Below are 140,472 nucleotides of genomic sequence, written 5' to 3'. Positions count from 1 at the left end.
CCAGCTCCCCTGTTGATGCGTCTAAACCCAGCACACTGCACTAGCTTCCCCCAATCAGAGCACTAGCTTCCCCCCAATCAGAGCAACGGAGTTGGAGTGTGGCAGCCACGCTTGCCTGAAAGCAGCAAATCCAGTTCATTTGTCACTGGGAGACTTGGATGCTGTATGGACACCTCAAATGTCCCTGTTCTGGCTGGTGTTAATGAGAGGCATCGCGCCCTCACCCTCGTGAGGGAGGACTGCAGAGTTGATCCCTGGCAGGAGAGGGGGGACACACTTGCCTGTCTCTCTCCAGATTCTCTACTACACCAGCGGCCAGCTGTATCCCACCGGCTCAAAGGCCGAGCGGGCCAGCCTGCTCCAGAACCCCCCCACGGCAGGGGTGGCCACCCTGAAGCTGGCCGATGTCCGCTCCTCGGACACGGGAACCTACCTCTGCCAAGTGAACAACCCGCCAGACTTTTACACCAATGGTTTGGGGCTCATCAACCTTACTGTGTTGGGTAAGGCTGACCATGGGCCCACCAGCTACCCACATACCTCCTCAATCACTCCCAGACACACTGCACTGGGTGGGTGGGTGTGGGATCCCACGCACATCTTTTAGTCCAGAGGGTCTTCCTCCAGCAGCAGGCTGCCTCATCCCTCAGGGCCCAGTAACAAAGAATCTGAGAGAAAGGTCTTCCCATGTATGTGGATCTGAGTCACGTCCCCAAGCTCCAGTGGCCTGGAAACCTCCCAAGGTCAGTGACAGGGGAGTGGCCATTAAAGGAACAGGACCCTGTCACTGAGCACCCTGTGCCCTGAGCTGCCTTCCTATCCTGCCCTGGGGCCTGTGAGAGGGGAGCCACCAGGAAGCAGGTGGAGGATGATTGTACTATTCAAATTTCTGGAGGGCTGTGGTGTGGAGGAGGGATTCATTCTCCTTCTGTGGGCCCAGAGGGCAGCAACCAGAACCGGAACCAATGGGTGCTTACTGAATCAGCACAGATTTTAGCTCAGCATGAAGAAGAGCATTCTAACGGTCAACATTTCCAATAGTGGAGATCCCTGCCAGAGGATTCAGTGGGGTCTGAACCACAGTGAGCCACTACTTGGAAGAGGTATGGGAGCAGGAAATCCAGCACTTGCCAGGGGCGGGGTTGGAAGCCTGCTAACGGACTGTGACTTTTCCAGTGCCCCCCAGCAGGCCTATATGCAGCCAGAGTGGGCAAATCGTTGTGGGAGGCTCTGCTGCACTAGGGTGCAGCTCTGCCGAGGGCGCCCCCAAGCCCGTGTACAACTGGGTGCACCTGGGATCTTCTCCGACACCTGCTCCTGGCAGCATGGTTCAAGGTAAGGGCTTGGAGCATCAGGAAGAGGGAACTCTTCAAGCTTGGAGCCAATCTAATCTCCAAACTCCACCCCCCACATCACCAGCCCTGTGACAAGGGCTATGAGATAAGCAGCTGCACCTTTCTCTGCCCTCTCCTTGGCTTCCTGTTTTGCTCCCTTCCTGTTCTGTCTTCCTATGTCATTTGTGACTGGGTACCCATTTCTTAAGCTAAACATTCTCCTATTATTTGACAAGTGAATGATGAGCAGGGATATTCCGATTTTTCCTTCTTGTCTTGTTGGTGGTGGTGGTAGGGAAGGGGTGGATTTTAGATTTCTGAAGGGTCATTCACGAATCACTTATGAACTTCCTAGACAGGAAACTGAGGTAGAGGAACACGGCTGCCTGAAATCACTTGGCCAGCTTCTTTGTAAGCAAGCACCTACAAACTAGAGCTGTGGCTTTCCAGCTGCTTCTTGTGGGTTCCTGTCTCCTGTCTCCCTTTTTCTCCCTGTAGCCCAGGCCCCAGCAAAGCCCTTCATCTATCCAGGAGCCCCTTCCCATCACCCCCTGGCCTGTGCTCTCTGTCTTCCAAACGTAAGAATTTGGATCAGCTTAGACCCACCACACAGGATGCAGTGTTAGACATCAAGCATTGAATCCCTAACTGGGACCCAGACAACAGCCAGTAAGCACCCCGCCCTGCCTCAACTCCATCTTCAGTTTCTGGACACTTCCTTTGTAAAAGCTGTCCCCTCTTCCTGAAAAGGCAGCTGTTGGCGGTGGCTCTGGAATTGCCCTCAGATAAATGATTTCCTTTTTCTGAGCCAATTGCCCCACCAAGAAACAGAGGGTAGTCAGTCTCTTGCTGCCTAGAGGCACTCACTGGGCGTCCAATGAGTGCTGGAACACTTTTTCTTCCCTCTAGATGAGGTGTCTGGCCAGCTCATCCTCACCAATCTCTCCATGACCTCCTCGGGCACCTATCGCTGTGTGGCCACCAACCAGATGGGCAGTGCATCCTGTGAGCTGACCCTTGATGTGACCAGTAAGGACTATGTGGGGCAGAAGCCAGGAGGCAGGCGGGGTGGAGGAAGGCTACACGCTGGTGTCAGAGCATACGCCTAGGAGGGTTTGCAGCTCTAAGAGCCCTGTGTCTCCTTACAGACCCCTCCAAAGGTCGAGTGGCCGGGACTCTGGTTGGGGTGCTCCTGGGGATTCTGCTGCTGTCAGTGGCTGTATTCTGCCTGCTCAGGTTCCACAAAGACAGGAAGAGGAAGCCCAAGGAGACCTATGGGGGCAATGACCTCCGGTGAGCAGAGAGAGCCAAGGGCTCCAGTTACAAGTGGGTGCTTCCAGCCCTCAGACGCTGAGTGACATGAGTGAGCAAGATTTATAGCATGAGGGGTGGAGTCGTGAACAGGGGAGGAATGGCTTAGTCTTAAGGACTTCCCTGTCCTCTTCATGCTAAACGAAAGACTGAGGTTTGTGATTTCATGGGCATTTTCATGTATACCATTTGGAAGGAGTGGCAGCAGATGAATGTGAGCCCTGGGTTTGTCCTGAGCTTAGCAACCGTGCCGGGGCAACCAGGAAAGAGAAGTGAAAGTTGCCTGTGCCACCCACTACAGCTGATAGCCTCAAGGTTCCAAACAAGGATCAGAGAAGTGTTTCTCGAAACATGGTCTGCGGATGAGCCATCCAGATAGCACCAGGAGGCTGGCACATATTCAGATCTGCTTCAGATCCTTCCTGGACTGTGTGTGTGCAGGGATGCGGGGCGGGGAAGAGGGTGGTGGCACCTGAGTCTCTGTACAGTAACCCTTAGGAGTCCCTGGGCCTGAGGATGGTCCTAGCCTCACTAAGACTTTGCCCACAACCCTTAGGGAGGATGCCGTGGCCCCTGGGATTTCGGAGCAAACTTCTCTGAGGGCAGATGCGAGTAAAGGGCTGCTGGAGAGGTCGCCATCGGCCAGCACTGTGACAACCACCAAGTCCAGGCTCCCTATGTCGGTCTGACTTCACCCCAAATCTCTGAGGGTAGTGAGGGGACTACCAATAAACTCTTTGGGTACCATATTGTCTCCCTCTTCTGTCGGTGGGAATGGCAACTTCCTCCTGGTGGCCCAGAAAGTATTACCAGTGAAAGAAGGAAGGGGCTTGAGGACCCTGCAGGCAGGAAGTTGGAGAGGGTCTAAACAAGGTTTTCAACACAGCGGCCTCTCAGCACTCCTCAAGATATAGTCATATGAGACTCCGGTGGCTTTTGTGTACCCCGACTCCCTCCCCTTCGGCATCCTGTGAGCAGTTGGACATTCCTTTTTATTGTTCACATTCCAACCCAGCATGGTCACATGCACACTGGGAGATTAAAAAACCTTCCGGCCACAGCCCCAGAAGTCCGGCAGGGGCGGGGCCGGCAGGGGCAGGGCCACAGAAAACTCCTCCGAAGCCTCCCCCATGCCAGCCTTTGCATAAAGAGCAGGAAAGCTGGGGAGACTGCTCTCCGCTGGGCGGGGTGCGCTGGGGAACGCGGAGGGGACTTAACAGGCAGGTGCGGGGTCACTGCGCGGGGCAACCGAAGCCATCAGAACCCTCTTCCTCTCCCTCCTGGGCCCACATCTCAACTTCTGCGGTGGGGTGAGGGCAGTAACCGCAGAAAAACACAGGGCGCCCCCTTCAGCTGCGCACAGAAAGAAAGGACCTTTTCTTTTTTAAGTTCTTTTTTTTTTTTTTCCTTTTTTGAAAGTGAGTGTATTTGGGCAACGCTTAGGGCACCCTCCGCGGTGCGCGCTCAGAAAGCACCCCGAAGCCGCGGAGGCAGAACTGCATGCTGGATGCGGGAGAGAGGTGGGCGAGAAGCACTAAAACAGGGAAATTTGGGAAGCGCAGGGTTTGGGACTTGAGTGGGGAGGATAGGACTACACTGGACAGGTGAACTAAAATGGCGCAGACTTGGCGACTCTGCGACGGAGCCGGCCTGGGAAAGAGTCTCTGGGACGCAAAGGGGCTCCTGAAGCCGGAGGGTGAGTGGGAGGAGGGGATCACCAAGGCGGCAGGGAAGTCTCGTCACAGCGAAGGGGACGCGGCATCCATCTCGTTGGGAACTGAGAACAGAGAAGGTGTGAGGCACCCTTCTGGAACTTCCTCTCCCCCTCCTGGGGCGAAGAATGCCACTTCTGCAGTCACCCGGAACCCTGCAGTCACCCAGAACGCAGCCGAAAATGAGCCCCGGGGCAGGTGCGTGCGCGCCTAGGCCGTGTTCCTAGCCCCGGGCCGAGCTTGCGCAGTCAAATGGAGAGGCTGAGCGTGTGTGAAAGCATCTCTGGGCTGATTCAGGCGTATCGCGTCGCAGCCTCGGGCCTCTCCATTTAAAGACCCAGGTGCAGGTGCATTTTCCTTAGCGAGGAGGGGCAAGGCGGGGAAGGGTGGGGCTAGGGCTCCCTCCCTCTCAGGGCTCCCACCCCGCCGCTACGGGTCCTATTTATTACCTTCGAAAATGCTCAGTTCTTCGGTCCATCCCAGGGCCAGGAGGGAGGACGAGAAGGGAGACACAGGTGAGCTCTCGGAAAGGCAGCACCAACAGCCTCCTCCCATCCCCTCCTCTCGGATTTCCAGCCTCCCAACCTAGCTTCCTCCACTCACTTCCCCTCGTCCCCAGCCCGTCCTCGCGCTCCCCTGCTCCTGCCGAGGAGCTCTGGAAAAAGAGGTCCCCGGTCCGCGCGTCCTGCCCGCCTCACCTGGCCTAGTCTCCACTGGAGCCGCCGCCCGTGCCTCCCCGGGCGCCCCCGGCTCCACCTGGGCCTCCTGGGCCAGGGCCCTTCCGGCCACGCTCTCCGCTCTTTATCTTCTTCCTCGCCATGTGGCCTCGGAAACTCGCCTGGATTTTGGCAGCGGCCGCGTTGGCACCGGGGTCATCCAGCGGGATATCCAGGATGTCGTCTTCTGGTTTGGAACAGGCGCTCTCCTGGAGGGGAAGATGGGGCGGAGGAGGTTCTTGAGGGGTGACTGAGCAAGACCCCGCAGGCGGGGACAGAGTGGGACTAGAGGGCGGGAGAGATGAGGGCAAAAGCAGGTAGTGGGGGGCACAGAAAGGGTGTGAAGAGGGGCTGAGAGAGAGAGATTGTGTGTGTGTGTGTGTGTGTGTGTGTGTCCTCCTGACAGGGAAAGAGGAAACTTCTCTGCCAAGTAGGAGTACTTGAGTGGCCAGCTCAGGAAAGCCCAGGTAGTGAAGCCCATGAGAAGGCCAGGAAGCCCTGCGTGAGTCCAGGGCATACCACCAGTGCCCAAGTTAGCATAGTGGGTTTTGGAGGCGCAAGGAAGACAGCAGCAGGCATCACAGAATGCCTGAGAGCAGTCGCCCAGCTCGCAGAGGGAGTCTCCAGCCCCCAAGGGCGCCTGGATTCTCTGGTTCCTGGTCCAGGAGTGGCTCACAGCTGCAGTGAGAGCCAGGACCCTGCTGCTACTGCAGTGAGTCAGTGGCCTCTCCCCACCTAAGGGCCAGCCGCCTAGACACTGGGTGCTCACAGACTCGGTTTTCCACTGATCCCCAGGGAACTCAAACACAGGCAAGAGGAGACGGTCTGGAAGAAGTGACAGAGAAAAGGCTTCACTCCAAAAGCCAAACAAAACAGCTCCCCCTCTCCAACCCCCAGCAAAGACCAGATCAGCAGAGCAAGATCAGAAACAGCCTCTGCTAGCCTGGGGATGTGGGAAGGGAGAAGAGATTAGTACTGGAGCTATCATTAAGCACTTACCCTGTTCCAGGCAGTGTTTTACATGGCATTTCATTGCCTCTGCAGTAATAAGTAAGGCTGTGAGATAGGGGCTGGGCAGTGCTCATCTGAAATGTTTGGGACCAGCAGTATTTTAAATTTCACATTCCCCCCCCCCCCAGCTTTTAAAATAACTCCTATGTAAATGAAACTATTCCAAGCTCTGAAAACCTTAAGCCAGAGAGCTGGGAGGGCTTTTTTTCTCCTTTGGGATGGATTTTTGGTGAATAAATTCCTGTGTGGTGTGCCTGCATTTTGACTGCAACCTGTCACATGAGGTCAGATATGGAATTTTCCACTTGGGGGTGTTACCTCAGCTCTTCCAAAGTTTTGGACTCTGGAGCATTTTGGATTTTCACACTAAGTCATGAGCAATCTGTAGTCGCTGGGGGATGGGGAAGTCATACCTTTGTATTTCAGAACCTAGATTATTCTACCTTGTAGAATGAATAAATGCAGTCCAGAAAAAAAAAGATTATGTTTTCACTTACAGTGACTCCATCTTTTCCTATCTAAGCCCCTTCATTAGAAGAATCAAGATAATAGTGTCAACATTTATGGCTTGTTGGGAAGGATGATATACGTAAAGCTTCTGGCACAGTGTAGTTGCTCAGTTAATACTAGTTATCATAAGGGCTGTTTTAAATAAATAGTAAGTTGATGTGAAATAGTTGCTTTTCTAGGCAAAAAGTAATAGATCTCTATACCTTCCCATGGTTCAGCTCAATGTGTTCAGTGATCCACCCTCACTGCCATAAAGTAGCTCTCTGTAGGGAACTGGAGGAATCCAGGCAAGGCTCTGTACTCCATTAGGCCCTGGTCCCTTTTGTTGCTGGACACTGCTTAGTGCACCTTGGGAAGGGGATGCTGACTGACCCTGAAGTCAAACGGGCATTTCTCCTTTGCCTTGGTCCTCTCGCTCCTGGGAAGTCATGTTTATCTTTTGTTTGAGGACATCATTGCTTTCTCTGTCTTTTTCTTCAAGGATGTGAGATGATCCAGGTCTCACAGGGTCATGGTAATTCAGCCCCGCTCTTTCCCCTTCCCCTCCACCGGCTTCAGTCCTCCTAAATGTGAGGCTTCCGTGATCATGGTCCAGGTTTGCCCTAGGGGTAATTCTAGAAACCCTAGCTTTGTTTTACAGATGGTGCCCCTGGTCAAGTTTCCCAAGGCAGTGCTCATTTCCTAGGTGCTCCAGATACCCACGGTCTATGGAAACATGCAAGGGGCAGGTGTGGTTGTGGCCAACACACTCTTTTTATCTTTTCCAGGTCTAAAGTTCTCCCTGACATCTCATTCCTCAACTAAAATCAGAAACAAGTCCTTTGGGTTCTTTTCATTTTCAGAGCTTAAGCCTTTCTTGGAATAGTCTCAAGGAACAAAACGAGCTGCTTCTCAAAAACAACCATAAGAGAACCATTCCCACTCCCACCCTCTCTTCTCTTTGGCCTTGGCAGCTGTGAAGAGGTGGGGCGGTTGGGCGGAGGAAGGGCTATCTTCCCCCAACCATGTTAAGACCAGACCTGCTGTTGCCACCCACCCCAGCTGGATCCAGGCTCAAAACCTGTAACAGCAGGCGAAGCCACCCCCAACAAACTGCTTACCCACAGAATCCATCCCTCTCCCCTCCAGTTGAATTTTCAAGATGGAGCTGCCAGAGGCAGCCTGTCCACAGGGAACACTGGAGAGAGGCTGGACGGACTCCAGGAATGGGGCTCATTGGTAATGGTGCCTGGGCTGATAGCTTTCAAAGCCAAGACTCTTGGTGTAGTCCTGAGCTCTGTAGGAACTGCGGGCCCTTGAGAGAGCAAAAGGTGGTGGACAGAGTGCTAATCCGCCAGGACTCTCATTGGCTTCCGCCACAAAGAAAATGTGACCTGGATGAACAGTGTTGTTCATTTCCCAAATCCCAATAGCCTGAAGACCATCCCTGCCTGTGCTTGTGATGTGTCAGGCCCCAGGCTCAGCACTTTGTACATATCATCTCATCTAGTCCCTATTCTACAGGGCAGGAAACAGCCTCAGAGCTGCACAGCATAGCACAGCTCACAGATGGGGAGATAGCATTCAGTGGCCTTTGGCACTGCCTTGGGGCAGGCAATGTCTATTAATTCAGCTGGATCAGTTCAACTACACTAAGCAAAAGAAAGGAACAGGAGCCAGAAACAAAAGTTTCTTTGCTTTTGCATGTTAATCAAATGCAGAAAAGGCATATACACGTATGGCTATGTAAATCAGCAACTGGAACATTTGACTCAATAGCTCTGTCTCTTAAAAACAAAGCAAATCTGTTTTCTGTCTGAGCCTCCTTTGCAAGGAGAGAGAGGAAATAAGGGCAGGACTGGGATCTCCCCAAACTCCAGGTGGAGTGGGTCATTAAAGACTGCACCAGAATGAATGATAGAAAGACACATCCCCAGCCCTACTCCCAGCTGGGAGGCCGGTCCCTCCCTCCCCAGAATGGGGAACTGTTCATCCTGGGCCCCCCACCTTTGCCACCCCCTTCCTCTCCATGGCCCCCTGCACAGCAGGCTCACAGTGCTATGTCACAGTGCTGGTCCTTTGGCTCCGTGCAGAGCTGCCCTGGAGGAGCTGCCCTAGCAACTTGGACCAGCAGGATATTTGTGTGTCTGCCCCTTCCATACCTTCTGGGTGGGCAGCTCTACTGTTTTTAGCAGACATGGAGTCCACTCTTGTCTGTCACTCCCTCGGTGTGGCTGCCTGGATGTCACAGGCCCCCACCTGGGCTGTCCAGGGCTGCAGGTGAAATGACTCACTCCAGAGCTACCAGAGCTACCAGAGGTCAGCAGGTGCAGCTCCTGCCTGGCTTCTTGGTGTCCTCATCTCTTCCCACAGCACTGCTGCCTGCTTCCCGTCATTTTATTCCTTCTCAGCTCTTCAGTCCTCACATGCCCCTCCCACCAGCTGCCTATCTCAGAGCCCACCATGCTTTCGGGTGCTCTGCTTCATACAACACGGCTGGGGGTGAGGGCTCTTCCCCAGTGCAACTCAGACATTATCACCAAGAGCCCATCTGTCCCTTCACAACCCAACATTTGCTTACTGAGACCAACAAGCAGAGGGCGAAGCCGAGAAGGGACTACAATATCCTGGTGTGCTCCTGGAGGCAGGAACACAGCTAAAGGCTCTTTTTCATACTTCCCTCTAGTTTCTCCATTCTCTGTGAGCTCGGGCCTTTTATAGTAGGAGGAAAGCAGCAAAGATTTGCAATACAGCTATCCAAATCAGGGCTGGGCTTGGAGTCCTGCTTCACACTTAGAAAATCACTTAGTTGAGCTAGAGCTTGTTTGCATATAATACCTACCTCATGGGGTTGTTTCAATGCTTAAATATTAAAGGGCAGGTACATGGTCGGCATTTACCAAGTGGCAACTATTACTGATACTTCTGAGCTAAAATCACCACCACCACCATCTGCCCCTCAGTCCTCTTTGCGTCTTGGCATCCAGGTACCAGGAGGGGACTTCGCCTCTTACAGGGCTATCCTTTCCTTCCTAACCTCAGGTAACTCACCTACCTACCTTTCTTTCTTTCTTTCTTTCTTTCTTTCTTTCTTTCTTTCTTTCTTTCTTTCTTTCTTTCTTTCTTTCTTTCTTTCTTTCTTTCTTTCTTTCTTTCTTTCTTTCTTTCTTAATGGAATGGAGGGGTCAGGAACTTTTTGAATCATTACTTGGGCTGACTGGATGAGAATGCAAGCACTTAGGAGCAGTCTTTCTCTATACTTGAAGGCTACCAACAAACTCACGGAAAAAAACTAATGTTTTTCTAGACGCAGCCGGGCGCTTGCGGGCCGGGCCACCTTTGCCTGGCATTTGCGGTGTTCAGGTTTCCGTGCGGGCGCTGACGAATCGCAAACATTTCTTTCCCTTGCCTGTAGGGCTCTCTCGCGGTCACTTCACCCAGCTCCACCCCTCCCCCAGAACCACACGGACCAGGGGCTGGGCTGCTTACCAACACTACAAAACCAGCCAACACGAACCCAAGATCGCAGTCTGCGCGGAGCTTGGGGGTGCTTGGGGGCTCGTCGGAAGGTCGGAAGGTCGTGAGGATCAACCTGTCTGTCTACCGACGGGGGAGAGAATGGGGGCCGGGGCAAAGGAGTCGCTGCACCTTCCCAAAGCGGCAGTTTCCAGGGTTTCACTGGGGGTGTGGAGGTAGGGGCCCCTCTCCCCCTGGTCCAACTGCAGCTCCTCTGCATCAGAGCCCAGCTTAGCTCACGGTCGCACCCGGAACGCCTGGCGGACCCGTGCCCGGACGCCCCCGCCGAGTCGCGGAGCATCTTCTCTAGGGCTCCCAAGTCAGGCGAGCGCTTTCCGCCGCCCACCACCCACGTCCCATCAGGCGCCCCTTTTTGCTCCTAGGTCTTCCGCACCCACTGCCATCCCTCGCTCGCCCTCCTTGCCCCCAGACCCTCTCACTTACAGTGCAGCAGTCCATGCCGGTGTTTGGGGGGGTCCTCGGCTGGGGCGCAGGGCGGGGGTGGGGGAGTCTGTGTGGTGCTGGGTGGGGGCTCTGGGCAGTCCGGCGCCCGCCGACCCGCGCGGAACCTGCGGCTCTCCGGTCGGGTCCTGTCTCCCGCGCTCCGCTCGGCTCGCGAATGTAACCTGAGCCCCGCGGCCGGCTGGCCAATCAGGAGACGCCCTGGGCAGGGTGGGCGGGGAGAAACGGAGGGAGGACCACTCCCTTCCTCGGCTCCCTGCGCCGCACTCGGCTCCTGCTCCAACCCTCCGCCCACACACTTCCATCCATTCCTCCTACACTCCCCATCCTCCCCAACCCGGTCCCCTGGCCCGCTTAGCGGCAGACCGCCAGGCAGATGCATGCAGGAGCAGGCAGAAGGAGGCCCCCGAGATTCCGGGCACAAACACTCACATTCAGGCGCAGCAGCTCCTGTACGCAACTCCTGCCCGCACTTCCATAACCTTGATGGGGTCCCAAACATGGCTTCCGCCAACTTCCCTTCCCCTCTGTCGAAGAATGGTAGAACTGTCGGTGCTCAGAGTCGTGATGGACGCACTTCGACACAAGCTCGCAAACCCTACGTGTCCATATGCGATAGTCTCCAGGCTCACTAGCCGTGCCTTTCTTCCCATACACAGGCACTGCAGGTCTGCCAAAGAGCCGTTCAGACAGCCGGTGTTATGGGCGTGTCTGGGGGCAGTTACCCTGCTCATCTATCCGTGCATCTGTCCATCTATGCATTATCTATCTGTCCATATATCCATCTATACATCACCTGTCCACCTACCCATCTACGTATCTGTCCACTTACCCATGTGTCTGGCTGTTTATCTATCACCTCTCGCTCTCTGAATATGCAATGTATTTATCCATCTTCTGTTTATCTCTGTGACCCGCTCTGAATAAAATCATCTGTGCACAACACAATTTTGTTTACATATAATCCTACATTCCTACAGATCTGAGGGAACAACCCCCAAGCCTCACCTTTTTCTTTTCTTAAGAGACTGTTTATCTCCCTGATCTACTGCTTCAGAATAAGACCCAAACTGCCCCTCCCACTCCTTCTGCTCTTGGGAAAAGAAAAATTACTCAGAGTCCTAGTAATTTAGGGCATTGTCAGAAGTAAATGGCCCCTTGGCCCGGATGAGGAAAGCTGCGGGCTGTTGGAGAAGCTGGGAAGGGGAGATAAGGTAGGGGTAACCAGGAGGGGCAGTTGGCTGCTTTGTGGCTGCCGGTTTACTCCAGCTTGTTAGAGGGCCAGAGCTGGCCTTGGGCGTGCACTGTCTCAGAACACTAGACTGAAGGTCCTTCTGAGCCAAGGTGCCAGAGGCCAGAAGTAGGGAAGGAGGGCTGAGCAAAGGAGGGGGAAATGCCCTTTTGACGTTAACTAGGACCCAGAACGGTAACCCAGAACTGCAGTAAATACACAGCCAACGGTAAGCCTGGCTCAGCTGTTACATGCCACTCCCCTCGAGTGGCCCAGAAGCTTTCTTTGCCAGTGCAAGATGACTTGTGGGGAAATGCCAGTGTCCATCAGAATGGGAAAAATGTTGGCCAGCTTGGGGCTTTGAGCTGAACTGGATACTGCTGGAATTCCAGGGCTTGGGGTGTAGCGGTGTCTCTCCCAGCATGCTTGCGACCCACCTACCCTTGTAACAGAAAATCTGTTCACCAATCTGTCTCTGGCACATTCTCCATTCTCCCCCCACCCCCCACCCCACCACCAAATGGCAGGATGTCCTGGGGACCAGGCCATTGCCTTAAGGGTGGGCCAACCTGGGAGGCCTTTCCTTGTGAACTCTCCCACCCCAGGACGTCATCTCCAGAATGCAGAGGGCAGAGGAAGGGCGGTATTGGACAGTAGAGTGGATTCAGGCCTGGACTCGGTGCTTTTTCCCTTCCTGAATTAGAGCGGAGGAATTCAGGATTTGGTGAGTTTTCAGTCAAGTCTCTCAAGTTGCTAGGCAACATCCCTTTGCAGCCTGCTCTGCCTCTGGGCCCTTCTTCCTGCTGGTCAGAGCCGATGGTGGGGAGGGTGTGGTATCTTTATAACCTGCCTCCCCCGAACTCCCACGCAGGTGGCACAGCCTTTCCCTCATCCTGAACAACGCCTTGATGTGGGGTTGAGGGTATCTGTGAGCCCTGGCCTGCTCAGGAAGAAGTAGAGACTGCCACTGTCAGTACCACCTGCAAAACAACGCTTTCAGCGACAGCCCACTTGAGACACCTACGCGCAGAACTGGCCACAGCAGCGCTTGCCCTGGGGGATGGGCAGGCTCTGAGGTGAGCAAAGAGACCAAGGCAGAGGCTGGAATGAGCAGACAGACACCAGCTCAGATGCCAGAGGCAGGAGCAGCCGCTCAGAGGGCCCCCTATAGGTGACACACACGCGTGGGTGGCAGACATGACACACACTGACCACATGCAGGGACACACACACCTGGAATAGGCTGCTACCACCGCAGTTCCACTGCACGCACTCACCCCAGGGAGAGGTCCTTGCCTTGCACTGGGCAAGGGGGTTTGTTGGTAGGATGGCTGTTGTGACTCCTTCAGCCTATGACTGTTGCCTGAGAGTATTTAGAAAGGTAACAGGTGGTAGGATGGGATGCCGGGATCTGGCTCTGCAGAGCGGTGCAAGATGATGTTCCCCACGGTGGCCCGTCTGGCCTGGGGTCTGGATGCCACAGGTCGACTTCTGCAGTTTTACCTGTTAGCCCTCTGGGTTGGGCTCTCTAGGTGTTTTTCTTGATGTTCAGTTTAAACAACTCTCCTCCATGCCTGCCATTCAAGGATAAGGGCTGAAAGCCTGTCCAGGAGCCGAGTTCCAGAGAACCTGGGTTAAAACAGGGTGCAGGAGCTTGCCAATGCAGACAACAGGAAGGGTGGTGGTAGATGGGTCAGGAAGAAAGGCCAAGGTAGGCAGACAAGGAGATAGTTACACAAAAGAGAGCATATAGGGTAGATTTGTGGGAAGCTGCTGTGTTTCTATATGGATCTTACTTGGGGCAGATGAGGGGGGGTTTGGAAAAGGCTGGTCCTAGTACCAGAGAGGAAAGCTAACACAAGTGACTATCTGCTCTCCAATGAGCGTGGCCTCCCCTCCTCAGAGAGGGCACTTTCTGAATGTGACATCTCTGCTCAAGTCCACAGAGGGACTCCTAAAAGGAGGGAGATGTGAACAAGTAGGAGGCCTGTGCGTTTATCACAGCTGACCCGGGGGCTTCTTAGGTCAAGAGCTTACCCATCGGAGTGGAGGGAGTAGGGGTAGCAGGAAATTCACTTGTCTCTGCAAATATTTCAGCTTTTGCTGTAGTAGTATTTTTAGCAATCTGGTTGGCAGAGGAGGAGCCTGGGTACGTTTTTAAAGGGGCCTCTGCCAGACTGGAGGCCTTTTTCCACCCTCACCCCGCATGTCAGCAGGAAAAAGGGAGAAAGCAGGGGGCTCCAGGGTTGGGTTATATCCAAATTTGAAAATCAGGTTGGTGGGGCCTTTGGTGAGCAATATGTCATCTTCATCCATAGTCCTTCCCAGTTAGCATCAGCAGGTGCTGTTATCAGTGGCAGCGTTGTCGAGAGCAAATCCTCGAGCCTTGACACCACTGCTGGGAACACAGCACAGAAGGCTTCATTTCATAAACTGGTGGACTGCCCATGGATTCAGCCAATGGCAGGTTGGAAATATTTGGGGAAACTGTGGTCTGTATTAGTACTGTGGCATAGGATGGAGGGCAGAAAAAATTGGACAACTCTCCCAGCCAAGCTTTGGCAGAAAGTTTCTGGGCAATTGGAGACTCTAAGGTGGACTACGTCAGCCATTGGACTTTGGAAGGATTTCCTCAATCTTGGAGCAATGAAATCAGCAGTAGCTCAGAATTATGGAAACCATTTAAGTAGTATCTTTAGAAGATGCTCCACATCCGAGACCCTGGGATGATGTCAGTAGCCATTTCTCATCCAGGGGTACTGATGTGGTCAGGCTGCTGGAAGCAGCCCTCTTCCCTTCTCTCCTCCCTTCCCCCAGGTACAGGAAGAAAAAAAATGGAAGCAATTTTTTCATCCACTTTCCTCTATTCCTTGGCCCTTCCCACCCTGATTGGTGGTTCATGTGGACATGCATCTTTCTCATTTATGCAAGCATCATCAAAATAAAATAAATTTCTTAAAAATAAACAAAACATCAAAAAATATTGTTTGTACTGAACATGGGCACTCTCTTCTCCCTTTATTCCCTAAACAACCTAGAACCTCAGCTATTTACACAGGATTTACATTGTATTAAGCATCTAGGAATGGTTTGATGTGCATAGGATATATGCGTAAGTTACTATACAAATATAGTGCCATTTAACAGAAAGGACATGAGCATCAGCAGATTGTTGTGTCTGGAGAGGGTTCTGGAATCAATCCCTTGTGGGTAGGAGGCATGGCTGCCCGATAATGCAGGGCGAAGAAGCAACACTGTCAAGGGAGTATGAGGCTAACTCTGAATAGCGTTTCACAAAGAACTTCCAGCGTTTGTTATTTCATGTCATGCTTTTGAGGACTATGTATAGAGGCATTGCTTTATTTTCTCTTTGATTTTTAAAATTTGTTTGCTTATTTGACAGGTAGAGTCACCTAGAGAGCTAAAGTGTGTGTGTGTGTGTGTGTATGAAAGAGAGAGAGAGAGAGAGAGAGAGAGAGAGAGAGAGAGAGAGAGAGAGAACTCTCCATTGGTTCATGCCCAAATAATCACAAGATGCAGGAACTCCATCTAGGTCTCCCATGTAGGTTACAGGGGCCCAAGCACTTGGCCCTCTTCTACTGCCTTCCAAGGAATATTAGTACATAGCTGGATTGGAAGTGAAGCAGACGAGGCTGCAACCAGTCACCTGCCAAATCACAGGTCTCAACTTCACCCACTGTGTAACAGTGCTACCTTGGCGTCAGTATTTTTAATTCAGGAGTAACCTTAGGCCCAGCAAGATTAGATGCTCACTGACTTGTTCGACCTCTGATGAAGTGCAGAGCTAGGTCTAAGATACAAGGGTTCTGACTTTGAATTCTGTGTTTTCATCTATATGCTCCTAGAGTTGGAATCAGATAAAACCTTCTTTTCCTATACTGTACAGTATGATGCAAAAAGATGTGTATACGTGTGTGTGTGAAATAAATCATGAAAGCTGCCAAATGAGTTGTGGAGATTGTAAATATTATGGGACATGAGATGTGGTGAAAATTAATGGGAATTTGGACAATCAAGAAAGGTGTCCCGGATGAGGATGGCTGCTTAAAAGAATAGAACTCAAGTAAGTGATGGAGTCCAGAACAAAAGGGGGTGGACAGAAGGGTGTTTGAGGAAGGTGCAAATGTTGCAGCTTACGCGATGTGTCGGATTGGTACCATCACAGTCCAGAAGGGACACAAGATAGCTACCCTGACTCCTTCCTCACACACAAGAATGTATGTCTAAAGCTTGAACTCCCTCTGTAGTGACATCCTGGAGCCCCACAGGTCCTTGAAGCACACACTGAATGGTGCTCATTCCTACTCGGCAGGCTTGCTATTCCTACAGCTCCAACACACACTGGTCCCTGCTCGTGCTCATGTACAGAGTATCTGCTTTCTGTATCCCCGCCCCATTTTTTCTGGATCTTATTTTAAGTCCTGGATGTTTTTTGTTCCTTGTTACTATATTGTCCCAAGGATCTGCTTGTACTATACTGCTCACTCCCTTCCTCAGCCTGCTTTCCCACTTCTCCTCTTCAGTAAAATCTTCTGATGGCTGCGAGTGTGCACCTGCTGGGCCTACACATCCTTCCTGAAACATTTAACCAATATAACTGTTTCAATAACTAGGCAAATATCATTCTAATAACATTTGAAGGGCATACCCTAGAATAGATCCAATAGTAACCACTTCAATCAGGTTCAGAAAAATTCCTGTTTTAACTGGGTTTTACAAAAAGCCTCTTAGGTGGTATAATTCTTATTTGCAATCCCCTTAAGAACTTCTCTTTCTTTCCTGGTTCAGCTGGACAACCAGATAACAGAAATTCCTGGTTCAGCCAGCAGTGTCTGGTGACCTGTGTGAGGTTCCCACAGAAGCGGGAGGCTTACCCAGAGGACGGAGACCCGAGTGAGCATGTGCTCAGTACCCCAGAAGCTCACGTTTCTCCAAGCTGATGCTTTCTGATCTGGGACCACTGACTATGGCTATGTCATTCATTTAATATTATGTGTTTATTGCCCTATATTGATACTTTCATGTAAGATTTATTTTCTATTTTAGAAAAACAAACATCTGCAGAAACAAAGAGTAGTATGTACTATACTCCATTGTACTCATCAACAACATTCAATAATTTCAAGTCCTCGCCGAAATTAATCTATAAACCTTGTGATTCAATTATTATCATTTAATTCATGAATGTTTAGATATATATCTGTGAAACAGAAGGATTTCTGTCTACTTCCTTTTAAGGCGTATGCTCTTTAGGCTGTAGGTTCGGTAGGGGAACTGGTTAGATTATGGAAATCCAATGTACAACATGGTGACATCTGCTAGGAGAGTAATCTTAAGCATGTTCAAAACACACACACATCCCCAAAATGATAATTCTGTGAATATGTTAGTCTTATTGTGATAATCATTTCATAATGCATACATTTATCAAGTTATATTATGTACCTTAAATGTATACATTTTTCTTATAAAAATGTAAAACCAGCATAAAGAAAGATTGGCGAGGGTTGCTACAGTAGCATAGCAGGCTAATTTTTCACCCTGTGATGCTGGCAACCTATATGGGTACCGGTTTGTGTCCTGGTAGCTCCACTTCCAATCCAGCTTTTTGCTAATGGTTTGGGAAAGCAGCACATGGTGACCCAAGTCCTTGGACCACTGCATCTGCATAGGAGACTGGGAAGAAGCTATTGGCTCCCAGCTTTAGATCAACTGAGCTCTGGCCACTGCGACCATTTGGGGAGTGTACTAGTGGATGGAAGACCTTCTCTCTCTTTAAAATCTGCCTTTCAAATAAAAACAAATAAATCTTTTTTTTATATATATATTTATTATTTAACTTCAGTAATTACATTGTATTATGTGACACAATTACATAGATACTTGGGTTCTCCCCACCCCTCCCCAAACCCTCCCACCATGGTGGATTCCTCCACCTTGTTGCATAACCACAGCTCAAGTTCAGTTGAGATTCCCCCATTGCAAGCGTATACCAAACATAGAGTCCAGCATCTTATTGTCCAGTCAAGTCCAACGGCTTCTAAAAGAAGAAAGGGATTCGAACTGTTTTCTCCTCTTAAAAAATATTTATTCTTATATGAAAGTCAGAGTTACAAAGAGAGGGAGGGGACAGAGAGAAAGAAGTCTTCCATCTGGTTGCTCACTCTCTAAATAACCACAGTGAGTGGCTTTGAGCTAATCCAGAGCCAAGAACAAGGAACCAGGAACTCCATCCAGGTCTTCCATCCTGCTGGCAGGGGCGCAGGTACCTGAGTCATGTTCTACTGCTTTTTCAGGTATGTTAGCAGCATCCAGTATCATAAATAGGGTAAGCAGGGCTTGAACAAATTCTCCAATCTGGAATACTAGCCATGCAAGTGATGGCTTAATCCACTGTACCATAATGTCAGCCCCTGGGACTGTGTTCTTTACTGCTGTAGCCTTAGCTATGCAGAATGTCTGGAACATACTGGATACTGAATACAAACATTCTGAATGATTGAATGAGGAAGGGAGAGAATGAATGAATGCATGTTGAGAGGAGGCAGAGAGGAAAGATGAGTATGTACTGTATGGCCAGGCATGACCCATTTGCAGGAGTTGTGATGCTGTTAGCAGCTCAGGTATAGCTTCTATTAGCAGTCCCGGTACGGCTTCCACAAGAACTTAGAACTTAGGGAAATACCTGTTCACGTTTCTGAGATTCAGTGCCGGGGTTTCCATTCTGAGGATCTGACCACAGACTTACTCCTTGGACTTTCACGCTGAGGTGACCCTTTCGTGGAAACAGGATGGCAGACAGAGCAGGCCTGTGAAGCTGGGGAAGAGCCACGCTGGACCGATTTTCCTCATTGACTCTCTGTTTCCACCTTATGATTCCCTTTGTTCAGCTTGGTTAAGTATTTCCATTTTGTATTGGTTGTGCAAGGAGACATTCTAGGGACACTTACATAGTTTGGGGCCAGAAAGCCCAGGGTAGGACATTTTTGTGGCATCAATTCCTAGAAAGGTATTGCAGAAGAAAACTGGCTCTCAAATCCTGTGCTCTTTTTGTGTCTTGCCCCACTTGGAGGTAATTTTTTTGAATTTGTTTACTTTTATGTTTTTATTTATTATTTTATTGTGATAATCTTTACATAGTTGCTTAGGGCATAAAGGGTCAAAAAATTTATTTTATTTTTATTGGAAAGGCAGATATACAGAGAGGAAGATTCTCCTTCCCTTGATTCACTCCCGATGAGCCCACAATGGCCAAAGCTAAGCCAATCTGAAGCCAGGAGCCAGTAGCCTCTTCCTGTGGGTCTCCCATGTGGGTGCAGGGTCCTAAGGTTTTGGGCCAACCTTGGCTGCTTTTTCCAGGCCACAAACAGGGAGCTGGATTGAAAGCAGGGCTGGTGATATTAGAACCAGTGCCCATATAGCATCCTGGCACGTGGAAGGTGAGGAGAACGTTAACGACTAGGCTACTGTACTGGACACTGAGATCCTTTTTTACCAAGTTTTCATTTTTATTTTAAAATGAGGGGCATTTCTTTTGCTGGTCGAACTGTCATCATTGATTGCAACCCTTTTGAATAAAGTCCACATGCTAATCACTTCTGCCTGCCGTACATATCCAGCAGCCGGCTAGGTGGAAGACCAGGCTGTCGTTGCCAGTCATAAGGAACCAAGGATCAAGCACCTGTCATTTTCTTTGTATGTTATTATTTATTTATTTTTGCATTTGAGGGCAGACAGACCGTGGGCACTCCCAGTCACTGGCTCACTTCCTAAATGTGTGTGTTCTGTTTCTGTGTCTTCTTTTACCTAATGAACTATTGGGCCAAAGCTGGTGACAGGAACTTAATCCAGGCCTTCCCTACAGGTGACAGGAACCTAACCACTTGAACGTCACTACTGCCTCCCTGGGTCTGCATTGGCAGGAAGCTGGGGTAAAGAGCAAGAGTCAGATATTGAACCCAGTCATGCCAATGAAGGAAGCCAGCATCCTATTTGTTTGGTTAAGTGTTTGCCCTTATCATTTTCTCCCCCCGCCAAGTGTTATTTATTTTTATGTTTTAAATTTTATTTTTAATCTGAAAGGGATTCATGCCTATGTGGGCCTCTGACTAGAGTGGGGAGGGTCAGCTATGGAGAAAGGTGGGTGGCACACATGTTTTAGTCTTGTTTTTCCTCCTCTTTCCACAGGGAAGGAAGAAGAGAGGGCTGCTTCTTACTGTCAACCCATATCAGCACCTAGGGATGAGGCACAGTCCTTTGATGATGCACTAGAGACCTCAATGTGGGGAAGAATATTCCGAGGGGTTACTTGAGTGGTTTTGCTATGTCTGAGAAGTTGTTGGTCATGGATCCAGTGTTGAGAAAATCTTTCCAAGGTCTGTTGGTTGGCAATGTCTACGTTAGTGCACCCACAGGCCCAGGAACAGGTGCAAAGTTTGGCCATGAGAATTGTTCAACCTGTTCTGCTTTCCATTCTCTGACCAGGCAGTTGACATCACCTGCTGGCCTAGATGAGCTGGCTATTGTGTCTGCTGTATGTATGCACCTGGACATGCTGTCCACTGCAGAGACAGGAATCAGCAACTGAGGAGGTCCAGTCCCAATATATGCACTCCAAAGTTGGCTCCTCACACATCCGGTGGTTTTCCCTATGGTCAGGGTCTGAGTCCAGTGGCCTAGTTGGGGAGTCCACCAAGAAATCCTTCCTATGGTGACCTCAGATTTGACTCTTGCATGCATCAAGCAGTGTGGGGGGTCAAGTTTGGTCTGTCACCTGCAGCAGCCAATGCACGTACCAATGGATGCAACTTGGTCAGTTTTGCCTCAGCTCCACATCACACATGAACTAACAGGTGCTGTGGCCCAGCCCAGCCTGCTTGCGACAGACCTGGTCCTCATGCACACCAGCAGGTGCCTTAGCCTAGTCAAGATGACTCCCAATAACCTCCATAACTCCCTTTGCCCTGGTTTTGTCTCTGTTGCCACCTAACCAACCCAAGCCCACATCCCATCTGGCTCTCATACACACCCACGGGGGCTGTGGCTTAGCTCAGCCCAACCCACGCCAGACCCAGCCCTCATGTATGCTGACAGGTGCTGCCACCTTGTCCAGTCTGGCCTGCCCCTAGGCCTGGTCTTGTGCTTACCAGCTATAGGTACACTAAGCAGGGGAGTGCTCACAGTTACCATGTTAAGTGTATTCGCAGCCTTGGATCTTGAACCTGCCAAGGGGTGCTGTGGTCCAGTCTGACACGACTCACCCTGTCCTGGCACTTACTAGCTGATGCTGCTGCATAGTTTGGCTGGCCCACATCCATTCTGGCTTTCATATACACTAGTAGGTGCAGCAGCCTAGTCCAGCCTAGTTCACCCCCAGAAGGTCCCACCCCCAGTCCCAATTCTATTGCTCACCAGTGGAAGCAGCAGCCTAGCAAGGGAGTTCCTAGAGTTCTTCTACAGGTTTGCTCTAAGCCCTGGGTCCTGCAAGTGCCAGCAGGTGCTGTGACCCAGTCAGAGATGGCTTGCATCTACTCTTTTTTTTATTCATTAATTACATTGTATTATGTGATACAGTTTCATATGTACTGGGATTCTCCCCAGCACTCCCCACACCCTCCCCCCATGGTGGATCACTCCACCTTGTTGCATAACCACTGTTCAAGTTCAGTTGAGATTCCCTCTTGACTTGCATCTACTCTTATCATTTGCCAGCAGGTGCTGCAGCCTAGCTTAGCCTGGCCTGCCCTCAGTCCTAGCTCTTTCTGGTGGTGCAGTAGCCTAGCCCAGCCCAGCCCAGCCTACCACCAGTTGTTATGTGAACTGACAAGTGTTGCAGCCAAACCAGCCTGGCCTGTACCCTGTCCTGGCTCTCACTTTTGCCAGTGTGTGCTGTAGACTGACCCTGCCAAGCCTGCCCCCAGACACAGCTCATTTATGTGCCAACAGATACTGTGGTCCAGCCTGACTTAGCCTTCTCTAAGTCCCATATCTCATGCTCACCAGCAGGAGCTGTGCCTGGTAGGGGAGTTCCCCAAGTTCCCCTACCAGGCCTACTCCCAGCCTTAGATCCTGTAGGTGCCATTGGATGCTGCTTCCAATCTGACATGGCTGAATCCCAGCTCTGGCATTCCCTGGTGGATACTGTGACCTAATTCGATTGGTTTGAATCCATTCTGGCTCTCACCAATGGGTGCTACAAACTATCTCAGCCTGGCCCACTTCTAGACCAGATTGTTGGGTGACCCAGCAAGTGACCTGACCTAGCCCAGCCTGTCCCACATCCATTCTGGCTGTTACAAATGAGCGTGGAAGCTGGAGCCCAGCACAAATTGATCTGTCTCATGACTGAACCCACACACATGCTGATGGGTGTTGTAGCCTTGCCCAGCCTGGTCTGCCCACAGACCTGGCTCTTGCACTCACCAGTGGGAGCTGTATCCCAGCAGGGGAATCTTCCAGATTCCCCTGTCAGGCCCATTCCCAGCCCTAGGTCTTGCACATGCTGACAAATGCTTTGACCAAGCCTGGCATGGCCCACCTGTAAATCTCAGTTCTTGCTGAAAAGTATTGCAGCCCAGCCCAACTGGGCATGGCCTACACCCTGTTCTGGTTCTCATGAGTGTCAGCAGATGCTGCACCCTGGCTCAGCCTGGCCGGCCCCCAGACCCAGCCTACACAAATGCTGATGAGTGCAGCAGCCTTCCCTGGCTGGGTCCACCCTCAGCTCCCTGGCACTTATGCTCCCCAACGGGAGCTGCAGACTAGTAGGAGAGTTCCCCAAGTTCCCCCACCAAGCCTACACCCAGTCTCAGATCTCACATGTGCCAGCAGGGGCAGTGGCCCTGATTGGTATGGTCTGCTCTCAGTCTAAGCCCTTGCATGCATCGGCAGGTGATGCAGCATGGCCTAGTCCAACCTTTTCTCAGTCCCAACTCTAGCCCTGGTGAGTGTCAGGTGTGTTCCTGTCAGGTGAATTCTGTGGTCCAGCCTGGCTTGGCCTATCACCGCTCCCAACCCTGTGCAAATTGATGGGTGCTGCAGTTCCACAGAGGTGAGCCAACAAGTCCCCTACAGAATCTGTCCCCAGGTCTGGTTCTCTCGTGTCTGATGGGTGCTGTGGCCCATCCTAAAGTGACCCACCCACTGCTCTGACACACATAAATAGGTATTGTGGCCTGGCCCAGCTGGGTATGTCCCCCAGCCCCAGCTTTTGTGAGTTCCAGGGAGCAGTGGGTGATGTTGTTTAGTCCCGCTCAGGTCTTCCATGTGGGCAGGTGCTTTGGCCTGACCCAGACATGCCCTCCTGTTTACCCCGTCTAAACCACTCTGTCTCAGCTCCCTGCGAGTGCAGTGCCTTTGTCCATGCCAAGACCCCAGAATCATTTCTTCCCTGTCAAACATGCCCTCAGCTGCTTCCACATCAATACATTCCCAGAGCCCTTTCCTGGGCCATCTGCACCCTCCCCCACCAGCCTGAAGGCTGGGGGTGGGTGATGGGAGTGTTCCAGTCTGGAGTTCCCCACCTACCTCACTTATTTTTATTTTATTTTTTTTAGAATAAGAATAAGAATAAGCAACAATGCTGACACACTGGTATAGTTAACACAAATTTGACATTAACCAGGCCCAGAATTCCCACCAACTGTTGACTGCTTTTCTCCCAGCAGTGTGACACTTGTCTAGGTGTAAGGCAACCTAAGCAGTTGCCTACTGCTGGGCAGCCCTATCATTTTCTTTAAACCGTTCAGATCAGCCATTAAGTTGAAGAAGGTGTTACCAACAACTGTCTTCGAGTTTTTGTATGAGCTCCTCAAAGAAAGCATTGGTTCAAGGGTAACAACCCTCAGACTTCGGAAGGAAGGCCATGTTGACAGAATAATGCTAGTGAACCGTCATACAATATGACCGGATATAGGTGAACAGGTTCTAGAACCAAATCATGGTAGGATCTACATTGTGAGCAAGTAATAGGAGACAGTTTCCTTCAGTGCACTATTCAATGTAAAAACCACTTTACACACCCCTGGGGTTGGATCATGACCCAGGCATTTGGTCATTTGGGCAAGCAATGTCTTTCTCTTGGCAAAAATGAAACTAATTTTATCCTGATAAACTCTGGATCTCACCTTGGTAAATGAGTTCCTTTTTTCTTTATTGTTGTTATTTATTTTTTGGCTAGAGTGAAGCACTGAAAAGTAAAAGATTATTAACTACAGGTTTTTGTTTGTACTTGGGCAGAGCATTTAAGTTTAATGAGGTATGTACTAACAGTTATTTGGGTTGATATATTTGTTATTTTTGCTTTGCTCTTATGGATTGTGTGTTGGAGTGGAGAGAGGGTGGGGAGAGCTGGAACATGAGCTGTTTTTGGATTTGGCTGTTAGTGGAAATGTTCCTACTGCTTAGAGAGAAGTCATACTAGGTAAAGCAATACTTCCTGTTGCCCCTGTGGCCTTTAGATATTTCAATAGATTTTTTTTTTACAGGGGTTTAATATTCATCTATATCTAATGCAGCCAATGTGTGTAGTTGATATTCCCCCGAAGAGAAAGAGTATATGGCTTTATGGCATTGTGGGTAAAGCTGACACCTGAAACGTCAAAAACCAGTAAGGGTGCCGGTATGCGTCCCAGCTGCTCCACTTTTAATTCAGCTCCCACTAATGGCTTTGAAAAAGCAGCAAAAGATGGCGTGAATGCTTGGGCTCTTGTACCAATGTGGGAGTCCTAAATGAAATTCCTGGCTCTTGACTTTAGCCTGGCTCACCCCTGGCTGGAATGGCTCTCTGAGGAATGAACCATCGGATGAGATCTCTCTCTGGATTCTGACTTTCAGATAAATACAGTGTTTTTTTTCTTTTTAATGTAAGAGTATGAAACTTGATTGCTTGATCCTGAGAGAAGAGACAGCACTCCCAGTTCCACTGGCAACAAGATAGCAGAGCTACAGTGATTTGGGAAATACAAATCACATGTCATGGAAACAGGAATGTTCCAAAGTTGAAACAATCTGTGGGATAAATATATATACTTTCCTAAAAGCACATGGTGGACACAATGTGCCTCACCTAGTCGATGGTCATGCATTTGCCTTTCTGATTTGTTAACACACTGTAATTCTGTTTGTACAGTTGTCAGTCCAGCCAGAACAATGGGTTATAATTTGCGTCTGTTTCTGCATCTTTTCTCATCTTTTTTTCCAGCTGGGGAAGATCATAAAACAAAAGATATGGCCAAAGAGACACATGTAACTTTCTGCTGTTGCTTTCCAGGTGAGAGGGGGACGATGCAGTTGGAACCACCATTTTCTCTGCTTTGCTTTGGATACATGAGCTCCCCATTTGTGATCATGAGCCAAAACATCAACATGCTCAAATAATGAGGAAAAGCATCCCAACTGCATAAGCCACTGGCAGTCAGCATTTCCATTAGACTCACACAATGAATCCCTAATATATCTTTATGTACAAGTCCTGGCGCATCAGATCAGTGTAGCAATCGTTTTGACAGGGTGTGGACTTCTGCGCAAGTAGTGTCAGGGAGTCTTTCATAACAGACTCTGAAAATCCTAAGTTGGGACAGCCAGTAATTCAGACATGAGTTTGCATGAGCTTGTTCAGCCTTGACTCCCTAACTGGTTGTCCTAGATTGGCTTTGCTTAATTGAGGGAATCACTGTAGGATTCTAAGTGACCAATTATAGTTCCTGCAGTCAGACTGAGAGCCTTTGTTCCCCGGTCTCTCTCCATTTCTATCATATTAGTCTCTCCCACTTGTCCCATGTTCGGAGTATGGAGTTACTATAATTAGAATTACTGTCAACTAAGGAAAATTTCTTTGAGACAGAGATGAGAGCCTAGAGGTAGATGAGGTCTGAATGAGTTTGGGCATTCTATCTCTAGTCAAATGGCTAATCTCCACCGAGTTTTGAAAAGCTCTACATGGCAGACCCTTCATTTCTTGTCAGTCTCAACCCTGAGTCCCTAGTTTGCACAACCTGTGGCGTTCCTTCAAGGAAAACTTTGTTCTCCATCATTGTTCAGACAGTACTGATACCAATACGGTTATTCAGATATTCTGATATTCAGATACTCTGAGAAGGAAGACACGCCACCAATTTTTTGGCTAATGTAAAAAATGGGCATTACTTTATAAAAAACTTCCTTTTCCCTTCCTCCCTCCCTCCCTTCCTCCCTTCTTTTCTTCCTTCCATCCATCTTTCCTTTCTTCTTTCTCCTGATTTAATTTGAAAGACTGAGGGACAAAGTTAGTGACAGAGGCAGAGAGAGGGAGAGAGAGAGATATACTCATAGGTTATTCCCCAAGTGTCATCAACAGAGAAAGCTGAGTGAGGCCAGTTGAAGCCTGGGACTCAGTGCTAGTTGTCACTGTGGGTGGCAGGAGCTCAAGTGCTTCAGCCATCATCTGCTGCCTTCCAAGGTGTGCGTTAGTGGGGAGCTGGATCAGAGCGCAGCGACTGAAACCCAGACCCGGGTACTCTGATATTGGATGTGTGCTGTCCCAAACACTCACCACTGGGCGTCACTTTGAACTACCGCAGGAGAATAGCTTATCAACAAACAGAAACATTGTGAATTTCCTTAATTTTGTTGTATATTATTATTATTATTATTATTGTAAAATTGTATGGATACATACATATGGACTTCTGAATTAACCCTCACTTAAAGCAAAGATTCCAAAACTCCAAAAACCTGGCAGGCTTCAAAGCATTTTCCTGTGTCGAATATTTATTATGAGCATATAGTATATGTTGTTTAATACTAAGTGCATCACATGTTCCATTTGTTAATATTCTTTTGACTGGGGCCAGTGTTGTGGCATGACATGTAAAGCTGCTGCCTGCAACACTGGCATCCCATATGGGTGTCAGTTCGAGTCCTGGCTGTTTTGTTTTCTATCCATTTCCTTGCTAATGCACCTGGGAAAGCAGCAAAAGATAGCTCAAGTCATTGGGCCCCTGAACTCATGAGAGAGACGTGGAAGAAGTTCCTGGGTCCTGGCTTCAGTCTAACTGTTACAGCCTTTTGGGGAGTGAATCAGCAGATGAAAGAAAGATCTCTCTCTGTCTCTCTCCTCTCTCTATAACTCTTTCAACCAAACAAAAAAATCTTTTAAAAAATATTTATTTTTATTGGAAAGTCAAATATATAGAGAGCAAGAGAGACAAAGAGGAAGATCTTCTTCCAATGATTCACTCCCCAAGTGACTGCAACAGCTATTGTTGAACTTATCCGAAGCCAGGAGCCAGGAGCTTCTTTCAGGTCTCTCAAGCAGGTTCAGGGTCCCAAGGCTTTGGGCCATCCTCAACTACTTTCCCAGGCCACAAGCAGGGAGCTGGATGGGAAATGGAGCTGCCGGGATTAGAACGGTCCCCATATGAGATCCCAGGGCGTTCAAGGCGAGGACTTGGGCTGCTAGGTCACTGCACTGCTCCCCCCGCCCCCCCGCCCCCCCGCCATTTTTTTTAAAGAGTTTTTTTTTTTTTTTTTTTTTTTAATGAGAGTCAGATCCGAGAATGCTAGCTCTTATTAGGATTCTCCCCCCGCCCTTTTGATTTCTTGTCTGTTTCCTTCTGTGCCATGCTGTCATGCCCACATGGGATAAGTCTGTGGGCTACCCTGAACTTAACCCATGATAGACTTGGGGAAGAGTGGGCAAGCCCCGGGATATCCACATCCAATCAGGTAGGCAGGGTCTTCAGCGGGCAGAGCTGCAGTAGCCCCCTGCCTCCCCACAAGCCCTCTCGCTTGGGGTGTGCCTTCCTAGCAGATGTCACATTGCCTAGTCACCGTTTCCCTCTTCTTCACTAGGCTGTGAATGCCTGCAGAAGCAGGGTTTGGTCTTTTTAAAAATATCCTAGCGTCTAGTATAGTTTCTGACATGTGGTAGGAGTTCAATAAATATTTATTGAATGAATGAATATAATAGAGTGCTATAGTTTGTGTGGCTAAGTTAAGAAAACACGCCTTCTCTGGTGTGCACCATAATAATAACTGCCACTTCAATACTATTGTATATAGTTCACATCATACATTACAAGTACTTTGCAAAAAAAAAAAAAATGGATGCTTGTTGCTATAGGGAAAATCAAAGTGGCACTCTGTCCAAGCCTCATGCTTAGCTGGGTGCAGAGGTCTTACCCAGAGACCAATAGCCCAGACAGTATGAAATCCTTTCCCGCAAGGAAAAGGGAGCTGAGCTGCTCCCTCAAGAAAGTCCAGGGTCTGTTCAGGGCATGGTTAGAATGAGAAGCAGAGGAGCTAAAAAAAGCATGACATGTGTGGAAAGGTTAAAGGAACTGGAATGACTCAGGTGGGAGAAGAGAAGGCTGAGAGGAAGTGGAATCATTTTCTTCAAGACAAAGAAGGGCTCTGGCGGGTGTGGGGTTGGGGGGGGGGATAAGGGCCAGCTGTCCGTTTTTGCCTCTGCATGTGGAGAGACGGCTCAGACCGAAGGCAGGGCTAAGATTAGAGAGCAGTGAGAACTTGGCAGGGAAGGAGGTTGTATAACCTACTTCTGGAGACAACTTGGGGTGGAGGAGACTCCCACACTCCTGGTCTGGGCCCAGTGGCCGTGGATGTAGGGCTGCGGCGGCTCATTGCCTGGGAACAGGGGGAAGAGGTCCCGGGGCTGCCTCCTGCTTGGTGTCCTCGATTTCCCTGTTGGAAAGAAAGTTCCCAAATTTCGGAACTGGCAAGGCGGTATCTCCCCCACCCACCACGCACTGCACCAGTGTTCCTGGGCTGGGTAATAATTCCTGTCATTTCCTCTCCCCCGGGGGAGTGGGGCTGCAACCACCCTGACAGCCCCGAGGGATTGAAGGTAACTAAAAATAGGGCATTAAATATCATCTGTTGAGGGGCACATTTGCATTGCTTTTCTTTCCCCCTTGCCTGCCTCTTCATCCTTTGCGGCAGGCAGGCCTGGCCTGGGCCTCGCTCTGGGCACTGCAGATCAAGTTCTTGGTGTTAGCTCCTTTCCTTTTCTTGCAGAAGGGTTCTCTGTCTAGATCAGAGGTTGGAAGGGAACCTCCCCATAACACAGACTCAAAGCCCCTTTAATCCCTGGGGGTGGTTTCTCTTGCCACTCCTCCTTGCCTCTGGGGGTCTCTGGCTCCTTCCCGGCCTTTAGGTGTAGGGAAAAGGCACTGAAGTGGAGGAGGCAGTGTTGACAAGGAGAGCCAGCCAGGGCTTTGTTCTCCCATCAGCCACTTCCGTCTGCTGCACAATCTCTCTGAGGTTAAATATTAATTAAGAGCAGAATGACAGTGAGAGCTGAGCAGTGTCACTTTCTGTCCCAACACAAATGCTAATTTCTTTGCCGATAGAAAGTGACTTTGTGGGGTGGGGGGGGAGAGGGGATTGGCAGCCCTGGGAGAGAAGCTGGGGAGGAGGAAGGAGAGAGGAGGCAGAGAGAGGTGGGTGGTGGTGAAGGTGGCTCTGCCTCAGGCCTGCTAAGAGGAATGAAGCCAGGGAAGTACTGGTGCTGGCATTCTAGAAGGAACAGCAGGGTCTGTGAGCTTATGGAGGATGTGGTCACAGCACAGTATCAGGCTCTTCTGAACTGACAATAGGTAGATAGTTGGGGGCGAAGCTGGGTTTCCCCATTCCTCTAAGACCAGGTCCTGAAGAGCATTGGGTTCAGGACTTTGAACCTTGGAAATGGTTTGCAAAATTGTGTGTGTGTGTGTGTGTGTGTAAAACCAGTTTCAGAGAGAGAGAGAAAGAGAGGGAGAGAAAGAGACTTGCGGGTTTCCTGTAGGACCCATGCAATCCACAGCATCATCTTCAGCAAGTGATGCCCATCTTTGAGGTCACCTCATGGTCCAGATGGCTGCTAGTCTTAGCAGAACATTTATGTTCCAGGCAGGAAACAGGAGGAGATGGGATGGCAAGAAAGTTCCATTCCTGTTTTCTGTTGCTCTACTAACAAGTGTCCCAGAAATATACTTCCATCTGACTGTCCATACGCACCTGCAGGAGAGGCTGGGAAGTGTGGTCTTTTGCCTGTTGCAGCCACCTGTGAAACCAGTGTTTCTGTTGACAAGAGTCTTGGATAAGAATGTCTGATGCAGTTGCTGTCTCACAAAAGGCTGACAGCCTCTGACATGGGAGGAGAGGCTGACATTGAGACGGTTTCCATGGCCACTGTCCAGGTGAAACTGACAAGGAGGAACAGCCTTGTGTGGAAAGGCCTGCTTTGGTTTGGATCCTGAACTCACCATTGGTCTTCAGAAGGCCACCTGTGTACAGATGATGGCAGGGTTAGTCTTTGATGGGAATGTGGGCAGGAGAGATTGTATGGGTCATTTGATAGAAATACCAGAGAAGAGGCGTGGCTTTGCAGGGGTCTTGCCATGAGCGCCTTGGAACAGCTTTCTCAGTGTCTGAAGAATGCAATCTTGCTGGAAGCATGTGGCTTCCCTTAACCTGGAACAGGTGGCGAAGGAGAAGAAAGCATTTTCCTTAAGAAAAGATGCCAGTGAGCTAGGGTCTGGGTTGTGGCTGTGAACTAACTGAGCAGTGTGGGATTCCATTCATTAAGAATACAGAGAGAGTGTTTATTTTATTTTAAAGACAGATTTACAGAGAGAAGGAGAGACAGAGAGGACGATCTTCCATCCACTGGTTCATTCCCCAAATAGCTGCAACAGCCAGAGCTGAGCAAATCTGAAGCCAGGAGCCAGCAGCTTTTTCTGGGACTCCTAAGCATGTGCAGAGCCCAAGGCTTTGGGCCATCCTCTATTGCTTTCCCAGACTGTAAGCAGGGAGCTGGATGGGAAGTGTAGTAGCTGGGACAGGAACTGGCACCCATATGGGATGCTGGCAGTTGTAGGTAGAGGACTAGGTAATTGAACCATCGCAACAGCCCCATTTGTTCAATTTAATAATACCTTGGTCCAAACTGGTTCATCCAACAGGGAGGGTCAATTGTGCTGGATTCTTCACTCTCTCAAGAGTCAGCTGCAGGAAAGTGTTGTTGGTTTCTCTAGTCCCACCTCTCTGCCTCCTTGCCTACCCACTCCACCCCAAGCCTTCTTGCCATCCTGTGAGCCTGTGTGTGGGTCTTCTACAACACCATCACCTTGTATGGAATGGTCTGTCTTTCTGCTTTGGGTTAAGAGCTTTTAAATGGTAAGAAAGATTTTGTGATCACTTATGGCACACAGATTTTTTTTCTTTTAAGAATAAAGGTTTATTTTACGAACTTAAAAGGCAGAATGACAGAAAGGGAAAGACAGAGAGAAGGAGATCTTCCTTCTGTTGATTCACTCCCCAAATGGCCACAGGGGCTAGGAGAGGAGCCAGGTTGAAGCCAAGAGCCTGCAACTCCATCGGGCTCTCCCATGTTGGTGGCAGGGGCCTAAGCACTTGGACCGTCTTTTGCTGCCTTGTCAGGTACATTAGCAAGGAGCTGGGTGGGATGTAGAACAACCAGGACTCGGTATGGGATGCTAGTATCATACTCAGCAACTCGCTGTTCCACAACCCTGATCCAGGTGTATAGCTCATAGAAGGGCTTAAAGAGCTTGTGATGGGGCTCAGCGTGGTATAGTGGCCCAAGTCCTTTCCTTGACCGCCCTGGGATCTCATATGGATGCCAGTTTTAATCTTGGCAACCTCATTTCCCATTCAGCTCCCCGCTTGTGGCCTGGGAAAGCAGTTGAGGACAGCCCAAAGCCTTTGGACCCTGCACCCACATGGGAAACCTGGAGGAAGCTCCTTGCTCCTGGCTTCGGATAGGCTCAGTTCTGGCCATTGTGGTCACTTGGGGAGTGAATCATCGGACAGAAGATTTTCCTCTCTCTCTCTCCTCCTCACTCTATATATCTGACTTTCCAATAAAAATAAATAAATTTTTAAAAAAAAGTTTCTGATGGGCATGCACAAATTTAAAAAATATTAATGAACACTTACTCTGAGCAAAATGGCTTAGAAGTAATAAGGAGATTAACATTAAAAATTACTTAGTAGGGCCAGTGTCATGGCATAGCATGTTAAACTATCACCTGCAATCTGGCATTCCATGTGGGTACTAGTTTGTGTCCTGGCTATTCCACTTCTGATCTAGCTCCTGGCTAGTTCCCTAGAAAAAACAGTGGAAGATGGCCCAAGTCCTTGGGCCTCTGTTTTCATGTGGGAGAACAAGAAGCTCCTGGCTCCTAGTTCCTGCCTGGCCCAGCCCTGGCCACTGTTGCCATTTAGAAAGTAAACCAGTCGACCTGGCACAGTAGCCTAGTGGCCCAAATCCTTGCTTTGCATGTGCCAGGATCCCATAGGGGTGCAGGTTCATGTCCCAAGTGCTCCACTTCCCATCTAGCTCCCTGCTTGTGACCTAGGAAAGCAGTCGAGGATGGCGTAAAGTCTTGGGAACCATACCCGCATGGGAGACCCAAAAGAAGCTCCTGGCACTTGACTTCATATTGGCTCAGCTTGGGCCGTTGCATCTGCTTTGGGAGTGAACCAGCGGATAGAAAATCTTTGTTTCTGTATTTCCTTCTCTCTGTATGTCTGCCTTTCCAATAAAACTGTATACATCTCAAAAAAACTAAAGTAAACAATAGATGGAAAATATCCCTCTCTGTAATTCTGCCTTTTTTTTATAAGTAAAATACATACTTTAAAAATGACTTAGCCATTGGCTTATTGTACACAGTCTAGTTGGGAGACTTTAGACTAGGTTTTTGACCTGAAACAAAGCAATGGTGATAAGCTGCAGAAATTTTTTAGAACACGGGAGAGAAAAATTGGCACAATTAAAGAGCATCTTGAGAGGTTTCACTAACTGTGTTGGGTAGGCCTTGGAAGCAAAGGTCGTGCCCCTTGGGCTTTGAGGAAGTACCTGAGAAGGGAAAAGAAAAAAGTGGAAGCCAGCTTTGGAGATCGGATGCTTTAGGTTGCACAAGCTACATGGGAACCTAGAAGTGTTTCTATTAGTTTTGTTTTTTGTTAACCTATACTATGTGTGTTGGGTTGATTTCAAGGTTTGACCTTTGTCTCCTTTTCCTGGAAGAAAACTAAACAGTTTTGTTCCTGTCTGTCTTCAGGGTGCTTGTGAAGGTGTCAGGGTGGGATGCTGCTGCAGTTTTGGGAAGAGGAGGTAGGAGATCTGAGTGGGAATGGGCGGCTGGCTGCCATCTTGACTGAGAGTTTTAAAGGCCTTTGGGAAGGAGGACCCACACTAGGTTTTCCCCTCCCCCTTTCCCTTTTCTGTCTTTCTTAAAATACCCTGTATTTCTGCAGCAGTGTGGCTGCTAATCTAAAATAAAAACAGCAGGAATTGCAAATGGTCAGGTTCTCCTAGCAACAGGAGCCAACCCACACAGGGCGTGTGGAGCAGAGCAAAAACTGTCCTGAGGCTGAGATGCAGGTGGCTGGGGTGAGGAATAAGTCTTTTCCTGCAGTCTGGGCCCTCAATTTCCAGGAAGGACTGCTACCTTTTGTGCCAAACATATTTCTGCACAGTGTGCTGCAACGGGGTTAAGGACTGCACACAGGAGAGAGATGCAGGGGTAGAGGGAGGAGGTGGGAGAGGGCAACAGTTGGGATGTGCCCAGTGGCTGCGATGGTGTATCTGAGAATTGATGCCACAGTTTAACCAGGTGCACGACTGGGAAGGGCTTGATATGTGGGCATGTTTCTATGTGTACATTTCAATCAACCCCTGGAGCCTTGTCATTCCTACGGCCATGAAATGAAAGGAGAGGTAAGGTGGTTTGGAGTTCTAGGTAAGGGCATCAACATCAGGTGATGGCAAAGACTCTTGGCAACATCCAGTCTGACCTCTCTTGGTTTCTAGGGAAGGATTGGAGGTCCAGAGAGGTAAGTGGCTTCTCTGGGAATCAGACCTAACCATTAGCAGAGGTAGAACTGGCAGCTAGGACTCCAAGATGAGGCATTGTAAGTAGAGCTACAGATGTCCTGTCTCTGCTGGTAAAGAGACAACAAGGAGCCGTGCACCACACACTAGCTGGATCACTGTATGGAACAAGATCTATGTGCAAAGAAGACTGAAGACGTCTGAGATAACTGTGAGTCAACTCCAGTGGGAGCATCTGAAGGGGGAAGAAGCCCTGACCAGGGTAGAAAAGAGTAGAATATGACTTAGGGGGCCATACAGCCTCTGGCGGATGCTATTCCTTGAGGGGGGTGTCTTGCTGCAGAAAAGGGAAGAACCTCATTGAGTCAAGTTTATATACAAGGAACTGGGGAAAGTGGCGATTGGTGCAAGAAGACAGACCCAAGTGTGGCTGAATGGGGAAGAAAGCCCCGGAATCCTGGACTCTGAGAAGTCCGTGTGCCCTAGATGGTGTGGATTCCCATTACATAAGCAGCTCTGAATTACTCACATTCTGGCTTCCTGCTTCAACACTCCTACAGCATCTCCCCTAGAAAGCACCGTGGGAGAAAAGGGTTCTTAGTTCCAGCTGAGTGCTGGCGACCTCAGTTGTGGTCACTCCTAAGGAGTCCAGTGTGGCCAGCAGCGTGGATGGCAGCGACAAACCATGTAGGGAAACTGGAGCAGCAGGAGCAGCTTGGTTTCACAACCGTTAGGCTGCGGATGGTCCAGCCACCTGCTTGCTCTCCAGTGCCTCTCCAGCCACCTGCTTCACTCTCCAGTGCCTCGTGGCATGCTGCGGTCAGAGTGCTACAACAGTACCGTCAGTCCTCACCTTCCTGTGCAGCCCAGTCTCTCCTGCCAAGGTGCTAGATGATTCAGTTAGTTGTTGAACAGAAGAAAGAACAGAGGCTTTATATTTGCAGCCAGGGCTCAAATTCTAGCTTGATAACTGTGATCTTGGGCAACTAAATGTGTTTCTGATGATTGGATTCCTTATCTGTAAAATAAGAGCAAGTGTGTCTATTGCACAGAAGTATGTAAGATTCAGGCAGAGCCAGACATTCAGCAGGCACTCAACAAATATTGGTTTCCACATTTCTAACTTGTGGTTGCAGTTGCTCAGGGACCAGGTGTGAGTTTCAACTGCTGTTGCCAAGGCGGGGAATGCTATTTTTCAGGTATTCCAAAATGGAGTCCAGAAGGCAGTTCTTCCATGCATACACAGTTTAGTTTGATTTATTATTTTAAAGGGGCTTTTATGGGTTAATTTATGGATGGAACCTCTGAGTCTATTTTTCACAGCTGCATCCCCAGCATCTTCTGTAGTAAGCACATAATAAACACTTGTTAAGTGTTGTTTATATGAGAAAAGGCATTGAAAATGACAGCTAAAGCAGCTTACAGAAGAATATGTGAAAGATAATGAGTTTTGAATTTAATTTGCTTGTATGTAGAATCTCTCTGAGTTCAGGAGCTCAAGATGGGTTCCTGATGTTCAGCAATGTGCTGTGGCCCTTAGCCTAGCCCCTGGACAGCTCTCAGGCTGGGCAGAGACACAGCTTGCAGGAATCCCTAGACATGTGTGGCCTTTTTTTTTTTTTTTTTGGTGGGGGGAGTTAGGGGTGGGAGTAGCAGAGTTGAGAGGGAGTGTTGTCTTTCCAGATCACCAAGAGGCTGTTGGGTCCAGCAGAGTGAACAGTCAGCCTTGGCCTTGGCAACTTCACCTCTACCCCACCATTTCAGCAGCATGGTTGAAGGGTGTAGTCAACTGAAGTCTGCAAGAGGTTTGTTCCCCTAAATCTTTCTGTCTCTGTCAGTACACACACACACACACACACCCCTATGAGTTTGAGGCTTCATCTTGCCATTTTAACTCCAAATTCTGATTCTCAAATGTGGCTGGTGTTGGCTTAGTCACCATTCTGGCATAAAAATCAGCAACCCATTGTGAGACACCAGCCACCTGTATCTTTGGTGGGGATGCAGTGGGGATGGAGGCCTCAGCACCAGACCTTTGCGGAATCACAGAAGCATGGAAACTTTGCATCCAGCAGGAGAAGTTCCAAGGGGATTGCAGTTCCTCCCCTGCTCCTCACCCCGCCCCCCCAAAGAAAAGAATGCACTTGTAGACCTTGTTTACGAATCTCTTCGAGCCCTAGACTCAACAAGTGTCCAGATCCTAATTATTCATTAATTTATTTAAGAGACAGAGACACCCAAAGAAAGAGTTCCCACCTGCTGATTCAGTTGCTGAAACTGGACCCAGCCAAAGCTGGGAGCTGTGAACTCAATTCAGTTCTTCCCCATGGAGGGCGGAATTCTAATTGCGTAGGCCACTACCACAGTTTCTGGTACCCACAATAGCAGGAAGCTGCAGTCAGGACTGAGTCTGGAACCAAACCAGGTATGGGAGGCAGGTGTCTTAATCACTATGCTAAATGCCTGCCCCCAGATCTTCTGCTTTTAGCTTCTTGTACTGAACACTTTATAGAGCTGCAAGAGGAATCAGGTTTCCCCTGTGAAAGTGTTTGACCTTAGGTTTTTCCTTTCTAAAAAAAATCAGGCTTCTTTACATCATTATCCATGAAACTAATGGAGAGTAAGGAAATTGTATTTCACTGTCTGGGTGGGAAATCAGGTCATCCGTGCGAAGGTATAAAACCCTCCCACAAGCAGTTTGCAGCATGTTCTGGTTTCTACCCCCAAAAAAACTCTACAGGAAAACTGTGGTTGCCTACTACTGAGTATCGGGGTGGGGGGAGGCAGAGATATTTTTAGCATACGGAATATCAGTGAACAGAATGCTAAGGAACTGGAAAACTTATTCCAATAAATACGAAGCATATGCTCAGCCAAAAGCAACTCCAGCTTTTTCTATATACAAATCTCATGCAGGAAAAATCATGTTGGAAACTGCAGAAATATCTGGCTGTGAGCAGGCTATTACCATGTTCTGCAGGACACTTGGAAGGCTGTGCAGACAGACTGGGCAAAGTGAGAGTGGGCCTGGGTGCAGGGATCCCGGGTCATGATTCCTTGTGGGTCTGGGATCATCCAGGGCTTTCCAGAGTCCTGGAGGGTGGGGTACAGGCTACAGAGAGACGCACCCACGCACACACAGCTCCTGTTTGTAATGTCAGAGTGCATGTCATTGACAACAGGAACTGCATGTCTAGCCTCGCTACTCTGAGACTTCTGCAAGCTCCCGGGCTTAGTGTCAAAAGGCACTTGGGATTTCATGTGACAGGTTCTTCCTCTTGCGACTAGGAAAGGCAATTTGTATTCATCTCATTAGTGAGACTCTAGTAATTGGGGATATTAATTTTATTGCTATATCTGACAAATATTTTACTCTCTCCTGTAGTGGGTAATTGCATCCCCAACAGCCTCTGCTTTTGTGCTGCCAGATGGAAAGGCTGTGTGTTTGCCATTTCCATTAATACAATTAGTACCTTAGCATGTCGCCTGCCCCCTCCCTGGGACCCGGAGGGGAGGGGAGATGAAGCAGGCAGCCTGGGTGCTGAGAAGGATGGAGGGAAGGAGGGAGGGGCTGGCAGCAGTGCTGCGGGGAAGCACAGCCCGACTAGAGCCAAGTGAGCACCGCGGGAGTGGGGTGAGGAGTTGGGGAGAGGCGGGCGCTGAACCACCACAACAACAACACCACCGCGCCACCTCCAGTGACAACTGTGTGGTTAGGAAGCCACAAGCCGTGAGGCTGCCTCCAGCTCCCCCTTGCATCATCTCCGTTCCAGCACAGCTCCCTACACAAAGGGCACCGCACATACGTGTGGGCGCCCCTGCCACCCTCTTCCCGCTGCAGCCTGAACGCTGACAGCTGCTGCAGCCACTGCTACCCCTGTTCGTCCTCACTCTCAGGCTCCTCTCCCCAGGCCAGCTCCCGGAGCTGGGGGACTAGGGGCAGAAGCCAGGCTCAGGCTGCCTCTTGGAGCCACTCTCTTTTCCACGCTTATTCTGCAGGCTGCTAACTTTGCCGGACGTTTACCGTGCTCTTCAGAGGACGCCTCAGCCATCACGGGACCCTGAGTGACACACAGATGATCACTTCTGATGCAGCTCCCCCCTTTCCAACTTTGGGGCAAAGCAGAAGCCTTGTAACGGATGGGCCGGGTGCCTGAGTCTCCAGATTGTTTTTACCAGGGGTCTGACAAAGTACATCCGTGATTTGCTGGCTGTTTTGCTAAGACTCCCCTGGCTTCTGTCTTAGTCCTGGCTGGTACTGCAAAGATATCGTAGACAGGGTGACTTAAATAACAAACATTTGTTCCGCATGGTTTTTCGAGGCTGGCAAGTCCAAGATTAAGGTGCTGGCAGAGCCAGTGTGTGGTACAGAGCCCTCTTCATGGTTTGCAGACAGCCCTTTCATTATATCCAAGAGAGAGCAAGCACAGAGAGAGAGAGAGAGAGAGAGAGAGAGAGAGAGAGAGAGATATTCTGTCTTTTCTTTTTTTTTTTTTTGCCATTGTATTTTTTTTTATTAGTTATTTTGCATTATGTGAAAGTTTCATAGGCTCTGGGAATCCCCCCATCCCTCCCCCTCCCCTCCCCCCTGGTGGATTCCTCCACCTTGATGCAGTATTACAGTTCAAATTCAATCAAGATTCTTTCCTTGCAAACATATACCAAGCATAGAGTCCAGCTACTTATTGTCCAGATTGCAAATTGCTGTTGATGTCATATTGGGACTCTTAATTTACTGGGATGATATTCTACCAGCTCTAACTTCAGACCAGAAAAGGTCTGCCCAAGAAACTGTTCAACCCGTCTTTTCTTATAAGGACACGGATCTCACCATGAGGTCACCAATCTCTTGCGCTCCTTATCTCCCGAAGATCCTCCCTCCAGCACCATCACATTGGGGATTGAAGTTTCAACAAAGGAATTTGCGGGGATACATTTAGTCCAATCAGCTCGTCACAGCTGTCAACGAAATGGGTGCCTGCTGCTGCTTATTTCCAGCCTTGCCAAAGGCAGAAACAAGATAAAACTTAACAGAACATCCTCTTCTACTCTTTCCTTCCCTGTGGCCTCTGAGGCCTGCTGGCGGACTGTGATGAAAGAATTCCAGAATCCCAGATAGGAGCCCCGTTTAGGACAACAGCCTGCTCCTAGGAGAGAGGGCATTTTGGGAGTGAACCAATGGATGGAGGATCTCTCTTTCTGAAATATGCCTTTCAAATAACAATAGTTTTTCTTTTTCTTTTTAAGTTTTTTTAAATTATATTTTTGACAATCTTTACATAAATAATAAGTTTTAAAAATCCTTTCATAGATTAGATTGGCTGTAGGAACTACAATTGTGCAGAGAGCTTGCACACATTCTTGTCACTTAGTTTACTCACTTTCATGTTATTCTCCAGAGCATCTTAGCCAGTGATGGCAATTGGTGGCAAAGACTTAGTTTAAGACAATCAAATAGTTTATTATATTGGGATTGGAAAAGCTTGAATAGAAGCAAGTGCATGGTTCCTTAGGAACATCCCTGATGAAGCAAGCCATTTAATTTCCTATCGTGGTACCAGTGAAATGTCAGTCTATGGCATATCAAGACACTCAAGACGTCAGGTGGCGGTGGCTCAAGGCTCCTGGCTTTGGTCTCCCCAGTTCCAGCTATTTCAGGCATTATGGAACAAACCAGGGGATGGACAATCTTTGCCTCTCTGTCTTTTAAAGAAATAAATATCTTTTTTTTTTTTAAAAAAAAGGAAAGAAAACAAATGAGACTGTTAGATGCACGTCTTCTCAGCCTCAAGCATCACAATCACATACATTCGGTATCTTGGGTTCCCACTCGTTTCCCATCAGTACCTGTATCTCATTTGAAAGAGACAGAGGGTCTGAGGACTTGCTTGGGTTTGCGGCTCTGCAGCCACTGAAATAATTTTGCAGACACAGTTCTCATCCGTATCAGCCCAGTGACTATAGAAGCAACCATGGATACTTTCTAATTTTCTGGCATATGCTGACTTCATTATTCAAGGCTTTTAATATGTTTTCTCCCCTGTTTACTCACTTGAGAGCCAGCAGAGGCAGTCAGCTGACTCCATAATCTTTGTAATCACACGACTGTCGCCATGGTGACTAAGTACTGCAGCCACTTTATTTCTATTGCTCATCACCTAAATCCATTTCTTACTACACCAATGATAAGTTCCGTCACTGTTAAGCCACTGAACAATTACTGTGTCCCATTTTTCCCAGTAAAGAAGTTAAGCGTGTCTGTCTTAAATACAAAAACATTAAAATATTAGAATCCCATTATGGGAGTCTATTTTTTTAAATTTTTTTAAAGATTTATTTTATTTTTATTACAAAGTCAGATATACTGAGAGGAGGAGAGATAGAGAGGAAGTGGAGCTGCCGGGATTAGAACCAGCGGCCATATGGGATCAAGGCGAGGACCTTAGCCACTAGGCCACACTGCAGAGCCTGGGGGTCTATTTTCTTGGGCACTTCCTGGAACTTACACCTGCAGCTCTCTGGAGTCCGTAAGGTAGTAACTGAGATGAATTGAATAAAGTTGGTATTTATGAAGATGCAGGCAGGAGTGGCAGAGGAAACAACAATTCTTCACCTTGAGTGTGTCCATACCCACTTCTGCCCTCATGATGACTGAGTATATTTGCCTTCCTTACATTAGCAGGCTTGGCTGTATGACTTGTTGGCCAATTGTATGACGGGTGGAAGTGAGAGCTTGCTGGTTTCAAGGTTAGGGCTCAGGAGGCACTGCATACAGATAGCCTCAAATCTACAATGGCTGTCTTGGTTTGGCAATGTTTTAATTCTACAGTGATATAACTGTTATACTTATTCATTACAGCCTATATTTTGTAATTTGAATTTTGATCTTTTCCCAGGCTGGTGGTATGTAGTGTGATAGTTCTTCCCATACTGTAAAGTGTGTCTCCCAGTTGGCTTTGCAATTATGAGAGGAAACAATCATTTTACAGTTTCCTTTGTACACAGGTATTCAATAAATTACATGAAATAGTCAAGATTTTATTATATTGTAAAATAGGTTTGTGTTAGATCATTTTGAACATACAAGTGTTTTGAGCATGTTTTCTTTAAAGATCTTACATTTGCTGGTTCCCTCCTCAGATGGCTGCTGTGACATAATGGGCAAGGCTGTAGCTTGTGGTACCAGCATCTTATATGGGTGCTGGTTTGAATTCCAGCTGCTCTACTTCTGATGTAGCTCTCTGTTAACATGCCTAGGAAAGCAGTGGAGGATGGCCTAAGTATTCAGACTCCTGCATCCATGAATCCCAGAAAAAACTCCTGGGCCAGATCTGGCTGTTGGTGCCCATTTGCTTGTGAACCAGCGGATGGAAGATCTCTCTCCCTTTACCTTTCTGTATTTATACTCTATCTCTCTTTCTATTACTCTGCCTTCCAAACAAACATATGAAATATATATATTTTAATGAGTAGGTCTCAAGGAGAAACCAGAACATAGTTAGTACACTTTGTGTGTCTGAAAAAAAAAATCTTTGCTTTACTCTCATACCTGTATGACATTTTGGTGAAATGTGGTGTTTGGGTTTGAAATAATTCTCCTTTGAAGTCTGGAGGAATTTCCGTAAAGCCATTGAGAGGTTTGAAGTTCTTCAGAGCTGTGACCCTTTGTGTGAGAACTGCTTTTATCCCTTGAAGGCAAACTTCTTTGTTGTGAAATCTGGGCATTTTTTTTTCCTACTGTGTATCTTGCAGCAAACTGTTTATTCTAGACACTCAGAGGACTCTTTTAATCTGGAAACCTCTGTCCTTCAGTTCTGGAAATGTATCCTATTTTTTTCCCTTGATAATTTATGCTCGTCTCTGTCCTTATTTTTTCTTTCTCTGAATTTCTATTTTTTCTCCTCTCTTACTTCTAACATACTTCCTCAACTTTTCCCTTCAGTCCTTATATCAGTTGCAATTGAGATATGTTTCAGAAGACACAATGTAACATGCATCTCTGCTTCCAAACAAAAGATGGCCTCCCAACAAAAGTGTTGGATGTATTTAGACAATGGCACGATGGACTGTGTGACATTGTCTGTACCAGTACTGCTGGGGCACACTTAAACAGCAGACTGATGGAATTGTCACTCCTTATGAAGTGTGACATTACGGGAAAAAAAAATCAATCAGGGGGCCGAAAATGGGGGGAGGGGAATCCCAGACTATACAGAATTGTATGATAAATTTCAAACATTAGAATAAATAAAAAATATGTTTCACATAATATAAAATTTACCATTTTTGAGGTGCATGCATTGATGGCTTTTAGTGTGTTTGTTATGTTGTGCAACAACCGTTACTATGAAGTGCCATCATGGTGAAAGAGTTCCTGCATCCCCAAGACACTCTGAAACTACCAGCAGGCCCGGCTTCTTCCTACCTGCAACTGCCGTGTAAACCACAACCCCCCTTCTGCCTGCATGGATTTACGGATTCTGGACACTTTACGAAAGAGGAATCATACAATATGTGAGGCTTTATCATCAGCTTACCTCAGTGTCTATAAGGTTCACTCATGTTCTAGCATGTAAGAGCATTTCATGCCTTTTTAAAAAAATTTTATTTATTTTTATTGGAAAGGCAGATTTACAGAGAGAAGGAGAAACAGAAAGATCTTCAATTTGCTGGTTCACTCTCCAAGTGACTGCAATAGCCAGAGCTGAGCCGTTTTAAAGCTAGGAGCCTGGAGCTTCCTCTGATCTCCCATGCAGGTGCAGGGTCCCAAGGCTTTGGGTTGTCCTTACTGCTTTCCCAGGCCACAAGCAGGGAGCTGGATGGGACGTGGGACCGCCGGGGTTAGAACCGGCACCCATATGAGATCCTGGTGCATTCAGGTGAGGATTTAACTGAGCCATTAAACAGGATCCTTTCATTCCTTTTTATATTTGGCTAATATTCCAGAGCATGGGTGGTCCATATTTTATTGATCTATTCATCCATGGAGGAACATTTGGGGTGTTTTCACTTTTGGGCTAATATGTATAAGGATATTGTTATCAGCCATGTATAAGGGGCTGGTGTTGTGGTGCAGCGAGCCAACGCTGCTGGCACCCCATATGAAAGAGTAGATCTGAATGCTTCCTATGTGTGTTGATGTTTTTGATTTCAGTTTCAGTTCTTCCAAATACTTTCTTTTCTCTTGTTGAATTCATTGCTGGCTCATGGTTACACGTGGCATCATTTTACCCAAGAGGCTTTTGTGTTTTCTTTTTGTCACCCATGCGTTGGTTACTCAGTGGTGAGTTTTTTCGTGGTGCTGTAATTTTGTTGTTGTTGTGGCTGTTGTTCTAATTCATACCGATTGTTGGCTTTATTTCATGGCTTCTCAAGTATGGGAATGTATAGTGATGGAGTAATAGAGACTACCATATCCAGATGTGGGGATCCAATGCAATATGCATGCCTGCTTCTAAAACAAAGATGGACTCCCAGTGAAACTGCTGGAAATGTGTAGACAATGGGATGCTGGACTGTCTGACATTGTACCAGCAATGTTGGAGCACACTTAAATAACAGAGTGATAGAATTATGACTCCTTATGAAGGCCTATACTATTGTAGCAACATGGGGAAAGTCCATTGGGGGGGATGGGAGTTTGGGGGCGGGAATCCCAGTCTATATGAAATTGTACCATAAAATTCAAAATAAAAATTTAACAGCAACAACAAAAAGAATAGATTTGGCTTCTCTGTTTCTGCTAACAGCTCTCTGCTAATGTACCTGGGAAAGCAGCCAGGGATGCTCCACGTGCTTGGATTCCTGCTAGCCACATGAGAGATCTGATGGAATTCCTGGTTGCTACCTTCAGCCTGACCTAAGCCTGACGGTAGCAGTCATTTGGGGAGTGAAGCAGAAGATGGAGGATCTGTCTCTCTCTTTCCCCGCTCTGTGTCACTTGTCCTTTCACATCAATAACCAAGCAATAAATAGGTCAAAGGGGAGTCAAGGTCAAGGGGCGTCAAGGTTAATTTCTGCCTTGTCATGGCTCAGAGAGGTTCTTTTTTTTTCTTTTAAAGATTTATTTATTTCATTGGAAAGGCAGATGTACAGAGAGAAGGAGACAGAGAGGAAGCTCTTCCATCCAGTGATTCACCCCCCAAAGTGGCCGCAACAGCTGGTGCTGTGCCGATCCAAAGCCAGGAGCCAGGAACTTCTTTCTGGGTCTACCGCACTGGGCCCCTAAACATATTCCATCTTGGAGAGCTTCACACATGTTCACTTATTAAAGGATTCGAAAAAGAATTTTTTTCAGTTTTTCAGCCTGAATAATACAAAATTTCTGGAATATATCAGACCAGAGGTATCAGACCATGGATCCATGTTTTCCTTCCCTTCTTCCCCTCCTCCTTCTTCTTTTCCCATGGATTTTTTTCCCTAGCATTGAATTTAGGGAATGGTTCTCAATGTATCTAACATGGACATTTGGCTTGACAAGCATCTGGGAATATTTGATCAAATCCTTGCACAGAGGATTTCAAGGTTTCAAAGTAGGAGACCTTGACGCCCCATGACCTTGACGACCCCCTGACCTTGATGCCCCCGACCTTGACGCCCCCTTGACCTTAACGCCTCTCTGACTTTGATGCCCCATGATCCCCGAACTTGACGCCCCTTGACCTTAACTCCCCTTTGACCTTGATGCCCCCTTGACCTTGACGCCCCTTGACCTTGATGCCCCCGACCCCTTGACCTTGACACCCCCTTGACCTCGACGCCCCTCTGACCTTGACGCCCCATGACCTTGACGCCCCCTGAGCTTGGCTACCCTTCCCTTCCCTGTTCCCCCTTCCCCTGACCTTCCCCTTTCCCCTTTCCCTTCCACCTTCCCTTCCCTTCCCCCTTCTTTTCCCCCTTCCCTTCCTTTCTGGAATATGGATGCTTTACTGGTCTTCAGGACTCACAGCCTGAAGAGACAAAGAGTGAGACTGAGGGCGGCAGTGTTCCCGGGGAGCTCGACTCTGGTGACAAGCAGCACGTGTGGCTTCAAGCACCAGAGTCGTGGTTCTGGTGTCCTCCTGGACTCCTCTGTGATCTGGAGGATGGCATCGCCCTACTAGTACCATCTATTAAGTGGAGTTTGGCTTCAACTAGGTGGCACTGCCCTGACAGGATGCTGTGGAAATATACATAACCACGTCAGCGGTTGGACTCACTGCTGGGTGTGGAGTGTGTAGCAGCGACAATGGATGCTAGAGTGTTCAGGGTGTGGGATGGTTTCTCACCGTGAGGGTTGCATGTCTTTCTGATGTTCCTCTGGACATTCACAAAGGATGGGAAAACCCGTTACCAGTGATCTGAGCCTACAACCTAACGCCAAACTGCACAAGCATGAAATCCAATGCCTTGAGCCTCCAGGAATGTAGCTACATTGAGAATCAAGACAAGATGGTGCTTTATGGGTTCAGAACTTTGACACCATCTTGGAAAATTGTTCGCTGCTCAGCAGCTCCAGTTGTCGGGGTTACACACCTGTAGCAGCCTGGCTGCTGGTAGTCACAGCACATGGACTCTGCAGTTGGGCTCCAACATCAAGATACTTCATGATGTCATGCTGAGCGGTGCTACTTGAAGTACCAGTTTTCCACAAAACAAGGAGCTTACACCAGAATGTGTGTTATCTCTCTCTCTCTCTTTTTGTTTTTTAGCAAACTTGCTGAGGAATAACTGACATAAAATAAACTGGGCATATTTTAAAAATAGGTTAGTGTAATATATGTGTATTGCCATCTTTTTTTTTTGAGATTTATTTATTTGTTTGTTTATTTTGGAAGGACAAATTTACAGGGAGAAGGAAACACTAAGATCTTCCAGCTGCTGGCTTATTCCCCAAATGGCCACAATGGCTGGTGCTAAGCCAATCTGAAGCCAGGAGCCAGGAGCTTCTTCCAGGTCTCCCACGTGGGTACAGGGTCCCAAGGCTTTGGGCCATCTTCCACTGCCTTTCCAGGCCATTAGCATGGGGCTGGATGGGAACTGGAGGAGCTGGGACATGAAGTGGTGCCTATATGGGATGCCAGTGCTTGGAGGTGGAGGATTAACAAGTTGAGTCAACATTTTTTTTTTTGAAGGTTCAGGAAATTTATTGCCTCATGAAATAAAGAACATGTTTCTCTCTAGAACATGACATAATCTTCTTTCATCAAGAATGTCTTGCTATTTAAGACAAGCAGCTAAAACTAGTATGCTCAGGGGTGAAAATGATTTTTTATTATGGTATAAGCTTTCATTTAATTTTGTATCTATAATTTTTCTTATATTAGTAGCATATTGATATCTTTATTATTATATGTAAGGAAATCTCTGTTTCATGTAGAAAAGGAAAGCAGACATAACTAACACTGGCTACAAAGAAAAGAACATTGAGACATTAAGTTCTTTTTCCTTTTTTTTTTTTTTTTTTGGAACGTCGGATTCTATGTGTTTGATGATGATCATGGATCAAAGAATGGCCCAAGGCAGGGACAGAACAAGATGGGATCAGGGGCCTTAGTTTGCCCAGAGCATCATCCGCTACTCCACCCAGGGCCTTGATAAGGACAGCTGAGGAATCTGAATCTTGCATAAAATGAGTGCTGGCCAGTTACCACCTTAGGATACCTCTCAACCAGCACACAGCTACAAGCCCCACCTCTGTAGCAGGTCTGGGACACCCTGACAATGAGGCCCTTCCCAAGCATCTGTTTTTGTACCTTTCCAGCTTTGAACTCCCCAAAGCTTGATCCAGCAGGAAGAGCCACTGCTGTCCCATTAAGGTGCTCCCACCTTCCTCCCCCAAGACAGGGATAACTACCTCCTTCCGTTCTTACCTTAGCCAATCCAGGTGTTATACATTGTATCTCACCATGGTTTATGTTTCCCTATGAGGGAAGCCAAATATCTTTTTCATATTTATTGCGCTTGAGTCTTTTCTTTTGCTCATATGTTTTGTTAAATGTTCTGTTTTTTGTTTTCTGATTTTTAAGAAGTTTTTTTTTTTTTTTTGGTAGAGCATGTTTGAAACACCCGTCTTCATTAACTCTCAACATTGTCATATTTAATAATTTTCCTTAAAGAAATATTATACACATTTAAGCTTAAAATCCTTTGTGTTTTCTTCTCTAATCCTGCTCTCTGTTCCTCTCTTGTAATAATCATTGTTATGACTTTGGTGTTTGCCATTCCATGTAAAGTTTTTATACTGAGTAGGAGTTTATACTCCAGATAATAATCCTTTGTTAATTTTATGCTGTTTGAATTGCAAATATCTCCCCTCGTTCTGCAGAGTGCTTTTCATTTTGCTTATGGTGCTTTTTGATATATGAATTTTTAAATTTTAATGCGATCATATTTATCAGATGTTTCTTTTATGGTTTGTGTGTTTGGTGGTGTATTTTTAAAACCCCTTCCTTATTTTTTTCTGCACAGTCTTGGTGAAAGTGCCCTGTCTCCGTGGTGAATGTCTAGGTTCCGTTGAGGAGGAGACTCTGATTTCGGTGTCTTTCCTCTTCTAGTACGTTAATCCTGGTGATTTCTGGTGGGTTAGGGAGACCTGCGTGGTGGGCAGTAGCTGGTTTTCTCTATGCTGTATTAACCATTGTCTCATGTCCTTTCCCCGCTTGTCCTTTTTCTTCATATCCACATTTCTCATTCTTTTGCCCGAATCTTTGGGTTACAGCTCTTTGTTATATATTACTGGCAATTATTAAAAATAGAGGGGATGAATGAACTCATACAAGCAGAAATCCAAGCGATTTGTCCCTGTTATCAGCAAATCATGTCTTTTTAGGCATACCACTATTGCACCTGTTTTGTTGAGATTGGCATATATTGTGCCTTTTACAGATTGAAGGTTTTTGGTGAATCCATGTTGAGTAGGTCTATCAGTGCCACTTCTGTCATAGTTCAGGAGGTAGTTCACATTTTTTAGCAAGAAAATTTTTTTAAAGATTTATTTATTTTTATTGCAAAATCAAATATACACAGAGGAGGAGAGACAGAGAGGAAGATCTTCCACCTGATAATTCACTCCCCAAGTGATCGCAATGGCTGGTGCTGCGCCTATCCGAAGCCAGGAACTCAGATCCTCTTCCGGGTCTCCCACGCGGGTGCAGGGTCCCAAAGCCTTGGGCCATCCTCGACTGCTTTCCCAGGCCACAGGCAGGGAGCTTGGATGGGAAGCAGGGCTGCCGGGATTAGAGCTGGTGCCCATATTGGATCCCAGTGTGTTCAAGGCAAGGACTTGGGCTGCTAGGCCATGCCGCCGGGCCCCGGCAATAAATATTTTAATGTTTGTGTAATTATTGGCAGAGAGAGAGAGAGGGAAAGAGAGATAAGGAAAGAGAGAGAGAGAGAGAGGGAGAGAGAGAGAGAATCTTGCATCTGTTGTTCTACTTCTCCAGTGCCCACAGCAACAGGAGTGAGCAAAGTTGAGAACAGGAGCCAGGAGCTCCGCACTGCTCCCCTAGATGGGTAGCAGGGAGCCAAGTATTTGAGTCATCATTTGCTGCCATCCAGGATGTACATTATCAGAAATTCGGATTGAAGTGGAAGTACTCCAGCATGGAACATGTATGTTCCACGGGGACCTAATCAACTGCACCACAGTAATGGAGTATTTTCAAATAGGGTATGTGCATATTTTAGGTCTATGTTACTGAACACTTAATAGACTGCAGTGGAGTGGAAACATATGTGCTGGAAACCAAATAGTGCTCCATTATGTAATTGTACCATATTTTTTTATCTGCTCATCAGTGTGTGGATACTTCTGTTGTTTCTATTTCTTGGATTTTCTGAATATTGCTGCAATAAATCACTCCGTCTTTTTGACAGAGTGATTTCATTTCCTTTGGATATGTACCCAGTAGGGGGATTGCTGCATCATATGGTAGTTGTGTTTCTCCTTTTTTGAGGAACCTCCATATTTCTACAATGATTTTGCTAATTTACATTCTCATTAGCAGTGTGTGGTTCCTATTTCTTCATAGCCTCACCAGCACTTTTTTTTATTGTTTGTTTTATTGGAAAGTCAGATTTACAGATAGAAAGAGAGACAGAGAGATAAAGACCTTCCATGTACTGGTTCACTCCCCAAGTGGCTGCAGTGGCTGGAGCTGTGCTGATCTGAAGCCAGGAGCCAGGAGTTTCTTGCTAGTCTCCCACACCAGTGCTGGGTCCCAAGGCTTTGGGCCATTATTTTTCTAGGCTGCAAGCAAGGAGTTGGATGGCAAGTGGAGCAGCCAAGATATGAACTGGTGCCCGTATGGGTTGCCAGCACTTGAAGATAGAGGATTGGCTTGTTGAGCCACAGTGCCGACCCCAAGCACTTGTTGCTCTTTTGAAATTTTAAAAAGATTTATTTATTTTTTATTGCAAAATCAGATATATATATATGTGTATGTGTGTGTGTATATATATATATATATATATATATATATATATATATATATATGACAGAGACAGAGAGAGAGGAGGAGAGACAGAGAGGAAGATCTTTCGTCTGATGATTCACACCCCAAGTGACCACAATGTCTGGAGCTGAGTTGATCCAAAGCCAAGAGCCAGGAGCTCTTCCGGGTCTCCCATGTGGGTGCAGAGTCCCAAGGCCTTGTGCTGTCCTTGACCAGTTTCCCTGGCCACAAGCAGGGAGCTGGATGAGGAGCGGGCCTCTTGTTCAATTTCAACTGGCATTCATATGGGATCCTGGTGCATTCAAGGCGAGGACTTTGGGTGCTAGACCACCATGCTGGGCCCTCTTTTAATTTTTTTTATTATTATAGCACATATTACTGGAGTAAGTGAATATATCATTGAGGATTTGATTGCAGTTCCATGAGGATTAGTGATGTTGAGTGTTTGTCATGTACCTGTTAGCTGTTTTTATGTCTTCCCTTGAGAAATGTCTATATAAAGTTACTGCTCGTTTTAAATTAAACCAATTTTTTAGTTCCTTATATACTCTGGTTGTTAACCTCTTTCAGATGTATAACTTAAATGTCTTCAAGTGTTTTAGTAGGAAGCTGTATTGGAAGCATGGGGTAGTCAAGAGTCTAACCAAGCACTCTGAATTGAGATGTGGCATCCCAAGTGATGGCTTACTCTGCTGCACCATCATGAAAACTTCTAGCATCTTTATTCTGTTTCATTGATCTACATGTTTGTTTTCATGCCAATACCATTCTGTTTTGATTACTGTATGTTTGTAATATATTTCAATGTCAAATAGTGTAACACTTCCTAGTTTTTTTTTTTTTTTTAAGATTTTATTATTATTGGAAAGCCAGATATACAGAGAGGAGGAGAGACAGAGAGGAAGATCTTCCATCCGATGTTTCACTCCCCAAGTGAGCCGCAACGGGCCGGTGCATGCCAATCTGAAGCCGGGATCCAGGAACCTCTTCCGGGTCTCCCACGCGGGTGCAGGGTCTCAAAGCCTTGGGCCATCCTCAACTGCTTTCCCAGGCCACAAGCAGGGAGCTGGATGGGAAGTGGAGCTGCCGGGATTAGAACCGGCGCCCATATGGGATCCCGGGGCGTTCAAGGCCAGGACTTTAGCCGCTAGGCCACGCCGCCGGGCCCAACACTTCCTAGTTTTGTTGTTGTTGTTCAATATGGCTTCAGCTATTTGCAATCTTTTGTGATTCCACATTAATTTTAGTAGCATTTTTACAGTGTTGTTGAAAATATCATTGCAATTTTGATAAGGATGATAGTGACTCTGTAAATTGGTCTGGGCAGTATGGATGCTTTAATGGTCTGTGAATACATAAACATGGAATGGTTTTCCATTTCTTTATATTTAATTTCTTTCATCTGTGTTCTGTAGTTTTTATTGTACAGATAATTCATTTCTTTGGTTAAATTTGTTCTTCACAGGGCCAGTGGCGTAGTAGTCTAATCCTCTGCCCAGTGGCATCAGCATCCCACATGGGCACTGGTTTATATCCTGGATGTTCCACTTCTGATTCAGCTCCCTCCTGGTGACCTAGGAAAATGTCAGAGAATGGGCAAGTCCTTGGGATCCTGCGCCCATGTAGGACACCTGGAAGAATCTCCTGGCTCCCTGCTTCGGATCAGCTAGCTCTGGCCATTACGGCCATTTGGGGAGCAAACCAGCAGATGGAAGGCCTTCTCTCTCTTTGTAAAATATATTTTTATTTTTATGTTTAAAATTTAACTTATTTTTGATGATGTTTACATAGTTGATTAGAGCGGGAAGGGTTGAAATAAAGGTAAAGGAGGTAAGACCAATGTTTCCAAATTTTCTTTTTCTTCTTCCTGTGTCTGGTGGAAGTAAGGAGTTAAGGGGAGAAGCTGCACCCAGCCTCCCAACTGCCCCAGTACACGGGGATCAGGAATAACCACCTGCTGTCATCCCAGGGTGCTTGATATGGAACATGCTCCGAGGGTTCTGTTCAAGTGGTTCAATAGTCCTGAAATGGTATGGATTACACTAATCCAAGGATGAGGAAATCCTTCCACGGTCCAATGGCTGACATAGTCCACCTTTGAGTCTCCTTTTGCCCAGATATTTGCTGTCAACACTTGTCTGGGTTAGTTGGCCAAGCTAAGTTGTTCTGCCCTTCTTCCTCTGCTCTGGTACCCAATGTCCTCTTCAGGTCCCAGTGGACTGCCATATTCTTGATGTGCATCTGGGCTTGCTGTCCACTGCTCCATCTAAGACACTGAGGTGACTCAGTTTTGACACAGGCACTCCATGGTCAAATCACAGATCCTGTGATTTTCCCCAAGGTTGGAGTTTTGAGTCCAGCAGTTCAGTTGGGCATTTCCCCAAAGAAACCTCATCAGATATGACCCCAGACCTGATTCTGGTGTTTGCTTATCAATATGAGGTCCCTCTCAGTCTGTCATCCATATCAGGCTAAACACACACTGATAGTTGCAATTGCTGGGTTAGTTCTGTCTCCAACCCCATCTTTTACGTAAACCAATGGATGTTGTGGTCCAGCCCAACCCAGCCCACTACACACTCAGCTCTCGCATACACCACTGGGAACTGTAGCCTTTTTGAAGCGACAGCTAATAACCCCCACTAGGCCCACCCCCAGCCCTGCTTTCTGTGCTTGCCAGCATACTGGTAGCATACTGGTAGCATACTGGTCCAGTCCGTCCCACATCCTGTTCCACTCTTGTACACGTCAATGGGCATTGAAACCTAGTTCAATCCAACCGATCCCACTATCCAGCCCCCCCCCCCACTCATGCCAGCAGGTGCCACTGCCTGTCTAGCCAGTCTCTCCCCCAGCTGTGGTTCTCATGCTCACCAGTGGGAGTTGCAGCCCATCAAACAGATGCCCACAGTTTCCCTACTGGGCTCACTCCCAATCCTGAATCTCACACTCTCCAGGGGGTTCTGCATTCTAGCTTGACAGGTATTGCCCCCATTAGCACTTACCAGCTGATGCTTCATCAAAGCCCAATCAGCCTGCACTTATTCTCGCTCAGGCATGCACCAGTGGATATGGTAACTTAGCCCAGCCTGGGTTTTCCCCAACCCAGTTCACATGTAGGCCAACAGGAGCCCCACAATCCTGCCCCAGTTCCAGTTCTCACGCTCACTAACGGGAGCAGTGACCCGGCAGGGGAGCTCCCCTGCTGGGCTTGCACCCCTGCCCTGGCTCTCAAGTGTGCTGGTGGGTGCTGTGGTCCAGGCTGGCATGGCTTACCTCATCTTGGCCATTTGCCAGCAGGTACTGCAGCCATGGCCTGGTCCAGTCTGCCCCCAGTTCCAGCTCATGGTGGTGAGTGCTGAAGCTTAGCCCAGCCCAGCCAGGCACTAGTCTGGGCCCTAAGGTGAACTACTTGATGTTGCAGGCTGATCCAGTCTGTCCTGTGCCCTGTCCTGGTTCTCAGATCTGTCAGTGAGTGATAGGAACTGGCCAGCTTGGCTTGGTCCAAGACCTGATCCACATGTATGCTGTGTGAAGCATAATCTAGCCTGGTCTGGGCTGTTCCCAGCCTTGGTTCTTATGCCCCATGGGGCTCAGGTCACCTGGTCCAGGTCCTTGGACCCATCTGCATGGTGGGTGCCAAGTTTGTGAACCCCAGGAATGGGGGCTCTGGTGGGGCTCGGGTTGGCTGGCCTGAGTCCTGGGGTCCACCTGCAAGGGGGTGCGGGTTTCATGAGCCCTGGGAGCGGAGGACCTGGCAGGACTCAGGTCATCTGCCCTGGGTCACTCGGCAAAACAGTGGACGCACAGCCTCGTGCACATGGAGAATATGGCAGTCCATTTGGTACTATTTGGCAGAGGAAGAACAAAGCCAATTGGACAACTATCCCAGCCAGTGACAACAGCAAAAATCTTGGTGAATGGAAACTTGAGGTCAGCCATGTCAGCCAATGGACATTGGGAAGGTTGTCTTACCCTTGGCTTGGTGAAATTGACAGCATTTCAGAACTATTCAAACCACTTGTTCAGAACCCTCGAAGCATGCACACACTGGGAGCCTGGGTTGACAGCGGCTGGTGCTTCCCCATTCCTGCGTACCGGCACATTTGCAAGGCTGGGATGGCTTCCTCCTGTATCTCTCACCTGCCTTGAGAGGCAAGAAGAAATAGAATATTTGAAAATAATGATTTCACTCACTTTTACCTAACCCTCGATCCTTCCCACCCTATCAACCATGTACTCACCAAAAATAAAAATTAAATAATAAAAAATTTTAAAGTGTAGTATGAAAAACAAAAAAAAAGAAGTCATTCCTCACCAGCAACATACTCCCTCAGCTGCCCTCCCTCCCACACATCCCCCTGCCCCTTTTCCTGGTCAACCCATCCACACTCCCTGCACCCGGGAGCACGTGGGTTCCCCAGCCCAGCCTTCTGAAGCCCAGTTTTATAGTGGTGTGGTGTGCTGTCCTGGAGCTCTGCTTGCCAGCTAGGCTCCCAAGATCCTAGCGCGTGTGCTGGCTGGGACCTTACCCCTCTGCCCAACCAAGATCTAGGCCCATTCAAAGTTCCCAAGCCTGGTCCACCAGCACACCAGGCCGGCATGCTAACCCAAGGCTCTCCCCTCCCCTCATCCCATCCCACCCAGGACAAAGCACGTGGAAAATCCCCAGGCCTGCTCTGCTTGCCTGGATGTGAGCCCCCAGGTCCCCACATACCCTGATGGGTTCCATTCCCCAGGCCCCCTCAAGCCCGCTGCCTGGGTGCTCTGACACAAAAGGTGGTGGCCAAAATATGCTCTCTTTCTTTTCTTTTCTTTTTTTTTTTTTTTTTTTAATAAAAAAACCCACAAAGCCTTTAAAAGATTGTACTTAAGGTTTTTTGGGGGGTGTATATTGGGAATGGGATGATTTTATTATCTTTCTTTTTGGTTAATTTGCTTTTTATGTATAGTAATACTACAGATTTTTTGCACATCAATTTTTAAAAATATATTTTATTATTCTTATTGGAAAGTCAGATTTACAGAGTGGGGAAACAGAGAGAAAGATTTTCCATCTGCTGATTCACTCCCCAAGTAGCTGCAACACCCAGAGCTAACCTGTTCTGAAGCCATGAGCCAGGAAATTCTACGTGGTCTCCTATATGGGTGCAGGGTCCCAAGACTTTAGAGCATCCTCCATTGCTTTCCCAGACCACAAGCAGGAGCTGGATTGGAAACAAACAGCTGGGACACGAGCTGGCATCCATTTGGGATGCTGGTGTCTATGGGTACAAGATTAGTTTGTTGAGCCACCACATTACCCCTTAAATATCTTTGCCATTGAGCTGATTGTGATTTCTATCCTATTTTCTGTTGATATTATGTATCATGTTTATTATTTTGCTTATGTTGAGCCATCCTTCCATTTGTAGGAGGGAGCCTATTTGAGCAAGATAAATAACCTTTGAATTGTGCCACTGGATTTGGGGTGCAAATATTTTGTTCAAGATTTGTATATCTATGTTCACTAAGATTGTTGGTCTGCAGATTTTTAAAAAAATGTTTTTGGTAACAGGATGATATTGACTTTACAGAATGAGTAATTTAAAAAGAATCGGTATAAATTCTTCTTTAACAATTCAGTAGAACTCAGTGTTGAAGCCAGCTGATTCTGGACTGCTCTTTAATGGGAGACTCGTTACTCACTGTTGGTCTACTTGGTTAGTCCACATATTCACGGTTCAATCTGTATGGGGTGCATGTGTTCAGGAATTTGTCCCTTTCTTCCAGCTTATCAAATGTGTTGTTAGCTAATCTTCATAATTAATCATTTTTGTATTTCTGTGATGTAAATTATCATGTCACCTTTTTGTCTCTGATTTTATCTGTTTAGATCCTCTTTTTGTTATTTACTCTAGCTAAGTGTTCATTGGTTCATCTTTTCAAAGAGCCAGCTCTTCCTTTCATTGATTTCTTTGATACATGAACTTTTTGAATTTTTCTTGATTCCAGCTTGATTTATTTCTTCTCTGAGTCTTACGATTTCATTCCTTCTAGTAAGTTTAGGTTTTATTTGTTCTTGTTCTTCTAGTTCCTTAAGATAGAACAAGAAGTTATTAATCTGAGATATTTCTACTTTTTTGAAATCAAGCATTGATTGGCATAAATTTTCCTTTTTGTTCAATTTGTGCTGTATCTCATAGGTATTGTTGTGTTTCTATCTCCATTTGTTTCAAGAAATTAAAAAATATCCACCTTGATGTATTGGCTGTTCTGGAGGAAGTTTTTTTTTCTTTTTTTCTTTTTAAAATTTTTATTGGAAAAGCAGATATACAGAGAGGAGAGACAGAGAGGAAGATCTTCCGTCGGATGATTCACTCCCCAAGTGACCGCAACGGCTGGAGCCGAGCCAATCCGAAGCCAGGAGGCTCTTCTGGGTCTTCCACGTGGGTGCAGGGTCCCAAAGCTTTGGGTCGTCCTCTACTGCTTTCCCAGGCCACAGGCAGGGAGCTGGTTGGGAAGTGGGGCTGCCGGGGATCCCGGGACATGCAAGGCGAGGGAGGACCTTAACCACTACGCCATCGCGCTGGGCCCATGGAAGAAGTTTTTAATGTCCACCTATTTATGCAGTACTCCACAGCTTTTTATTATTCATTCCCAGTTTTATTGGATTGTGGTCAGAGAAGGTATTCAGTAAGATTTTTGTTTTTAAGGGCCTGGCGCAGTAGCCTAGTGGCCAAAATCCTCACCTTGCATGGGCCAGGATCCCATGGGTGCCGGTGCGTGTCTTGGTTGCTCCACTCCCCTGCCTGTGACCTGGGAAAGCATTTGAAGACAGCCCAAAGCCTTGAGACTCTGCGCCTGCATGGGAGACCCGGAGGAAGCTCCTGGCTTCAGATTGGCCCATCTTGGGCCATTGCAGCTACTTGGGGAGTGAACCAGTGGATGGAAAATCTTCCTCTCTGTCTCTCCTCTGACTTTCCAATAAAAACAAATATAAGTAACTCTGAAATTTTTTTAACAATATATTGAGACTTCTTTTATGACTTAGCATGTGCTTTACCCTGGAGATTGTTCCACACTCTGTTGAGGAAAATGCATGTGCATTTGTAGCTATTGAATGAGATATGCAATAGCTATCTCCAATTCACCTGCTTGAAGGTGCAGCTGACTTCTGTTCTTCCTTTGCTGGTTTTCTGTGTGGGTGATAGTTTCTTTTCTGAAAGCTGACTCTTGAAATTCCCTACCATCACTGTACTGGAATTTCTCTTCCTCTGTGTCTGTTAATATTGATTTAATGTATTTTTTTCCATTTTTTATTATATTTTTGACAATCTCTACATAGTTAATTGGGGTAAAAAGGTTCAAGGGCTACAAGAAAGTGGGTAAGACTATTATTTCCATATTGTTTCCTTCATGTATCTGAGGTAAAGGGGGATATTGAGGGAGAAGCCCCACCCAGTCTCCCACCCACCCCAGGTCCCTGATGTGGGGCATGCTCTGAGATTCTTGCTCAAGTGGTTTTGATAGTTCAACAGTTATGAATCGCTGCCAGTCTTGCCACTCCAAGCACAATGAGGTCATCGAAGAATCCTCTGAATGACATAGTCTGTCTTAGTGAGTCTCCATTTGCCCAGTTTTCCCTGCCAACATATAGCTGAGGTGGTTGATTGACTTGTTCTGTCTTCTGTCTTTTCTTGGTTAGGGTTCTGAGTCCGGCATTTCGATTGGGGAGATCCCCAAAGAAACTTTGTCTGAGGTGTTCTCAGACCAGATTCTTGTGTGTACTAGAAAGTACAGAGCCTGGCACAGTCCATCGCCACGATCAGCTGGTGGTTGCAATTGCTGGGTTGGATCTGTTTTCAGTCCCGACTTCCACTGCAACCGATGGGTATTGCAGTCCAGCCTGGTTCTGCCCAGCACATACTCGGCCCTCACAAAAACCAGTGGGAGCTGCAGCCTAGTCAGAGTGACCCACAATAACCCCTACCAGGCCCGCCTCCTACCCTGGTTCCCGTGCTTGTCAGTTTGTGTAGCAGACTAGTCCAGTCTATCCCACACCCCATTCAGCTCTCTAGTATTGATTTAATGTATTTAGATGCTCTGATATTGGGTGTAACTTCGTTTTGCTGGATTGAGTCCTTTATTGTTACACAATCACCTTGCTTGTCTCCTGTTTTTTTTTTTTTTTCTTTTTGGTTTTTTTTTTTGTGTGTGTGGTTTTTTTTTTGGTATAGCTTTTGGCTTAAATTTTATTTGTTTGATACTAGTTTGGCTCTTCCCACCTTCTTTTGGGTTCTGTATCATTCTGTTCTTTCCCTGTCATTCTGTGTGTTTCCTTAGAAGCAGCATAGAGTTGGTTTTTAAAAACATCACATTATACCTTACTGAAATTTCTTTTTTTATTATTATTTTATTGGGTTTAAAAACAAGATGGAAAAGAGAAATGTCTCTGTTTGCTGATTCAGTACCCTAAATGCCTGCAGCAGCTGAGGTTGGGCTGGGCTGGAACCAGGAGTTTATGTGAGTTGCAGGGACCCAGGTGCCTGAGCCATCACCTGTTGTCCCTCAAGGTGTGCATTAGCAGGAAGCTGGGGTGGAAGCAGAGGTGAGAATCCCAGGGACCCCGATGAGAGGTGTGGATATCCCCAGTTGATGCTTTAGCTGGCTGTCACCACCCCTGCCCTGAACCCCAGGGTTCTTGATGCTTGTTGGCACATGACAAAGCTGAGCGTCCTGCAGGGGCTGAGGAACCCAAACATGTGCTGGGACCCCCAAAGTCACAAGGCCGGTTAACAGCCAGAGCCCACAGCCTGCCCAGACCAGCATGGCACAGGGGTAGGCCCCAAACTCACAGTGTTTTGTTTTGTTTTGTTTTGTTTTGTTTTGTTTTGTTTCAGCAAAGTGAGTGGCCTTTATTTGTGTGATTTGTAGAAGCCTGACATTTGCATTTCAAAATTTACATTGTAGAGTGATTAGCAAGAATTGTAAGCCCTTCAACAGTGTGGACAGGTTGTGCTCAGCTGACACAACAAAGTTATTATTCCAAGTACATAGAGCAGAGCAAGACCTGGTCCAGGAGAGACGCTCGTTGTCGTCCATTCGCCATGCTGCCCCGGATCGTTTGTGACCGTGTCTGCTTGCATCTCTTCCTCACCACGATCAGCAGGCCCCGGTGTGTGTGCTCCACTGGGTGTCTGGCTGGACTCCAGCAGCCACTGAGCCGTTCCACTTCAACCAGGGTCAAGGCATTTGCTACAGCATTCTTCGCTGCTCTGACACCCCCTGGAGAGGGCCCACCTTGCTTTTTGGCAGTTGGCAAGCTAGCTCCTAGCTGAAAAGCTTGGCTTCTCCTGGCCCTGTCCTTTGCTAGCTGTGTACTCCATTTGCCCCTGAACATTTCCTCAATTCCCTGATGCTCTGTTAGCTTCACTTTCTGGAAATCCAATGCTATGATCTGTGGAACACTGTAAATGACACACGGTTCTGTAATGCTTCTCATTTGTTAGGGCATTTCTTAGGATACTTAGGTAGGTCAGATGTCCGAGAGAGGCCGCAGGGTCCAGGTCACCCAGTTCCACAAGACTATTGTTGATGAAAATGGGTTCATCAGGGCACAGCCTGTGGAGTCTGTCGTTCACTAACTAAGCACGTTTCCAGTCTTTTCAAGAAAGGAAAGCCAACCAGTTTCCTGGCCTCATTGTCAGAACAATCAATAGTGTCAAGCTGGTCTAAAGTCGCATGTAGGCTTTCAATGACAGGAATGTTGTATCCACGAAGGTCCAGCTCACTGTCCCGCCGGCTGCCGGATCAGCTCAAGCCTCAGCCTCACCCTGCTGGCACCCCGCCTGCTGCCCCTGGCAGCTTTGACCTGTCTGCTGCTGAGATGTGAATTCACAGCCAGGGGCTGCTGCAAGCAACCCTAGGTGATGATGGCTGCAGCGTAAATCCAATTTGCTGGTGCCAGGGTACTCTGCTTACATGGGACTGGGCATGTGCAGAAAGGCTGTGCCTGCTGGCCCCGGTCTGGAGATAGGACCATGAAGATCTGCCCAAGGTTGGTTTTACCAGCCTGTCACTGAGCACCAATACAAAGTCTGGTGGTTTCTTGCTGTGCGCGTAACGTTGGAAGCTGGAGACTGGTGTAGCTCTCTGCTAGAGGTGAGTGCTCCCTCAGCCTCCTGAGAAGAGTCCGAAATCCTGGCCTGCAAGTGCAGGCCTGGAGGCAGAGAGGGTGAAGCCCTGCTGACCACTGGGGGTTATCTTGGTGGGCTTGTTACTGGGTTTAAATTCTAAGGACTGGCCTAATGCATCCTTTTTTCCCCAGTGGGAGTTGAAGTGTTTTTTTCCAGGCTGTGCTACTTGCAGCTGGGGGAAAGGTGACGTGGGCGACTCCTTCCTTCCTGCTTTCTTTTCTTATTGTTATACACTAAATTCATGCTCAGTTCATCCCTAGATCTTATAAAGATGACGTGGAGGGGCTGACACTATGGTGTAGAGGGTTAAGCTGCTGCCTGCAGCGCTGGCATCCCTTACTGGTATCAGTTGGAATCTCCCACTGCTCCACTTCTGATCCAGCTCCTTGCAAATGTGCCTGGGAAGGTACCAGAAGAGGATCCAAATGCTTGGACCCTTGTACCTTTGTGGAAGATCTGGAATAAGCTCCTGGCTCCTGGTTTGTTTTTCTTCCTTTCTGACTTATTTATTTTTATTTGGAAAGTCAGATTTACAGAGAGAAGGGGAGACAGAGAGAACAATCTTCCATCTACTAGCTCACTCCCCAAGTGACTGCAATGGCCAGAGCCAGGAGCCAGGAGCTTCTTCCAGGTCTCCTATGAGGGTGTAGGGTCTCAAGGCTTTGGGCAATCCTCGGCTGCTTTCCCAGGCCACAAGCAAGGGGCTGGAAGGGAAGTGGAGCAACTAGGATACAAACTGGCACCCATATGAAATCCCAGCACACATAAAGTGAGAACTTTAGCCACTAGGCTACTGCACTGGACCTCTGGCTCCTGATTTCATTCTGCCTCAGCTCTAACCTTTGCAGCCATTTGGAGAGTGAACTAACAGTTGGAAGATCTCTCTCTCTCCCTGTCTGTCATTTCTTCCCTCCTTCAAATAAATAAACTAAATCTTAAAAAAGTGACCTGGTGCATGAACTAGGCATGTTCATAAATTGTCTTCAAAAATTGTCCAAACTGGAGCCCATGCAGGTGCAGGGTCCCAAGGCTTTGGGCAGTCCTCCATTGCTTTCTCTGGCCATAAGCTGGGAGCTAGATGGGAAACAGAGCAGCCAGGACTTGAACCAGTGCTCACATGGGATCCCAGGACATACAAAACAAGGATTTAGCCACTGAGTCATTGTGCCAGGCCCCAGAAGTCCGAGTTTTATAACACACCTTTAAAAAATATCCCCCACCCAAGAGATCTGCATGTGAGAAAGTAGTGCCTGATTTCTGTATTTCATACCCCATAACTATCCCCCCATTTCATGTAACAAAGGTGGAACAGTAGGAACCGTCAACCCAGCCTGGCTTTTCCCTGATCTAGCTCACATGAGGCCCACAGGTGTTATAGCTCTGCCCGGTCTGGTCTAGGCTAGGTTGACGGCTCCTACTGCTGCAAGCATAAATCAGAGTGGGTGTGGGTTGGTTTGGCTTTGCTGCAGCATCAGCTGGCAGATGCTGGCACTGGGGGCTAATTCTGTTAAGTTAAGCTGTAGAACCGCCTGGAGAGTGCATGATCTGGAAGTGGACTCAGGAGGGAAATAGTGGGCACCTCCCTCTTGAGTTACCACTCTGGTTGGAGAGCATGAAAACCAGATTGGGGCAGGCATGCCTGGACAGAACGGCACCCACCAGCATGTGTGTGGGCTGGATAGTGGGGCTGGTTGGGTTGAACTAGGCTTTGATGCCCCTTTACATGTATGAGAGCTGAATGGGATGTGGGACAGACTGGACCAGTAGTTTGTACATACTGGCAAGCACGGGAACCAGGGCAGGGGCTGGGACTGGTGGGGGTTATTGTGGGTCCCTCCGACAAGGCTGCAGCTCCCATTGGTTTGTGTAAAGGCCAAGTGTGTGTTGGGCAGAATTAGGCTGGACTGCAACACTCATTGGTTCGTGTGGAAGACAGTTATGGGAACAGAAATGACCCAACAATTGCAACCACCAGCATGTGCATAAGCTGATTCGGGCGACAGACTGTGCGTGACCCTGTACTGGCAAGCACACACAAGAATCAGGTCTGGGGTCACCTTAGACGAAGTTGCTTTGGGGATCCCTCCAGCTGAACTGTTGATCTCAGAACTCCAACCATGAAGAGAAGTGCAGGTTCCATGGTCTGACCATGGAGTGCGTGTGTCAAAGCTGAGCCTCCTTAGAGGCTCAGAGGGAACAGTAGACAACAAATCCAAGTGCACATGGAGGATACACAGTCTATTGGATCCTGCAGAGGATACCTGGTACCACAACAGGACGGAGGACAGAACAAATCAATATCTACCCCAGCCAAGTGTTGAAAATCTGGGCTAACAGAGACTCTAAAGTAGACTGTGTCAGCCAGTGGATTCTGGAGAGATTTCATCGTATTTGGAATGATGAGATTGGCAGCAATTCAGAACTGTTGGACTACCAAAACCACTTGAGCAGGACCCTCAGAGCATGCCCCACGTCAGGGACCTGGGATGAGTGGGAGACTGGCTGGGACTTCTCCCTTTATTTTCCCCTTACCCCAGATCTAGAATAATAATAATAATAATCATGTGGAAACAATGGTCTTACCCACTTTCCTGTAACCCTTGACTCTTTGTGCCCTAATCAACTATGTAAAGATTATCGAAATAAAATTAAAAAAAAGATGGAATAATTCTATAGTGGAAACCTCAAAGTGTGGAATCTGCCAAAACATCTTGAAAGGTTAGAAACCTCAAGTTGTTTTGAGGTACAGAGAGAAAAGGTTGTGTGGATTTTGAGAAATGACTGATTTGCTGGAGGACATTAGCAGGAGGATGACATGTTTAGAGGGAGCATGACGAGAATTCTGTGTGTTAGCTTTCATGACTGGTAACTGCAACACCTGAGAGAGATGTCTTGGGAAGACAAAAGTTGACTTTGATTTACAGCTCAGAAGTTCACAGTTCAAGGTCAAGTGGCCCCTTCTGGCATCAGCTGGAGGCTGGGAGTGGCAGGATGCGGAGAAACCATCACACAGTGAAAGAGAAGGAGAGACTGGAGGCACACTCAGCTTATATAACCAACACTCTTGGCAACTGCCTTCTGAGGTTGAGTTCTCAGTGATCTGAAGACCTCCCACCTCTCAGATGCCATAATCAAATCAAGTCTCCACCCTACATCCATCAATCATCAACTTTGGAGTTTAAACATCTCCTTGAGTTTAGGCAGACAAGCCAGGTTTAATTCCTGAGAATCAAAAATCTTAGATCCTGAGTTCATCTTGGATTCACAAAGACGGCTTGACTGAGCGCCACGTTGACTGCAGTGGAATGGAGAGCACCTTCCTCCAGATTCTCCTGATTCTATGTCTTTTTTTTTTTGAAAGATTTATTTATTTTTATTGGAAAGGCGGATATACAGAGAGGAGGAGAGACAGAGAGGAAGATCTTCCATCCGTTGGATGATTCACTCCCCAAGTGACTGCACGGCCAGTACTTGCCAATCCAGAGCCAGGAACCAGGGGTTCTTACGGATCTCCCACACGGGTGCAGGGTCCCAAAGCTTTGGGTTGTCCTCGACTGCTTTCCCAGGCCACAAGCAGGGAGCTGGATGGGAAGCAGGGCCGCCGGGATTAGAACCAGCGCCTGTATGGGATCCCGGTGCGTTCAAGGCAAGGACTTTAACCACTACACTATCACGCCGGGCCCTGACTCTATGTTCTTTAAAAATGATTGATGGATAGTCATGAGAAAAGGTACAGTATTCAAAAGAGAAATTCATGTTGACAAATTCTCACACTTCAGCTTCCCACAGAGAAAAATGATGCATATATACTATATGTACATATACATAAAAAATTTCAAATTCTCTCCTTCACATGATTTTCCACTTTGTCCTAGACTCTGAAGCGCTTTCATTTGGCCATTTGCATGCCAGACTCCAAGGAGTATCAATAGCAGTGTAATTTATATAGCCGATTGCCCCAAAAGTCTACATTCATCTGTCTTGTTAATGCCTCATACGCTATTTCTTTTGCTTTTTGACAGCTTTGGTTTTGACAAAGAATTTAATCAGTGCAGTGTACTGAAGAGCCGTGTGGTGAGTATACTGTGGTTTTTACTCACTAATAGAAGTAACTTTGACAAAAGGCTGTGTTTCCTCAGATGCCTCTCCCTTTGTATAAGATTGTAGGAGTGATTCACTCTTTCCTCCATACAGGAAAGACATTGTACAATGGACAACATCGAAAGTCTCTATATACCAGAGGGAAGCAGGGGTCAACATTAGATTCTGATGTTCAGAAAGCTAGGAGAAAACTGGAGGGCAAAGATGGTGCCTGGAGGTGGTGCGTTTTAGCTAGGAAGGCTTCTGGGAAGTGCGCATTGAGTTTTGTTTGTTGAAGGAATGAAGCAATGTTGGCAGAAAAGCATTCCAGAGAGAAAAGAAGATGCGCACAACCCTTGAGAGGCAGGAGGATGCCTGAGTGTCCGATGAGGAGCTTTGAGGACAGAGTAGCTTGAGCCCGTAGAGCAGGTCAGGTGAGGTAAGAGGTAATAGGAGGTAAGATCTGCATAATTCTGCAGACTGTTATCAAATGTTGGCTCTTACTTCCAATGAATTGAGAAACCATTGGGGATTTAAGCAGAGGAGTGACAATGATGTGCTATGAATTATAATAGGATGCTCAGGTTGCTGTGTCGAAAGGAGAAAAGGGTGTGTGATGGTTAATTTGATATGTCAATTTGAGTAAAAGAATGTCCAGTTAGCTGAAAGAGTGTTTTCCCCCCCTAGATGCTTGTGGAAGGGATTAGCATCTAAATCAGCATCCTGAGTGAAGAGTGAGACCGATGGATTGCATAAAACACAAAGGTGGAGGCAGGGCAAATTCTGTTTTGGACACCCTTACCCTGTTCTCAGACACTGGAGTGACTGGTTCTCAGGCCTCTGGGACTCCAGATCTTAGACTAGCGACATCCGTGTTGTCTGGTCTTAGCTTTGGACTGCAAGTTGCACCTTTGGGTCCCCTAGCTCTGATTTCAGACTGAATTGCACCATTGGCTTTGCTGGTGCTCCCGCTTGCAGATGGCATGTTGTGGCAATTCTTGGCTTCCCTGCTTGCACAAGCCAATTTTTTTTATAATAAATCCCCTGTTACATCTATATCTATATGCTAGAATCTGGGAAGTGACCAACTGAGACGGGCATCACAGGTGGTAAAAGAATTCACCAGAGCAGCCAGGTAGAAAGAATAGAATTTGGTTTATTGAACTTGTTGTAAAGGAGCAGTGGGCAGACAGGGCAGCTGGAAGCAGACTACAGTTGCTATACTTTGCAATGGGAGCAGCTGTCAAGCAGGACAGCCAGAGGCTTGCCACTGCAACATGGATTGTAAGGCCAGTGTGTACAATTGTAACCGCAGCAACTTCTTCTTCTTTTTTTTTTTTTTAAGATTTATCTATTTTTATTGGAAAGGCAGATTTACAGAGAGAAGGAGATACAGAAAGATCCTCTATCCACTGGTTCACTCCCCAAGTGGCTTTAATGGCCAGAGCTGAGCTAATCTGAAGGCAGGGGCCAGGAGCTTCTTCCAGGTCTCTTATGCGGGTGCAGGGTCCCAAGGCTTTGGGCCGTCCTCCAATGCTTTCCCAGGCCACAAGCAGGGAGCTGGATGGGAAGTGGGGCTGCAGGAATTAAAACCAGTGCCCTTGTGAGATCCCAGTATGTGCAAGGTGAGGATTTAGCTGCTTAGCCATTGCATTGGGCCTGACAGCAGCCACTTCTTAGGGTGAGTTTTCCCATGGTCCAACCAAGTAATCTGCATTCTTGGGAACAACTGGTAATCCTGCACCATCCTAAGCTTGGGGATTTTCCCAGTATGCTGCATGTTTTGGGCCACCTTGCACATTCTCACCATGACGGTTTGATGATGAAAAATTTTTGCATTTTCATGAACATTCCCATCTTTCATGACTGCTTCATGGTGGACATATGCATTGTGTTGAATCTGCTTAAGCTTATTAGGGGTTTAGGATGTCCTGAAGCCTTGGTTTCAGGGATTCAGTCAGTGGTAGAACCTCAGAGAAGAGGAGGTGATTTGCTGTGGAAATGTATGCTCACGTTTACCAGAGGACTTTAGGTGGTTTGGTCTGGAGGAATTTGATGTTGATATCTTTGTTGCATTACTACTTGAAAATGTATTTTTGTATTTTGGAGAAGATAAACTGAGATTGCCTGTTTAAAAGAGAAGACCCAAGAATTAGGGCAAGAAGGAGAGAAGTTAGAGGGATCAACAGGGACAGGAGGGGAAACAGAAACCAAGTTTTCCAACTGGTGAGATGAGAAACCAAGCCTGGGGTTTCCAAATTCCTTCTAATCTCAGCCAACCTAATCTTACTTAGCACTTAATTTCCACAAAACTTCTATAACATACTTATATTCTTTCAATTGTTTGCTCTACCTTTCCCTTTCCAGTTTATAGTATTCAGTAATTCCATTTTAGGAACAAAATTCCATAGACAATGCCTTTCAGTATTCAAAAACTGTCATTCTTTCTTAAACTTCCCCACTAGGGATACGTCGTCATGCATGTAGCTTGCTTTTGACCTCTTATCCCTATTAATTGGTTCTTTTACTTTATATTTTAAATATTTGCTGTTAGTTGTAGCATTATTTCCATTTGAATTATTGCTCGTAGTTATAACATTTGTTGGCCAGCAAACTGAGGCACAGATTTAAGACCAGAATTATCAGAAATGTGTATTATATGCAACATTCTGTTTAATGAGGGCATAAGTTTGCCTTTGGGTAGCTGTAAGGAGATCTACAGCTATTCAAATTTGGACATTTTTTTCTATTCCACTGAACTTTAGCAGTTAGAAACCGTTATTCCAAACCTCGAGAGACAAAAGACTTAAAATGGAAATGGTTGAAATGACAGAATCAGCAAGTGCCATGGGAAGTATTTAGGTTCATTGTGTACAGCAGCTTAAAAAGCACCTGAGGGGTTTGCAAAACTTCCGTTCCTTTAAGACCTTTGGGCCCATGAGCACAAGGACCACCTCAAAGATCTTCAGAAAACCTGTGAGTTATTTTTCAAGATAATGATTTAAATTCTTTGAAGGCTTAGCTTCCCCAAGCATAGGAGAGTGCCTGAAAGACTGTTACAGAAGAGATCAAGCTGGGGGCTGGCCCTGAATTGGGGAGGAAACTATCTTTTGTTCGATTTTATGAACGGTGGAAAGGACTTAAAGGGAATCTAAATTGGGGCTGGTGCTGGGGTGTGATCAGTAAGGCTGGCTGTGGTCTGTGGGGCTGGAGTCCTGGCTGCTCCACTGCCTACTCCAGCCCTCTGCTCATGCATCTGGCAAAGGCGCAGACGCCCTACCATCTTCGGGTCCCTGCACCCACATGGGAGACCTGGAAGAAGCTCTTGGCTCCTGGCAGGCCTAGCTCTGGTCACTGCAGCCAGCTGCGGAGTGATCAGCAGAAGGGGGTTGGTGTTTCTGTCTCTCTGCCTCTCACATAAATAAATACGTAAGTACATAATTTAAAAAAGAGGCTTTGGAAGTTTTAGCTGTAGAGGAGAGCAAAATGCGCTGATAGCTTTTGTTTTTTTAAATTTGATATTATTGTTAGTCTTGCTCTGTGTGAATTTAGACAGCAACACCATAATGGGCTATAAACTGCAGGAATCTTAGAACAAATACTCACTACTAATTGCCACCCCGCGCATGTGCTCAGTACTTGCTCAGCCAATGACTGGATGTATGCATAACAAGTGAGTTCTACCTTAGCCTTCCCATCTCTTTAATACTTCAAGCAACCATCACATGATGCAGCCTGCCCTTGGAAGGCACGAGGCAGGAGGTAAAGTTCTCTTCAGGTATGTGACATGGACCCTTTATTCAGCAGGTAATGGTCGATCACACAGCCTCTGAGATCTAGAAAATTCAGATATCCCACTCTGGTAACTCTAAATCCAGTCTCTACATGTAAAAAAAATACTGATGACTCAGAGAACTCTTCAAGTGGAGTGTATCAATGGCATGTTTATTGAACAAATGCTTATGACAGATTTTCACAACAGTAACTGATGCTGTTTTGTGACACCAAGTCTCCCTTTCTAAGGAAAGAACTGACAATCAGAGCCAGACCGATGGATTTGAGTTGTTTTCCTGTGACTTCTGGAGGGGAGGGGGTAAAGCCAGTACCCTCAGTTATCTCCCTCTGTCTCCTCTTCTGCTTTGCTGGTTCGGATTTTTTTTACGTCTTCTCTGGCCATGTGTCCCCGGAAGGCTGCCTGGATTTTGACAGCAGCAGTCTCCTTATCTTTATTTTCTTCAGAGTCCTTCATTGAGAGGAGGAAAAAAATTAAGAGGCTTCTTAAATACCCCACATTTTCGATCCCACAAAAATAAACGCACTATATGCAAAGAACTTAGCCAAAGCATGTGGGAAACACAAGATGTTAAACTGAGCAAAAAAAAAAAATAAATGCATACATTTAATCAATTTAGGATGCGACTATCTGAGGAGATCTGATGCTTCCTAAGGGAATTTTATATATTGCACATTGTATATGCACCAAATGGTGAATGCGAAAATAGCAAACATCTTGTTTTGTCACTCTTCAATATGTCTCTGAAATAAAGTATCATTGCCAACTTCTTTTATTATTCAAAATAGTTCCTATTTGACAGTTTCCTGAGCAGTAACATCATTGGGGATGGAAAGACCAATAACAATCCTTGAAGCATGGTTAAAATGTTAAGAATAGTGACTGTACTATTTCAAAATAACCATGATTGCATTAGTGGATTAAAATGTTCTCTTAATTTTCAAATGAATAGCTAATCCAAACCATACATTTAAAGTGGAATGCCAAATAGAAACCTAGATTTAGTCCAATAGTGTTTGATGTAATACTGTTAGCTGAACTTTAAACTTTAGCATACAGCTTCTTTTAAACAAAATTAGATATAATTTACAGTGAGTATGCAGAAGATATATATACATGGCTCTTTATATTTTTTAATAAAAAATGATACTATCTATCATTTAAAAAATATATTACTGACAGTGAATTGCCTCTACCTTCCAAAATCCTTTTCTATCTTCTAATATATATATTTAAACCATAATAATATGCATAAATATACACAAATCCTTCCAAAATTTCTATATATAAAACATATTCACTCTGATATATTTATGTGTATATAATTTTAAGAATCAGATTATTACCCACAATGTTCAATTATTTTTCCATGTAACACTATATTTTGATTTTCTTTTTCTATGTTATTATTCTGCACATAATTCTGTTCATCTTTTTGTGTGTGACAAAATTGTACTGATGACCTTTCATTTACTTCATTTATCACTGATGGCTTTTGGGTTATTCAACCTTTTCTCAAATCCCTCCTTACAAAGCAATATGGCAAATTTGGCTCTTAATGTTTAAACGGAAACAGAATGCTTTCAACCCTCTGAAATGATACAGACGGAGGCAAATAAATTATGCTCAAATTGGAAATCAATCGATCCCAGCTGAAGCTCATGAAAGCCTGTGCATGGGCACCTGTAAAAGGTCTAAGGAAGTGACCCACCCGCTTTTCCTCCCTTCTTCTCCCCATTCCACCCTACACCTGTGTGAGGCTATTGGTTTGTACGCAGGCGACTCTGGAATAACCTGCAGTGTTGGACGGGAAAGCCTTGCAGAGAGGAAGTCCTTTCTCACTAGGCATGATCTTTGAGTCTGGACTGTGACGATGACACACACAGTGTTGTGATAAATGCTTAAGAACTGATTCTCCAGGAAAAAAAGACCTGTATTTGTGACGTTTGCCATGGTCCTGATACTCCTACTGTGGCTGATTTCAAGCTATCAAAAAGATATTACCTAACATGCAGATGGATGGAGATGGGCACAATTGTCTTGAGTTGGCTCAGCATGCCACTTGACACAAAACCTTTGGGGATGAGCTTCCCAGGTCTGCACTGCGGAGGCACAGGCTGCCAGGAGGACCGACATCGGGGCAGAGAGCATGCGTGGAGGATGAATGATTCGAACTGGGCAAAACCTTTTCTTTCGGCTATCTATGTTTCTCTTGTGATTTTCCTTGTTAGCCCTAAACCCTTCCCATTGTCTGGTGGTGACATAATCAGTGAGAAGTTTCTAAAGTCGAAGATGACTGTCAAAGATCAGAACTGCGGCTGTTAAGTTCTGACTGCCCTTCCCAAAAAGGAGATGTACAATCCACTGACAAGCATGGCATGGCTGAAAATGATTAACCATGCTAATCATTTTACTTATCTTGGAGGCAAAGCCGTAGTTTTCAAAATACAGGTAATAGATTTATTCATATATAATTTAAAAATATGCAATATCATTCTTTTTAAGATTTATTTTTTTTTTATTGGAAAGTCAGATATACAGAGAAGAGGAGACAGAAAGGAAGATCTTCCGTCCGATGATTCACTCCCCAAGTGAGCGCAACGGCCAGAGCTAAGCCGATCCGAAGTCAGGAGCCAGGAGCTTCTTTTGGGTTTCCCACACGAGCGCAGGGTCTCAAGACTTTCCCAGGCCATAAGCAGGGAACTGGATGGGAAGCGGGGCTGCTGGCATTAGAACTGGCGCCCATATGAGATCCCAGCGCATGCAAGGCGAGGACTTTAGCCGCTAGGCTATCGCGCCGGGCCCTGTAATATTCTTTATTCTTTTCCTGTCCCCCTCCACTGACCAATGAGGGCGAGCTCAGTCCCACTGTCTGTTCTTCCCCAGTGTGTGTGTATTTTTTCTTCACTTGCACAGAAGGTGAGGTGCGTTAATTTATCTTTGATAATTAGGAACCTAGCACCAGGAAGAAAAAATGTAGTTCTGCACTTTAAACCATCTTTAATTATAGTAAAGGTTTCTTTGCTGGTAACGGATATAGTGGCTAATGAATGACAGAGAGAAATGAAATCACCTACATTGACCAAGGCACGTAACTTCTATGATTCTAGTAGGAATTAATCCAGATTAAGTTCTATCTTCATTTTTTTCAAAGTCCGTTCTGTTATTCTTAGTAAGAATCAAATACATATGGGGCCTGGCGTGACAGCCTAGCGGCCAAAGTCCTTGCCTTGAACGTGCCGGGATCCCATAGGGGCACCGGTTCTAATTCCAATGGCCCTGCTTCCCATCCAGCTCCCTGCTCGTGGCCTGGGAGCCACGAGCTCGGCCCGAGAACGGCCAAAGCCTTGGGACCCTGCACCCGCGTAGGAGACCCAGAAGAAGCTCTGGGCTCCTGGCTTCAGATCGGCTCTGCTGCAGCCATTGTGGCTCCTTGGGGAGTAAACCACTGAAGGGAAGTTTCTTCTCTTTCTCTCCTCCTCTCTGTATAGCTGACTTTCCAATAAAAATAAATACATTTTAAAAAAGAATCAAACACACATGGAAAACATTACATACTAAGCTCATGACTGGTGTCTCTTCCTCGGTCACAGATGGAGACTTTTCTTCCAATTCACTTTTCTCACATTCATGTTCCTAGAGAGAAGGGACGGGGCCAGAAAGGCAATGTGTCTAAAATACCAAAGCTTTCAATAAAGTGCTTGTGAGTAATTAAACATTAAATTATTCAAAAGTGGAAGAAATTACACATGTTTATTAACAAGGAAAGTTCACTGGATGCGACATGGACAAAACAAAATTCTCAGTATAGGTTTATATAAACGAATATGAAAGACCAAGGAATTGGTAAAAAATGTTTGATCCGCTTTTGTGAAATGTGTGCTGTTGTTTTACAGTAAGAAAATCCCCAAAACAAAAACCAAAAAGAAACACTTATACTAAAAGTTGTTAGGATGCTGTAATGAATCCTGAGAAAAGCGTAAAAAAAACGGTGCCAATAATTTCTAAGATAGAAATAAAATGAATACCGTTGCGTGCCATAGTGTGAAGTTGAGTTGACTTGAAAAGATATTTTTTATTTGAAAGGCAGAGAGTCAGAAAGAGCAAGTGAGTCAGCTCATCCCATCCTCTGGCTCACTCCCCAATTCCTGCAGGGGCTGGACCCGGGCCAGCGAGGCTGAGAGCCAGAGCCAAGAAGCTGAGTAATCAAGCCGTCCCCATTGCATCTCGGGGGTCTGCACCAGCAGGAAGCAAGCGCTGGGGACCGGAGGTGGGTACTGAGCTCCGGTGGGTGTTTCAGACAAGAGTATCCTGAATGCTAGGCTAACTGCTTGACATCAAGTTCACTTTCTGATGAAGTTTGAGCATTTGAAATCAGGTCAAAGAAGTGATTTCTGCTGTAGGAGATTATTTAAGTATAAAAGAAGAAATCAGCTCTGCCTGTTTTGACATGACTATTGAAGTCTTCCTCCAAAAATAGAGGTTCCACTAATTCAGCACCCCATGGGGAGAGCCTCTTTAACACCTAAGCAAGAAACTTAAGGGCAATATAAGCTGATTGAAGACTTCAGAATTCAGAAGAAAAAGGTGCTTCAAATGTTTATGTGATACAAGGACTGAAAATGTTTCTACATTAATCCTTTGATTTCAATTCAATATGGATCAAAATATGAACACACAGGAAATAACAGATAGGCCATCTCCGTATCTGTGGATAGAAATGATTTCATGTTTAAATTCACAGAATGAGTCACAAATTCTTCAGGAAACCCCCCAAAATGTACTGCAGGACCCACCAAAACCTGAACTTTGCCAACTTCTTTTTCAGATAGCACGGCTAATGGTATCATCTGGCTTGTCTAGTGTTCTCAATCACAATGTACCTTCAGATTAACTTGGGGGATCTTACTAAAACGCAACTGGTTTGTGGGACTGGGGCAGGGTCCCAGATTTTAAGTTTCTGTCAGGTTTCACATGCCGTTTCCGCACAGTTCTTCCCAAACAATCTTCCTCATCTGAACCAGGAACACACAAATGTGTTAGGTGTTTCTCAATTCCCCCAAGGATAGCATAGAGTTAGAATCATTTTAGACACAAAGGTAAGACACTGATTTGTCAACATGGAACAGTTTAGGATTAATTTGCTTTAGGGGTTAATTTTTTGCAGGACCCTCGTTTGAGAAAGTCTGTCTTTGATATGTTGTTTAATTGTTTTATATTAATTCAGGCCCAGCACGATAGCATAGTGGCCAAAGTCCTTGCCTTGCATGTGCAGGGATACCATATGGGTGCCAGTTCATATCCTAGCTGTTCCATTTCCCATCCAGCTCCCTGCTTGTGGCCTGGGAAAGCAGTAAAAGATGGTCCAAAAGCCTTGGGACCCTGCACATGTATGGGAGATCCAGAAGAAGCTCCTGGCTCCTGGCTTTGGATCAGCTCAGCTTGGGCCATTGTGGCCACTTGGGGAGTGAATCAGAGGATGGAAGATCTTTCTCGGTGTCTCTCCTCTCTGTGCCTTTCTAATAACAAAATAAAAGAAATCATTTTTTAAAAGATATTAATGCAACAGGAATTTTTGAGTACTATTTTGAAGCATTGTGATACTCAATAAAAGTGGAAGAATAAACGATAGAAAACTTTAAGGCACCCTTCCTCTGTTGATCTTTAAACTTGAGCAAATTACACGATTCAGAGACCTTAGAAAATAATTTATCATCAGAAAAAATGGCATAATTAAACGAATTCACTAGGTTACCTGTGATATCGCACGTAGTTCTTACAGTTCTTGGGATACCCTAATATTCTGTTTTGTGGGTAGGGAGAAGAGATAGCCAAACCCGGTAGCTTTGTGAGACTGTACCTGGAATGCACGATTGTTGTAGAAGCGGTCCTCAACTTTAGCCCCCCAGTCAGCTGGATCAAAGTCGGTTTCTAAGTAATAAAGACACAATAATTTCAGACTTGTTTGGGTTCATTAATTGAGAGGTGAAAAGTTTCTTGCTTATTTTCACTGTTTACTGAAAATTTTAAAATCTTACTAGCCCGCCACTGAAGAACATATAACCAAAGCAATCATTAAATGTAAGTATCCAAGATTCGAAACTGTTTGAATCAAAATAAGCTTGTTTCTTAACTCTATTTTCCGTGAACCTTTTAAAGTACCCTCATAGTTGATGACCAACTAAACATTAGATGCGCCTAGGGGAATACCTAGAAAAGCACTAAGAAGCATAATTTCTGCCTTCACATAATTTCTAATGAAACGGGAAACAGGGGGAACAAATGCCAATATTTAGTACTAATACAGACACTTTCATATAGATGAATAAATACAGAAAAATGTGAAAATGTAAATGCCAAGAAGTCAGGAAGTTTGGAAAAGTGAAGGATGGGAGAGTTAAATTTTTGGTGTACATTATTTAGATTGACATGGAAAGAAAATTGTATTTACATTTAAACAAAATTTATTCTTTAACTTTTCATTATGAAACATGTCAGTCTTATGTGGTAGAGGGAATAATTTAACAAATCTTACATGCATCACCTGGATTCAGCAATTATCAACCTTGATCCATCTTGTTTTGTCTATAACCCTTTCTTCTGATTATTTTTTTGACTCTTCTAATTATTTTAAAGCAAACTTCAAGTATCCTATTATTTACATTTCAGTATGCATTTCTAAGATACAGTTTAAAAACATAACCACTATACTATCATACTTAAACACACTAATAATTTCTTTTTGTTTTCAGATATCTTTATTGCAAAAATAATTTATTTTGTTATTTTATGATACAGTTCCACGGGCTTTGGGATTTCCCTTCCCCCCTTCAAACCTCCAACCCCTCACACCACTGATTCTGTCTGTATCATTACAATAGTAAGTCCTTCACAATCAGTCAGAAGTTCATCATTCTATATAAGTGTATCCTGACATTAACAGTAGCATCTTAACGTAACTTTCCAATCAACTATCCACATTTCCCTATTATCTAATGAATTTCCTATTGTTTGTTCAAATCCCATAGTGAGCACATACATTCTTCTGTTATCATTTAAATGTTTTAATGGAAAACTCCCTACCCCCTCATATTCTCCTTGCAATTTATTTGTTGATAAGATTAGTATTTTCCACAGGTTAGCTATTTTTTGAGTGTTTGAATACTGCGTTTTAACAGGTTCCTCTGCCGTTTCTTGTGGACTGTAGAATTTCTTGTTAGTTTGATCTGTAGGTAGGATCTTACTCATGTATTTTAAAAATGTTTTACTCATATTTGATTTTGTTTTTGTAAAGAGCATTTGCCAGTGCTGTGTATATATCCAGAAGATAAATCTAATTATCTGTTTGATTTTTATGTACTTATTGATCACCGCTGTTTATTTATTTTTAAAAAAAATTTATTCATTTTTATTTGGAAGGCAGAGTTACACAGAGAGGAGGAGAGAAAAAGAGCGATATCACCCATTCTCTGCCCATTCATCCAGGGCCTTAAATGGCTGCAGTGGCTGAAGCTGGGCCAGTCTGAAGCTAGGAGCCAGGAGCTTCTTCTGGGTCTCCCTGGTGAATGCAGAGGCCCAGCGATTTAGGCCATCCTCTTCTGCTTTCCAAGACCATTTGTAGGAATTGGATCGAAAGTGAAGCAAAGATAGCTCTAGTGATCAACCATAAGGAATGCCAGTTCCCGAGGTGCAGGCTTCACCTGTGGCTGGGCTAGGCCAAAGCCAAGGACCTAGAGCCACACTCAGGTCTCCCAGGTGGCTGCAGGTCTCCCAGGTGGATAACTCTGTTGTTTTCCTAGGTGCATCAGAGGAAGCTGGAGGAGCAGAGGAGGGACTTGAACTAATATCCCCATGTGATGTTTTTTTTTTTTTAAATAAAACATGATACCACACTGTTACTTTTCAATGAAAATTTTTAGGATTATAGATTGTGTTTCATTTTTATAACTATGTCATTTTTTTCTACACTAAGAAATTTATAATAACAGGAATAGCTGCTTGTTTTTTGTTGTACAATGTATATGAGGGTATTTCAAAAAGTTTCTGGAAAATGGACTTACAAATAAGCTTATTTTGGTACAGAAATTTTGAAATTCAAACAATTATTTGGTGGTATACATATCTTTTCATACAGTTTTGGAAGAATACTCTTATCCAGTAATTTCAAACTTTTTCCTATCAAACTAACTTCTCTTTCTTCCTCATTTTTCATTTTTCTTTTTAAGGTACAAATTATTCCATTGAATGCACTCTTTGTTTATTAAGTCAATCCTCATTGTGGATATCCAGGTTGCTTCCACCAATAATGATGCAAAGCATAGAAATCTAACTCAAAGATGAAATGCCTGTAGATGTTGTAGATGTTGCCGAGTTCTGCTTCTTGAAGCTGTACCATTTTACTCTTTTTTTTTTTTTTTGAGTGAGCAAACAAAATTCAATATTTACTTAGCTTTAAAATTAAACTTCTCATCTCAGAGTATTGAGGCAAAAACAGAGTATACAGTGAAGGCTATTTTCTCCAGTTTCCTGAGTCGATATAGATGCAGAATACAACATGATCTATTATGTCATCATTGATGCACCTTCTTCACCAGTGGCATCATGGGAAATATGGAGGTCTTCAAGCATCTCAGCCAGACTAATCCGAGGTGCTCCCTCATCATCTGTGTCACTTTCCACAGGAATGGTTGAATCTCTGTAAATGTTGACATTTTTCCTAATTGCCTCATCTTCTTCAAGATCTTCAAGAAAATCTTGGTATTGCCTTTCATCATCCGTGTCCATGTTTTCTCTCTCCTTCGTCAGCTCTCTCAGCTTCCAGTTCCTGCGCCGCTGACGTTTGCTACGATCGTAGCTCTTCTTGATTAGCACCACATCTGGAACTTTATCTGAGTTCATTTTGTTAACATGTTCATCATTTAAATTACAGTTGGCCAAATCAAATCCCAACACCAGGTCTCCAGGATTTAAAAGATGTCCCAAATGAGTGCGACAAAAATACTGTTTATCTGTATTCATTTCAGATGTTTTCTGTACCCAGACTTCCCCAAGCGTATGCTTTTTTGATATCATTCCAGCGCCAGCACTACGTTTTAGATCTCGGACTATGCTGCATTCCATCACAATAAACTCCTCGAGCTGTTTGGGATGGCACAAGCTATTGAAAGGATGACTCCAGAAAGTGCTGCCATCAACATCTGCAACTTGCAGAGTGTTTGGATCTATGAGGTGGATGGCACTAGTTACTCGAACACACACACAGATTTGGCTCATGTTTCCCAGACTTTGTGCCAACTTTGGAGACAGGCAGACAACGTACCATTTTACTCTTTCGCAACAACATATGAGTGCCTGTTTTCCCAACAGCCTTGCCTACAGAGTACGTTGGCTTAATTTCAGCTTTTTGCTGGAGAGGTTGTTGTTAGTAGTTCGTACTAATTTTGATGTAGACTTCTGCTACTGTGAGCTAGTTTGAGGGTGTCTTCCTATGTCGGGGTCATTTGCATCTATTTTTGGTTGTGTTTATCTCTTGTCCATTCTTTCTCTCTGCTTGTTATAAGTGTGTTGTAACACACCTTTTCCACAAGTCCTAGGTTTATTGACCCCCTGGGATACAGTAGTACTTCCATTTTGTCATTTTTAGTTTCCTTTTCCTCATGGTGCTTTTTGTCATGTAGATCCTTATTTTTATGTTGTCTGTTTTATCAATCTGTTCTTTAATCTGCCTCTGGAGTTTTGAAACAAAATAAATTAGCCAGCAAAGTTTTTTCTTTATTTTTTTTTAATGTTATATAGCAACTCACTCTTTTGTGTTATTCTTCTCATTAAAAAAAAAGTTCGAATGCCAGACAAATTTAGAATTTGCCTTAGTGTATGGCACAAGTAATTATCTATTTCTATCTTTTTCCATCTTAATCCCAATATCATTTACTAAAACACCCAATTTTCCTGTAATGATTTCAGGCAGATACTATCCATGTTGTATGCTAAGATTTTTTTCCCTTTCATAAGAATAAAACGTAGACTACCAAGCTACCTGTAAAATTGTTACATTGTGAGGGAGATTGGTCCATGTTTGCTTTTGCAGTTCAGGAGATTAAATTCTGACACAAAGTTTCTTTGAAAACTTCACATATGACACATAATATAAAAATCACTATGCAAGGATTTCAAAATCATTTTGCAGAAAAATTAAGTTTTAATTAAGTTTTCCATGAACTGAAGTATCCTTGTATGTGTAACAGAGAATTCACCTTTGGTTGACATGGGTTGAAGAGGGTGTGGTGTTTAATTTTCAAAAATGTATTTTCCATTGTTTTAATAGCATCCTGAGTCACTAATCTGAAACATCAGTTGCTTTATTACTGTGATCTGGTAACAATGACTCAAATGTTTTTGTAATGGGATATTTCTGAGTTCTAAAATTAAATAATGACTGAAGACTTTTTGTTACATCATTTAATTAACATTAACTTGCTTAATGTTCATGATTTACCTCTTTTCCCAAAGGATTGCTCTTAATCCTTTACCTATAAACACAGTTTCAGTTTGTAGTTGGGTTTAAAGTTCCAGATTATGTAGCAAACCTTCACACTGACTGGATATGGAACAGACAGTAACAATCAGGAAATGGACACAGAAGGGCGGAGCTGTGCAGCATGCGCTGAAGCTGTTCAAGCCTTGTGCCAAGTTTCCTTCCTCTGCAAAATTATTTACAAGCGAGCGTTTGTTTGCAGTGATTTACAGTTACCTTTACCGTTCTGCTGGAAGACTATAACCGAAAATCATCACAAGAGCTCGCTGATTGGTGGGATCTGTAGGATTTGTGGACCACCAGGCCCTGGGGTCCGCTTAAGGCAAGCTCCGTCCTCCGGTTACCATGGCAACCATCCGACTCAAGAAGAGACTTACACATGAATTTATAGCCCTAACAGCTCTCATTTTGACCACTGGGCCAGGTGCTGAGAGTTATGAACCTTTAAGCTAAGAATGTGGAGATTTTAAATGAACTTTGCTTTGGCTCTCAAAGAGTTACTGTTGGCACGAATCTTAGTCTGTGTAGGGCAGGGTCTGGATAAAGAATACTCATCAGCTTTCCAGAGTGGCAGTGTAAGTTTTCAAAGCACTCCGATGTCTTCACTGAAGCCTACTTTGGCATACCTCAGTGAGCACTGATTTACTCAGTCGAAGGAATGAACAGGATTATTTTTCACAACGATGATGTTACACTTGCCCAGGAGAAGAATGGAAAGGTGGAGCTGAGCACAGTGTCCGTTCTAGAAACCCAGGCCAGGAACTGCTGGGGCAGCACAGGGCCAGGCCACAGCAAAGGGGAAGTCCCTTCCACCCTGGGAGTCCGCGAGAAAAACAAGGAAGGTTCGGTAATAAGCTGCTAACGTTCTGCAGCGGGACAGTAACCTTAGACGGTCCGTCAGACCTGCCTCACAATGGCTCCCTGGAGAACGGAGGTGACGTGAGTCAGCTGTCATCATAACCAAATGTGGAGGGTGTCTTACGTAAAAAGGCCTATAAAAACCCCAGCTTACTCTCTCTTTTCTCTAGAAGGTTCTCAAAATATGCTGCTGCAAAAGCTGGTATGTTGTCTGGTTGCTCCTTCAGAATCTCACGTGTCAGCCCTTCAAGAAGATTCCCAAATCCTTGCGGAATTCGATAGTGGGTGTTGGAAAATGGAATCGACATCTCCTTCGGAAGAATCTGCCTACTTGGTACCTAGAGAGTTGGTAAAGAGGACTTTCAATGTGTCAGGTTGGAACTAGACAATCAGTAGCTACAACAAGCAGTGGCTTCTAAAACTCAGAATTTTTTGGACTTCAGTTCTGTTTTTACCCCCAGCACATTCTGAGTCTATCCATCTCTTACGGAGACTCCTGGGTTCTCTTTCACGAGTCAGAATACCCCGTAAACACAAATTCACCCAATTAGCCAAGATATTTTCAAAGATACAGATTTTCACTCTGACGCTGTGTGTTTTCTACTCCCCACCCCCACTCTTAAAAAGGTAATTTTTGCAATTCCAGGGCAAGTCACCGAACGTTGAATTCATTATCAGTCGTGAAGAAGACCCAGCGCAGGGTCTTAAAAACTACATAAAGTGGGAACTAGCTCTGATTCCGGAAAGTACTACTCGTTTAGCTACAAGTTTCGCAACTCATCTTTCCCTGCGTTGACACTTTCCAAGGCATGAATACCGGGCCAGGAAGCGCCTCCGAACTCCGGAATGGGAAAGCCAGGGGTGGGAAGGGCAGGTGGGGTGGTGGGTCACGATGTACTAATCCCAGTCTCTTAAAACTTTAGAAATTCTTCTATATTTCTAGTTTTGCTTTGACCAGGTCTTCCCTGCCACTGCTGGACGAAAGGGCTGGCCCAAGTGTTTCGCTACTGGGTCTGGAAAGAATACAAGGGACCTGGCTTGTGGATGTGGAAACAGGAGGACTGTGGCGAGGGACTCTGGGCGAGGGCGCCAGCCCCTGCAGGGTTTTTCCCCTTATCTTTTTTATGGACCAGAAGAGGCGTGGAGTCCCTATGGGGGCTGCGCACCCACTGTGGGGGCCGCGCAGGGCCTGGGGAGCCCTGAAGCCGTCTGAGGCGTTGGAGAGGGGTCAGGCAGGTCAGTTCTGGCAGCCTCTTGAGGACCGGCCATTTAAGGGACTGCCTCGGTTCCCCATCTGCTGTTTCAGGGTTCCCCGGGGTGTGTCGAAGACAGCGAAAGAACACGGTAGCCGAAAGGCACTGGAGAGAAAATGGGGCAAACCGCCTCACCTCTTCTAGCTCTCGGAGCTGACACCCAGGATTCCGGTTGTTTTTCTCGTTGCTGGGTAACCGTTTTTTTTTTCTTTTTGTAAGGAGAAAAACTACGGCGGCCGGGAAGGGGCTGCCCCGCGGACGGTCCTAGGAGGGATGGAGCCAGCCAGCCGCGCCTCGGCCAGGCCACGCCCCTGCCCGCGTGGCTCCGCCCCCCGCCCTCAGGGCCGGTCCGGGTGGCCGCGTGTCCGCGACGGATGCTCGCCAACATGGTGGCGCTGGGCTCTGTGCTGGGGCTGGTGCTGCCGGTCATCCTGCGGGCCGACACGAGTGCAGGTGAGGCGGCCCGGCTCAGCCGCTCCGCTGCCCCTCGCGCTCTGCGGGCCTCGCGAGGTCTCCGACCCAGGCCTGGGCTGCGGCAGTCCGTGGGCGCCGGCCTCTCCCGGGGCAGCAGAGTTGAGTTTCTCCGAGTGGGGGGGATGGATGTGCCCTGATGCGCCCAGGCCGAGGCGCGCGGGGCCTTGGAGTCCCTGCAGGGGAGCTGTGAGGGAAGGGGGCGAAGCTAGTTAGGTAACATTTGGAAACAGGTGAGTGAGTCATCCGACGCATTTCAGCAGCTGCCCCCTCAGGGCTGCCCTTTGGGGAGGGCTTGCTTCAGGCTGGATTCCTTGGAGGAATTAAGTTTTACTAGTTTAAGTAGTTATTAGGGCTAAGAGACACAGTCCCTGCACTAGTGCAGGAATAGTGAAGGCTCGGGCTTCGCCTCTGCTCTCTCGCTTGAGCTTAGGTGCAGGTGGAGGGGGAAGTCATGCGTGGTCAGAACCTGGCGTTTGGATGCCCAGGCTGGACAGGGGGCTGTGGGTAGAAAACCGGAGGGGGAATTTGGGTGTCAACGCAGAAAAAAAAATCCGCAGGAGGGATTTTTTGTGGATACTACCCCGTCTCAGTGAGGGATTTAAAGTGGAAGTGGGAGAACCCTGTGCACAAACCTGGTTGATGAACTCCGCTTCAGAAGCCCTTGCACTGCAACCCTGCCTGTTTTTTCAGGGTTTCACAGAGATGCCAGTAGATAGTGCCGTGTTTGCAGTGTCCTCCACGCCCAGGGACCTTTGTACGGGAGCAGGTGAAACTGCTTTCATGAGTTTTCCTGTTGCAGGCTTTACTGTCAGTGCTTGGTGGCCTGCTGCGGGTCACACCCCCACGTTGCCTTCCGGAACACGGACTATTGATGTCATTCCTCTGTCCTCTGCCTCTCCTCCCTTCTTGGAAAGCGATATCTTTCCTTTAGATCACCCCTCTTCTCGGACTTCTGTTTATCATGTAATAGTTGAGATGTATCAAATAGAACAATAAGTGAAGACCTGCTAGTGAACTAGAACATGGCCAGTTTTATGGAGCCCATCAGGCTACTCCTTCTCAAAACGTCCCCTGGTTAGCTCACGGCACAGGCAAAGTGGTAACCGCTGGCTTAATTTTGTTTGTCTGCTTTTAACTGAAGACATTCAAAAAAAGCAGAAGAAAAAGAAATGGAAGTATTAACTGAATCTGTTTGCCAGCAGCACCTGCCAGTGTTCCTTCTGCCACGTGTGTCCATTGCTCAGTTCCTTGCTAGTGGTCCACTGGCCTGTCAACTGAGTGAGCTGGGGAGGGGCAGGACACATTCCTTTGCTTGATTTACCATCCTTACCTGATTGTGGCAGGTGTCTGCTGCCTTGACCTCTGTGCTGTTGGCCTGAGCTTACTGTCTGCTCTGTGGTTAGCACGGTGCTTGCCTCGGGTCAGCCCCTCAGAAGAGTCGGATCCCTGCTGGCGAAGGTTCTATTTTTTTGAAGATTTATTATCTGAAATGCAGATTTACAGGGAGGGGGGATGAGTGAGAGCGGGGTGAGAGGAAACTTTCCACGGATTCACTCCCTAAATGTTTGCAGGGTCTGGAGCTCAACTGATCCAAAACCAGGAGTCTGGAGCATCTTTCTAGTCTCCCGTGTAGGTGCAAGAGGGTCAAGCACTTAGGACATCTTGTGATGCTTTCCTAAGCACATTAGCAGGGAATTGGATTGGCAGTGGAACAGCTGGGACTCAAACCAGTACCCATATAGGATGCTGGCACTGCAAGCTGAAGCTTAACATACCATGCCATATTGCCAGGCCCTTGCTAGAATTTTTTTTTTGTGTGTGTGTTAGATCTCACTGCTGAAAATAGTGGCCTGGCATGTAGTAGCAACAAATAAATAAGTACTTGCTGAGTTAATTAATGGATGTGTAAGCTATTTTTAAAAATCACTTAATCTACTTGGTTCTCCGTCTCTCTGGGTCAGTAATAGGATTTTGCCTCTTGATCAGTAAGTAATGTGATTATACCATGATTAAATAAAGATCTTTTCCACCTTCAATATTCTTTAAGCCAGCACAGAACCCTGCATTAGGAGGGTCAGTGAGAGTGTGCTGGTTGGACAGACTGACTTGGTAACAGGTATTTCCCAGCTCTGGGCTCCTGGCCGTCCCCATAGCTATGCAAGCAGCCACCAGTTTGCTTCAGTTCCCCACCTCCACTCTCTCTACTTAGCTCTTATTTATGCCTCTGGTTTGCAGTTTTTGTTCCATATGAAGCACCTACCCAAGACAGGGCCCTCCCACACGTGTGCCTCCTCCTTCCCCCTAGCAGGCTGCCAACCTGCTTATGTAAGCTCTTCCTGGAGCCTTTGGCTCCTGGTAGCCGTGCATCTGTAGCCTGGGAAGCCCTTCTGGGTGATCTTTGATGGTCACATTGGCTTCCTGGTGCAGCTAGCCCACAGGAGAACACTGAGGAATTTTAGGACCGGTCTGTATTCTAAGAGCAGCGTAAATAGGTCGCTGAACTTGGGTGAGGTTCTGTTAGCTATACTGGCCTGTTAAGCATAGCCTAAGGGGCCGTCATCATTTGTAGCTTCCAGGGAGAAAAATGTCAGCCCTATTAATTCTGATTCTGTTCTCTGTCTATCATTTTGGTCTTTATTATTTTTTCTTAAATCCTAACTTTGTTGATTTTTAAGGGACTTTGTTTTCTTTGTTCAAATAGGTGCATACCTTAAGTTTTATTATTCTCCTTGGGAAGTTTTGATAAGGAAATCGCTGAGATAATTTAGATTGATGCTTGTTATTAATAAAATACTTCCATATAGCCTGGATGATAAAAATAGGAATGATCTCATTAAAATGAAATCTTATTCAGTCTTGTTAGCGACTTTCTAGAATAGAATCCACAGTTTCAAGTGTGTTTCTCTATTTAAAATTTTTTTGGTTATACTTTTACTTGTGAAAGTATTCGATGGAAAGCCGTTGCTCAGATGTTTTGACCTTGTTTTGCATTTATCTGATATTATTTGAAGTTGCAGACTTGGAGATATTCATAAATACTTATTTAGAATTCAAAGTATTTTATACTGGCTTGTTTAAAAAAAAAAACTAAGAGCGTGAACGTTGTAGTGCTGTGGGTTAAACCATTGCTTGAGCAGCTGGCATCCACATCAGAGTGACAGTTCAATTTCTCGCTACTCTGCTTCCTTTTCTGCTTCTAAGCCAGTGCCCTGATAGTGTGGCTGGGAGGCAGAAGATGGGGCTCAAGTGCTTGAGGCCTTGATATTCCTGTGGGAGACCCGGATGGAGGACCTGGCCCTGGCTTTGGCTACTGCTAGTGAAGGATGCAGATGGAAGATCTCTTGCTTTGCTGCTCTACCTGTACCTTTCAAGTCAACTCATCAATCAGTCCACCTGAAACAAGCATAAGAAGGGCAGTTATATGAAGGAAATTAACTAGTCATAGGCAAGAGGGCGATAAAAAGAAGGAAAACAGAGTAAAGAAGGCTACCCCAGAGAGAAGCATGCTTCTTTATTCCCAGCTAAAAGGAGTGGGCGTGGTGATGGAAAGTAGGGGAAGGAAGTGGTTTATTTGTCTCATAAACACCATCTGTGTGGTACATAAAAGATTGTTATAGTGATTTTTTTTATCTGTGGGAGGAGGGATGGAAGTCAAGTGTTTGGACCAAGCCTGAAAGCAAAGGAAGGTCAGGGCTCTGGGGGGAGAGGGTCGGGGTGTGTGGCCCCCTGCTGGCCTGGGTTCTAAGTGTGGCCCGAGTGGTTGCTTTGTACTGTGATGTGTCGAATATGTTTTGCTGTATTGCTTACCTGATTAGGATGCATAGGATCCAGTTGTAGCAGATGAAAGAACTGAGGCTGCAAATTGTCTCTCATAAAACCTGCTTATTCCTTGTCGCCTCCCCCGATGCATTTGGTGCTGGGTCTCCCAGAGGATGTCCCCACTAAGGATTTGCTCAATCTTTTAGGTGTTGGTTTTCGCTTTGCTTCGCACATCGATGATTACATGGTGCTGCAGAAGGAGCCTGCTGGGGCAGTGATCTGGGGCTATGGTATACCAGGAGCCACCGTGACAGTGAGCCTGGCCAGCGGTCAGAAAACCATCATGAAGAAGGTGACCCAGGTGAAAGGTAAGGCCACTCAGTCTCTGTTTAGCTGTGAGTATTGTCATCTTCTGCCACCTGCTGGATGGTCTGAAAATCAGTGTTAGTGTGTCTATGCAGCTATGAAAATTATTAGTATTTCCCATGTGCTAGGCATTGGGTTTTATATATATATATTTATAGCCACAATGTTCTCAAGACACTTACGGGGTATTGGAAGAGACCCCGAGGAGTAAGGTACAGTGTAATGAATGGTAGGAGGAAGATGTGCATGGGGTTTCACGGGACACAGAAGGGACGCCTCTGACTCAGATTGGGTGATGTGAGGGTTTCCACAGCGCATCACATTTCCTTTGCATCGTGCGTAAAACAGGCAGCGTGGAGATGTGGTGAAGAACGTAGCTCAGGAATTCACCATCTGTGTTCAGGTGTGACTTTGTCACTTAATGACGTGTAAGCTTGACTGCATTCTTTCATGTATCTGCTTGCAGTCCCTTCATTTGTAGAGATAGTCATACAGTTGACAAGATTATTATGAGGACTAAAGAATGAACATGTATAAAATGCCTAGAGCTGTGCCTGGCAGACAGTAAATGCTGCCTAAGTTCTGTCTGTGGTTGTTACCATACCATTACCTAGGCAGTCTCTCAAATGCTTATGGAGTGCCTCATAGGTACCAGATGTTGTGCTAGGCACTAATGATACAAAGAGGAGCAAAACACATTGTGACTTCTCCCTGAAAGAAGCTCATAGTTTAAGGGAGGAGACAGAAAAGTAATAAGACAATCGCAGTTAAGTGTGATAAATGCTGTGGGAGGAAGAACAGGACAGCGTGGGAGTACTTGGTAAGGTAGAGGGGACGGTGAACTTACTCGAAAGGTCATTTTGACAAGTGAATGGGGAAGAGGCATGGTGGCACGAATGTGCCTGAGTGTTTGGAGAAATGCCAGGCAGGATGGGTAATCTGAGACTGGTGGCAGACAGCCACCAGAGATAAGGTTGGAAATAGAAATCAATTTATTTATCAGTGCTAAGAAGTGAATACTTTATTCTGGATCAGAAGATTTTTTTAAAAAAAGATTTTCTTTATTTTTATTGGAGAATCAGATACACAGAGAGGAGGAGAGACAGAGAGGAAGATCTCCCATCCATTGATTCACTCCTCAAGTGGCCTAAATAGCCAGAGTTGAGCCAGTCTGAAGCCAGCAGCCTGGAGCCCACAGACTCTTCTGGGTATCCTGCATGGGTGCAGGGTCCCAAGGCGTATGGCTGTCCTCCACTGCTTTCCCAGGCCACAAGCGGGGAGCTGGATGTGAAGTGGGGCTGCTGGGATTAGAACCTGCGCCCATATGGGAACCTGGTGCATGCAAGGCAAGGACTTCAGCTGATATGCTACCGTGGCGGGGCCCAGGATCAGGAGATTTTTGAGCAGTAAAGTAAGATGTCAAGAATGGTGTGTCGGAAAGACCCCTGTGGCAGCACTGCGCAGGGAGCAGTGGAGTAAGGTAGGACATGGTTTATGCACATAATGTTAGGCTGTCCAGGCATGAATTCTGTGCCAGGAGAAGAGCAGCAGGATTATTTAAGAAGCTAAGAATTAGCAGCTCACAAACAGGAAAATTTTTACAAAAGAGTCTGTCTCCAGAGGGGATAAAGATGTGTAAGATGGTGTAGAGAGGAGGCAGAGCTAGATGCTCTCAGCTGGAGGAGAACAGCTCAGCATTGCGTCATGGTCAGAGGGAGCCCTAGAGCTGTGAGCGTAGGGAGGTGAGAGCGGGGCAGGTGAGGAAGCTGCTGGCGCAGGGGGTGGAGATCATGTGTAGGTTGGTGCTATGACCAGTGCCTTGAATGTGTATGTGACGAGGAAGCTGCTGAAACGTTTACTGGACCCTGAAAACTAGGTTGGCCTGGCTGGTTTTGTCACTGTAGAGAAATGATTATCCACTCCAGAATGATTCCGATTGTTGGTGTGCTACTCTTCCCGATTGATTTCGACTTAGCAGGCATTTGAAAATTCTATGTGCCAGTTATAGACACAATGCCTCTATTTCTTTTATTTTGAGTTTTTTTTTTTTTTTTAGTTTAAAGATTTGTTTATTTGAAAGGCAGAATTACAGAGAGAAAGAGAGAGAAGCAGAGAGAAAGATCTTCCATCTGTTGGTTCACTTCTCAAATAGCTGTAATGGCAAGAGCAGAGCCAGTCCGAATCTGGGAGCCAGGAGCTCCTTCTGGGTCTCCCATGTGGGTGCAGAGGCATGAGGACTTGCGCCATCGTTCACTGCTTTCCCAGGCCTGTTATCGGGGAGCTGGATTAGAAGCGGAGCAGCCGGACTCTGACTGCACCTATAGTCAATGCTAGTGCTGAGGTGGTATGGCTTTATCCACTATGCCACAGCCTAGCCCCTGGAGTTCAAGATTTCTTAAAGGCAAGAAAGTTGTTCAGGGAAGCTTAGGGCAGCTCCTGAAAGGGCAGCTCCAGCTGCGTGAGATGCGCCGCTCTGCTGACCTAAGTGCCGTGCTGATTTGCGGGGTGCAGGGAATGTGTGAAGTTCAAGGGACCAGCAGTGCTGTTTGTGCTGTGTCCCTCCTAGAGGTGAGCAGCATTGTGTACAAGAAGTAGTACTATTGGTAAGTGGCATTAATTCATAAGCCCAAAGCACTGCTGTGGTTTAAAAAGAAGAAGGAGTGGTATTTCCCTCTTGCTAATAATAACCCTTAGGAAGTATTTGGGAGACAAATAGTAAGTAGTGTAGCAATAGATACAGAAAACACATACTAGTATGTAGCATTTCAGTTGTAAAGGTTTATTTATTTTTATTTCAAAGAGTTACAGAGACAGGAGAGAGGGGACAGAGAGAGAGAGAGAGAGAGAGAGAGAGAGAGAGAGAGATCTCAATCTTCTTTCCACTGGTTCATTCTCCATATGGCTACAATGGCTGGAACTGGACAGTCCAAAGCCAGGAGCCAGGAGCTTTCTCCTGAGTCTCCCTTGTGGGTGCATGGACCCAACCGCTTGGGCCATCCTTCGCTATTTCCCAGACCTTTAGCAAGATATGGGAGTGGAGCAACCAGGACTTGAACCCATGCCCATTTGGGGTGTTGGCATCACAGACGGAGGATTAGCCTGATATGCCACTGTGTCAGCCCTAGAATTTCATTTTTAATGGATTTGTAAATGAAGTATGGTTTTTTAGACTCCCCCCCATGACTATTTTTTTAAGTGGGTAATACCATTGTTTTCACGCTGACACCATCATTTTTCCCCCTGTATCTGGGGTCAGGGGAAAAATAAAGGGAAAAGCCCCACCCAGCCTCCCTCCCATCCCAGGTCCCCGATGTGAGGCATGCTCCGAGGGTCCTGCTCAAGCAGTTTTGATAGTTCAGGAGGTCTGAATTGCTGCCAATCTTGTTCCAATAGCGATGAAATCTATTCAGAATCAACTGGCTGACACAGTCCCTTCATGGTCCCCCGTGACTATTTTAAGACTACTATTTGAGCAGGAGGGTAGGTGGTGATGGGAGGGAATCACGGGTGACAATTGGATGAGCCTTCCTTTTACTCCACGGTGATTGTGAACCTGCTTGTTTATCTTCAGTTCAACTTGGTGCACATCCGTTGAGGGATCATGGTGCACAGAACACTGAGCTAGAAGCCTGGGAAAGGCTGACTAGGACTCTGAATGCTGCCCGTTCTGGAGAGACTCACGGTCTCCTGCTGTCCTCTCACATTGGATAATGTAGGTTTCCATGCTGCTGAGGTTGTTTCACTCTGCAGTGAGTGGTAGATCAGGGAGTGAACATCACCAGCAACAGAACTCAAGGGAAGCAAGTGACTCATGAACTGCTATTGAAATTTTCATAGGAACACTGCTTGCTGTTATGGTGGTAGTAGATTTACTCAACAGACTCAACACATTTGCTTGGTAGAGAATGCTGTTCCAGTGTAAACAGATTTGTAAGTCTGCTTCAATGGGCATTTTACTGTTTTTTTGCCCATAAAACAGAACAGATGAAGTGTTATTTGGAATAAAAGAGGTAGACAGTTAAGAAATCACACAGGGCAGAAAAGGTCTCAAAAGGGATGCTATAGAGGATATCAGAATTAATTTTAAAATTAACTATTATAAATTAATTTTTTAACAATTAATTATTTTGAATATGTTTTTGTACCTGAGAGGCAGGAAGAAAGATGAGGGAGAGAGAAACACACACAGAGAGAGAGAGAGAGAGAGAGAGAGAGAGAGAGAGAGAGAGAGAGAGAGAGAGAATGAGACTGACTGCTGGTATGTTAAACCTCCACGTGGTCGGGTCAGACCAAGCTGAGTGGTGAAGGGACCCAACTACTGTAGCAGTCAGCTGCTGCTTCCCAGGGTGTGCAGTAGCAGAAAGCTGGTGGTTGGAAGGAAGCCGGGGACTTGAATCAGGGTACTCTAACAAGCAATATGGTTATTCCAATTGGCATATTAGACACTAGGTTAGATGCTTATTCCTTGAACACACACATACGCGCACACACAGAGACAACACTCATTCCCATCTCTCCTGATTGTCTCCTCAAATGCCTTCAATGAGCAGTACTGTGCTAAGGTTTGAACCGAGGCCCAAGAACACAGTGCTGGTGCTCTCCGAGGGTGCAGGAGCCCAGTGACTTGAGTGATTGCTGCCTCCTGGGGTCTGCACTGGCAGGAAGTGAGTCAGCAGCTGGGGCTGGGGGATCTTCCCTCAAACACTCCGTCTGGGAGCACACAGGCATTGTAACTGCAAGACTAAATTCTTCTCCTGGAGGGTTGACATCTATTTTAGATTTTGATGAGGATTCTGGGATTTTCAGATAGACTGATTTTCCATTTTCCTCATATCTGGTAACATGTGTTACCTATAATCCTGTAGGTATCCAGAAAGAAGTGATATTGCAGTACACTGATATTTAAGCATTTGAAGAATTAAATCCTAGTGGATGATTATCAGGAACTTCGTCACGCACGGGGCCAGTTCACACTATGTTGTCAGCTGATGCACAGTGCAGTTTTTGTTTGTTTGTTTGTTTGTTTTAAAAGAACCCATTAGATAAGGTCAGGTCAGGATAATCATCCTTTTTATTCGCATGGAGCCAGCTGCTCAGGGACTTGAAGCACATCTGCACCATTTTTTACCTTTCCCCAGAAAGCCTAATACAGTCACGAGAGTGGCCTGTCATCCCCTCGGCCATTTTCTGTTGGTAGGAAAAAGCAGATTCTCCCTCCACTTGAGGGGAAGGTGTAATACAAAGCTGTGACGTCGGGGGATGGGGTCACCCGAGCGGGTATCCGTCACAGCCTTCTGTAGTAACAGGCATGAGCAAGTTTTGTGCGCTGGGAAATAGTTAAGTTTCTCTCCCTGCATTCATACTTGGTGGTGGTGGAGAGGGATTCCAGGTTATAGAGTAGACACAGCTTGCTGAGGGACAGGTCGGTGTGTGCTGGGCTGCTGCTGTAAGACACGGAGCAGAGACAGAGTTCTGTCAGGGAGAAGTGAACAGGGCTGATGCTTTCAGCTCTAGGTTTTTCTTTTCAGGAAGGAAACGGTCCTGGGTACTGTTTCCTTTTCTCTCTTGGCATCTGAGCGTTTGGCAAATAACCTGCAAAAAATAATCAACATCTGTTGTGAATATTAAAAAGGAAGAAAGCACTCTATTGCTAATCATGTCTCTAGAAAATGCTTTTCACTCCCCCCCTCCCCTTTTGTTGAGTTTCTTTATTCTTCCCATTTTGAGATGGGAGTTTCTCAGGGAGATGGATGGAAAACAGAGTTGGAGAGGTCTTCCCTGATGCCCTTGGCTGGAATGTGGAAAGCAGAGCAGCCATCCCAGCAGAGCTGCTGTTAGATAACGTAAAGCCCTGGTTAATTTACCAGGCGTCCTCATCAGTGCAGCCCAAAGCTGGGGCTTATTTTCCGTGACTTTGTCGATGGAGTGCCTGGCACACAGTAATCGTTCTAAGTCACTGTATAATGAAGGAAGGAAATTAACCTTCCCAGATGGTAGTGGAACTCATGTGAGGGAGCAGATTTTAAAAGTGGGATTGAAATGAGAATTTACCTCGGTGCAGTAGTCCAGTGGCTAAAGTCCTTGCCTTGCAAGCACTGGGATCCCATATGGGTGCTGGTTCTAATCTTGGATGTCCCACTTCCCAACCAGCTCCCTGCCTGTGTCCTGGGAAAGTAGTCGAGGATGGCCCAAAACCTTGGGATCTGGTGTGTGTGTGGGTGACCTGGAAGAAGCTGCTGGCTCCTGGGTTTGGATCAGCTCAGCTCTGGCCATTGTAGCTGTTTGGGGAGTGAACCAGTGGATAGAAGACTTTTTCTCTGTCTCTCCTTCTTTCTGTATATCTACCTTTCTAACAAAAATAAAAATAAAATAAATCTTAAAAAAAGAGAATTTACAGAAATATGGCCCTTAATTGGTAAAACATGCTATAAGATAACAAATAATCAGGCACACACAGAGCAGCCAGAGCCACAATCGCAAAGCCCATGAGGATCGGCAGGAGAGCAGCTGGATAGGGGTTTGCAGTGATGGGACCTTCTTGTGGCTGGTGGCTCATGTTTACATGTGGACCTAACCTAGAGGACTCGAGGGCTTCTTTCTTTTTTTTTTTTTCTAATAAATATTTATTTTTATCGAAAAGTCAGATATACAGAGAGGAGGAGAGACAGAGAGGCAGATTTTCCATCTGCTGATGCACTCCCCAAGTGGCTGCAATGGCCGGAGCTAAGCTGATCTGAAGCCAGAAGCCAGGAGCTTCTTCCAGGTCTCCCATGTGAGTGTAGGGTCCCAAGGCTTTGGGCCGTCCTCGATTGCTTTCCCAGGTCACAAGCAGGAAGCTGGATGGGAAGTGAGGCGCAGGGACATGAATCGGCGCCCATATGGGATCCTGGTGTATGCAAGGTGAGGATTTAGGTACTAGCCTACTGTGCCGGGCCCAAAGGCTTTTAAAATAGTTTCTTAAACACACACACACACACACACACACACACACTCTCTCTCTCTCTCTCTCTCTCTCTCTTTAAAAAAATTTATGTATTTATTTATTAGAAAAGCAGATTTACAGAGAATTTCCATTTACTGGTTCACTCTGTTCACTCTCCAAGTGGCTGCAGTGACCAGAGCTGAGCAATCCAAAGCCAGGAGCCAGGAACTTCTTCTGGGTCTCCCATGTGGGTGCAAGGTTCCAAGGCATTGGGCCATCCCGTACTGCTTTACTAGGCTACAGGCAGGAAGCTGGATGGGAAGTGGAGCAGCTGGGACAGGAACCAGCGCCCACATAGGATCCCAGTGCACGCAAGGCGAGGATTTAACCCCTGGACATTTTGCGGGGTCCCTAGTTTCTAAGGACTTCACTTCGGCTAGTCAGGCCTGAATTGACAAACCAAGGATGCATCAGTCCTGGCTGTGAATCATGGCAGCTTTGTGGTTTGTAATCCCACCCCTGCCTTTGGTCTCAGAAACAGTCTTTGCCCGCGCTTCCCTCCTCTGCATACACACTGCTTCCACAGCAGTGATTGCCTGTGGTCTAATGAGAGGGGTCACTGAGTTAGCATGATTGTGACCCTGACCGGTAATAACTTTTCTGTGATGCATTAAGTCTCCCTGGCCTTAACTGTGAGTTAACTACTCCTAACACTTAACGATTGTGTCAGACTTTGTTTTTCTGTAGGGAGAGGAACCACGCTAGGAACTAAAGGAGAACTAGTTCAGAATGAGGTTTTCCAAGATCTCTGAGGAGGTTGAGAGGAAGTTCCCCTGGAAGGACCCGTATTGGGACTGAGATGTAGAGGTGCGGCTCAGGTCTCTGGTGACCCTTCTTGCCCTGGGGGGAGCTTGTCCTCTGGCTGTCCTCAGAGGGAACTGGCATCTTTGTCTAGGCCTCTCTCATCTGCCTGGCTTGAGGCTGAGTGTGAACCCCTAGCTAAGTGGTGACCAGGAATAAATGGTGTAATAGAAGGTGAAGCAGTCATGCTGCCTGATTTCCTGGGGGTTGACCTCCTCATCATGAATGGGTGGACAGAAGGACAGAGCTTCAGGAAGAGGTGTCAGTGCAGGAAGCCTGGAAAGACCTTGGCAAGCCTGGCAAGCCTGGCAAGCCTGTGCGGGGACAGATTGGAGTGTCTGCCTGTTCAGAAGTGGGAGCCATACGGAGCACATCACACCTGTGCGACACAATCTGTACTAGCTGCCCACTGTTTCCAAAACAGTGATTTTTTTTCTGTCTTAGGTGAATTACACATTTAGAATGTTCATGTCTCACCATTGCTGAAAGAAGAATTGTAGTGGACATTTGGTGCAGGGCTTGATTAACCTCTTAGGGATGGGAATAACAAGCTCAATTGACTATGCTTTCCAGAGGAGCAAACCTGCACTGTTTTACTGATGCTTTGGTGTTTTAGGACAATTCCCCCACGTCTCTAAGCAATCCTTTGTGGCTTAAGCTTTTACTAATCTCTCATTATGCATCTGGACTTCTCATGCCTCTGCTAGCTCTTGTTGATTACAAAGAAGTATGCACAGGGTCTCATGCACAGTAGGCACTCCGTGGTATTTCTGTAGTTAGCATTTCCCACAGGTGCTGTAAAAGAACTTTAGACCGCTGAATTTTCAGTTATTACGTCATGAGCACAAAATGTAAGTCAGTTCTTTAGAATTATGTCTAGAATTTTCTAAAAAATTATTTTACAATGTTCATTTCTCTCTTTTTTTTTCTATTTTTCCATTTTAAAAATAGTTATTTTTATTGGAAAGGCAGATTTACAGAGGGAAGGAGAGAGACAGAAAGAACTTCCATCCACTAGTTCACTCCCCAAGTGACCACAATGGCTGGAGCTGAGCTGATCCGAAGCCAGGAGCCAGCAGCTTCTTCCGGGTCTCCCATGCAGGTGCAGGTTCCAAGGCATGGGGTTTTCTTCTGCTGCTCTTCAGGCCATAAGCAGGGAGCTGGATGGGAAATGGAGCAGCCAGGACATGAACTAGCTCCCATATGGGATGCTGGTGCTTGGTGGTGGAGGATTAGCCAGTTGAGCCAATGTGCCATCCCCAGTTTTCCCATTTTCATGCTTTCAACTTTGTTCATGTTATTTGGTTCTCATAGCCATACATTTGCCATTTTGGAAAGTATTTTCCAAATGTTCTCTGAATGTTTTGGCAGAGGAGGTCCAATGAGTACTGGGTGGAGGGTAGGTTGGTGGCTTTAGGAAGTAAGTTGTGAGTTTCTGGAATAGGATCTTGGAGAACTTCTCATTTTCCTGAAAACTTCAACTCTGCAAGAATCACTTCTGGGGGAGTTTGAAATATCTTTGTCACAGAGATTAGTTTATATGTCTCCCGCTGGTTATTATGTATCGGTTTCCCCACACACCTGTTTGTTGACAGGAGAACGCAGAACCGCTGGCAGTGTTTGACCTTCCTAGGAACATGGGAGGAGATGGGCGCTGATGACAAGGGTGATGCCACCAAGTAAGGGGAGGTTTGGGATTCCTGGTGATTTTTCTCCATCTTGTGCTTACATGTGATTGTGTGATTGCAAGTTAGTTTGGGGCACGGTGTAAATCCAAGAGATTAGGTTATGTTAATATTGACAGTTGGATAGTATAACAAGAATTTCTATTTTTTGTTTTTTTTCCAAACTCCCTTGGATTTTAATCTCTGTGTATTTTTGTCTATTCTCATTTTAGATTAAAACTGGGTAATCTTTTTTTAATGTTTTTTTAGAAATTGCTTCTGTTAAAAATAGTGAAGGATTGGTGCAGATTAAGGATAAAAATGCCGCTACACTTGTCAGTTCTCATCCTCTTGTCTGAAATTTGGCCAATCTTTCTAGCTTTGAATTCAGTTTATTTTAGAGACTGGGAATAGACACAAATGAGTGTAACTGGGGCTTTAATTTCATGTAATTAATTTCATGATTGTTAATTCCTTGGAGTTCTGTTATTATTTCAGCGCAATCTAGTAATACCTGGCTGGTGGTACTGGATCCTATGAAACCCGGTGGACCTTTTGAAGTGCTGGCTCAGCAGACTCTGGGCAGCGTGAACTCCACTCTGAGAGTCCACTCTGTCCTCTTCGGAGATGTCTGGCTTTGCAGTGGACAGAGTAACATGGAGATGACAGTTTCACAGGTAATGTGTGGAGTCGCAGCAATAATAAATAAATGTTGATGATAATGAGGAGGAGAAGCAGAAGAGGAGAGCTGTTTCTGTTTGTTGGGTACTTCTCATGCTCAAGGACTGTTCTGGGCTTTACTTGTAATTAATTTGATCTAACAACTTTGAGAGGCTGGCCGTTGATTAGATCCAGCTGTTAACTACCCTGATACTGTCCGTATATTCTGACATACTTCCTTCATAGGTTAAAAAAGCAGAAAAGTTATTGTTTTCCCTAGCTCCTTCTCCAAAAGTGTTTCCTTCCCAAGTTGATATGTATTTTTAAAAATTGGCTTTCACTGTTTTTGAGATATATTTAGATTTTATACTTTCAAATCTCTCTAAGTAGACTGTAGTTTCAGTTCATTTGTCTTTTTGAAAGATTTGTAAAATTGACTCCTTTTACAAACTTAGGGTTTCCTATTTTGCTTCTATAGCTTCTATTCATTACAGTGTATTATCATTTTTCCTTTAAAAAGCATATTACTAAAACAAAAAAGACAAAAATCCCCACATTACCAAATAATGCTGCAAAAATGATCCTACTGTGTCTGCTGTTTAATTTTTCAGTTCACAATCAAAATGCTTGTATTTTTGTCTCTTATAACTTGTATTTTATTACCTTCTATTTTTCACCTTACTTAAATGTAAATGGAAGCTTTGGGGATTGAAATGTTTGTTTAACTGAATTTTGAGGAGGCTTTTATAGCATAAGTGAGTAGAAGCAAAATTGAAGCTTTACCTCTTGATAGAAGAATGGTTTGGGATAGAGGTGGAGTTGCTGTTAATTCATTAAGGAAAACAGTACTTTCCTTAATGCCTTAATTACAGTTCCCTGTTTGCATAGAAAGCCATGGACCAGATCTGTTTGCATCTACACAGTCACTTTTTCAATCGCATTCTGTGCCAGCGGAGCCCAGCCCACTTTCTGTCAAGCTAAAGCAGATTTTTTGATCAACATAAACACATTCTTTCTGCCTAGTGTTTACTCCTGAGCATCTTCTCTATGATGTAGGTGCTACAAGCTCTGGGATACAGGGCAAGAAGACAACAGGCAGCCAAGTGAGATATATATATATGTTTTAAATCATGTGCTTAGTTTGCATGACAAGATTTTAGGTGCTGAAAGTGCCAAACAGCCAGATTTTTTGGTCGGTTAGCAGTCTATGGAACCTTACTTTTTGATTAACTGGATGTTCAACATGACTTCCCACTTATTACTTTTGCTCCATTCTCCTTACAGATTCCCAGCACACACGCATGCACACATTCATACCGGTCTCTCGTCTTTCCTCCCTCACTGTGACTTCTCAGGGTAGATTCGAGTTCCACTATAACCTACCACTCCTCACAGTCAAAGAAGGAAATGGCAGATTGCATGCCCATCTTGTCGTTAGGGTAAAGTGGAATTTTAAAATTGAGTGTTATTTATAACACTGAGTGAGATGTTTATAGGTGGAGAAAAGTCTAAATGTTCATCTGTCGCCTCGTAAGTCAGGGTGGGTCTTAAGATTTGGGTATCTCTACTGAGGTTCAGTGAAAGGCAGCCAGTGTTGAGCAGGAAAGCCATTTTTAAATGTCTCTGCCCTTCCCACCTTCACACTTGACAAGTAGAGAAATTAAAATCCAGAAAGCGACTGGTACCATCATCTTACAGTAGGAGACTCACGGGACCTAGGATGGCTGGTTTCTTTACTGTCATTACCTCAGCCTCAGAGCCCATGTTAGATCCAGTAGTAGCAGGTGAAGTAACTGGCAGAAAATCCAAATGCCTTTTAGTAAGTCAGGTTTCTCCAGTCCTTCAGCACATGCACACACGTACTCACACGTACTCACACATGCCTTGCAGCCTCATGCAGCCCCCGTGTTGAGCTTCTCTGAGAAAGATTCCTGTCCTGTTTTCATTAATTCAAGAATGTGGTAGAAGGTTGCAAAATGAACACCAGTGAGCAGCTGCTCTGATGGTGAAGGGGTCTGGTCCCAGAGGGGGCAGCTGTGGGCTCCCTCAGCCTCCACGGCATTCATGACTTCAAATACCTTGGTAGTCATTTACATCCTGATTTAAATACTTGGGAGAGAAATAATTACGCTGAGGTGTTTGATGAGATGAAATCTGATCTCAGCAGATGGAGTAAGGCTTCCCTTTTCATCAGTGGGGAAACCAAGTGTCATTTAAATGAAAATCTTCTTGAAATCTCTTTATTCCTAAATTTGCTGCCGGTATCCCCGGGGATAATGCTTCCATCAGAAAGGCCTCGGGATACAGGGAGAGGGGAATCGATTTCAGAGGTCATCGTCAGCAGGTATATGGCAGGAATCTTCCCCCCTCCCTTGTTTTTGCAAACACTTCTGTGGCTTTCAAGTTTTGGCTTAAAGCAATGCTCAGACGTGTGTGTTTGCAATGGCAGTTTTCCAGGCAGTGTTTCAGATCCAGTCCCATGTGCTGGTAACAGCACGGGCGAATGCCAGCCCCCTGGACTCCATTGGCCCGGCAGTACTCTGCAGTGTTAGCAATGGATCTAAGTGACAACTAGCATGTTCTTCTCCCAGACTGCCTCCCCAAGCTGGCATTTTGGTGCCACGAGGCACTTGAGCTCCCAGTCGGTGCGGAAGCTTGTGTGGGTGGGGAGAATGGGAGCAGTTTCATCCCGTTTCCATGGAAGCAACACACGATCCTTGGTGCTAAGCGCAGGACTGAATTTCAAGGGAGGTGACTTTTGACAGGTACTTGCAGCCGAAAAATAGTTTCCCTGCCAGGAAACACTGTGCGTGCACCAGGCTGTTTATACTCTTCAGGGTTTATTTCACATGTCGCTCACCAAGCAAGCTCCTGAAGGAACAGGTCTGGTCTGGATTTCCTATGGAATTTTCCCGAGACCATGTAATCTTTGTCTGGAAAAGAAGTAACCTCAACAAAGAGCAGTTGTCACTCAGGGAGGGTTTCAGGCTGTGGCTGCCCCTGGGCCCTGGAGAGCCATTTCATTTGCATCTGTCTGTCTCACTGGCTGCAGCAGGCCCACTGTGCAAAAGATTCAAGGGGCAGCATTTCAGTGCCATGCTCTGCAGGGCACCCTGGCTGCCCCCACCTTCCTCTTGCTTGTTGTGGGCTGGAGGGCCAGCCGTATTCTCTGCGGTGGGTGGGAGGGAGAGTGGGCCAGCTGCACACTCCATGGCGAGGGGCCAATGGAAAGTGTCCCAGCCTCCTGTGCCTCTCTCTGTGGCAGCCGGCTCAGCTGGAACGCTTGTTCCGTGAGGCGAGCGGTAACTAGCTGGGCTCCTGCGAGGCCTTTGTTTTGGCAGAAGATGGACAAGGCTGGAAGGAGACAGAGAGGAGTCAGGAGCACACACACACACACACACACACACACACCCAAAGCTAAGCAAGATAATTCCTGTCTGTGCATTTAAAAACAGAAGAACACATGACAAACCAGGACCGTAGAAAATAGCAACTTGTGTGTAATAAGTTCATTGACAAATGAGGTTTAATAGAGTGCACAAAGATACCCCACCCCAAAGCACATACATTCCTATCCAGAGCAGCCTGTGAGCCAGTCCTGCCATGCCATGCTGCTGGCAGCTGGTAAGCCTTCTGCAGGTGATCTGGGAGAAATGCGCTCTGTCGTTGGATGGACACTTTTCTTTGTTGAAGGCCTCAGGACTATCCTAAACTGGCAATCCTGAATACCACCTTTTACTCTGGCCGTGCAAACTGCTGTTCTTGGGTGGATTACCAGGACTGAGATGAGCATGTGAGCCTGTTGGGACTGATCGAACCATCTTGTATTGGTTCCATCATCCCAGCTCAGGTGTGTTTTTTGAATACGCTTGTGTCGTGTGTCGTGGCTTACCCAGACCTGCCCCTGTGGGCACCAGTTTGCAGAAGGTTCACTGCTGTGACTTTGTTCTCTGAGACTCTTTCCGGAGAAGCTCACGACATTTGAGTTTCACGGTATCACAGTGGTCTGACTGATAGGCGATTCCTTCAGCTTCAACCCACTCCACAGCCCCTCTTGTTTAAGCAGAACTGCTTGTTGAGATCACAGTTTGTTATCTTCCTGTGGTCCTTGAGTATATGACTCACCATGGCAACGTGGCCCTGTGGCCGCACAGGTTGAGATGATTCAGTGCAGCCCGTTACTGGCCGTGGATATTCATTTGATCTCATTATATCTGAGACACAGAAGGCACCCCACAGGTGGTTGACATTTCCTCAGAGGCAGCGGGCTAGTTCACCATCCACTGGGCTGATGACATTTGAATTTCTCTTCTAGATATTTAATGCTACAAAGGAGTTGTCCAACGTGGCTGCCTACCAGTCTGTCCGCATCATGTCTGTGTCTCTGGTCGAAGCAGAGGAGGAACTGGAGGATCTTCCTGAAATTGACTTGCCGTGGTCTACACCCACCGCAGGTACGGGACTTCCTAGATGTGTGCCAATGCTTGTGTAACGGGCTAGCTTCCGAAGTGGAATCTGCAAGCTTGACTTTTGTTCTTGTCCGTTTATTGTTACGAATAGCCCTTTCATTCATTTCTTATCGAGTCTTCATCCCATTCCTGATGGCGACTGCTTTATGTGTTTCCTCCCGTGGCTCCCCTGATGAATCTTTCCTTTTGCAACGAGGAATGGTCCTTCCTTCAACCTGAGTGACATTGCTGAAGTACTTCCCTGTGAACTGTTCCAGCACCAGCACTTTCAATGCCTTACCATCTCTTCTTTTATATCTTAGGGTCTGTTCTTTCCTCCTTTGTCCGCAGAGCACAGCTCTTTATTTCACAGTCACTCAGCGTTGGGACCCGTGCCATCCCCAAGGATACAGCTATGACTAAGACAGATGCATCGTGCTCTCAGAGCTAAACATAACCCATGGCCTTCTCACAAGGCTTCAGATTGTCCCCTTTGCTTTGTTAAACCTTTGGGGAACATCTTTTGTTTGCGTTCTTCTTGCCGTCTTACCATGTATCATTGACAGTACCCTTTGTAATCTGGTTTTGGTTTGTACCTCAGCAGTTGCTGCTGTTCTAACTGGGAGCTCTGGGGACCCCTGCAGCGTGCAGTCCCGAAGACCAGCCCTTTGGGAAACCACAGGTTCCTGCTGTGTGGCTCTTCTGATGCCGCTTTTTCTCACTCTGTTTTATCTCTCTCTGATTGTTCCCTCAGTCCCTTAATTCAAATGTGGTCCCCGTATTCTTTCTGGGCCCTTGACTATCTGTACACACTTTATGTTGGTGATTTCAGTTGGCCTTGCAATTCCAGCGTTAATTTGTTCATCAAATATAGGAGTATCTACTGTGTGCTGTCCAGCATTTTAAGTGCTGAAGTTATAGCAGTGAATGAAACAAGAAAGATCTGTTGATCTCTTGGAACTTAGTTCAGTGTTAAGGAATACAGAAAAAGAGCAATCAAATTAGTAAATTATATATGGAGTCTCTAATGCTGTCCAGTTCCACACTCTTCAGATTTCTTCTTGTAAGAGAATGGACCCGGACATGTTTTTGGGTGACTTCTTTGCTCTATGATCTCTTCTCAATGTATTTTCTGAAATATGGCTCAGTCAGATTTGGATAATATAGTATGCGTATATGTTTAATATAAACTCCCTTTTATTTGAACCCAGAAACCTAATGGATTTGAACATCTTAGGTGGTGTGTGCTAGAGAGACAAATCAATACATAAAGTAGGGAAGGGAGACACTAGGCAGTGTCAGGCTGTGATGAGGTCGCAGTTGCAATTCAGATGGTCGGGGATGTCCCACCTGAGAAAGACATTGCAGTCATTACAGAGAGGAGAGGAAAGGAGAGGAGAGGAGAGGAGAGAAGAGAGACAAAGGTCATATGTATGTTGTTCACTCTCCAAATGGCTACAACAGCCAGAGCTGAGCTTATCTGAAGCCAGGAGCCAGAAGCTTCTTCTGGGTCTCTCACGTGGGTGCAGGGTCCCCAGGCTTTGGGCCGTCCTTGACTGCTTTCCCAGGTCATAAGCAGGGAGCTGGATGGGAAGCAGAGCAGCCAGGATATGAACTGGCGGCTGTATGGGATGCTGGCACTTGAAGATGGAGGATAGGTGTTGGTTCTTTTTCTTCCTCTTAACCTTCCCTCTCGACCTGCCTATTAACGAATCTTTATCCTGGCTTATTGCAGACAGTGCACACACCTTTGCTGATTCTCCATGTGTTCTAGGCATGGAGGATGCAGGAGCAAGCAAGGTAAAGCCCCTGCCCTCAGGCAGCTAACAGTGGACGGGGCGAGGGAAACGCTAAGCAGGTTGGTACTGTGAAGTATGGTGCTGGAGCTTTGCATAGAAGTTTTGGAAGCCTTGGGGAGAGTGTAGTCTTTATTAGGTTTTGCCTTGATCTGCCTCTGATTTGATATTCCTCCTTTAGTGTTAAAACCCTTTCATATGTGCTTACATCTATTAGGGCACTTATTGTATTTTACCATAGATATATTTTTACTTTGCCAGTCTATGAACTCTAGAGAGCTTCCATGTCTCTCCATGTCCCTTTCTTGTCTGTATCTTTACCATCCAGTAGTTCCTGACCTGTCGTAGCTAATCAGCGTTAATTTCTTTGAGACTGGTGGAGTTTCTGCTATTGCACTATCCACTTTTGTGGGGCCAGAATTGTACTAGGTTGGACCTTTCAGGGTGCCAGGCCAGTGGCTTCTATCTGGTATGTTTTAATAAGTAAGTTAAGTTGCTTCCATCTGCTGAATGTGTGTGCCTATTCCTATTCCTAACTTTCTTCTTTTATGGAAATTCCTACACTGGCTACTGGGAGGAGTTACTCGTGGATGAAAAGTTACACACTGCTGAAAGTTTCTATTGCTTTCCTTTTGGTGAAACTTCATGTAATCTGTCCATGTTTGAATTGCTATGGCTATAAAATTGGATTTGAAAACCACATGTGAAAAAGGTACACATTTCTTTTTAAGCTGTTGGAACTAAGTGGTAGTGAGTGGTGGGGAAGATGAGAGACAGGGCAGTGGCTAGCGTAGGAACTGGTGGGCTTCGCACCACTAGTTTGTTGAGAACAGGTGTTAACATTCCTGGATTTCTGCAGGACCGGGAAGGGAGGGAGGAGCTTGCCTAGTGAGTTTTAGCTCTCTAATTATGCACATGGATTATTTTTACTCGGTTGACCATTTTCCTCTGTCCCAGCGTTTTCAGCACTACAGGAAATAATGAAACCATTTAGAACGAAACTCTTCCCAGGACTATAATTTTCCCCAGTTGGGAAATTTTCTTATTAGGGAAAATGTGAAAGAGTTGCTTGGTCTTGAGGCTGTTTCTTCTCCTTGCCTTTCCCTATTAGCCTACTCATGAAAAATCTTAGGAACCTCAGGGAGGAGCCACACCTGTCCTTTTCCCACACCTGTCTAGTTGCTGCCAGTTTGTGTCCATTTGCTTTCCCTCGATTCCTTCTCTTTAACTCTTTCTCTGAACAGGAAACTTGGGCCATGGCAACTTCACGTACATGTCAGCCGTATGCTGGCTCTATGGACGTTACCTGTATGACACTCTGCAGTACCCTGTGGGGCTCATCTCTTCCGTCTGGGGTGGAACACCCATTGAAGCTTGGTCATCTGCAAGGGTGCTGAAAGCCTGTAACGTCCCTAAGAAAGGGTAAGAACACAATCTCCAGGCTGGAGGGAAGCCTGCCAGGATGGGGACCCTGGTCTCCCACGGGGAGTTGAGTATGAGAGTACTTCCCAAAGGTCATGAAAAGTGGGAGTAAATGATAGTAGATGGGGCTGGCGTGATGTCCTAGCCACTTCAAGAGCCTGGCTGCTTCACTTCTGACCCTGCTTTCTGCAAATGGCCTGGGAGGAGCAGCAGAAATGCTGAGCCCCTCTGAAGCCAGGAGCCTCCTCTGGGTGTGCCACATGGGTACAAGGGCCTGAGGATTTGAGCCACTTCTGCTCTGTCTCAGGTCATAAGCAGGGAGATGGATCAGAAGTGGAGTTGTTAAAAAACAAATTATCTCCCACGTGGGATGTTGATGCTGTAGGCAGAGGATTCGCCTGATGAGCCACTGCACTAGCATCATGATGTGGGTGTTCTTTTCACAATGGCTTGGGGAATAAATTCACCCATTTGGGGACATATTCAGGATTTTATGCTTTTTGACTCAGCAGTTTCTTTTCTGGGAATTTACTGTGGAAAAGTAAATGTGTGTTTGTTGCTTAAACATCCAGAAGTTTAATAAAGCAGTTGAAGTGATCATCCTTTGATTCTGAGTCCATCGAATTTAGCACCTGTTGAGGAGACTGAGAGTAAACACTCCCCCCTGCCCCCCTCCAGCCTTGACTACCTTCTCTGGGAACTGACCTGGTCCACTCCGTACTCGCAGGCAAGAACCTGGAGATCAAATTCAGAGGCTGTTAATGTGTTCTGAGCGCAGCAGGGCAGGTCAGTTTAGTTTGGTGTGGCTTTCGTTAGAAGCCGGTCCCCAGAGGGGTGGGTAGACACCTAGCTTAAGAGATCTTCATTTGATCTGCAATTGGCTTTCTTGTGATACTTTTGCATCTTACTGTTTGCAGGTATGTCTCACCAGACACTGTGTCTGGTCCTACAGAGCACTCCGTTCTCTGGAATGCCATGGTTCATCCACTGTGTAATATGACCCTGAAAGGAGTGATATGGTACCAGGGTGAGTGCTCCACCTGCTGTCTCCATTTTATCAGTTAGCTTAAATTGCATAAGAAACCATTCTAGAACTTGTGGCTTGAAACCACCATCATTTTATTTATCTTACTCTTCTATATTTAGCAAGGTAGTTTTTCTTTCTAGGTTAGATATCTAGGTTAGATATCTCTTGGGACCACGTACGTGTCTTAGGCACCTGGTAGGTTGTCTGGGGTTTGGATGCCAGGAATGAACTAGGGCTGTTTAGTAGGCACCAAGGTTCTCATGTGGCTCTCATCCTGCTACAAACTAGTTGGAACTCAGTTGACATGGCACTCCCAGGGTTCCAAGGGTATTGAGAGAGAGGGAGAAAGAGAGAGAGAGAGAGAGAGAAAGCACAGAGTTGAAGCACTTTTCCAAGCCTCTGCTGGCATCGTGTTTACTGATGTCTGATGAGCCAGTTGAGAGGGAGTGTGGGATGGAACAGGGCATGGACAGAGGGAGGGGGTAAGGTGTGGCTTCTATCTCAGTCTGTCCAAACCCCTCTCACAGTGCTGGCTATTTTTAGGGGAATCCAACATGAATTATAACAGGGACCTGTACAATTGCACGTTCCCTGAACTCATTGAAGACTGGCGTCATAGCTTCCATCAAGGCTCACAGGGGCAGACGGAACGTTTCTTCCCATTTGGATTTGTCCAGGTATGTGTGCCGAGGGGGAGAAATGACCAGCATCCGTCAGTGTACTTTGTGTCCTCACGATGTGCTGGTCAGCAGTGGAATGCAAGGCTTCATTCATCCCAGCTCAACAATGCAATGGGTGAATTTTCAAGAAAATGGTGAAGAATAGCTTCTTGTAATTTTTTTTTGAAAACAATTATTTATTTATTTGAAAGTCAGAGACATTGAGAGAAATTCCATTTATTTGTTTACTCCCCAGATGGCTGCATCAGGCCAAAGCCAGGAGCGTCTTGCAGGTGTTGCCACGTGCGTCGTGGGGCCCACGCACTTGGAACACCTCCTGATGCTTTTCTCAGGCTTAGCAGGGAGCTGTGTTGGAAGTGTGGCAGCTGGGGCTCCAAGTGCTGTGGGATACCAGCATTAGAGGCAGCTACTATATTTGCTGTGCCACCATGCTTGTCCTGATACTTCTTATTTAAAATGTTACAGTTCCTTGGAAAAAATATCTAAAAAAATACGAAAACCAAAATCCAAAAAGCTAAAATGTGGTTAATTTTACAGTCCAGAAATAGTCTTTTTCTGCTTAGATGTGTTTGAAATAAGATCTATGCCATAATACTGTACCTTATCTTACTTTTAAAAAAATTACGTTGTGAATATTTGTCATGTCACTAAATACTAATCTTCAACACAATTTATAATGATTACAGAGTTTTCTGAAATATGGATGTACTATAATTAACGAGTTCATGAATACATGCTTGTTTTAAATGTTTTGTTTTTACAAGTATAGTGTGTTTATATTTTTTGTAGCTAAGTCATTATACATATGCTTTATTTAGTTCCATAAGTTTCTAGGAATGAAGTTTCTATATGCTTTTTTACAAGCATACCTTTATAAAGCTTTGGACCTAATGAACCAGCCATTTCTGTAGAATCTTATGAACTTGGTAACTGTCTGCAAAGAAGTCCACTTCCTCACACCCTCCCTCACTTGCTAACATTTCTTCCAGTCACTACATGGATGTGCTACATTCTCGCTCTCCCTCTGGGCAAGGCCCTCTCTCAGACCCTCCAGGCATTCCTCAGCCTGGGTGTTAGTTAAGAGACTTCTTGTTGCTCTTCCAAGTTTAGGTTAGGTGCCTGGGTTAGGTAATGATCTTTCTTCTACCTTCCACTTCCCCGTTTTACTTTCACATAGGTGTTGCACATGGCCAGGTGATTTTCTCTATCACATTTATATCCCTGGGTACCACACTGGTGACCAGCCTTCAAACAGTGACTTAACAATGGGAAAGAAAGGCTCTCTTCTTGGCCCTGCATCGAAGGAGTGAACATATTTGACCATGCTCCCAATTGCCTTGCTTCCTCCTGTTTATCTGGTCTTCCTAGGCACTAGACGTTTTGGGGGAGTTTTCTGAACCAGAGCAATGAGCTAGGATAGACTTAGAGCGGAGCTGCAGGGCAGTCAGTGTTTGAGTGGGCCGTGGGCTGCTGCAGACACCGGCCTCGGCACACCCCCAGACGTCTCCTGCCTGTCACGCTCCTGTTTCCCCGTGCTACTTCACCATAACCTTATTTTCGAATAAAGACGTTTATAGATTTCCTTTTTCCATTGGAAATGCCTTTATGATCCTATCTTACATTTGTTTTGACTTTGAAACAAGATCATTCTGCTCATTATTTTCAACATAGCAGCTCCTGTCACCAGTTACGTGTTGCTGTTGGTGGAAACTACATTTCTACTCTGTTCCCACTTAGCCTATGTAGGTGGTGATTTGAATGTGACTTTAGCCAATTCAAACCCAGAATGGAGATTATGCTTTTGTTTTTCTAATGTTTTATTTTTTAAGATCATTTATTTGAAAAGTTGAGTTACAGAGAGAGAGAGGGAGAGATAGAGATTAGATGGATAGAGAAAGATCTTCTGTCTGCTGATTCACTCCACAAGTGGCCACAACTGCTAGGTCTGGGTCAGACTGAACCCAGGAGGCTGTACTCCAGCCAGGGCTAGCATTCAGGCCAGCCCCCGCTGCCTTTCCAGCACATTAGCAGGGGGCAGGACTGGAAGCGGAACCATTGGGATTCTAGACCTTGCTTCTAGGGGATGCTGGTATTGCACGTGTGGCTTAACTGGCTGTGTCACAATGCAGGCCCTCTGTGAGAGTGTACCTGCATGCTCTTGTCTGTACCATGCACTGTATGAGGTACTAGGAATTAGGGCCTATCAGCAAGACCACAGTTTATAAGTTCTGGGCCTTAGCTTTATAATATCTAACAAAAATATGCTTGTTCCTTGTGGAAGCCTGGAAGTATGAATCTCCCTTGCGAGGGAGTGTCCAGTGTGATGACATAATGGGTCAGGGCGTGCCTGTGGAATGGGACTGCCTGGTTCAGACACTTCGTGAGCTATGTGGTTTCGAACAAGGCACCACATTTCCTTGTTGGTTTAAATATTAGTGGTATAATTCCATGTAGTCTTGAACATGCCAGATAATGTTAGTATTTGTTATTATAAATGAGAGAAAAAAGAAAATCTGGAGAGACGAGTGGTTTGTGAGGCAAGATGAAGTGGCTTTGTAGAAGTGTTGGGTTTGGGGGCCTGTTATGTCAGCATCCCATATGGACACTGGTCCGGATCCTGTCTGCCCCATTTCTAATTCGGATCCCTGCTCATGGTCTGGGAAAGGCCATAGAAGATGGCCCAAGTACTTTGTCCCCTGTCACCCACATGGAAGACCTAGAGACCTGGGTGAAACTGTTGGCTTTTGGCTTGTGCTCCCACAGCCCTGGTCATTGTGATAATCTGGGGAGTAAGCCAGTGAATAGACAATCTCTGTATCTCTTCCTCTCTCTGTAACTCTGACTCACAAATGAATAAATGAACAAATATTTTTAGAAAGGAAAACATTAGGTTTGAAATGATGCTTTGCAATAAGCAGGGCACATAGATTGGACTTGAACTCTGTGGAAAGGCTGGCGATGTGGTTCAGAGCTGTTGCTAGAGAGGTGACCAGAAGCATGGGAGAGAAGATGGGAGAAGTATGCTTTTTCTTTTTTTTAAAATTATTTGAGAGGCAAAGGAGGAGGGCAGCATGCACTAGCAACTGCCAGTTACTCGCTAGCTCCCTCGTAACAGGACTGCATGCTGAGCAAGCCAAGACGTCTCCCACGTGAGTGGCAGGAACCCAGTCACTTGCGTCATTGCCTGCTGCCTCCCGGGGCCTGCACTGCCAGGAGCTGGAGCTGGGGACCCCACTCAGACGCTGGGCACAGGACAAGGGTGTCTTAACCCCCTAGGTCTTAACCCCCATGCTCACCCCAGGAGTGTACATTTCAAACAGGAGTTTGAAGGAACAGTGGCACAGACTACCAGCTGCAAGCTATTTGCAAAATTTCCTGAACGTAGCTGAGTTTTATATTCCTTAGTTGATCTGTGCCTTCATTAATTGCAGTATTTTTATTAATCATCGTAGAAGACTTCCTCTAGATGTATCTCAGATTAGAAAAATGGTAGGAATTTTTATTTGGGTATGGGATGTACTGGTGCCCCCTTGTGTCCAGTAAGTAACAGTGCAGGTCAAATAAATGGCTGCAGGAATTTTCAGCAAACTGCCATTTTGAAAAACTTCCCTTGGTGGGAGGGACTGTTAATGAATTCTCTTTGCTGAGCTTCAGCCGCGTACTTAGCCCAAGGTTCTCCGGTGGCTCTGTGTCTGTGTTCCCTATCGTGATCTCGCTGGTGAGCATGGTTCTCTTAGCCACCTGGGTGTTGTGTGGGAGATGTGGGGGTATCTCTCTTTTTTTTTTTTCTAACCACTGGTTTTCCTGAGATGCCATAGGGTAGCCACAGCACCTTTTACAATGTCATACAATAGGACTGGTTTGCACTGGAAATTTCCAGTAAGAATTGGAAATGTCCTCTTAGTTCCGTATTATAGCCAAGGCTCCTTTCTGCTATTACCGCAGATTGTTTCTAGTCTTTCTGGAGTAAGTGGAGAAGTTGGAAAGCACCCTTGATTTAGGCTTTGCTTGGCCACTTTTGTAAGGATGATGTTGGGTGCAAGTAGTCAGACTGTCTGTAGCTCCTCTGGTAGGGCTTGACTTTGGGAAGTGGATCAAAACCCAGACCTGCCCAAGTTTGTAATCTGACTTACTGCCAGAACATGGCTTGTAAAGGAGAGATAACAGGCTGATGCTCATTGGATGGAACTAGGGCTAAGAATAAACTGTGAATCAAAGAAGAGGGTGACGTCAACATCAGGAAAGTAGGGAAGGAATAGTGGGCCAGGAACCAGCAGCGTTTCCCTGCTCTCTCACGTGGGTGGCTTGGGCCCAAGCACCTGGCCCATCTTCTGTTGCTTTCCCCAGGCCATAAGTGGGGGGCTGGATTGGGAAGAGAGCAGCTGTGACTTACACAGGCACCCACATGGGATGCCAGGTCACAGGTGGTGGCCTCACCCACGATGACACATTGCCAGCCCCTGTGTTTTTATTTCTTGCATGCAAATCTATCCCAAAACATAGTTGTGAAGTACTTTTCCCAGTTAGCAACTGCTATGTAAAAAGCTGCATTACCTATGACATAAAATAACCATTTGATGCCACTTTTAGCTCCCCTGTCTGGGGATCTGAGCACTAGGTGCTGTGGGCTGCACTGGGGTCTTTTATATCTCTGTGCCAGAGGAGGCTCTGCTGCCTCCACTTGGGGTTTGGCCTGAGTGGGCTAGACAGCAGCTCTAATGGTACATGAAAATACAAATGTTCTAAATAAGGTCTCTTGCAGCCTAGGGATGCAAGAGACACAACACAGCGGCTTCTATCAGCAGGCCGCAGGAAACCATGTGGCTGAGAGCAGAATCAGGGGTTGGGCAGTGTACCCATTTTCTTCATTGGAGGAACTACAGAGCCACATGGCAAGGTGAATGGGGAGTTGGGACCCTGCATATAGCTTACTACACACTTGTTGCTGCTTGTGTGTGTTGAGTAGCAGGGCTCAACTGGGATGGTTCGTCTATGCTCTGTGCTTGCTCGTGAGGCTGTGCATTGAAGAGAGGAGCAGGTTTTACATGCCTGGCCCCTTCATGGGGATTGCTGGCACCCAAGAGCCTCTCTGTGATCTTTCCATTTTCAAGGCCTCTCTGCAGGGAGGTAGTGGGACCTGTGTTGACATGGCCTGTGCAGGTTCCAAGAGAAGGAAAGCAGAAGGCAAGGTGAAGGCAGAAGGTGCAGAGCATTCTTTGGAATAAATCAATAATAATAATGGTTACTTTAAGCCATGGGTATTGTGGTTTGTTACATAGCTAACTGGGACAAGCCCTTCGCACAGCATTTTCTGGTGCTGGCCCGCAATCAATGGGAGAACAGAGCCCACCTCTTGAGGACGGGCGTGGCAAAGCTGCATAGTGAAAGGACACCGAAAGAGGTAGCTGGTTACTCCATTTTAGCACAGAATCTGAATAGTAATGGGCTCAGTAAACGCTTGTTGAGTGAGCCTTTGATCAAATGGGTGAAGCAGAAGCAGAGTGTGCGAGCGAAAACTCCAGGGCAGGGTTCTAATGCAGTGACTTCTTACTTCCTAGTTGTCTTCATATTTGCCTGCACCCAGCCCTGATGAAGGATTTCCCGACATCCGCTGGCACCAAACAGCAGACTTAGGCTACGTCCCCAACGTCAAGATGCCCAACACTTTTATGGCTGTGTCCATCGATCTTGGAGACCGGAACTCACCTTACGGCAGGTACGGTGGCTGGGTGGCCTTGGCCTGCAGTGCCCACTGTTTGCAATCCCTCACTTTGCGTTTGCTTGTTGAGGGGAAAGCTTCGGCCAAGCATTAGGATTTAGAAACATGGTGTCAACCGTTTTCCCTGGAATGTGTTGTAATTTCAAGCACCGTCTCCATATCTCTGTGCCCTGATGTAACAAAAGTGTATTCCTTGCTCAAGACTCGCAGAGACTTTGCTCAGGTACCCTTCCCAGACCAGAGCAATAGGAGCTCCAAATGGATCTGTGGCTCTGAGTTACCCAAAGTCTCATTTTGACACTTAATGCTTTCTTTGGGAGTAACCGAAGCCGCTTTTGCACACACTGCATTGGCTAAACCCTATCACCTAGCCATGGCCTGCATTAGTGAGAGCAGGAAATAGGGGCATCTAGCCTGAGGAGTGGAGTGTTTCTGAACAGCTCCAGCAAGTGCCATGTACGGCTGTAGCATACAGGAGACTTCGGATATGCAATGTAGCCTGCCATAGCTTGTCTGGGGAATAATAGGAACTTGACAATATTTGCTAAGTGAACAAATACAAGCTGGAGGGGACCAAATCATGAACATCGGGATCAGGTGACACATGACTGCAGGATTGGGAATAGTTTGTGAGTTAGCTCTCCTACGTTGATGCCATCATCTCTTTTCCCTCCCACCTTCTCTGCTGCTACCTAATGCTTCCTTCCAAGCCGTCTGTTGTTTCTAGGATCCAGCCCGTAGAAGGCCCAGAGTGCTGTCTGTGCTGTTGCCTCTTTTAAGTTGATAGTCCAGTGGGTTTTACTCTTGCCTTCTTGAAGGGTGCTTTCCATAATGTGTGTGTGTATATATATATATTATACATATATTATATGTATATATATATTTTTTATCAGTATGGATGTTGTTAAGCTCAAACCCAGAGCACCCTGCCTGCTCTGTCTTGCAGTGTCCATCCTCGAGATAAACAGACCGTGGCCTACCGGCTGCACTTGGGGGCCCGGGCTATGGTGTATGGTGAGAAGGATTTGATTTTTCAAGGACCATTACCTGAGAAGATAGAATTCTTGGCCCACCAGGAGTCGATCAACCTCACATATTACCAGCAAATCCAGTTACAGAGGCAGGACAACAACATATTCCAGGTGAGAAGAGCAGAATAGTGGTTCCTCCTACGCTGGGCGGTCAGGAGTCCCCCAGGCGTCCCTCCTACCACAACATTCTCCTGAGGCTTGATTGAACTTTCTCTAGAGGGTAGGGGAAAGCAGCGGCTATTTATTCATTAGCTTAGAGACAGGATTTTTTTTTTATGATTTAAAAATTTTATTTGATTCTATAGAGAAGAGAGACAGAGGGAGGGGTGGTACACACTGGTTTACTCCTCAGATGACCAAATGTTATGTTTATTTATTGAGTGAAATTATTTACCTAATCACATTATCAACCCAGGGTCAGGTTTATTCCAGTTACATAAGTCCTCGGGAAGGCCCTTCCATTCCTTCCAGTGTGTCTAAAAAGGCAGTCCCCAGTTGCCTGGAATGTCCCCTAACCCAACTGTTGTTTTCTGACTCTCTTCATTAGATCTCCTGTTGCAGTAAGCATCAATGCAAGTGGCTTCCAGCTCCCATGAGCACGTTTTCCAACTGGACCTTGACCTTGAATATGAAATCCTGTGGTGGCTCCGTGGTTGCTCTTCGCTATGCTTGGGCCACTTGGCCTTGTGAATATAAGCAGTGTCCCATATATCACCCAGAAAGTGCCCTGCCTGCACCTCCCTTTATGGCTTTCGTTAATGGACATTGGGGTAGAGTTGCCAGAGGATAGCTCCTGTGTGCTCAGCTCTTAGAGATCAGGTGGATCCTTTAGGTGTTGGCCCTCAATTTAGATTATGAACTGGTTAAGTTATTCTATGGCTGGTTCTTTATTGAGGTGAGCCAGGGCTGGTGGGCAACTTAAGATGCTTGTCTTTTGTTCCCACTTAGTCATTCACTTCCCTTAAATTATTAGAAGTGAAATGTCTAGCTTCTATTCTTGTTTTCTTTTGGACGTATGGAATCTCAGGGTTGGAAGACTTTTACAGGTCCTGTAGGCCAGCTCATGTCTGTGTTCGTTATAGAACCTCCGATAGGTTGATACTGAATTGCTGTATGAAGTTTCCATCCATTTTAAGCCTTCTAATAATTTTTCCCTATGTGGAGCTAAAATCTTCTGGTGAAACTTTACTACAGAATGACACCTTTTTAGTTAATTGAAGACAGACATTTATGATTTTCTACAAGCCAAAACCAATTCTGTTCTTTAAGTCTAAATAATACTGTGTTTAAAACACGGAACTAAGGGGACTTCTGAGGGTGTGGAGGAAGCATCAGGGGAGGGAGGCGAGTGCAGGACCTTGGGCTGCCAGTGGCAGGGGGCAGGGCAGACAGCGAAATCAAGGGCACAGAGCTACAGTAGTTCACAGTTAAAAATGAGGCCCTGAGTCTGTAAAGGTAAGGAATTTAAGGGCAGACCAGATGGGAAAAAAACATGCATCTGAAAGCTACGTGATAAGCATGCACATACTTACACATTATATATACAAGACAGATATGAAAGGGGTTTTGTTAAGACTCATAATGTGGGGCCTGGCGCAGTGGCCTAGCGGCTAAAGTCCTTGCCTTGAACGCCCGGGGATCCCATATGGACGCTGGTTCTAGTCCTGGCGGCCCCGCTTCCCATCCAGCTCTCTGCTTGTGGCCTGGGAAAGCAGTCGAGGACGGCCCAAAGCCTTGGGACTCTGCACCTGCGTGGGAGACCCGGAAGAAGCTCTGGCTCCCGGCTTCGGATCGGCGCAGCACCGGCCGTTGCAGTCACTTGGGGAGTGAATCATCGGACGGAAGATCTTCCTCTCTGTCTCTCCTCCTCTCTGTATATCTGACTTTGTGATAAAAATAAAATAAATCTTAAAAAAAAAAAAAAACTCAATGTGGTTTATTGGTTGATTCAAAACGGCTAATGGCACTTGCAAATTGTCCTGTTGGAAACTGGAAATAGAGACCAGTATGGTAAGCTGCTAACTGCATTGCTGGCACACCGTGTGAGAGCTGGTTCAAGTCCTGGATGCCTCACTTTCAATCCAGCTTCTTGCTTGGGCTCTGGCGCCCATATGGGAGTCTGAGATGGAGATCCAGGTTCCTGGCTTCATCCTGGGCCATCCCTGGCTACTGTGGTTATTTAGGGAATAAACCAGTGAACAGATTTCTCCTTGTTTGTCTTTCAAATAAATAAGTCTTTACAAAAGGAGGCTGGAAGTGTTATCATTAATATAGTAATATATATTTGTCTTTGAAACATGGGGAAAATAGAAGAAGAATCTGTGGGTGGCTTTCATCCTGGTAAGGTGAGAAATGAGAACTGAGGCAGTGTTCCTCCTGTATGACTTCCAGGGGGTTCTGTTGTAGTCCACACAGCAGAGGAGCTTGGTTAGTGCCAAGGTTAATAAAAACAAACCAAAAACCGAAAGCTGCTCTCAAAACTGTACAAGGAACACCGGCTCTTCTGAGGACTTCCTGGCCCATCCTCGGCCCACTTATGCATCCGGTTCCACAGGACCTCAAACCTAGTAACCCACTCCCCACCTGTTTGCCCCCAGCCCTGAAACACAAGCAACCTGGGGTGTTCAGGCGGAGGCTAGTTTCCTTTACCTCCCACTAACCTGACACACTCAGTGTGACAAGCATACGGTTATATAGCACATGTTACCGATCATGCGTACATTCACTGCAGTGGTTGAATTACATAAAGCTTTCTACGGGAATTCAGTACATCTCCCCAGATGAACAGAACTTTGAACTGAAAATGAAACTTATAATCACTGTATTAACATCGGATATTAAAGAAAAATATAAGTAAAAAAATCATCCCCAGATTAATCAGAGAAACACTTTTGAAGAAGAGTTGATTTCTTTGGGTTACATAATTTTCTGTAGTACATAGAATGTTGCTTTCTACGTTTTTCTTGTTTTATCCCAATTTTCTTACGTAAGCAGGACATAGATTGAATGTTTGTGGAAGTTTTATACTTCATTTAACCAGTTTTTTTTTTTAATTATTTTAATTGGAAAGTCAGATGTACAGAGAGGAGCAGAAACAGAGGAAGATTCCCCATCCATTGATTCATTCCCCAAGCCACCGCAATGGCTGGTGCTGAGCTGATCCAAACCCAGGAGCTGGGAGCCTCTTCCGGGTCTCCCACACGGGTGCAGGGTCTCAAGGCTTTTGGCCATCCTCGACCAGTTTCCCAGGCCACAAGTAGGGATCTGGATGGGAAGTGGGGCTGTTGGGACACGAACTGGTGCTTGTATGGGATTCCGGTGCATGCAAGGTGAGGACTTTAGCCGCTAGGCAACTGCACTGGGACCCAGTTTCCTATTTTTAATGGATATTTAGGGTTTTTGTTTTTAGATTTCTTCATAACACTGCGATAACTGGTATATGCAAACATCATACCTTACTTGTCCAATTGTTTTTGAGCATCCTTAATGAATATGTATTTAAAATGTTCGTGCCTACAGCCTGATCCTCTGCAAGGAATAAACAGGATACATTCCCATGAACACACACATGGCCGTTCTCCCCTCACCGTTTACTGACATTGGCTGTTATCAAAATTAAAAAAATACCCTACAATCTGGTAGGTTAAAGGTACACTAGGCCGGTATCTGTCAGTGGTGGACTGTACCTAAGGGGATGTATAATGGAAGTATAGTGGAAATAAATCTGTCCATAGGCAGAAACAGAAGTGTCTCCATGCACGCAGTACGAGGATGGACTCAGCGAAATGGCAGATAATCTACATTGTTGGGAGACACCTCAGCGGCAGTGCGATGGACTTCTGAGGGTACACGAAAGACATCTGTTGTAAGACTGGAGGGGAGGGAACTTGGAGGTGGGATGGGGAATCCCTAGTGCTTATTAAACTGTGTCATACAGAAAAAAAGAAAAGCCATGATCCACAGGAAAAAATCTTTCCTGTTATTCTGTGTATTGCTGTTTCACGTTATGTGTGCTTCTGTGATAAATGTAATGCGTGGCCAGTTTCATTACATGTCCATAACATGTAATGCGTGTTATATTTTGTGTAAGTCTTGGCTCCTTAGTTTATGAACATCTGATGGGTTGAGATTTGTAGTTTGAAAAACAATTTGAGGAAACTTAAAACCAATTTAGTAAAACAACTTTAACATCTAAATGAGGCTCTTTTTTTTTTTTTTTTAATGTTTTACTCAAGCCGTGAAGTCAGGAAGATAATTTTGATATGATGAAAGCTTTTTAGTGCTTCTGTGTGAGTGCCAGTCTGCGGAAGCAACTGATGTACAGAACAAAGCTAATACACGTTAAGTTTGCATAACCCCCTTCCCAGCCTTAGCTGGCTTTCAGCTCAATTCTATTAGCCCGTTTCTTCTGCATTGTAAGATTAATAGAAGCATACACAAAATTATAATTAGGTTGCCATTTAGTTCTCACTACCCTGTCCCCCTTCAGCTTTTTTAGTCCTCCTGTCCTCATTCCAGCCAACATTGGGTCCCTTGTGTCCAGGAAGCTAAGGCACTCAGTATGGTAGTGTGGGGTTTGCTTGGGATTAGGTGAAGAAGAAAATCTCTGTGTTCGTGCTATAAGCAGAGTCCAAAAAATCCAACAGTATAGAACATGGAGTTAGGTTGCTACGTGGCTGGATCTGTTATGGAGGGTTGGGAGTTAATCCCAAATTATGTCTGAATTTGCATGATTACAGTTTCTTCAATAAGGAACACAGGGTTGTATAAAGTTAGAACCTTTTACTCCCCTTGAAAGATGTGAAAGATGAAGAAAAAGATGGTGCCCCTTGGACTGGACTTTTGAGCTTGACTGTTAAGGAGTGGACTTTCATGATACTGACATGAAAACAGAGCAGCAGCTTGTGCTGCGATGGGGAGGGGGGTTGGTCCTCCATGAACTGGGATGATCGCGATCAGAAGGGTGTCAGAATCTTACCACCATCTCTCCTGAGTCGGTTGCTGCTACAGACTCAATGTTTCCACTCCCCAACTCCAACATGCCCGAGTGCAAACCCCCAGCGTGAGGCTACTTGGAGGTGGGAGCTGTGAGGGGTGATTAGGTCTCAAGGGCACAGCCCCGCGAACAGGGTTAGTGATCTTTGTTTCAGAGCTCCCCTGTACCCCCTCTCCCCACCAGACACCAAATCTGCGGGCACACTAAGCTTGCACTTCTGATCTCTAGAACTGCGGGAATTTAATTTCTACTGTTAATAAACCACCAAACTATAGTGTTTTTTTTTTTTTTTTAAAAGACTGAATGGGCTATGATGACGGTTCTCTCTGTTTCATCAATCGTTAAGGTTTACTCTACTTCAGGCAGTGCTATGCAAAAAAAAAAAATTGTATCCTTGTTATAAGATGAAAAGAAGCAGAGTTGGCAAGAGAAGTTTATTATTAAAAATAAAGCAGCTGAAGTTTTTCCCTGGGTCAGCAGTCACCACAGGAACTCCATGAATTGCCACTTCCACACATTTTAAGTTTCAGTTCATGATGATAATGAGCCCTTCTTGCTCAGTCTGAAGACGGAATTGGGCTGCAATGTGACGGAGAAGTCAAGTGTTGCAGCTGCGTGTCTTGCAAGGGCTCATGTGTCAGGAACCCGGGCTGGTAAGAAGACACAAAGGCTGCAGGCTGAAGTTCCGGGAGGTCCAAGGTTCCTGGCAAAAAACAATTCCTTGTGTTCCATTGCTGTCTGGGACTTCACGGAGACTGTTTTGTTCCTTTTCAGTTCCTTTATACGTGTACACCTTGTCAGCCCAACACTTCTGGTCTGAGAGGGCAGGTATGTACTCTCATAGTCAAGAAAGTTGTGGACGAAACTGATTAAACAACTTCCCTACCACATGGCCCTGTATGACCACTCCCCCATTTGAGGGAAGGAAGCCAGGGAACACAGCACCAAGTCAACCACCTGTCCCCTGCTTAGTGAGACACTAAGTTACAGAGACATCCTAGTTTGGTGGGTACCCTGCTTGCTACAATCAAAGGCACTCTTGGTGACTTATGCAAGTGATCAGAAAAGCTTGCAGGACACAGGTTTCCTCGGGCTTAGCACTCCTCCATGACTGGACTGGACTGGTAAAGACTTGTGTTATGTACTGCCCAGAGATTTTTTTTGTATTTAGCTATGTGTGAAGAGGTGGAGCTGGTCAATTTTCAAACCAGAAAGGAAAAGTGAAAAGATACCTGACAGAACAGGATCATCATGATCTTCATCAAAGATCTGTCTCTGAAAGGCTTCGAAGCTCAAAGCTGCACTATCCTCTGGCAGCCCCGGTGGCAGGTGCCCATCTCCAGGTTTGCACACGTCAAATCTTACCCACTGGTAACTGCAGGATCAAAGGGAATCATCTTTACTGAATTGCCTGGTAACTCTTCTAACTCATTTTTCTCCTTATAAAAGAGATCAGGCACTTTCTTTCTCAGATCTCTCCCATACATAGCTAAAAAAACCAAAACACAAACAAACAAAAAACCCTAACTAACAATAATAAAAACTAAAAGGAAATAGGTAAACATTTGCAGTGATGTGCTTTGTTTGATGTGCTTTCCAACCCCTTTGCTGTCACGATACACAGAGAAGATAATTTAGGTTGAGCATTCCTCATCTGATAATTCAAAACTTACTGAGAGCATCAATATGACCACACAACTAGAACATTCTACACCTGACTTCATGTGATAACTGCAGTCAAAATGTAGGTGCACTAAAAGCACTGCATACAAATTATCTTTGGAGTATGTGGATAAGGTGCAGCATAGATGAATTTCCTGTCTGGGTTTTATTCCCACTTGATAAGTATACAAATATCCCCAAATCCAAAAACATATGCAATTTGAAACATTTTGGGCTCAAACCATTTCCTTTAGATAAAGGCATCTCAACGTGTAATGATTACACAGTACAGAATGCTCCTGACTCCTGCTGACCTGTCCAGAAGGCTAAAAGGGCTAGCATCAGAACAATGGAGAAGCAAGCATGCTTTGGACACAGAGGCACAACAGATATATGAAGTGCCCATGGTAGGTCCCCGATCGGCTGGTCACTGTGTTCATCTTAGGGAATGGACTTTTCCCACACTTACTTGATGCATTTTCGAGCTCCTGGACAACTCTGGATAAGGTTGTGGATGGTTGGATGAGAAAACCCAAAAAAGTCAGCTCCAGATGGAAGCAGGTTAGGCAGTAGTTTCCCCCTAAATAAGAGGAGCATTTTACTTTGAGAGCATAGAGGGATATGAGGATGGATTAAGAATGGGAGGGGGTCTGAACACACAAGGTAAGATGTCTAATGTGGAGACTCTAGTTGCTAAGATGTCTGAAGGATGCAGGAGGTTCTATACCAAACATGGGTTCTCCACTCACTGAAGCTCCTTTTAGCTTGTCTTCGGGCTGCCAGTCAACTTACAAAGTAGCACTTATGATCCTGAGCAGTTCTGCGTGGCAGGCATCTGCAGAAGAACCGCCGATGGCGTTTTGGGGGTCGTCTTCAGGAACAATTTCAAACTGACGGACAGAAAGGAACAGTCAGGCCAATCTTGAAGAAGGACGAATTACACTTATCGTACTGTTCACTATTCCCTCATGTTAGAACTGGAGGCTGAACTAGACTTTTCTAGACTGAACCAGAAAATGGGAACAAGTAATTCCTGCAGTGCTGTTACAAACACAAACAAAACCAGGGCAACAGAGCTGATCCAGACGGAATTCTACAGGTGACGGCTCTTCACACTTCACTACTTCACTTCTTACATACCTTTCTGGACCCTGTTATTTCTTTAAGGACAAATAACAAGGATATTGGAAAACAAATGACATCTGCATTGTTGTACGCTACTCTTTGTCCACGTGTGCACATCTGCCTAGGAAACGAGAGACCACTTGGAAAGACTCGGTCAAAGCGTCCTTATTAAAACTGGGATACTGCCAGAGAGACTTCTACCAGTTTTCACTCCCACCAACATACCTGCATCTTTTTTTTCCTCTGGCAAACACTGGATACTATTAATTTGTTTGATAATAATTTTATGTATGGACAAAATGAAATTCCATTTTTATTTTCTCTGCATTTCCCTCACGACTAGAGAGATCCACTCTCTCCAACTGTCTGCAAGTGTCTGTGAAATGCCTGTTTTACCTGGTAGCTTTTTTTTTTTTTATCTTATTCTATGGGCGTTCCAAACTTCAGTATTTGATGAATTTTCTAATCAAGAAGATTAGAAAATTGGATGGCAAAAGGTAGTGGCAAGATGAGGAACCTTTACACAGAAGCTGGGAGAACCCCGAAGCCTCCCTGACATTTGCAGATAAGTCTGTGGCACTCCTGTCAGGGCACTGTTAGAGCTGAGAGCTCAAATGCCTGTGGTCGTGCTGTGACAGAAAATGTTCTGAGTGAATGGTGCGCTGTTATGGCAGTGCACCTAATTCATGGCAAATCTAATCAAAATTTGGCCAGAGGTCAAAATGCTCATGTCCCATTTTGGAGTGCCTAGGTTCAAGACCCTGCTTTGGCTCGCAATTCCGGTTTCCTGAGAAGTACTGGGTGGCGGCCCATGCAGCTGGGTGCTTGCCACCTACATGGGAGGCCTGTACTGAATTCTGGTTCCAGCCCGCTGCCTGGGCCAGCTCCGGCAATTGCCGGGATTGGAAGAGTAAGCTAGCAGATGAGTACGCGTGCTCTCCTCCCACTCCTCATCATTCATCTATATTTATCTGTGTGTGTACATGCATGTCTCTCTTTAATAAAAAAAATTCTAATTGAATTTTAATGGAAATAAACAAGTGGATTATTAATCTCCTCTGAAGGAAAAAAATAAAAACACTTTTAAAAAAGAAATCCGTAGACTTTTTTTTTTTAACTCATCAACCTAACTGGACATTATTTTGTATTATTGTATTATGAGTCAGGTGTGCTATGCTAAACATATGTAATACTAGACTGCTTCCAAATGGTCATTTATATATTTATCTATGAATGCCCATATGACTTTAAAGTATTTCAGATTTATGGAATTTTAAAAGTTTATTTACTTTATTTGAGAAGTGGAATCACAGAGGGGGGAAGTTACAGAGAGACAGATAACCCATGTGCCGGCCACTGCAGCCAGGGCTGGGCTAGGCGCAAGCCGGGAGACCAGCCCTCCATGAACTTAGAGGCTCAAGTGCCTGAAGCACCTCCCACTGACTGCCCAGGCCCAACCGCAGGGAGCTGGATCAGAAGTGGAACAGCCAGGACCTGAAATAGTACCCATATGGGATAAACCATCATGTCACAATGAAGACCTCTAGAATGATTATTAGACTATAAAATATTATGGAAAACATAAATAGAGTGAAAACTTTTCTCCTGTCTTGAGCAAGAGACATAAAAGCCATAAAGGAAAATAACAATAGATTTTATTTTAAATTCTAAAGTAAATTCTAAATCCATTTACTGTGAATGAAAAAAAAAAAAATTGCAATTGGGTCTGGCGTGATGGCTCAGTGGCTAAATCCTTGCTTGTGCACACTGGGATCCCATACGGGTACCAGTTCATGTCCTGGCCACCCCACATCCCATCCAGCTCCCTGCTTGTGGCTTGGAAAGCAGAAGAGGACGGCCCAAAGCCTTGGGACCCTGCACCTGCATGGGAGATTGAGAAGAAGCTCCTGGCTCAGTTCTGGTCATTGCAGTTCACTCCCCAAGTGGCCACAACAGCTAAGCCAATCCGAGCCAGAAGCCAGAAGTTTTCTCTAGGTCTCCCACACAGGAGTAGGATCCCAAGGCCTTTGGCCATCCTTCACTGCTTTCCTAAGCCACAAGGAGGGAGCTGGATGGGAAGTAGAACAGCTGGGATATTAACCGGATCCCCCATGGGATCCTGGTGGGTGCAAGGTGAGCAATTAGCCACTGAGCCACTGTGCCAGGCCCTAAAATAAATAAATCTTAACTACACACACATAAATATACACCGTGATCAGAATGAACATTCAAGCACAAAACAGGAAGAAAATATATACCAAGAGATGAAACAGCCTTACCTCGCATTAGCAGGCTTAAACAACATCCCACAGTCACAATGTTGAGGCCATGGCATGGTTAAAGGAAGAGGGCAGCAGTCTGAAAACCAGATGCAGACGCACATCCCAGTACAGGTGTGACCGAGGGTCAGACACCTCTGTATATTCTGGGGTGCCCAAAAGGTGATGATGAAGTTATCTACTTTACAGTGCGTCAGGACAAGTAATACATATTCATTAAGTGCCTAGAACAGAGAAGTTTCTAAAAAAAAAAGAGAATAAAAAGCCTGTACCTGAGGCTGTGCCCCACCATCCTTGATCTGGCAGGTATACAGACACCTCTGCTCCGGCCACTTCATGCTAGCATACACTCGGGTGCTGCAGTAGCCCACAGGGTAGATGGCCCTCTCATCATGGAAGCCAGGTCGGTCGGTGATGATCTAAAAGAAGATTCCCCCAACCTGGGGTTGAGGTCACTCAAGCATCCACAAGGATGGCTTAGTGGGGTGGGTGGCTCTGAAGAAGGACTCAACTCACACAAACAGCATATGTTGTGTAGTGGATAAAGTGACCTGCTTTCTTAGGGACTGGATTGTCTGGGGTTGGTGTGAATCAGCAGGGGCTGCAGCTAACAGAAACAGGGAGGGAAGGCCCAATCCCATTTCCAGATGTTTCTGATTCTCTGCTCTCTGCACAGTCAGGCTCACTCACCTCCCCCAGGCTATACACTGTAAGACCCCCTAGTCCGATGGGGAACACAGGCCGTCCTGAGAGATCCAGGGCAACAGGCTGAACCAGCTTGCGAGCACCTCCCTCCATTTTCTTTCTCCTGGATGTTTTCTTCACAACTGAAACGCAAATCTGGGGTCATGCACCTTAGGCCCTTTTTGATGGTGAGGGGAAGGGAAGAATTCATGTGTGAATGCTAAGGGCAGTAAGCCCACCCAGACTTTATATAGATGCTTCCTGACTCAGTGGGGTTACAGATACATACACGCAGCATTAAGTAGAAAGGGCACTTATTACACCTAACACGTGAGCATCGCAGCTTCTCACAGCACACAGCACACGGTGGGTGTCAGAGACTGGATGTCGGACTGGCCCTGCACCTGCTGCTGTTGCCCACAGCCCTAAAACAGTGTTACACCACACAGCACCAGCCCGGTAAGAGACTAAAATGAAAAGTTCAAAGTAGGATGAATACTGAATATGTACCGCTTTTGCAACCACAGTGAAGGTGAAAAATCAATCCCATGTTGAACCACTGCTAAGCTGGGGACCATGTGTATTCACTGAATGCATAAATGGGCTTTTCCCCAAAGTTTTGAGTCTCTTTCTAGCCCACCCACCAGAAAATAATCAATCTGTACACTGGCTGGCACTCGGGAGTTAAAAGCCTTACACTTTTTTTTTTTTTTTGGTTTAAAGTTAATTTGTATTAAGATTAGTCATTTTCGAAGACAGTGTACTCAAGAGGCCACTTCTTGCCTCCAGCGAAGACTGACCCAAGTGCATTCCGAGAGCCGCAGGAGGAGGAGATCTCAGGCTGCCCGATGAGCCCTGGAGTCTGTCTATGGCCATGTAGTCACCAGTTAGTACCAAGTCTTTGTCATTCTTGTGTACTCAGCTACTTGGCAACTAGTACCTCCCAAAGTACCTTCCAGCTTGTTGTTTTCTTTGCCTTTTTCTTTTTTCTCCTTCTTGGATTTCTTCCCAAAAGGTTCCTCAGCCCCAGCACTGGGCCCAGCTCCCTGTATGGTTCCCACAGAGCTGGCCACACCATAGGTCAGGGGCAGACTGGAGCTGTGGGCAGGAGCTGCAGCCTGCACCTCCCCTTCGGTGAGCGCCTGCAGCTGGAGGAGCTTCTTCAGCAGGTACCTGGGGTCGGGAAGCAGAGGGAGCACAGGTAGGGACTATCCGGCCCCAACTCAGGATTACGCTCAGATACTGGGGTAAGGCAGAATTATATGCAAAGATTAGCACACTTGTAAAAAACATTCATTTGGGACCCAGGGAATATGAAGTCTCAGAGAGCCAGCCACACTTCGGGAAGCCTGTAGGGCTGCAGCCTCTCACTCTGGTACCCGGGAGTTCTTCCACCTCGATCCTGGGAGGTGTGAGCCTGCTAAAGGGTGCATGTCATACATTACACATGGGCATATGCCCACTGTACTTTGCATATAGTAATCGGTTGTGAATAAATACAGATAGAAGGAAAGGCAGTTCCTTTTATCCACTGGCTGTTATAACTGGGGAATTACAATACGACGACTTACTAGATGTAGTGAGCAGAGCTTAGAGAGATGGTTAGCGGAACTGTGTCACAGCCAGAGTTCACCATGACTTGGCTGGGGAGGAACCAACAGTGAAGGCTGCATGTAAATCTGTCTGCATTTGATCAAGCAGCCAAGAGGCTATGCAAATCACAAACGCCTCACTGGAGAAAAATCCCCCCCCCCAAGCAATCATTCTCTACCCCAATCACCAAAAATGTGAATCTGCACACAAAATGAAGTCTGCTCACCTTCTTTCCTCTTTTGCTTTAAGAAATTTTTCTTCGAGACGAGCAATTTCATCACAAATAGCAGCATTTTCCTTGAAGAGAAATTGTGAACATTTTGCATTAAAATGAATCAAATGAGACAATGTTGGGAAGAAGTTTCGTAAGTCAAGCCAAAACAGTCTGTGCTGCTGAGTGAGAAGGATGAGCTGTTTTACCCGGGAGGCAGGCTGCAGTAAGTCTAAAAGTAACAGGCAGCCAGACTCTACTACAGGCAGGGTCTTTAGGTAACTCATCCTCCAACCTGGGACACCTTCTGCTGACTGCCCAGCTACAAGGGGGGCAACATCTGTGCCTATTATGCCAGGACAATATGGTAAACAAAGCTGTATGGCTGCTGTGAGTAGGATAATCTTTGTCAGAGGAAAAGGCACACTGCTTGTAGCTACAGGTGCTTCAGTCTAAGGATAGTCTACTTCCACGAGCCCTGACTCAGACAAAATTCTGTACAGAAGCTTAATCAAATTAATGTTTAAAATGTTTATAAAGCACACATTCTGAAGGGGAAGCTTCCACAGGTGGAACCTCAAACTCCTCATGTTCAAACCAACAAGCCTCTCCTCCACAAAACCTTCACAGAGCCTTGAAGGAATCAAAACCCTTCCAGGAACACAGAAGCCAAGCTTTGGGGACCTCTGGCAAGTAGGGTTCCTCCTCCCCTCATAAGAGGGATGGGTCAGGGCCCTGTGCGGTAGCCCAGCAGTTAGAGTCCTCTCCTTGCACGCACCAGGATCCCATGTGGGCGCCAGTTCTAATCCCAGCAGCCCTGCTTCCCATCCAGTTCCCTGCTTGTGGCCTGAGAAAGCAGTAGAGGACGGCCCAAAGCCTTGGGACCCTGCACCTGCGTGGGAGACCCGGAAGAAGCTCCTGGCTGCTAGCTTCAGATCGGCTCAGCTCCGGCCACTGCGGCCGTCTGGGGAGTGAATCAGTGGATGGAAGACCTTCCTCTCTGTCTCTCCTCCTCACTATATATCTGACTTTCCAATAAAAGAAAAAAAAAAATCTTAAGAAACATGAGGGACAGGTCAATCAGATGTTAAGTTCTCCAAGTCCTCTTCATATGATTTCTCCTCTTTGTCTCCAAGGTATGTGGCAAGTTCTGAATATCCCTGGCATGAACAGCCTCCCAATTCCTATACGTTTCTGTACGCGTCTCAACAGACGGAGATGTCCACGTTTTTGTTAGGAAGGTAATAAACTGTACGTGCGGACCGCACCTCAACTTCTAATCACTGAGCAAACCCAATAGTGTAAACACAAAACAACAGCTGGCTATAAACAGTGTGCCTCTGCAACGAGCGAACGAAACACGCCTGGAGACTAGCAAAAGCGACAGGAGGGAAGTTATGGCAAGGCTCCTGTACCCGTTTAGGCAAGATTAAGTTTTGCGGCCGTGAGGCGCCTGGGAAGCAGGCTGGGGGGCTGGGTGGGACGTGCCAGCGCGCCCTTGGAAATCCCTGTCCCTCCTAAAAGTAGGGCCTAATGCTCAGGGGTGCCTCCACAACTCCACGCATTCTGAAGAATTCCAGGCAAAGACTGACGACGTTGTATCGGCACACCCAGTCACTGCTTCTCACTGTGTCTTAGCTCTGCAAGGTAGCTGCACCTGTCCCGGGACGCACCGCCAACCAGCAGCCAGGGACTACGTTAAGGTTAGGAAGGCGCCTGGCGCCGCTCGGACTCACAAACACGGTGGCCTTGGCCGCCTTGCGCAGCCGCAGGTACTTGAGGCGGTACTTCTCGTTCTGGCTCTTCTTGGGCAGCTTTTTCATCCTGGCCTTGGTGGGGTGCAGAGGGACCCGCGGCGAGGAGGCCAGGCTGCCCCACAGGCTCATGGTCCGGCCCCGCGAGCGGGGCTGCAGACCGCGGGCAGCATCGGCTCCCGGACCGGCAGGCGGGGCCGGCAGAAGCGGACTCCGGGAACCTCGCCCTCCCGGAGTTCTCAAGGGGAACGGCCAGGCCAGAAGGCACGCCAAGACAACCTGCCACCGGCTCCTGCCAGCACTTCCGCGTCGCTCTAGGGCGTCAGCCCCGCCCGGAAGTGACGCGGCGCTTGCCGCGCGTCACGTCCGGGGCTGGCCTCGGCTTGCTGCGATGGAGCTGGAGCAAGGACTTGGGCAGGCCCATCTGTGTGCGCAGACCGACGGCCGCGGCCTGTGGGACTCCGCCGGCTACCCGGCTCCCTTCCATCCTTCGTGCAGCTTGTGCACTCGTTTCCTATGCAGAGATCTTCCTGGCATCGGGGACCACTAGAATAGATGAAAGTTCTTGGCCCTCTCAAGCTTGGATTCTAGCCACGCAGATGGAAACTTTAACGAAGCAATTTTAACCAAACTTTGGCTCAAAGTTTGCTTGAAATTGCCTTATACAGATCTTTAGGAAGCAGCACTGGTAAACGCCCGTGCCTTAAGCCTCGCGTTCTCCCCCGTGCCACTAACTAGTTGAGTCAATCTCTGATACTCAGCTGGGTTTTGTTTTTCTTCCCAAACGCAATCTATTGCTACACTTTCCAATAAGGGAGGCTAGTGCGAATTTTTAGTTGTACTGGTATAAAACATAGGCTTTATATTCCACATGTAGATTTTAAAGTTCTCTATGGTAACTGGAAAAGACAGGGATTATTTTCAACCAACGTGAATGTCTTTGAATATCTAGACACTTTACTTTGAATGTCAATAGTCTCTATAATAGGAAGGCATCCCCCTCCTTGTGCTTCTCTCATCTTCCTCCAAATGGTATTTGCTGATTGTCCGATGTTTTTGTTGAATGCTACCCTGGCAGATTTTTGAATCTGATGAAATATGCATAATCAATTTTCATGTGCTTGGGTTATATCTGGTGGGAAGGAAAGTGCTGTCCGTTTGTTTCAGTTTGCAGGTTGGTCTGGCCAATGTCACTCAACGGAATTTACATAGAAATGTTTACTGTGTTTAATATTTTCATATAGTAGTGAATGTAATGTTCCCATTTTACTCATTTACTGTTACTGTAGTCATTTCACAGTGGTAATGATTTTTCTGGAAACATAATTTTAAATGAATGGCTAATATTCCACTTGCAGCTGTATTATATTTAAAATTTTAAAGATTTATTTGTTTTTATTGGAAAATCAGATACACAGAGATTTGTTTGCTGATTCACTCTCTAAGTGACTGCAATGGCCAGAGCTGAGCTGATCTGAAGCCAGGAGCCAGGAGCTTCGTCCGGGTTTCCCAGGTGGGTTCAGGGTCCCAAGGCTTTGTGTTGTCTTCCGCTACTTTCCAGGCCACAAACAGGGAGCTGGTTGGGAAGTGAGGCTGCTGGGATATTAACCAGTGCCCATATAGGATCCTGGGCGTGCAAGGTGAGGACTTTAGACACTAGGCTACTGCGCTGGGCCCTGGCTGTATTGTATTTTGTTTTTTTTTGTTGTTGTTTTTTTTTTAATAATCTATTTTATTGTGTTGTTGTTGACAATCTTTTCATAGTTAATTACAGTTAAAGAAAGAAAAAGAAAAAAAAAGGTTCAGGGGGATAGGGAAGTGGGCAATACTATTATGTCCATATTGTTTCCATCTTGTATCTGAGGTAAATATATTGTATTTTGTATACTTATTTCTACATTACTTGATCTTTTTTTTTTTAATGGAAACAAGTCTTTATTAAGTAACTTTTAATATCAGAAAAATAAAACTCTTATAATTCTCTTTACAGCAAATATATAATATCAGTGCTTTACCATCTCAAGTTAAAGGCCCTTTATCATAAAATATATGGTTTTAAACTTTAATCAAATTGAATTTATAATCCCTATGACTTCCCTACATATACATAACAAAAGAGAGTGTAGTAAAATTAACAAATACTAAACTATATTGATAATTTATCATTCTTAGTTTGTGGTTTTAGAAACAGTTCTTTTTGGTCAGTTGCTGCGAAGTCAATTTTTGTGCACAAAGCTCTTTCTCTATAGGCAGCAGGTCGGGTTGTGTCCTCCCACATGCTTGATGCTTGAGAGAGTGGGCGCTCTGGAGTAACTAATTGACTTGTTGGGTTGTCAGAAGGATATTTATTTAGTGCCTGTTGTGACACAGCCTTTAGGGGGCTTAAGAGGGAAAGATGGACAAATAACTTGACAGCATTGATGCAACGTGGTAAGTTTATTTAGAAGTAGCTTTGCTTTATATGGTAGCACTCAGTAAGGAAAGGAGGGAGGAGGCGGTGGTGACTTCTTGAAGGACATATCCCTGGCATGACCTGAAGGGGCAGTAGGTGTTGGCCTGGTGAAGAGCAGAGGAAGCATCCTTGTTCAAAGGAGCAACATGAGAAACATGGGACCTGCAAACAGTTGATCAAAATGAAAGAACTGTGGTAGAGGATCCAAAGGAGAGGCAGAAGTACTGGGCATGGTTTGTACCTGCTGAGGAGTGGAGCATTTATGCAATGATCATAGGAAGTATTGACAAATGACTACATCAGCCATTTTATTGTTAGATGATATGTTCTGAACTTCTCAGAAGCAATGTGATTCTTTTATTTGCTTTTATAAAGAGGCACCTATATGTCCTATTCAAAAATTTTATGTAGGGTTGGTGTGATGGCGTAGTAGGCTAAGCCTCTATCTATAGATTTGGCATGCCATACGGTTGCTGGTTTGACTTCAAGCTGCTTTGTTTCCAGTCCAATTCCCTGCTTATGACCTGGGAAGGCGGCAGATGGTGACCCAAGTTCTTGGGACCCTGCACCCATGTGAGAGACCTGAAGGAAGCTCCTGGTTCTTGGCTTTGAATTCTCAGATCTGGCTGACACTACTATTTGGGGAGTGACCCAGCAGATGGAAGACCCCATCTCTCTATCTCTTCCCTCTATCTCTGAATTCTGTCAAGTAAAAAATAAACTAATTTTTTCCTTAAGAAACATAATATGTAGTTCTAAAAGGAAATATAAAATCAGAGATGCTTCTAAGTGGTTGCTACTCAGTGATTAACTCTAAGTGAAGATATAGCATCCTCTACAGTGCTAAAAGAATAGCTTGATTATTAAGAGTTGTGAAGGGTCCACAGACCAGACCTTAACCCCCAGTGAGAGAAGGTCTCCAGTTTAGATGATGAAAGGTGTATCTGGATACCTTAAGGCTCCTCTCATGGTTGATGAGTGATCCTGGCCCCCTGATACGCTGCCCTTAAACTCCAAGAACATATTACACATTGAAATCATCATTACCTTCCAATTCACTGTTCAGGTCACAGGGGGCCTAAACAAATTTGATAATTACCACAAAGCGAGATGCACAAATTTCTAGAAGTTTAGGCCACACTAAAGGTTTTACATAACTTTCATGTTTATTAGTCTCTTACCAGATTGTTCTGTTTGCTCTTGGGGGCAAGCCAAGTGTTGTATTCTAGAAGGACCATGAGTGAATGTAGCAAAAAACCCACAAAAACCAAAGCCAAAACCAAACCAAACCAAACCAAACCAATCCAAACCAATCCAAACCAAAAAGAACCAAAAAGAACCCCCCCAGAATGGCTTCAGAAATAGCCTTTAAAGTCTTCTTTCCTTGTGGAATGTCTAGATTTATCTTTACTATCTTCAAAGAATATGCTAGACCTAAGTTTTTCCATAAATTTTAATTTTGTGATGCTTAAGCTCTTTGATATTTATTTTTATGTTTTGATTGTATCTTCTTTTCTTTAGAGAATATAATGTGTGACATAGGATTCAGCTAAATCCAAACTTAACATCTCCAAAGTAGGTATTTTTGTGTGTTGGCTTTGGGTGAAGAAGAAGGGAGATTTGCTTTCCACAGACTTCCTTGTTATATTATTTCTTCACTACAGTTGTTCGTTACATGCCCGGTGGGTGAGGTGTTTTGGTTTTGAGGGTTCTAAACCAGCCAATAAAGTCATGAAATCAACCACTGTGTCAATATTGTGCTTCTGGGTTGTTGTGTCCTTCAATACACACAAGACATTTAACCAACTAAAAGAGATGAGCTCGGAGATGTTGGCTCGGAGGAAAAGAAGGATCAGGTTGAGGTCATTGATGGGGCATCCCAGCATTTTCTTGCTAAGGAGATCAAAAGCTGGGAGCATCTCATACAGGGATAAGAGTCGTTTGTCCCACCGACAGAGCCGTGTGAGGTTGTATATTATCACTGGAACCAGCAGGGTGTAGACTGTAACACTGGCGAGGCTGACAATCTGGAAAATGGACAAGGAAGTCAGCCTGCAGGTGATCAGGTCAGGGACATGAGTCTCATCACTCAGCAGGCCCATCTTGATGGAGCAGCTGAATTCTTCTTGGAAGAAGATGGCCAGGTGGAAGTGACCAAGGTACAGGTAGGTGGCTGAGGTGAAGAGGAGCAAGAGGGAGTTCCTCAGGATGTAGGTTGCCACTAGTGAATGTGAGCGCTGCTTGCATGCCAGGTATCGCTCCAGCAAGGGGAATTCAAAGTACCGCTCTTTGCGAGCCCTGGCCAGGGGGAAGAAAAGAGGCAAAGTTAGAAAGGTTCATTTACAGCTCTACCTCAAGGGAGTCCTGTGAGTATGTATGCAGCGTGGCATCCTTGGCTCACATGAAAATCTGCCTTCCCAGAGCATAACCATACTCTCTTTTTATTTATTTATTTATTTATTTATTTATTTATTTATTTATTTATTTTATTGTTATTGGAAAGCCGGATATACAGAGAGGAGGCAAGACAGAGAGGAAGATCTTTCGTCCGATGTTTCACTCCCCAAGTGAGCTGCAACGGGCCAGTACGCGCCGATCCGAAGCCAGGAACCAGGAACCTCTTCCAGGTCTCCCACACAGGTGCAGTGTCCCAAAGCTTTGGGCCGTCCTCGACTGCTTTCCCAGGCCACAAGCAGGGAGCTGGATGGGAAGTGGAGCTGCCGGGATTAGAACCGGTGCCCATATGGGATCCCGGGGCTTTCAAGGCGAGGACTTTAGCCGCTAGGCCACGCCGCTGGGCCCCATACTCTCTTAATTATCTAGGCACCAAGTGCAATCTTAAACCTAGTGAACAGGAAGTGATTGGTGAATGTGTATGCAAAATGTATTCCCAGCAAGGCAGACTAAAACTCCAAACTGAGGTAGGATCATTAAGAGGCAACAGGCTTACGATATCAGTATTGTAACAGGAGTTCTTGCAGTGTATTCTGGTTCTTGGCTTTTGTACTGCTTTGCTTTTCTTCCTATCACTTATTCTAGCACATATTTTGCCAAGTAATCTGTATACCTCTTTCTTGTATTCCATCAAAACAATGTAAGTCCTACATGAATAATTTCTTCTCTCCTCCTACCCCTGCCATAGCACTCAACACAATGCCTGGTACTCAAATGATTTGAATCAATGATTTGTTTAGGGGAATTGGAAGAAACTGTCCAAACGAATGGAAAGTTTTTGTCAACTGGTAGAAGTTTGAAAAAGTAACTGTTGAGTACCTAGGACAAGCATATGGGAGAATCTGAGTATTTTTCATAGACATGGAGGGAACTACTCATTTCTGAACAGAGAAAGAATGCCTGAGAGTGATTTTAGAGAGATTAGACACTAGTGTGTTCATCAGCAGGTCACAGGCAGAATCCTTTCTTTTCTCTGTTTACAGAAATGACAGAAAGCTCATATAATAATATGTTAGGCATTTTACATGCCTGAGAAGGATGGTGGAGAGTATAATTTTGAGATTACTAGGCAAGGACATCATTTTAATGCTAGACCAAATCCTTTAGAAAAATACAGAAAACTCACTTTTCCAGCTCATCCCAGAAAACATGGGGGTCGGAGCTCTCCTGTCGGATCTTCAACATGTGCTGCACTAGGCGGATGGCGCGATTGTAGGATTTGTCCAGTTCACTGATGATGAACAGCAGATCTGAGCTGAGGGCGGGCACAGCTGCATACTGCCACAGCAGGACGGGCAGGTACATGGCCATAGCCAGAGCCAGCAGAGAATAGGGGAGGGCCTGCAGAGCAAGAGCACTGACTGAGGAGGGAGCCCAGGATGCTGGCCCTTCAGTGACCGTTCATCATGAGACACTCTGCTCTTCCCAGTTCTTAGGAGGGAGAGAGAGACAGAGAGATGTATAGAGAGATCCTTCTCCCCATCTCAGATGTGCTCTGTGTTCCTGACCAGCAATGACATCCCAGGAGAAAATCCCAATGTCTTTCATATAACTTCCTTTGACTCCTGTGCACAGTGGATGCTTGATAATGCCAACTTACAACACTAGACACTGTATGGCAGGTATGCAGGTACAGAAACTGACCTCTAAGGGTGCACAAACCTTGTCTCCTCAACTACCCTACTAACCACCTGTGATACAGGACTGAAGTGGGCATCTACCCAGCCCTGCCTCCTCCAGTTTAGATACTGAAGTCCTAGTCTTCCGTATCTCATTGGGAAATTAGAGTCATTGCAGATGTAATTAGTTAATTTAAAATGAGATCATACTGAAATAGGGTAGCCTCTGATCTGTAAGAACTGATATCCTTAAAACAAAACAAACAAAAAAGGCACTGGCAGTGCCGTGTCATAGTAAGTTAACCCTTTGCCTGTCTAGCGTCCTACGTGGGCGTCAGTTTGTGTCCCGGCTGCTCCACTTCCAATGCAGCTTCCTGCTTACTTCCTGGGAAACTAGTGGAGGATGGCCCAAGTCCTTGGGTTCCTGCACCCATGTGGGAGACCTGGAGGAGACGCCTGACTTTGGATCAGCTCAGCCCTGGCCACTGGAATCATTTGACGAGTGAACCAGCAGATGGAAAATCTCTGTCTCTTCTCTCCATAAATCTTCCTTTTAAATAAAAATAAGTAAATCTTTAAAAAAAGGTGCTATCAAGTGTTAGACATGCACACAGAATTTGTAAGGCGAGGGCCCGGCGGCGTGGCCTAGCGGCTAAAGTCCTCGCCTTGAAAGCCCCGGGGTCCCATATGGGCGCCGGTTCTAATCCCGGCAGCTCCACTTCCCATCCAGCTCCCTGCTTGTGGCCTGGGAAAGCAGTTGAGGACGGCCCATTGCATTGGGACACTGCACCCACGTGGGAGACCCGGAAGAGGTTCCAGGTTCCCGGCTTCGGATCGGCGCGCATCGGCCCGTTGCGGCTCACTTGGGGAGTGAATCATCGGATGAAAGATCTTCCTCTCTGTCTCTCCTCTGTATATATCTGGCTGTAATAAAATGAATAAATCTTTAAAAAAAAAAAAAAAAAAAAAAAAAAAAAAGAATTTGTAAGGCGATGTGTGTGAGCCAAGGGGAGGGGCCTGAAAGGTCTTTCTCTCCTTCTTGGCCTTCAGAGCAACCGACATTAATACTTCGATCTTAGACTTCCGGCGTCTGCAACCATGAGAACATGCATTTCTGTTTAAATCACTCAGTCCATGGGACTTTGTTAGGGTAGCACTAGCAAACTATTTTAGAGTCATTTTCTTAGTTTTGTAATGCCACCTTTAAAACGCCTAATAAGGAGTGGGCCCCATATCTTGCCAATGGTAAAATCTCTATTTGTATGATGACTTTTTTTGAAAGACTTATTTTATTTCTATTGTAAAGTTAGACAGAGAGAGAGGAGGAGAGACAGATGACTCACTCCCCAAGTGACCGCAGTGGCCGGTGCTGCGCCGATCCGAAGCCAGGAGCCAGGAACTTTCTCCAGGTCTCCCACGTAGGTACAGGGTCCCAAGGTTCCGGGCCATCCTCGACTGCCTTCCTAAGCCACAGGAAGGGAGCTGGATGGGAAGGGGAGCCAATGGGACTAGAATCGGCGCCCACATGGGATCCTGGCGTGTTCAAGGTGAGGACCTCAGCCGTTACGCCATTGCACCGGGCCCTATATAATGACTTTTTAAACAGCTACAGTATGCTATGAGATTCACATTTATTATTTCAATTGCTTTTCACAAAGATGCTATCTGTATTAGTGATTCTCTTATATGTAAGGAACCTGAGGCCTGGAATTAAGTCACCCATCCAAAATCACACATTTAGGTGTATGTGTGTGTAGTTGGGGAGGTACTACCATTTGGAACTAGGTTGTCTGATTTTGGAGCTTATTTGATTAATACGTACTTGACCAATAATTTTTCTTGAACTAGAGATACTTTACTTTTTTTTTTTTTAAGATTTATTTTATTTTTATTACAAAGTCAGATATACTGAGAGGAGGAGAGAGAGAGAGGAAGTGGAGCTGCCGGGATTAGAACCAGCGGCCATATGGGATCAAGGCGAGGACCTTAGCCACTAGGCCACGCTGCCGAGCCCGAGACACTTTACTTTCAAAGAGAGGATGAAGAAAAGGTGAGAGGATTCGAATTGGATATTTGATTGCATGTGGGTAGAAGAGAAAGATTGCGTGTATATGTATGCCTTTGGAATGAAACAAGAAAGGCAGGAAAAATACGCAAGACCACAAGAGAAGATAACCTTTTCATTGTGTCCAAAAAACTGCACTTCTTGAAAATAAAACGATCCCCAGCAAGTGTTTCAGAAGGTTTGAGGTGGGGCCAGGGAATCTGGGTCAAAAGCAAAGTGCTTGCTGGTAATGTTGATGACTGGGCAGCTGGACCCTCTCCTGACGCGCATCTCTTTAATTGCACATCTTGTCACTGAGCTTGTGCTTCAACAGAGAGCTCAGGCATCCTTTCAAGGTCTGGTTTTGCCTAGAAATTGGAACTGTAGCATTTCTGAGGTCTTGCCAATTATCATGCTTAGAAAAGGTGTGACTTCTGATCCAACAGATCTAGTACCACTACTCCCTCCAAACCTCCCACTAGCATGACAATATGGGAAAGTTCTACATACATACAGCACTAAATTTGCCAAAGTCAGAGAGAAGAGAAGGGGAGACAAGAACACTGAAATGTTGGAAAGTCAGGTCTCAATGATAGGAACGAAGCTTCTAAACAAACCAAAGCAAGCAACTAAGCTCATCAGACATTAAAAGGATGCTTGAAATATGAAAGTCAGTGGAGGTAGTGATAAGGTTGGGGTAAAGGTGAGAGGAAGCATAATGGCTTGGTTCTGTCACCCTGCACTCAGCCATGAAGCAGGCCCGGTAGAGTGTCTGTCTTACCTTGTGTGGCCAGAGGGATTTTGTCTTGAACTGGCCAGTTTCATCCTGTTCATGGTGAACCAATGAGTCCCAACAGGAACTGTCCACATAGAGAGCCTGGCGGACACTGAAGTTGCTGGGAGGGAAGCAACTGATTGGAGACCCTGGAGCAGGAACACGGTGTTGAGGCAGCTCAGAGTTGGCATGGAGGAGAGGGAACCCAGTGTGCTACCTGCAAGTTTCTTTGAGCCCCATCCACAACTCTTTTCTGGTCTTGGTGCCTGGCAGTCATCGTCTTCTCCCCATACCTAGTTTTCTGGGTGAGGCTCTGCTATGCTGTGGTGGGACAGGGAATGGTAGAACAGCACCCAAATGTTTGGTCCAGTTTACCAAAGCACTGACTAAGACTTTTAGATATGGCTGTTGTTTACTTTCGGCTCACACCTTAGTTCCCAGAAAGGTAAGCCACCTGGACTTCCTGGTCACCAAAAGCCTTGCAATGAGCTGGTATCTTTAAGTTCTAAAAGAGAATTACTTGCCCAGACTTTGGAACCTAAATGAAGAGTGTTCGAAGAAAAGTGGGCTTTTTGTTTCCCCTTCTTTGAGAATGATGCCTAGCTTGGAACCAATACTTCTCCATTTCCTGTGGGTAACTGAAGAGGCAGCAGGAGGCTGGAAGGCCTCACTGGGAAATACAGTGAGCTAATGGCACAGCCACTAAAGAAAGCCCAAAGTCTCTGCTCGAAGGACGTTCACAGGCTCTCTAAGAGAGGAGGTGGATTCGTTGAGTTAATCCCGCACCCAGAAGACTGGATTAGTACCTACCACCTCAGCTGGGCCAGGCTCAGTCCAGCACATGATAGACATTCCCCAATCAGTAGCCTTGGAGTTGGGAGAGAAGGAAGGAAGAGGGCTTAGAGGCAATACTAGACTTGGCAGACTTGGAGAGCTCAGAGGTTCTGAAATCACGGGGCCCCAATCTCTTTCATCCATATGAAAATCAAGTTTAATTATTCAAATGACATAAAATATGTGAAAAATAAAATGATAGCTAATATTTTTAGAAATGATAACGTTTCAGAGGTGACTTCTCAGGCTTTTTGGTGCGTCTGCTCCGTGGGCACATTAAATGCATGCATCTGCCTTTTGGGTCATCTAGCTCGGCCAGCCCAGAGTCATCAGGCCTACGAGGCTGATTATGACGGGAGCTCTCTGACTTCAGAGCCTGTGGCAAAGAGGGAAAGGAAGCTGGGGCTGCCTCACGCACTGATCTCGGAAGCAACTTACCAGAAGTGAACTCCTGGGCGAATGCCAGGGACATCAACAGCAAGGGGAAGCCCACAGCTACGAACTTGACCATCCGGTCGAGGGGCAGTTCCAGCTGCAGTCCTTTGAGGCGGGGTCCTTTGCGGTCTGGCAGCAGGGCATCTGACAGCATGTACTCAGCAGCGGTGTGTGCGAGTGACATGGTGCCGCTGAGCCGGCCTGAGCCGAGGCAGCCGGAGGTATCCCTGGAGAGCAGAGTGAAGAGCAGACAGCTTCAGCTAGCTTTGGCTTTCTGCAGGCAGCGCTGCAGCCCCAGCCTCACGGATGTCAGTGCTAAGGAGCAGGCGATGGTTCTCTAAATAACCTCCCCGGCCCAGAGTCAAGCTCCCCTGTAATTAGAGGGAGGCACAGACTTAGTAGGTCCTCTTTGGAGGAGGGTCCAGCCTCCCCCCCGCACTGGAGCCAGAGTGTTCTCTCAGGATGGCCTCGAGCAGATGGCTTTATCCCATCCTCTCATTAATAAAGTATTTTCAGCAAGACAGCAGCGGGGAGGGCTGTGGAGCCAGATCCCCCCTTCCATGTAATTGGTGTGGAATTTGGGTGGGGGCTGCTTGAATGTGTAGAAGGCCTTCATTTTGTGGTTTGGGGTGGGAATGGAGTCCTGAGCTAGCTCTGCAGGCATAGCTGCCTCTACAGAGCAGTCTTTGTTCCAATGATGAGTTCTATCCTGGTCCCCGGCTCCTTCCCCAAACTGCTGTGTATTTGGTATTAAATTTTATTCCCTGACTCTGGCCTTTTTTCCAAAATGTTTCCACCACAAATTTACAAATATCCAGTTCCTTTTTAGTTTTCTTAGTTCTTTGGAAGGATGGTGGTGATGGTAGTGGAACTGTGAGTGCATGACAGTGCTGAGTTGTGCCAAGAGGGATGCATTCCCCCCCTGGAGATCTGGTAGTGATCATTTAGAAAAAGCTAGTTGACTGAAAGGCAGAATATTTCCCTCTCTTGCTCCCTCTCTTCCATTGCTTTCCTATGAGTGTTAGCAGGAGTAGCCAGATCAGAAGTGGAACATGGGGACTCGAACCAGTGCTCTTATGGGATGCTGGAACTGCAGTTGATGGTCTAGTCCACTGTACCACAGCATTGGCACCATGGCCCTCATGTTATAAACTGTGTCACTTTAGGCTACTGTTGACTTAGTTTTATCATCTCTCAAATGGTAATATGTGATAATCTTACAAGATTGTGGGGCTTGGTTAGGAAAGAGTTCAGGTGATTGGAGGTATTTGAGGTTGTATCTGACGTAGTCAAGTGCAGATTACAATAAAATGGACAAAATAGTTTTTACTTTTGCACCCTTCTAAACACTCCCTGTGCCTGAGAAGGATGTGTGGGTGGGACTTTCCCTTGGGTGCATCCTCCTGGCATGTACCCCCGGCTTAAGGAACGGCTGGTTGTAGGGGTTTGGAAGTCCTGAGGTATCCTCACTTGCAACTATTGTTATTTTTACAATGTGGGACTTGGTTGGATTGAGGAGAGAAGACGATTGGGCCTGGGGCTCTGCAGAGTGTGATTCTAAAATTGTAATAGGCATTCCTAATCACGGTGAAGGTTATATGTGTGCCTGTATGTCAAGGTCAGCAGGGGAAAGATATTTTAACAGCTTGGTTTATAGCTTTGAACTTTTGAGATGTATGTAATATGTGTGGCTCTCTGTTTGAACTCTTCATTTTTTGGGCCCACAGATATTTGAAATGGGCCTGCCCCCTCTTTACTGTGCCACAGGCCAAAGAGATCAACTCTTTTTTTTTTGTTCTTTATTTCTCTTAATTTTTTTAAAAAAAGTCTTATCTTGTTTGACAGGCAGATTTACACACAGAGGGCATTTGCAAGACAGAGACGGGGGGAGAGAGAGACGGAGAAAGAGAAAGAGAATGAGGGAGAGACAGAGAGAGGAATAAAGAGAGAGAGAGAGAGAGAGAGAGAGAGAGAGAGAGAGAGAGAGAATCTTTCATTCACTAGTTCATTCTGCAAATGGCTGTATCAGCCAGGGCTGGACCAGGCCAATGCCAGGAGCTAGGACTTTCATCTGGATCTCCCATTTGGATGCAGGACCCCAAGGCCTTAGGTCATCTCCTGCTGCTTTCCTGAAGTGGGAGCTGGGAAAACAGCGAGCTGGATCAGAAGTGGAAGATCTGGAACTGCAACAGGCAGGAAGCCAAATGGTGTGCTGGTATTGCAGGTCGCAGCTTTAATCCTTATGCTGCTATGTCAGTCCCAAGGCCAACTCTTCTTTTACAAACACAAAATTTATGGGCTGAGGTTGTGGCATAGTGGGCAAAGTCATTGCCTGTGATGCTGGCATCCCATATGGGCACTGGTTCAAGTCCTGGCTGCTTGGAAGATGGCCTAAGTGACTGGGCCCTGCACCCAGTTGGGAGAGTTGGAAGAATTCTTGGGCTCCTGGCATTGGCCTGGCCTAGTCCTGGCTGATGTGGTCATCTGGGGAGAGAACTATTGGATGGAAGACCTTTCTCTGCATGTCTAACCCTTTCAAGTATATAAATGTCAAAAGTTTATTTATTTAAAAGGCAGCATTTCAGAGACAGGGAGATCTCCTGCCTCCGGTGTGGAGCCCTAGGTGTTGGCTGAATCACAGCTCAGGCTCCCAAGAGGCCAATTCCTATTCTGAGCTTTCCTGTGTGTGCTAACTGGAGTGACTCAGCTTTGGAAATAGAAGGAATTCTTCCCTTCTTTTTCTTATCAGCTTCTTCACATGCCAATTTATATCTTTTTAAAAAAATATTTATTTATTTTTATTACAAAATCAGATATTCAGACAGGAAACTCTTCCGTCCGTTGATTCACTCCCCAAGTGGCTGAATGGCCGGTGCTGAGCTGATCCGAAGCCAGAAACCAGGAGTTTCCTTTCCTTCAGTTCTCCCATGTGAATGCAGGGTCTCAAGGCTTTGGGCCATCCTCGACTGCTTTCCCAGGCCGCAAGCAGAGAGCTGGAAGGGAAGCAGGGCTACCAGGACATGAACCAGCACCCATAGTGGGATTCTGGTGCATGCAAGGTGAGGATTTAGTCACTAGGTTACTGTGCTGGGCCCTCCAATCTATGTCTTTTCCTTTTTTTTAAGATTTATTTATTTTTATTGGAAAGGCAGATATACAGAGAGGAGGAGAGACAGAGAGGAAGATCTTCTGTCTGATGTTTCACTCCCCAAGTAGCCACAGTGGCTGGAGCTGAGCCAATCCGAAGCCAGGAGCTAGGAGCTCTTCTGGGTCTCCCACGCAAGTGCAGGCTCCCAAGGCTTTGGGCCATCCTCTACTGCATTCCCAGGTTACAAGCAGGGAGCTGGATGGGAAGCAGGGCTGCCAGGATTAGAACCAGTGCCCATATGGGATCCCGGCATGTGCAAGGTGAGGACTTTAACCACTAAGCTCTCATGCCAGGCCCTCCAATCTATGTCTTTTTAAATTACATACACTTTTGTCAAATGTTTACAACGGTTTATATGCTTATATATTCTCTTCTGATTTACACACATTAATATGCATGTGCAGTAAGTGCATAGTTCAGTAAATTTTCATCTGATAAAGAGAATATTATTAATACCTCAGAAACCACTCTGCTCTGCTTTCTAATATTTTTCCAAATAGTAACCATTATCCTAACTTCTGATGCCATAGATTAGTTTTACCTTTTGTGTACACTATAAACGTTGAATCATTTGTACATACTCTTTTTTTTTAATTATTTATTATTTAACTTCAGTAATTACATTGTATTATGTGACACAGTTTCATAGATACTTGGGTTCTCCCACCCCTCCCCAAACCCTCCCACCATGGTGGATTCCTCCACCTTGTTGCATAACCACAGCTCAAGTTCAGTTGAGTTTCCCCCATTGCAAGCGTATACCAAACATAGAGTCCAGCATCTTATTGTCCAGTCAAGTTCAACGGCTTCTTAGGTATACCCTTTCTGGTCTGAAGACAGAGCCAGCAGAGTATCATCCCAGTCAATTGAAAGCTCCAACATACCATCAGCAAAAATTTACATCATTATGGAATTAATTGACATAGTAATGAGTAACCAATATGTTAAAAGTAAATGCGAGTTCCCAGCCACCTTCTGTGACCACCTCACCTATACTTCAATTTAGTTTATACACAACATATAACATTCAAAACATAACATGTTATACATAACATCATATCATCTTAAATTAAGGCAAACATGTGGTATTTAACCTTTTGGGATTGGCTCATTTCCCTTAGCATTATGGTTTCCAGTTTGGCCCATTTGGCCACAAAGAACTGCATTTTGTTTTTTTTAATAGCTGAGTAGTATTCCATGGAGTAGATGTACCATAGCTTTCTTATCCAATCCTCTGCTGATGGGCATTTTGGTTGCTTCCATGTTTTTGCAATTACTGATTGTGCTGCTATGAGCATAGGAGTGCATGTTGGTTTCTCATAAAACAAGTGTTCTGGATATATTCCTAGGAGTGCTGTTGCTGGATCATACGGTATGTTGAATTTGAGTTGTTTGAATTTTCTCCATACTGATTTCCATAGAGGCTGTACCAGCCTGCAGCCCCACCAGCAGTGAAGTAGGGATCCCTTTTCCCCGCAACCTCGCCAACAAGTGTTGTTGGTGCTTTTATTCATGTGGGCCAGTCTTACTGGCGTTAGGTGGTACCTCATTGATGTTTTATTTGTACATACTCTTGCATGAGTTTATTTGAGATTATATTTATGAGAATCATTTATTTTGTTGCCTGTTTTTGCACTTCATGCACATGGAAGTATATATATGTTTTTTAATGTCTAGATTCTGCTCAACAATGGTTTTGATAATCTGTCCATGTTGTGTACTTTGGAAATCCTTTTTAAAAAGATTTATTTATTTTTATTGAAAAGTCAGACTTACAGAAAAGAGTAGAGAAAGAGAGAAAGAT

General features: G+C 46.0%; 7 protein-coding genes and 1 pseudogene across 8 annotated transcripts in view; 2 read left to right on the top strand and 6 right to left on the bottom strand.

The window, feature by feature from the left end:
• Positions 1–3,373, top strand: part of VSIG2 (V-set and immunoglobulin domain containing 2) — a 4,257-nt gene extending 884 nt beyond the window's left edge. Inside the window, exons 3-7 of the mRNA XM_058662563.1 lie at positions 296–503; positions 1,177–1,335; positions 2,244–2,363; positions 2,483–2,627; positions 3,202–3,373. Of these exons, the coding sequence (XP_058518546.1) occupies positions 296–503; positions 1,177–1,335; positions 2,244–2,363; positions 2,483–2,627; positions 3,202–3,334 (765 nt within the window). The 3' untranslated portion in view covers positions 3,335–3,373. The remainder of the gene's footprint in view (positions 1–295; positions 504–1,176; positions 1,336–2,243; positions 2,364–2,482; positions 2,628–3,201) is intronic.
• Positions 3,374–3,822: 449 nt separating this feature from the next.
• NRGN (neurogranin) lies at positions 3,823–10,683 on the bottom strand. The gene is made up of 4 exons (XM_004597678.3): positions 10,534–10,683; positions 5,056–5,282; positions 4,807–4,824; positions 3,823–4,422 (listed from the first exon to the last, which is right to left on the bottom strand). Exons 1-2 carry the CDS (start codon positions 10,546–10,548, stop codon positions 5,061–5,063), a joined length of 237 nt encoding a protein of 78 aa, XP_004597735.1. The 5' UTR covers positions 10,549–10,683; the 3' UTR covers positions 3,823–4,422; positions 4,807–4,824; positions 5,056–5,060.
• Positions 10,684–58,056: 47,373 nt separating this feature from the next.
• On the bottom strand, positions 58,057–65,193 carry LOC101523723 (U2 small nuclear ribonucleoprotein A'-like; annotated as a pseudogene).
• A 2,067-nt stretch (positions 65,194–67,260) lies between these two features.
• SPA17 (sperm autoantigenic protein 17) lies at positions 67,261–80,038 on the bottom strand. Its single transcript, XM_004597679.3, has 5 exons — positions 79,910–80,038; positions 78,676–78,859; positions 72,990–73,060; positions 70,688–70,765; positions 67,261–67,579 (listed from the first exon to the last, which is right to left on the bottom strand). The coding sequence occupies exons 2-5, from the start codon at positions 78,827–78,829 to the stop codon at positions 67,445–67,447; spliced, it is 438 nt and encodes a 145-aa protein (XP_004597736.1). The 5' UTR covers positions 78,830–78,859; positions 79,910–80,038; the 3' UTR covers positions 67,261–67,444.
• LOC131480234 (60S ribosomal export protein NMD3-like) lies at positions 75,550–77,917 on the bottom strand. Its single transcript, XM_058664023.1, has 2 exons — positions 77,886–77,917; positions 75,550–76,457 (listed from the first exon to the last, which is right to left on the bottom strand). The coding sequence occupies exons 1-2, from the start codon at positions 77,915–77,917 to the stop codon at positions 75,692–75,694; spliced, it is 798 nt and encodes a 265-aa protein (XP_058520006.1). The 3' UTR covers positions 75,550–75,691.
• A 58-nt stretch (positions 80,039–80,096) lies between the features above and the next one.
• SIAE (sialic acid acetylesterase) lies at positions 80,097–111,595 on the top strand. 2 transcript variants are annotated; one of them, XM_058664042.1, is made up of 10 exons: positions 80,097–80,227; positions 84,214–84,375; positions 94,319–94,497; positions 98,796–98,934; positions 101,969–102,146; positions 103,064–103,173; positions 103,717–103,850; positions 109,412–109,569; positions 110,519–110,714; positions 111,151–111,595. In XM_058664042.1, exons 1-10 carry the CDS (start codon positions 80,149–80,151, stop codon positions 111,391–111,393), a joined length of 1,578 nt encoding a protein of 525 aa, XP_058520025.1. In that variant the 5' UTR covers positions 80,097–80,148; the 3' UTR covers positions 111,394–111,595. The 2 variants fall into 2 exon arrangements, with proteins under 2 accessions (XP_058520025.1, XP_058520026.1); XM_058664043.1 differs by lacking the exon at positions 80,097–80,227 and adding an exon at positions 80,274–80,478.
• A 4,541-nt stretch (positions 111,596–116,136) lies between these two features.
• Positions 116,137–125,234, bottom strand: TBRG1 (transforming growth factor beta regulator 1). The gene is made up of 9 exons (XM_004597680.4): positions 124,890–125,234; positions 123,169–123,239; positions 122,302–122,522; positions 121,356–121,492; positions 120,938–121,084; positions 118,054–118,151; positions 117,731–117,841; positions 116,832–116,974; positions 116,137–116,302 (listed from the first exon to the last, which is right to left on the bottom strand). The coding sequence occupies exons 1-9, from the start codon at positions 125,037–125,039 to the stop codon at positions 116,157–116,159; spliced, it is 1,224 nt and encodes a 407-aa protein (XP_004597737.2). The 5' UTR covers positions 125,040–125,234; the 3' UTR covers positions 116,137–116,156.
• Positions 125,235–128,709: 3,475 nt separating this feature from the next.
• Positions 128,710–135,850, bottom strand: PANX3 (pannexin 3). Its single transcript, XM_004597710.2, has 4 exons — positions 135,524–135,850; positions 134,258–134,400; positions 130,940–131,154; positions 128,710–129,657 (listed from the first exon to the last, which is right to left on the bottom strand). The coding sequence occupies exons 1-4, from the start codon at positions 135,702–135,704 to the stop codon at positions 129,018–129,020; spliced, it is 1,179 nt and encodes a 392-aa protein (XP_004597767.2). The 5' UTR covers positions 135,705–135,850; the 3' UTR covers positions 128,710–129,017.
• Between the last annotated feature and the right edge of the window lie 4,622 nt (positions 135,851–140,472).

This window comes from Ochotona princeps, chromosome 4 (genome assembly GCF_030435755.1).
Source record: "Ochotona princeps isolate mOchPri1 chromosome 4, mOchPri1.hap1, whole genome shotgun sequence".
Lineage (NCBI taxonomy): Eukaryota > Metazoa > Chordata > Mammalia > Lagomorpha > Ochotonidae > Ochotona > Ochotona princeps.
Note: the sequence above shows the minus strand (reverse complement) of the source record. Positions and strands in the feature narration are given on the sequence as shown.

Excerpts from the sequence above, each read along its gene's own strand:
- LOC131480234 (XM_058664023.1), bottom strand. The coding sequence starts at position 77,917 with ATGATTTTCGGTTATAGTCTTCCAGCAGAACG. Across the intron at positions 76,458-77,885 it reads TATAGTCTTCCAGCAGAACG|AGTAAAATGGTACGTTGTCT; the intron begins GTAAAGGTAACT and ends TTGTTGCGAAAG.
- SPA17 (XM_004597679.3), bottom strand. The coding sequence starts at position 78,829 with ATGTCGATTCCATTTTCCAACACCCACTATCGAATTCCGCAAGGATTT. Across the intron at positions 73,061-78,675 it reads CCTTCTAGAGAAAAGAGAGA|AAACCGACTTTGATCCAGCT; the intron begins GTAAGCTGGGGT and ends TTTATTACTTAG. Across the intron at positions 70,766-72,989 it reads ACAACAATCGTGCATTCCAG|GAACATGAATGTGAGAAAAG; the intron begins GTACAGTCTCAC and ends CCTTCTCTCTAG.
- SIAE (XM_058664042.1), top strand. The coding sequence starts at position 80,149 with ATGCTCGCCAACATGGTGGCGCTGGGCTCTGTGCTGGGGCTGGTGCTG. Across the intron at positions 102,147-103,063 it reads TGTAACGTCCCTAAGAAAGG|GTATGTCTCACCAGACACTG; the intron begins GTAAGAACACAA and ends TACTGTTTGCAG. Across the intron at positions 110,715-111,150 it reads AGGACAACAACATATTCCAG|ATCTCCTGTTGCAGTAAGCA; the intron begins GTGAGAAGAGCA and ends TCTCTTCATTAG.
- TBRG1 (XM_004597680.4), bottom strand. The coding sequence starts at position 125,039 with ATGAGCCTGTGGGGCAGCCTGGCCTCCTCGCCGCGGGTCCCTCTGCAC. Across the intron at positions 123,240-124,889 it reads CGGCCAAGGCCACCGTGTTT|GAAAATGCTGCTATTTGTGA; the intron begins GTGAGTCCGAGC and ends TTTCTCTTCAAG. Across the intron at positions 121,085-121,355 it reads CAGTGTATAGCCTGGGGGAG|ATCATCACCGACCGACCTGG; the intron begins GTGAGTGAGCCT and ends ATCTTCTTTTAG.
- PANX3 (XM_004597710.2), bottom strand. The coding sequence starts at position 135,704 with ATGTCACTCGCACACACCGCTGCTGAGTACATGCTGTCAGATGCCCTG. Across the intron at positions 134,401-135,523 it reads CGCCCAGGAGTTCACTTCTG|GGTCTCCAATCAGTTGCTTC; the intron begins GTAAGTTGCTTC and ends TTCCTGCTCCAG. Across the intron at positions 131,155-134,257 it reads AATCCCTCTGGCCACACAAG|GCCCTCCCCTATTCTCTGCT; the intron begins GTAAGACAGACA and ends CTTGCTCTGCAG.